The 144,179-nt window shown below is 40.8% G+C and overlaps 1 protein-coding gene across 10 annotated transcripts; it reads right to left on the bottom strand.

The window, feature by feature from the left end:
• Positions 1-45,494: 45,494 nt before the first annotated feature.
• On the bottom strand, positions 45,495-131,333 carry ZNF608 (zinc finger protein 608). 10 transcript variants are annotated; one of them, XM_085528844.1, is made up of 10 exons: positions 130,979-131,333; positions 127,270-128,320; positions 89,298-89,553; positions 55,721-55,808; positions 52,761-55,209; positions 50,590-51,007; positions 49,812-49,984; positions 48,812-48,965; positions 47,509-47,568; positions 45,495-46,525 (listed from the first exon to the last, which is right to left on the bottom strand). In XM_085528844.1, the coding sequence occupies exons 2-10, from the start codon at positions 128,158-128,160 to the stop codon at positions 46,389-46,391; spliced, it is 4,626 nt and encodes a 1,541-aa protein (XP_085384970.1). In that variant the 5' UTR covers positions 128,161-128,320; positions 130,979-131,333; the 3' UTR covers positions 45,495-46,388. The 10 variants fall into 10 exon arrangements, with proteins under 10 accessions (XP_085384970.1, XP_085384972.1, XP_085384969.1 ...); XM_085528846.1 differs by lacking the exon at positions 130,979-131,333 and adding an exon at positions 129,284-129,577 and having other exon boundaries at positions 47,487-47,568; XM_085528843.1 differs by lacking the exon at positions 130,979-131,333 and adding an exon at positions 129,284-129,577.
• Positions 131,334-144,179: the final 12,846 nt, after the last annotated feature.

The raw sequence follows: 144,179 nt of genomic DNA, 5'->3' as shown, positions 1-144,179 counted from the left end.
TCTGTGATTAATAGTTGTGAATCTGTATGTAGCTACTTGACAATTTCTTCTGATTAAATTATGATAATGAAGGCTATTCATTACAAGTATTATGCACACTCACTGAGCTGCTTTATATAGAAACGTGAGGAGCAAGGTTAAATTTGGTAGTGGATTTCATCCTCCATGCCCAGCCCAGCAATGATCAGGAATTGCTACAACATTCTTCAGAGGGTCACTGCACAGCACAGCACTGTGAACCTACAGCATGGTGTGGGTATACGTTCTGTTTTTAATAGCCACAGATGAATGATATTTTCAAAATCTCTGCTCCATAGTCTACTGTGGTAATTAGCAGTATAAATTACAGCTACATGTGATATAAAAAAATAAATTTATTTTTATTTGCTTTCAAGTTATTGCCCATGAATTCAATAAGTTTTTACCTAATTCTGGCAGAACAGTGAAGTGCAAGGAAGCTTTTCCTTTTCACCCTTTCAATATTGCTTATAGTCTTACAGATATACATTCATTGTCTTTTACCCTCCAGAATCATCCAGACTTGTTTCGTTAATTTGTCAGAAAATCACTTCAGAATTCTGAGCATCTCTGATGCCCTTATCTTAGTCTTCTTGTAAAATTTACTGAAAGAAATTTAAAGAAGGGAAGGGCTGGGGGCACCTCACTGCAGTCTTTCAGTACTTGAAGAGAGCCTATAGGCAGGAGGGTTACCAATTTTTACACGGTCTGATAGCAATAGAAGAAGGGGAAATGGCTTTTAACTAAAAGAGGGAGATTTTTGTTAGATGTCAGATGTTAGGAAGAATTTTTTTTACTCAGAGGGTAGTAAGGCACTGGCACAGTCTGCCCAGGGATGTTGTGGATGCCCTGTCAATGAAGGCACTCAAGGACATGTTGGTTGAGATCCTGGGCAGCCTAATGAAATGGCTGGCAACCCTCCCCGTGGCAGGGGGTTTGAAATTACATGATCTTTAAGACCCCCTCCAATCTAAGCCATGCTATAACAATTCTGTGAAAAAATGACTAGATATGTATTTAGGAAACAAGATTTATGTTACCAGGTGCAAAGGGTTTCTAAAGGATTGCAATGGTATTTCTTGTTTTGCTCTCAGTTATTTAACGTGGTTCTTCAAATGCTATTATCCCATTTGACCACTTGATAGTTCACCATTTTCATATCTCATTAATTTTCTAAGTCTTGAGTTAATGTTATCTTGAGCTGGTAACAAGGCTATAACAAGGCTGTGAGTCAAGTGCCCACCTTCCACACCCATCAGAGATGCCTAGTGTAATGTCAGAGCACCTGAGCTTTAGGACCTGCTGGATGAACTTCTTAATTATAGTGTCAATAAAACCATTTTTAGAAAAAAAAAATAAATATATATATATATATATATATACACACACACACACACACATACTCACATATATGTATATATATGTATATATTACATATATATAGAACATGCATATATATGTATATGTATATGTATATGTATATATTACACATATATAGAAAGGTTCTGTATGTCTGTAATCACAAGATAAATAGCAGCAGATAGAAGGAGCCAGAATAGGAGTGACAATGTGTTGAAGAAACCAAGCACCTCCTTGGATCTCAAGCATTTCAAAATAGTTCATTTCAGGAATTTGTTCATATTTCCCTTTTGATTTGTAAAATGTAGGTTTTATTGGCAGTTCATCTAAAGAAGCTCCAGACTCCAGGATTTTCTCTGGAGTGAAAGAATTAAAGTAATACATTTTTCTTTTCTGCTGTGTTTTTGTCTTTCTTTTACATGTCAATCATATATTAGTTCCCTTAGCTCTTTAGCCAGGTTCCTGCTTCTGAGATATACTTTATTACTAGCTTGCTTGCCTTTAACAACTTGCTCTTGAAAATCTTTTGAGTGTGTACTTATTACAATTTTAAATGCAGTCCATCTGAAATAATATTACTTTCTGTTTTGGCTTTTTGGGATCAATTTTATATTCTAAGGAACACCTTCTAACTGTTTCCTTTATAATTCCAGTTTCTTACCTGTGGAAAAAAAAAAAAAAAAAAAGCATGTATATTTCTTGTGTGCAGCCTCCTTGTGAAAGAGGAGAGTGGCCTTTGACAGTAGCATTGCTTTAACAATTTTCAGTGTTTCTCTACAAATTTGAGTACAAGTGTCCTGCAACCTCATTTCCTTCTTTCTAGTGCAAATCTCTTTATTCTGTTGGCTCTCTTAGTTCTAGGACTAGCCAGCTCAGGTTAATAAATACTTACCATTAATAGATAAATTTTTTCCCAGTAAATTCAGGTACGGGTTTCTTTTAATTACTTCATTTGTCTACACTTATAGTTGGGTCATATCTGGTTGCAAGACAAGGTTTATTTGGAATCTATCCTCAAATTTTGCCATACACAACAGCCAGCCCTGTCAATAAAACTGAAAGAGCTTGTTTAATTCCTGCCCAGCTTTCCATGTCTTATAATTTGAATTTCAGAGAATGTTTGAGCTCCCCCTGAGAACTCTGCAATGCAGTATATTGTTTCCTCTCATCAGTATTTACGGGTGTATGACAAGAACTAGTGTAATTTTTGCAAACTGATGTACTATTTGTTTATAGTCTCTCATCAGCTCATGATGAAGCCATTTGTTTTATCATTTGCTTTTAAAATAGATAGTATGAGCTTTGGAGAAATGTTGGCTGTTGCAGTATGTCAAGATACAAAACAGTGTTGTTATGGGTTCTCTCCTCCAAGACTACTAGCCCAGAAAAAAATGCCTAGGAAATTCCAGGCTGATAAGCAGATTTTAGATTTGCTTTGTGAAATCCCTGTCATATAATAAACCATGCACCGAACAAATTGTGAGTAAAAATATCTTTGTTATGCTGTTAAACTTCTGGCATATCTTGCCAAAATATATTCAGCTGAGGCAAAACAGTTCTCCAATTTTAGGGAAACCCACTGCTGATCAAGTAGTAATAGCAGAAGCGGTTTTGACTGCACATTTATTGCTGTATTACCACTGGTGCTCAGAGCAGATTCTCCCTGATTTATGCCAAAATGCATTAAATACATATGAAACAGTTTAACCTACAGCCAGTCTAGCATACTACGTGGTCACTATTTTTTTTTGAGTTTTCAAGACTGTCATTGCATTTGAGAATGGAAGACTAAGTAATGCTGCTTCAAAAGAAATAACATTTTCAGAATGAGAATCCATGAAAAATATATTATGGAGAGAATATACATTCTTATTTTCCTGGCAAAAACTGCTGTGGGGTTAATATTGGTGATAGTCATAGTGTCAATATACGAAGTAGCCTTTACACAGGTAATAAATATATACTGATCAATTAACTGGCAGGAATTTACCGCCTCTGGTTAAACATGTTCAAGGCCTAGAGAATATATCTTAGAATGACTTATATGTCTTCGTCACTCAGTCTATTGTTTCAGTAAATATCTATTTATTTTTGCTTAGAAAATTACTCCAGACAACAAACAAAGAGCAATATAAAATACAAATGCTTAAAATAAGTTGTCTGGGGGTTGGTACAAAGCTCTTTGAAGTCAATGAGAGGTTGCCATTGACATCCATAGCTTTTGTGTTGGATCCTCTAATGGATAGATACAATAAAAGCTGATGACAGAGGAGAAGGTTAAAGCTAAAGGCTAGATAAAAAAAGATGAAAGGGGGAAAAATTGCTGCACTCTGCCCAGCTTCATACCACTTGTGGTGGATTCATCAGGATCTTTAACCATTTACACTAAATACAAGTTTCTCTTAATCACAATCTATTAAATGATAAGGAGAATGCAATAACGATGTCCCAGATTTTAAGGTAAGGTAAGCAATCAAATCAGGCTCTGTGGTGCTCAGAAGTATTGTGCTTTTAGAGGCTGCAATCTGTTTCAGAGGCAGTAAAGATTCCACTACAGTGCTAACCAGATATTCAGTATTTTTCATGGGTAGGTCTTTTCTGGTAATTTCTGTATAGCCAAGGAGTGTAACACCAAAAAAGTTATAGCACTTCACAAATTACACTTTAAAGCCCATTTAAAATAAGAAAAACAAAACAAAACAGAACAAAAGAAAACTCTTTTTATAGCTTTTTAAAAAAATTTTATTTTATTATTATTATTATTATTCCAGGAAGATTCTCCTTCCATTTCTAAGCCCTGCATCTCAAATAAGTCTTTTTCAGTTGGAACCAGCAGCTTAAGCAAACAGAAAATAAATATTTCATTCATAGCTGGCATTTTTAAATATTAATATGCATTTATGGAAATAGATTCTAGTGGAAGGCATATCATTAATAACAAGAAAGTCCTTGGAATGGCAATTATGAGCCACTATTTTCTGAACTACATTATACTGTGGGCATGCCCACTTTCTGTAACTCTTGCCCATATTTTCTTGGAACACTTGCATAGTTCATCTGGAAAGTTACATGACCCCCTCTAGATTTTCACTGGGTCAAACACTACATCTGCATAAGCCATTGGATTTATACCATAAAATTCCACATGTATAGTATAGGTATGATCACATTTGTGCATCTAACTTTGAACATTTGCTTCACTTAAATGTTCCTAATTTTCAGAACATTAAGGTTGTGCGTAGTTCTGAGGAACTCCCCTTTTTCTCAAGGGATATGCCTTAAAATTCTCCCTATTCATGTCTTTCCTTAGCTTTTTCAAAATCTTCATAAAAATATATAGTAGTATAAATAATGTAATACATCCAGGTTTTTGTAGTATTCTGTAATTAGAGGTTGGTCTAATTTGGAATCTAGCAATGCAGAATTTAGTCTTATGATGCACTGTGTCAAAACTGCAAATAATTACCATTACATAGAACTAGAAATAAGAATACTTCATGCAGTGCATTGCAAACACGGTCACTTGAAATAAATTAACTGACAAAAAATCTTCCCATGGTAATGCTAAATGCTGATGAAGATTTAGAAAGCAGAAGCATTGATCTGTTTAGGGGAGACTGGGCAGGCCTGCCATCTCTACATCCGTAGATACAAAGAAAGCCTTAGAGAGTGTGATATTGAAGTTGATTTTATCTTCTGAAAGATTTATAATTTTTATCCAGACTTTATTAGCAATCATGATTCTCAGAACCAAATGGATGAAATATAGAACAATCAAGCTTTGATTCCCATGGATCGAGGTCCAGGTGATTTTGCTCGTGTTCTCTAAAATATTCAGTATAAGTCAGGTAGAGCCCAATGGTGAATCTGTCACTCCTGTAGGACCATCAGCTTTCCTTCTATAGAAACACAGAACCCCCATGTTTCTTCATAAATATCAACTGATCTGTGGAGAGCACTCAGAGAACTGTAGGGAGGATTTTATGTCAATGAGATTAAGTAAGCCAGTTAATAGGGAATTTGGGATAGTTTTCAAAACCTTTAAGGAGTATTCAGGAAGATTTTGCTTTGTTCTTAAGATCCAAATGTAAGTAGGCCTTTTTTGACACTTTTTTTTTGTTGTTGTTTTGTTTGCTTTTGGGTCATTTGGTGTTTTTTTTTTTTATTTTTGTTTTGTTTTAGAAGACCTTCAAATGGAAAATAAGAATGATTAAATGTCTTTTTTTCCCTCCAATTTCTTGCTTTTTTCCCCTGGATTCACTTACTGGTGCTACAAATTATGCTACAAGTTTCTCTGTAATTATATTCTCTGAATGCTAAAAAATTCTGAAAGAAATTGATACTGATAAATATTAAATATTGTATTGATTAATTAAAATTCACAAACAGCATTTTTCACTGTATTTTTACCTTATTTTTGAAACAAATATATAATCTGCATGCATTATTCTCATACATATTACATGCTATTCTCTGTTTGAAATAGGGTATTCTCAGTAGCACATGCAAAATACTTACCTAGGGCACAGTGAATCCTAGGGAAAGAAACTAAACCACATTTGTGTGGTTGTTCCCCACTGTGACATTATCGGTAAAGGCTTCAAATGAAATCATCTTAAGTTGCTAAAAGATCATTTCAACCAGCATCATGAATTGAGCAGTACGAATCACAGTAAGAAAAGGGATATTTTCAGGTGACCGTTTAGTTGGTTGTTTTGAACATTAGAGGTTTGTCATTGCATGATAGTGGATTATTTTTTTTCTGCACAGTAATAGCTTTGGTTTTCTAAGGTCAGTCAAGGACCTGATGTGAACTCACAATGTTGCAGTTGCACCGTCTGCTATTCGTTGCTTTTTTTATGCTGTGTTTATTTTCTTAACAGAAGAAGCATGACTGTAGAATCATGGGAATAGAATCATAGAATTGCACAAGTTAGGATAGTCCTTAAAGATCATTGAGTCCAACCATGACCATACTACCCTAACTAAAAACCCTATGCTAAATCGTGTCCCTGAGCAGATCCAAAGATGGTGACTCAACCGCCTCCCTGGGGAGCCCATTCCAGTGCTTAAGGAAGTTTTTCCTGATATCCAACCTAATCTCACCCTGGTGCAACTTGAGGCCATTTCCCCTCGTCCAGTCACCTGCGAACAGTGAGAAGAGACCAACCCCACTCTCTCTGTAAGCACCTTTCAGGTTTTGGAAGAGAACAATAAGGTCTCCCCTCAGCCTCCTTTTCCTCAGACTAAACAGCCCCAGTTCCTTCAGTCTCTCCTTGTAGGCCATATTCTCCAAGCCCTTCCCCAGCCTTGTTGCCCTTCTTTGAACCTGCAAAGGACACCTCCATGTCCTTTCTGTACTGAGGTGCCCAAAACTGAACACAGTACTTGAGGTAAGGCCTCACCAATGACAAGTACAGGGGCAGGATGACTTCCCTGGTCCTGCTCACCACATAATTCGTGATGAAAGTCAGGATGCCATTGGCCGTCTTGGCCACATGGGCACAATGCTGGCTCACATTCAGCCCACTTTCCATCAGCACACCAAGGTCCCTTTCCATCAGGCAACTTTCCAGCCATTCCTCCCCCAGCCTGTAGGGTTGTCTGGGGTCTTTGTGACCAAAATGCAGGATCCAACTCTTGGCCCTATTGAAACTCATACAGTTTGCCTGAGGCCATCGATCCAGTCTATCCAGATCCCCCTGTAGTGCCCTTCTCAGGCAGATCAACACTTCCTTTGTAGTCTCACGAGTAAAACAACAGAGCCGAAAGGTTACCCAACAGACTTGTGCATAGATGATGCTATAGCTTGGGCAGCCTGTACCTTTCTGGAGTGGCAGATGAAAATCAGCTAGTAGTCTCAAAGATGCTTCAGTTGACACCACTGTAAATGTCTGGTAGCCGATTCCCTCTTTCAGTGCCTCACTGTACAGAGCCTAAGTAGGAACCATGCAGATGCTCAGTGTAAGCAGCTTCCCCTTAGAGCTCTTCCTGTCTCTTCCAAGACATAAGTGTTAGCTCAGTAAAATGTGATACACATCTGGTCATCTGCTTTGTTTATTTGGAGCTTTGAGTTGTGCTTTTTAATGGTCTATCTACATGAACTTCCTCATCTTCATGAACTTCTGTGTTCATCTGTTTTTTATTTACACAACAGCTATTCCATTCTTCCCTGCCATCTGCACAAAAATGTCATGATTTTGAGCCCTAGGTATCAACTGTACCAGGTTTCTTTATTTAGAGGGTGTGCATGGGGAGAGGAGGATATGTTGAGCTTTTCTTCTTATCTTTCCAAGGCATAACACTTTCAAGTGGGAGCTGAAAAAGAAAATTTGAAGTTAGAGCAATAAGGAGAGAAAAGACATTTAATGTAATGTTGTAATTCAGCCAAGTCAATTAAATTTAAAAGCAGACTGAAAATCCAGGATATTAAATTTTCTCAAAGCTGTGTGAAGACCAGCAGCTCTGCAGAGTGCATTGACATCTGCAGTGCCCTGTAAGGAGATCAGACATCACGTTGGCTGGGCAGTGTGTGTGAGTGGCTCCCAAGCAGCCTACCCTGCCTGTGAGCGGGGCCTGGAGCAGCATGGAAAGGCAGTGCTGAGAGATGGATGCTGCTCCTCAGGGTAAAGCACAGTGCTTTGGGAAAAATCTGCTTTCATTAATTCTCCTGTTCGGTGAAAACCATTTTTTTCAAACAGCAGTAGCAGCACACCAGCAAGCTCAATGTACTAACAATGATACAGGACATAATTGCTCTATTTGTCTAAATGCCTTCACCCCTACCCCTTCTTTTCCTGTCAATTTAGATTGATGTTTCAAGGGGAAGAGCTTGTCTCTTAGTGAATGTTCAGTGGCATCTTAATAATTTCAAAGGTCCTGCAGCGTGACAGAAAATAATGTCCATGCTGTAGCATAGCGTGATTGATTTGGAGCCCCAGATAGCCCAACTAAGTCACAGAGCTGGATCTGATAGCTGATCCTGAGCTATCAAACTCAGCACAGAAGCATACATCAGACTGAATACCTGGTGACAAGACAAAATGGTGTGTTATTAATGCAGAGGTGTTGAAATCCACAGTTAGCTACCTACAATTAGAGCGCAACTGACAATTAATGCTACAACCCCAGACTGCCTTCACATCAGTCAAGCATTATTCTTTTGTGGCAGAAAGGCCAGGGCTCATGTCAAAGTGCATGGAAGACTTAGAAGCTGTACTGTTTTGCTTGATGGTGGGTCCCACTTGATTGTTTTCTTCAAGGTTGCAGCTGAAAACATTGTGATATTACAGCTTTAGGTTGTGATGCGTGACCATTCTGGATAATGTGGAGATCCTCACCTGCTTGGAATGTTTTGTAATCGGCAGGAAGGTATCCCATAGCCAAAGAGGAGCATGCAGACTGGCATCAAAATAAAGAACTTATTTTTGCCTAGTCCTTTCAAAGCTCATGCACCATCTCTCAAATCCAGCATAGCTCAGAGCTAAGGAGACTTGTCCCTTGCCAATTCTGTACTCTCTGACTTGGTTTCAGAAGAGTCTGTGGTGGAGTCAATGGAGATGTCACAGCATGCTTGCTTGGCTTTCTGACAACACTGAAACAGTCCTACACAGACACTTCTATTTTCCTGATCAATGATGCTGCATCTCACTGCAAACTGTGCTGCACCATGAGCTGGTCTCTAACATACAAATGTGAACATTATATATATACATATATATATATATATATAAAGATACAAGTATGTGCATTCATATTATCCACATAGGGGATGAAATAATTGTGCACTGTGTACATTTTTGTGCTCTTAAGGCATGCTGTTTCATTGTGAGATTTTTCATTTGATTGTGATATTGCACAATGTGTTTATAATTCAGCGTTAGCTTATCAGCCATCCAATCTCCCACTCCAGGGAATGTGTCAACCATCAAAAGGAGAGGAGGAGTTGTGTTGAATCTTAATGGCTATTTCTTCAGACTCACTTTCTTAAGGGCATTTAATCAATGAGGACAAGTAGTAGGCAGATTTTTAAATAAATGTGTCACTTTAGGTTAATCCACAGTACAACTGAATGTATTTGTTTATGTGATTCCCTGAATATGTTCCTCAGCTGCTCAGCTGAATTGATAATCTGTAAATCAAAACATGTTACAAGCAGTTTTAAACTAGCCCTTGAGCAATACCTTCATTTGACCTAGCAGTATCTAAACCAGCCAGAAGCTTCAGATCCAAGGGTGTTTAATATCCATCTTTGAGTAGTGTTGCATCATTGAATCAAATACTTTTCTGGCCATTGTAAGCTTATTGTAAGGCATGTATTCGTGGACTGACTTTTAGTTCATTACATATTTTTTCTTTTTGTTCGGAATAAATCTTTTGAGGAAGTGCAAAACTAAGTGAAAAAGCAGAAAAAGAAAACAAAACCCATAAAAATTTTGAAACATTTAAGTATTGCCTCTCAGCACTGTTTATTACCAACTATTTAACAACCAATACAAACATGTAATAGAATAACATAGCTGCTGTTAACATTTATATCAATGTATGTAGGTGTTCAGGAAAAGGAAGACTGAGAGACTAGTGGAAAAATGGCTAGCCCATAATAATGAAATCTGCACTGATGTCAAATAATAGCAAAGTTGCTCTGATTTACACTGCTATGGACAAGGTTATAATCAAGCCTAACACCCAGACTGAATGTTACATTGTTCAGCTGAAGGAACATATAAGGCTTGTGTGTGTAGTTAAAATCCCCTTACATACAAACACTGCCTGTACCTGCATCATGATTGTTGTAATAGCACAGAAATTATGTCGTGCTGTAACAGAAAACTTTTACCTACAACCATTTATTGAGGTCTTTGGAGGAAATAATACTCTGCAGATTGAAACGTGTGACATTCCAAAGGACATCTGTGATTATGAGGCTGCTTGTGTTATGTAATATAAATCACTTGAGCATGGGCATCCAACCAGAATATGACTTTCCAGTTCATGAGAGAAGTAATTAGATTGGTGAGAGCGTGTCATGTGCAGAACAGCAAAATAAAATCAAATGCACCAACACTGCTCGTAGGCAAAACAGAAAATAAAGCTGAGGATGTGCTACAGAAGCTCTCAGTTATGTTCTTACAAGTTTAAGAGTGATTCTCACATGACCTTAGACTGCTACAACTGCTGTGTTTCCAAACTATGCAGCACTAGCATCATAAGTGCTCTTAGAAACATATGTGTGATGGGTACTTTTAAATGTATTCTCATCTGTCAATTTGTATTACAGCTTCACTCTTCTCCTTACATGACAAATTAAATTAATTCCTGTGAATTCTACCAGTAATGTACAATCAACTTCCTGGGACTGTAATGTATTTTATTTATTTTTTTCCTAACATTAAGGAGCTCCTGCTTTGAATACACCGGGTAAAAGGTACCTCGTCCCATTAAGAAGGATCTTTAATATGGATCTGAATGTCATGTAAATCAATCTATCCCATAAACTCTGCCTCAATCTCTTTAAACATATCTCCATGTTAGCTTTGACATCATTATATCCCATTGTGATGAAAATGGACTTTCTGTATCTTGTGATAATGAAAATAGCCGGTTTATGCAGTTTCTGCCTGCAATTATCCAGTCTTTTCTCAGACTCTCAAGAAATCTAAGCTAATTGCTTTGGGACTTTTGCTACATTTCCATAAATTCTTTGTTAATTTTTCATGAGAAACTGTTATTGAGGTTGGCCTTAAAGTTCCCATTGTATTCAATAATGTAAAGAAGTCATTATGAAAACATAACCAATTCACTGGCGCCTCCATCAAAGCTACACTCTTTATCTGTATGTATTCTCAGGTGAGACTGAATGACTCATCCAAACCCTTCAATAGCTCTTTTTATTATATTCTGATGCAAGCTTTTCTTCATCTGATCTTACTCAAAGAAACCCTAAAAGTGTCTCTACGCGGTGTATGACCTTGTCATTATAGGACATGAATCGAGTTTGCTTTATCTGACAGTCAGCTATGGAATTGCTTTTACACCTGCTTATGAAGACAAAGACAAAGAATTCTGTTCTAAGTGACACAGGCGTAAGAGAAATGGGCCACATTTCCAAGGGAATGTTTCACAACTTGTGATGTTGTATTTTAGTTATTGATTAGTCTGAACTCAAAGCTATGAATTCTGCAGACTAGAAACAAAAACAAAATATTAATCTGAATCCATCACAGAGAACTTTGTGCAGATATCTGGTAATATAAGCACAGCCTCTGTTTTGACAGATGTTGAGCATTGCTTGTCAGAATACTTTTTTCCTTCTTTAACCCACTGGACGCAGTACAGTGATGCATATTTTCCTCTGCAACATTCTCCCCAAATGCAGCAGTTATGAATCTTGTCGTATTAGTGAGATAAAAGCCTACAACTGTGGAAAATCTAAGTTTGGATGAGGGATTCTGGGGTAACTGTGGTTCATTCATGCAGACTTCTGAAATAGCAGCAGCTGTGTGGAGCTGGTTACAGCTGGCCAAATGTTTCATGAGAAGAACACTGCACACATTAGAAAACAAGAACCAAGAAGTATGGTGAAAGCTGTGTTACTGACTGTGAAAGTGCCACTGTCTTCTGCAAGCTTCATGTGAAGGCTTTGACTGCACCGGGTTTAAGCATCTCAATAGAAAAATGTGATTTGCATGAGTTTTTTCATGATTTTTTTTTTTTTGCTTCATGCTTGTTTACACTCACTGCAAACCAGCACTGATGAGATCTGTGCTTGAACAAAGGCATCAGAGCAGTCCACCAAGATGTCACTTTAAATGACCCTGAACAATATGAAAACATCTTGGTTCCCATTGGGGCCTGAAAAAGGCTAATAACAATGAAAGCATCTACTCCAGTTTTGGGCCTTGTTGCATTTTACAGATTTACTGTTTCATAAAATAGTGGCATTTTTGTAATCAGTTACATGCCCCTGCCAGCTCTGAAGCAGTTCATACAATTTGCATTTTGTAACAGAAGAAAGCGTGAACTTCTGAGAATCAAAAGGAAATGAAAAGAAGCAGGGTGGAAAATCACTCCACCCTGGAAAAAACAATAATAAGCTGGTACTTTTCTAGTTGGAGACTGCTGCTCAACGATCTGATAAATGGAAAGTGCAGGTTTTGTTGGTATCAGTAACAACCGTTGTTGGTCAGAACTGAATCATTTAATGGCGTATATTTCTGCAAGGTACTTTATCGTCTGATTTCTGAAAAAGGCAAAGGATTGTAAGCAAGCATCAAAAATCTCTACAGTTTGTCTCAAAAACATGCTCACAAATCCCATTGCTTATCCTAAGCTTTTCTAAACCTCTTTTGTGTGGTAATGAAGCAGAGGATCATTGTATGATTGAATCTCTTTTCTTCCTGTAGGTAGGTGGTCTAAAATTAAATAAAACCAATGTTGCTTGGGATATTTATCTTAATCCAAAGTTAATAAAATGCAAAATCTTAAAAAAGTAAAATGTTACCCTGCTTTTTTGTTTTCACAACAACGACAGCAACAACAACAAAAATTAATTAAAGGGTGCATTTGTCTTCAGTACACTGTACAGACTCTGTTTTTTCACATTTGTTTGTGGATTTCCTGTGCTGGAGGCTGTTGATCCAAGAGCTGTGCCCTTCCCACACAGTTCAGGAGCTGAGGTGTTTTATTCTGTGAGGGACTGAATGACGTGAATAGGAATATTGGTAGCATATGGAACTGCTCAGGACATCTGAAGTGGATGGTTCATTATGCTTGCAAGAGATTTATTCTGTTTCAGCCCTCATTGCACTTGCTTTTTGAAGCATATGCCTACTAACTCCCTGACACGGCAATTTTACTGCTCCTACTTTTCTAGGATTTGCTGCTAATAGAAGTAAAAGAGGCAGTGCACATCTAGTAAACTGAGATTTCAATTGTTATGCCTGTGTGTGTCTGTGTCTGTGTGATTTTTTTTATTATTATTTTTTTTTCCCTGAAGTGATACCAAAAATAATGAGTGTTACCAGGAAGTTCAGCCTGCCATACATATATAACTTTAAATGTGACTCAAGTGAGTGTATCATCTCTACTTTCTCTAGAGCATGGGATATGTATTTTTCCCCAAGACAGATAGTCATTCTCTTTTCATCGGTTGTTATCTCTATGAAATAGGATAAGCTCTGAAAGAGAGAAACAACTGGAAGGTCTGCCCAATCCAGCTGCTGGAAAATACCTTCTGGAAGACTAATGGTCTTACCAGCTGGTCTGCCTTTCCTTAATTACCTTCTCTCCAACACTTTCAAGAGGAAGGGAAAAGAGTTTTGTTGGTGGGGTCTCCTAGGTCACATGGGATATGAGAGGAAATACCAATTATAATTTTCCCTTTGGATATTAGTGAAGTGGATTTAAGGAGAAAAAGTGTTGCCTGGAATTGCACTAAGCATTAACTGAGAGGGGTGAGACAAGTATCTTTGGAAGAGATGTGGTAACTGAAATGCTGCAGACGGGAAATCCAGCTAAGAAAAGAATTCCTGCAGGGCAACTAGTGGGGCCAGCACTGTTTCATACTGATGATCTGAACACGGGGATTGGGTGCACCATCAGTAGTTTTGGAGACGACACCAAGTTGGGAGGTATCTGCCTAAATGTAGAAAGGCCCTGGAAGAGGGATCTGGACAGGCTGTATTGCTGGGCTGAGGCCAATTGTACAGGCTTCAGTAAGAACAAATACTGAATCCTGCACTTCAATAACAAATCTATACTCTGCTCAGTTCTTGGGGCAGAGTGGTTGGCACAGAGGAAAAAAGACCAGGGGCTGTTATTTGGATACCAGCTGTAATATGAGCCAGCAGTATGCCCAAGTGGCCAAGAAGGCCAATGACATCCTGGCTTGTATCAGAAGTTGTGTAGCCCGCAGGAGCAGGCAGATGACTGTGCTTGGCAACAGCATGGCTGCGCCTCAAGTACTGTGTTCAGTACTGAGTTCCTCACTGCAAGAAAGATACTTAGGCCCTGGAGAGGCAAAGAAGGGCAATGAAGCTGTAAATTTTCTGGAGAGCAAGTCTTATGAGGAGCAGCTGAGTGAACCGGGATTGTTCAGACTGGACTATGTGAGAGGAGGTTTTTAATAAGGGCAGGGTTGACTTCTTCTCCCAGATAACAGCGATAAGACAAGAGATATGGCCTCAAGTTTTACCAGGGGAGGTTCAGTCTGCTTACTACTTCTCAGAAAGAGTGGTCAGGCACTGGAACAGGCTGCCCATGGAAGTGGTCAACACACCGTGGAGGTGATGTGTTGTGTGGGCATGGTGGTGATGGGTAGTAGTTGAACTAGATGTTCTCAGGGATCTTTTCTGACCCTAATGATTCTATGATTCTCTTATTCTATTCAAACTCTTGCTCCTGCATGAATAGATAAGCACATCTGTGTGTCCTGCAGCAGGAGCAGAAGAGAGGAAAGTGGAGAAGTGCAAATGCAGGGAGTGCATCCAAGCCTTCTTGCTCAGAAAAAAAAAAAGAGCTGATGTTTCTTGCACTGTTTTTGTCATGCAGGAAAAATGACAGCCTCCGGGAACTAGCTGAATATTTTGCTTGTGCTCCCCTATGCAAGCTATTCTGCCTCATTTGTATGTGGTAATTGACACAGGCTTACTGTTATAAAGCATTTTGCTTGGACCAACTCAATCCAGCAGAGCGGGTTTATCGTGTCATGAATATGTTTGCAAGTCCATGCTTGGTCTAGGTAAATTCTTATTTGGTAGCTGAGTCGGAATGATCTTGTCTTTAACATGCAAAGTTACTTTCTAGTTTTCAGACATTTTGTTTCTCTGATATTGACTGAACCATGAAAACTAAGGAGGTCATTACATTAACTAGTGAATACAGCTTAGCTTAGTTGATTTTTCCTTGCTGGAGTACCTGTTGAGTGAGGGAGATGAAGTCAGCTCCCTGTACTGTTGGGAAGAAAAAAAAAAAAAACAAAAAAAACCACACACACACACACAAAACCCACATATAAGAGCAAGCAAGAGAAGAAAAGTAGCCTTGATTTTTAACAGACCCATTACTGTTTATTTTCAGTCTATCAGACAGTAAAAAAGATTACTTAGAAAATGCATATACAGCACAGGCCTAGATTTTTCCCAGAATCAGTTGCTATGAGTAAGACTCCTTACCAAAACCAAAACAAAACAAAAAAAAACTTATTTCAACAAACATTCTTTTTTTGATCATCTGAGCATGTGAAAATTCCCCTTGACATACTCACATACTGTACTAGTTTCTATATAAGTGCAGCCCAGCACTGTCACACTGCCATTCCATTGCTGTGTTGCTGTGTTGTGAAGACAACTGTTGAAGGAAAACTGCTGGGAAGAAATAGTTCACGTCTTTAGAGACAAAGCAAAACAAAATCAGCAAACTTTTTACTAAGTCTGCTACATATTGTTCTTTTCTTCCATGAAAGATCTCAGAAAAGCTCTTACAACACCAATGAAAAATGCATTGCTTTACCTGATGCCTTATTTGCAAATTTCCTGTGGCAGTGCATTTATTTCTTGAACTGAAATGAATTGTCATGTATAACAGTTTGTTCTTCATTGCTCACTTTCCTCTTTGTGGTGACAAGAATTTTTCAGTACAAGAATGCAAGAATGAGACTGTATTTAAATATACTTTACGTTATCCATTACGTTAAGCAGACAGTGTTGTTATTATCTAGCTGCTGTGGTAGACCATGGATGCAGTCCTGTTGATTTTATTACAGAGACTGTCAGAATCTATAATTCACACATCATTAACCACTTCATTAAGACTACAACAGCTGTGTGAGCCCTGAATATGTAGCAGTTTCAAGACATTGCAAGTAAATGCTCACTGGCTGAGATGTGGGTGTCTCCAGTGACTTGTTCACTAAATAACTAAAAGGCAGTGCTGTTTTTTTAGAAAAGCTTTTCTAAGTCTATAGGCATAAGTGCATAAAATACATTCAGTTAGGATTGATTTAAGTTAAAGGCATTTCTTTGCATGAGATGTGTACTCTCACATTGTCAATAGCATACCAAAACACACAGTAAATTAAGTATTTTCATATGGTTTTCTTCACTGGAATATGAAGCTGCCTGTGCGCTGAAGCAATGCAAAGAAAGTTCTGATAGACATGAGCAATGTGAATCATATTTATTTAAGGACTCAGAATTAATGGAGTACTAATTATGTAGAGAGAATTTTTACTTCCCTGCTATTTTCCCCGAGTCCTTCTATTCTTAAGTTTTTCTGTAGTCAGTCTTTGTCAGTCATTTTCACTTCATCTCTCCCCAGATACCAGCTTTCCTCTTTCCCTGCTTCCTTTCCTAGAGTTGATTGATGTTACCCTGAAAGTCCATTTTGTGTTTTGCTAACTTAAATCATAATGGCTTCTCTGAAATTTAAATAGTATATTTGTTGTCATAAAATAAATCTTTGGGTAAATGTACTCTCAGCAAACATATTGTACCTATCCTGGAGCCAGTGTGTGAATATCTCTACTGAAAATTTTTGTGTTGTAATAAGTCAAATGTTTATTTTCAAAATACTTTTTTTTCTTCCCATCCCCATTTACCTAGAGAGATGTATGGATATACAGATAGATATCTCTCTGCTCTGTCATGTCAGATTCTTTCAAGGTTAAATCCCAGGTCTCCAGGAGAACGTATTATTCTCTCTGTGAAACATTATTTCTAAGAATGGTCAAATCAGGAAAACAAAACAAAAATAAAAACAAAACAACAACAACAACAGAAACAACAGCTCATTGTTGGTAACAATTTTTACTGGAGATGGTTGCAGAACGGTCACCAATTATAATATGCTCACAGTTTATGTCTGGGCTGTAAAACTGCATCTAAGGTTAAGATTATTCCTTCTACATTTTGGTATACTTGTGGTTGCTGACAAATAAAATCAGCTAGAGTCTTCTAGCCTTTGTCTTTAGCCCCATACAATCATGTCAAATTAGACAAAGTGGGATTTTATAAAAGGGCAGTGTATTAGGATCTCTGTTCTTATCTCTTTCATTTATCATTGGTGATTACTTATGCTCTCAGAAGCTGGTTATGTTGGGAACTGGCAGATCTTGTACAAACCAGAAGGCTAGTCACTGTGTAAACAGAGGCCAACAGTTTTTTCCATGACCTTGCACTGACCTTGGTCTTGAGGTAGGAATTTCTTTGCAAGAGATAAGACTTTAATGCATCCAGGACAGATGGCCAAAGACACAGCAGTAAATTCAATGTGCCCAAGGCCATTCTCTGTCAGTGAAGTCAACTTACAGAGAATGGCACACATTCTTTCCTTAAAATTATCTTACTACTCAAGATAGATAGGCCTAATCTGAGCCTGAATGTTGTGGGGAGGTATGTCCCATGCCCAGTAGAAGCCTACTTGTTGGCACTGGAAAAATCTCACAATCATAGAAGGAAATCAGTTCCCAGCGGAATTAGCACACACTAAAACAACTACAGCCCCAAGCTTAATCAATGCAAAAGTAAAAAGCAACCCAAAACTACCATTTTAATAAGGGAAAAAAAAAAAAAAGAAAGTAGATACTAGATGTTGACCAGAGCTCAGCATGAAATATCAGGCTCCAGATCTGAGGTATTACTGCTGCTTCGAGAATCAGTAATGGTCTACATGGCCAGTATTTTGGGCATCAGGGAATTCTGTTATAGCCTTGTATGAAAGTCCTTAATAGTCTGCCTTTCTGGTAGGTAATGCGTATCTTCCCTGCTCAGTCCTTCATCTTCTCTGTCTGTCCATGATAGGCCAGAAGCATAGATTTCTTTTCCATTTCTGCTTTTACACTGTTTAAGACTTTCACTTCTGATCAGATTCTTATCTCAGCTGAAATCTTTTATTTCTGACCATTTTCAACCTCCTTCAGATTTTCCATGCTTGGATTATATCTTGAAAAATAGAATCATAAAAAATGGGCAGGGTGAGGAGCTAACATCTTCCCATTCCTCAAGCATAAATGGAACATAATTTCATGTGCTACAAACTGCTACTTCCCATCTCAACATGGTGTATGAATGCTTTCAAAATAGCATGACACTGTTGGCATCATTCACTTCTATTCCTGATAAGACCCTATAGAGTCTTGTGCAGTTTATTTTTGTTCACTTACGTACTTTGTTTTGCCAGTGTTTTCCAGTTCACTTTTCCAGCTTGTGAAGATAATTTAGCATTCCAGTCCCACTCTTCAATACACTTCCTGCACACTCTAGTTTGGTATATAGTGTGCTTTTTAATTAAGTAAATTATTGATTAATATGATGAAAAGTGACCTGAGAACATCTGAATTGTACCTCCTCTCAGCATGTACTCTGCCTTTGACCATGAAGCTTTGATAGCTATTTTGCAGACAGCGTATGACTGTCAGATTTGTTCCTACATCACAACAGTTTAAACAACACTGCATCTCCTTCACTGTGTGCAGTACACAGACAAAGCCTTGCTAAAGTCAAGGTATGTGTTATCTGTAGCTATTATTTTAATTTTTTAACACAGAAGGAAATTTTGGTTGTTTAGCCTTGATTTGTTCTTGTTTACAGTTACTGTCCATAGTCCCATCTCAGGGCTATGGGAGTTTCGGCACTGGTAAGTAAGGCAGGGACTGGGAGAATGAATTAACATCTGTTGAAGGAGAAGATCAGCTCAAAGATCACCACAAGAGCCAGAACATGCTCAAATTCATGGGACCTTATGAAATGCATCCAAGGGTCATGAGGGAAATATTGGATAAAACCGATGAGACACTATTTATCATATTAAATAGTTGTGGCATTCCACTGAAGTTCTCAGTGATTGGGAAAGAGGGAACACAATCACCATTTGTAAAGAGGGAAAAAAGAAGAAAAGAAGATATGAATTTGATAGATGTATCACTCAGTGGATAAGTGCTCAGGTGGATGATCATATTCAAAGAATTGCAGCCAACACTTCAGTGTTCAAGTGGAAGCCAGTAATGAGTGATGACCCTCAAGGGCCTATCTTGGGACTATTTAACATCTTTGTCAGAGATGTGGACAGTGGTATTGAGTGCACCCTCAACAAGTCTGCAGATGACACTAAGCTGCACAGTACAGTCGACATATTGAGGAAAGGGATACCATTCAGAGGGACCTAAATATGCATGAAAGATATGTCAGTACAAACCTCATGAAGTTTAACATGCCAAGTGCACAGTACTGAACCTGGGCAAGGGCAATCTCAAGGACAGATGCAGTCTGGGTGAAAAGTAGACTGAAGGCAGCCCTACAGAAAAGGATATGAGATATTGGTGGATGGAAAGCTGGGCATGAGTCAGCAGTGTGTGCTAGCCAGTTGTATCCTGGGCTGCATCAAGAGCAACAGAGCAAGGAGGGGACTGTCCTTCTCTGCCCTCATGGGTCTTCGTCTAGAATTCAGATCTGGGTAGCCAGCACAAAAATATGTGGAGCTTTGGAATATGTCCAGAAGAGGGTTGGAGCACTTCTCCCATGAAGGCAGGGTGAGAGTGTTGGTGTTGCTCAGCCTGGAGGACTGAAGGCTCTGGGGAGACCTTCTAGGAGTTAACAAAGCCCTGGATCCCATTTTCTCCCCTCAGAAAATATTTATGTCTGTATTGTGAACAAAGACAACTTGTTCTACTGCTCAGGTAAATAATCACTATTTGCATATCTTCATGTATTATAAAATCCCAAAGACTTTTTTAGCCTCTTGTAACAATTAGCTTCTTCAAGCCAATGATTTCCATCATAAACAGTTTGTTCTTAGAAATCTCAGAGAAGAAAAAAAAAAAAGAGAGAGAGAGAGAGAAAACAAACAACAACAAAAACAAAAAAGTAAAACAAAAACCCACCAATTATCATTCAAGTCTGAAGCTTGATGAGAAAACAGGAAAGTCATGATAAAAATAATGTTTAAAAGCCTACCAAGCAATTAGAAAGAACTTTCCAGTTCCAGTTTCATGCTTCCATGAAGCATTTCTCGCCCATGGTGTTGGGCAAATGAGACTCTTACAAGTCTGAACACTGTAGTGATCTTTCCTTGTAGGTTGGAGTCCTTTATCCTTCAAATCCTTGCTATCAGTTTTTGAAATAACATTAATCTTACTGAGCAAAACTGTGTCTACAGGTAAGTAGGTTTTAGAGAAATGAAAATTGATGTGGCTTTAAAAGTGCCTTTTCTGTCACAGATGTAACATAAGGATAACTAATTCAAGATGATATTGTTAATGGAAGCTGATAAAGTGTTTGAGCAAACAGTTGTATGTATTTATCAACTGGAGCATCCATCCCAAATGTATCAGAAAATGATAATCTCACTCTGATTGAGGATATAACATTTATTTTCATCCAGACATGTCTTACGTCTTGTGGACTACAATGTATTTTGCAGAGATCCTCAGTATTTCATGGATGAAACGTTTCTCATTTGTGTGTGTTCTGTCACTAAGTAAATTGAGATGCTAGATCTAAAAAAAATTAAAATTAAAAAATAATAATAATAATCATCATTAAATCATTCACTGCTTTTCTGTCCCAATCATTATGAACCAGCCTTTTACCAAGGGCTCACTAAGGGCTCTAATAATTTTGAGGTGTTTCACTTGTATTCCCTCAGCTAGCTATGACACAAGTAGACAGACATGAGGAAACTTCATCCCTGTGAACACTAGCCCATGAGAGACATTTAATCCCTGGCAAAAGTGTTTAACCACATTCCTCAGTTAGGTGTCAAACAGAGCAAAGGCACAAGAACACAAGAAAGTTTTGTTTAGAGGACCTCAAAAAACAGCCAAGAGGCAAATTTGGGTGTCCGTGCTAGACTGTGGCTGACCTGTTTTTTCAGTCTAATCTGTCAAGATAACCATTTTCCCATTCTCTTAAACAAACACAGACTTCCTTGTTTAAACACTGCAACAGTTCTAATAGAGCATGGGTTTTAATCATTCTCTGCTAAGTACACTAGCAAGAGACTGCAAAAAGAAATAAAACAACATAAATGGAAGCTGCTGATTTTGCAGTGTGCAGGGTACACAACTCTCAGATTTCAGATGGGCTGTAAACAGTGGGTTTATAACAAAAAAATTGCTGCTTAAAAAGAGATGAGCTCTTTTTTGGCCTTTCATTTAATGCAGCAGCTGAACTTAATTCTACTGCATTCTACTCTAAAAGACTAATTAGAATATGAAAGATGGGGTGAGGAGGAATGGAATTCTTTTTTTTTTCTTCCATGGGTTATCCTTTCCTACATGAATTCCCTTACTGCTCAGACTACATAATAGAGCATTAGTAAAGGGTTTTCCATCAGTAATACAATCATAAAATATGATAAATCATGGACTGTAGCAGTCTATAGTTAGTCACTGCTTTTAATGCCAAAATCTAGGAAGATGTAATATATCTGTCACAGGAAGACTATTAAATACAGACACATAAATAAATCCAATTAAGATCAGTCATCTTTTTTTTCTGAGTATTGACTTATCTTTCTAACCTCTTGAGGCATTTTCCCTCTCTTTCCTTTTATATTTGTTCTGATTTATTTCATTCTCTACTGTATTATTTATCTTAGATTTTTAATTATTTTGCAAATTGCTCCCTTTTCTATTCTGTAACTATTTGTTCTTTTTCACTCTGAAGAGAGAATTTCTATTCCATTTATTCTTCCGTGATTTTATGCCCAACACCCACAACTGACCCACATGCTTTTTCTCTCCTTTTCCTGTGATTTTATGCTTATTTTAAATTCTTTTATCTGTTTCCTTTTGTTGCATTATATTGACTCTTTCTTGCTCTCTTCTACAACATACTTTTATCCCTGAGATTTAATCATTCTTGTCATTGAATCCCTCCCTTTATCTCTGTGAGGATTTCCCTGCATCCTAATCTCCCACCCTTTCCCATCCAACACGTGGTGCTCTTAAACTTGCACTCTGTATAGGTACTTTCTCCCTGCTCTGCTCCAGAGGATATCCTTCTACTGACAGAAATATTACTCTTCCATCCTACTCTTCTACCTCTTTCTTCATTTACACTATGTCACCAGGTGAGTCAGACAACTTTGTTGTCTTGCTTGGAAATCTGCCTCCTACAGATTTGGATCTTGTGAGTTCCCATGCAAACAGTTCACATTGTTTTACACCTGTGAGTCACTTTTGAGGTGTCCAGGTGAATTCTTTGTTGGGATCTTCCTTCTTCCTCTTCATAATAAACAGCCTGGAGAAGAGAAGGCTGTGACCTCATCATGGCCTTCCAATACTTGAAGGGAGTGTGTAATCAGGAGGGAGAATGGCTGTTTGTGAGGGTGGACAGTGATAGGACAAGGGAGAATGTTTTTAAACTGAGACAGGGGAGGTTTAGGTTAGATATTAGGAGGATGTTTTTCCCCCAGAGGGTGGTGATTCACTGGAACAGGTTGCCCAAGGAGGTTGTGGATGCCCCATCCCTGCAGACATTCAAGGCCAGGCTGGATGTGGCTCTGGGCAGCCTGGGCTGGTGGCTGGAGACCCTGCACACAGCAGGGGGTTGAAACAGGATGAGCACTGTGGTCTTTTTCAACCCAGACCATTCTATGATTCTATGATTCTATGATGGTATAACATTCTCCATCAGAAATAGTAATTTTAAAGATTTTGCAAAGATTTTTAGGAGTACATATATAGAAAATCTTCTGAGTGCAGAAGACTGAGAATACTTGGAAAATTCTTGAATCCAGAGACTCCACAACCTCCCTGGGCAGTCTGTTCCAGTGCTCTGTTACTCTAACAGTATAAGTTCTTGTGTTTGTACGGAACAGTTTCAGTTTCTGCCAGTTATCTCCTGTTCTACTATTGCTAGCCACCAAAAAGAGTATTCCCCTGTCAATCTGACTCCAGCACTTTGGATATTTATTAGCATTGATAAGATCCCCTCTCAGCCTTTTCTTTTTCAAATTGAAGAAACTAAGATCTCTCAGTCTTTCTTTGCATGGGAGATACTCCAGGCCCATAAAGGTACTGCTTATAATCCACTCTGGTATCCACCTCTAGGATTTCTTCATGTGACTGGTTGTCATCTTGACTTTGAACCATCAGTTATTAGTCATTTCAGCCAGATTCTGCTCCACATGCCCAGTCCATAACAGCTTGTTATCAGGGACTCTGTAGCAGGCTTGCCAAATACCATGCCAAGGTCAAGGGATGTGATGTCCCCAGCCCTTTCCTCACTGCTGAGCAGACAGTTTTACCATAGAAGATGATTTAGCCAAACACTCTTTGCCCTTGGTAAATGTCTGATGGCTTTTATCAGTTGCATTCCTGTGCTTCAATGTGCTTGGAAGTAATTTAGAATAAAATTTCAGGAACTATAGAAAGATTCACAACCTCCTGGATCTGTATTTACTTTGATCTGACTGTGATATCCCAGAACAGTTCTTTCCAATACACAGTAATATAGATGCCTCTGTGACTAATTTAGTCCTTAAGAAGCCACTTTATTTCAATCTTAAGAGCACTCTAGAGTGTAGCTCATGGAACAGTGGAAGGAAGGGATGTCATTCAGAGGGACCTCAACAGACTTGAAAGGTGAGCCTGGATGAATCTAATGAGGTTCAACACAGCAAAGCACAAGGTTTTGCACTTGGGCTGGAGGAGTCACAAGCATACACACAGACTTGAAGGAGCAGTCTTTGAGAGTAGTCCTGCAGAGAAGGACCTGGGGGTCCTGGTGGATGAATAACTGAACATGAGCCAGCAGTGTGCTCTTACAGCTTGGAATGCAAATGGTATTCAGGGCTCCATCAGAAGAGGGGCGGCCAGCAGGGACAGGGAGGTGACTGTCCCTCTCTACTCTGCTCTCGTGAGGTCCCATCTGGAGAGTACTGCATCCAGGTCTAGACATCCCAATACAAGAAAGACAGAGAGCTGCTGAAGAGGGTCCAGAGGAGGTCACAAAGATGATCAGAGGGCTGCAGTACCTCTCTTATGAAGACAGGCTGAGGGAGCTGGACATGTTCAGACTGGAGCAAAGAATGCTGAAGGTCGACCTCATTGCAACCTTCCAGGACCTGAAGGGAGCCTATAAACAGGAGGGGAGTCAAGTCTTTTAAAGGGTTGATAACGGCAGGACAAGGGGAAATGTTTTGAAAATGAAGGAGGGAAGAATTAGGTTGGATGTCAGGAGGCAGTTCTTTACTATGAGAGCAGTGAGGTCCTGGAACAGGCTGCCCAGGGACGTTGTGGATGCTCTGTCCCTGGAGGTGTTCAAGGCCAGGTTGGATGGGGCCCTGGGCAACCTGGGCTGGTATTAAATGTGGAGGTTATTGGCCCTGAATGGCAAGGGGTTGGAGATTCATGATCCTTGAGGTCCCTTCCAACCCGGTGATCATGTTATCCTGTGAACCGTTTCAGTATGCCATTTTAATAAATACTGAGAGAGAAGAATATTTTCAGTACATGTGCCAGGTGGACACACTAGTAATGACACCTTTTCTTTTTCCCAGTGATCCACTATCTATTCAGTGCTATGTTGCCCACTCATGCACGCAACACTAACAGAGCATCCTCTGGTGAGGGCCTGAGTATCCATACTGGCATCAGTACCTTCAATAGCCCGTCCTATAAGGAGAATAAAGAAAATATATGTATTTTGGGGGATTTTCTAATGTATATTTCAGGTTGTATGCCAGTGTTCTGTCTTATGGAACACTCTGTAAGGCTGAGGGGTCAGAATGTTCTGACTTACACCATAAGATCTCTCTCCTGAGGAGCTACATCTCTTGTGCAAACACACCAATAACAGCATATCCCAATGGACCCAAGCCTACAGTCTTGAATGAGTAGAATAGGTATTTGAATGCACTTCCTATTGGGCAACACAAAATAGATATTACAAAATAATAAAGTTCTATTTTGAATATTTACAAGGAAAAGAAATAGGTTTTGTAGAATAATTTAACAATAAGAGAGTTAAGTTATCACTAATGTATCTCTGCCACAGCACATCTCTTTCTTTCATTACTTTCAGGCAAGTAATTTAAGCCTTCACACTGTACTCGTAACCTGTAAAGTTGCAGGAGGGTGGCATTCTTTTTTAGAAGAATGAGAATTTTAGCTATTCAACAGCAAGGCAGATTCAAGAGCCAGGCTGGCACAATCAGTATAGCTTTATGAACACTTACTTTATTAGCATTATAAATAATTAATTCAGTCCAGATAGACTCCTTTAAAAAGCAATTTAGTAGGCTGTCAACCAGTAGAGGAACAAAATGCTAGGGAAATAATTTGCTAAGAGGGATAACTTTAGAAAAGAATTAATCATTAGATTGAAAATGCAATACTTTTCTCCTGAACTTTGCATTTCAATTGCAACATTGTCTTCAGAAAAAAATGCAGTTATGAAAGATGAGAGGTAAACAAAAGATTTTATTTTAAATAAAAGAGTACTTTTAAAATGCAGCATACTACAAGAGATATCACCCATCCAAAAGATGTAGTAGATGAACAAATTTCTTGCTTCTAAATGATTTAAATATTGTTCAATAATTAATGCGCTGCTGTGCTAATGTGGCATTATAGAGAAGAACTAATTCAAAAGCAATTAGTAGTATTAGATGAAAGTTTTGCTTTGGGGACTTTTATTATTTAGAAGCTATTTTTTATCATTAATTTAAGCCTCAGTAGCTTGCATTCAAGGATGTGCAGCTGTTATGGCCTGGCTGCCCACTGTATGTGTGACCTGGCTGGGTTGCTGCTCTCCAGCCATCAGCTCCTTGCACCCTGCTCCAGGACAGCTTTCTGCTGCCAAGCCACCGCCATGGACATGCAAACATTTTTAACCCTGCCAGTTCCACACTGTTGTAGCTAAATACAAGAGAAAAATGCAGCATCCTGGCTTTGTCTTGCTGTTCAGTCCCACGGACAGGCAAAGGTTAAGAAGGAAGAAAATTAAGCAGACAGCACTGTGTGGCCCATAGAAAGACACGCTCTGCTGTGGGGGCCAGCTCCCCTTATATAATGTGAGAAAGCACTATGAATGAGATCATTCTGACTTCCTCTGCTCACATGTTAATGCAGGCTTTCTTTCCTTTGGCTGAAGCAGGTCAGCCATGCAACAAATTTCAGCAGTGCATTGTGAAGCATTTCCGAGCCCCTGGAGCCTGCACTGTGACTCAGGCCAGAAGAACATGACATGAGGGGGCTTCCCCTTAGGGCATCCATGGGGCCCAGCCTATTGCTCCTGTCAAGGTGCTCAAAGCGAAGTCCTCAGTGGCTCAGGAGGCTCAGGAGGAACCACTGGAAGTCAGATGGCAGCTGACCTCCAGAGAGAGGTTATTAAAAGAGGATTTCTGTAGGGCTCTGCTCTCACTGAGATGGGGGGCAGAACCATCAATAGGGAGTACCAGCCACAGCAGATGAGTCACAGCACTATGACACCACACACTCTTTTTTCCTGGTGTTGGTGTGTGTTTTTTTCAGTCCTTGGTGGACTTTGCCCTAAAGAAAATCCCATCCTTGCTCACCCTAGGCTCTTCTATGACTGGCAATGCCCTGCCTGAGTGATGCTGCAGCAGGGATTAAGGACCTGCCAGAAGGCAATATTACACATATTACAAATTTGTGAACAAATCAGAAAAGGTGATGAAGAGAAGAACACAACCATCAATCAAACCCAAGTCTCTATGAACCATCCACTGTCTCTATGTCAGCCCATGCTGCTGGCTTCCCTCTTGGAACAGGAGGCAGAGTGGCTTTCCTTTCAGCTTGCTGGGGATTCTTTTTTTATATCTTCTGGCACCAGCTGCAGGCACTGGATAGTGCTGGGCAGTGCTCTGGACCAGCTGCAATCAGCAGCTCCACTTCAACATCAGCAGCCTTTGTGTATAATGAAAAGACTCCTTGATAACCCCTGGTTTATTTTAAAAATAGACATTTGTCAGGCTTTCACAGTTACAGAAAGGTTAATGAATTATTTTACTTCTGTCTGAACCTTTACTGTGAAATTACTTCCAACCATTAATTTGTTGCTTGGTTTTTTTTTTAACTGAATGGCCATTCATGGAAACTTAGCGTCACATCCAATTTTATGTTCTTTTTGAAAAGATGTCTTTGGAGATATGTTATCATCTTACAAAACCACTGCGAGAGACCTAAATACTTGTGAAATGGATGCACTATTCAAAGTAGGTCACTTTTAGCCAGTAATATTGTCCAGGATGGCCTCAGCTGTTTGTTTGTCTTTATTATTCAGTTTTCATGTTGTCTAGGTTTCCTAGAAACTGTCTTGTGTTTTTAGCACTGTTACTTCTAAAAAACAGGATGAATCCTTATCCCAGAATTTTACTGTTGTTTCTGAAATATATATGAACAAAGGAGTATTCAGAAGTTGGGAGGGAATACTCTATTCAACACTGAAAGTATTTAATGGATCAGATACTACTCCATTGCTTAAGGCAGAATTGTTTCTTCCACACACATGCAGAAAATTCATTCATTTCTAAAGGAGATTTGTATGTACTTAGCTCTGTGTGCTTGCCTGCACAAGAATGTTATAAAACTACTGTAGTGGCTAGAGTTAGTCTATGATCTTGGAGAAACAGGCTACCAGCACCTACATGTGTAAAGGCTACTGCATAATGTGGCACATATAGGAAGATTTGCCCACATTTCCTGCACCTGAAGTCAACATGTGCTTGGGCTGACTGCATTCTCTGAACTAAGCATGGGAGTCTGGGCTACGGTCAAGAAAAGGGAGAGTTTACTGCATTTTGCAACAGTACTGCTCAGCTGACACACAATAAACACATGTTTTTTAAATGGTAAAGAATTCTAATAAATTCCACAATTACAGAGGGGAGGACACATGGCCTGGCTTCAAATTCTTGGATCTGAATGCTTTGGATTTCAGATTTGGATGATAACGTAAGAAGACAGTCAGTGTCAGATTTGCTATGGTCAGAGTCTCATGTGAGCTGTCAAGTTTATTTCCAATTGAGAGAGCAGGAACTTTATGAAAGTATAAGTTCTGGAGAGATTTTTGCTATTCTCCAAGCTGATTACAACTTGTTGGTCTTTATCTTCTATATACCATACTCAAAGTTTGGATAATGTACTTCAGCGTGTTCCTTGGAGTGACTGAGAGAGGAATCTGGATATAACCAGCAGACTGCTAAACTCAGCTCACTTTCCTACTTTGCTCCCTCGTGGGTTCGTTTATATACAAAAAGTAGTAAGATGGCAGAGGAGATACGTGGTATAGTACCTAACATTCCATCAGACAGAGAAAAGCCAGTCCCATGTGTGAAGGCTCTCTCTGAAAGGGAAGGCTCAGCTCTTGATGTAGATTGCTGTCCCTTCTGCTGGACATCAAAAGCTGTGCAAAGGCTGTTGAGGGTGTAAGACCACAAGTATGCAAATAAACATTTAAAATCTTAGCTGGTCTTTGCAAAGTTCATGTCACACACTCTACAGTATCACAGTACTGAAATCACTTCAGCCCAAGCTGGTGAAACCTGCTTTGCTTTAATTTTTAACTAGCTTTTAATGACACCCTCAGAGGTCAGTACCCTGTTAGGAATGAACTTCTTTGCATATACAGTGCACACTGTACATACTACATCATTCAGTCAGTTCTTAACAAATTCTTTGCAACATCCATTGTGGGTTTTTTTAGACCTAATCACCTAATCTGCAGAAATTTATTTAAAATATATATTGTATGTATATATATGTATGTTATGTTAAATATTTATTCTAACTCCACGTGAATAACACTCGCATCCCAGTCCTGTCCCATTCACTTGTAAATATGAGATTTAAAACATGCTACTGTTGCTATTGAACCAATCCATAACTTCCTTTTGACCTGAAGGTATTGGTTTCATGCAGTGTTGGCAAAGGAAGGCTGAAGGCAGATCTGACTGAGGTCTGCAGCTACTTAGTGGGAGGATTTAGAGAAAGTGGAGCCAGAACCTGCCCAAAGCTGAAAAGGAGAGAAAACAGACGTAGGTTGGAGCATGGGAAACTTCAGCTAGGTGTAATAAAGACACACAGCTTTTACCATTAAGGTGGTGAATTACTGGAAGAGAGACCTGGAGAGGTGTGGGATTTGCATCCTTTAAATTACTTAAAACCCAAATGGACGCAGCCCTGAGCAACCTCCTCTGATCTGACCTGCCTCAGGTTGAGTGTTGTGTGATTCTAGGAGGCCAACACCAAGGTGGGTTTAAGAACATACAGCTGTGGGTGCATGATTCTCACCTTCCTACATGGCCTGTCTTCTGTAAAGTGGTCTAAGACAGTTGTGTCCCACCTGCTCTGCTCTAGCTTGTGGAATAACTGCTTAAGGTATAGCATTATTCACTGGAAACCATGGTACAGATTGTCCACAGGAGAATGAGGCTGAGCACAGTTTGTAGGCTACAAAATAGCAGAGCGAAGGTGTAGCAAATTGGAGATTGCAGCCAGGTTCTGTGATCCACAGTAGCTCCCTAGGCAACCTCAGGTGTTGTTAACATCAGGTGAACATGACATACCAGTTCTAAGCAAAACAACACCAGGATGGGAATTTAGTGGTGCCAATGCACCAAAAAAATGTGACCTGCTACCTCTTGGCCAAGAGTCCTTCATTTCTTGACAAAGTAGTGTCCTTTAGGTAAACTTGGCTCATTATGTGCTCATTATACCACTAAATTACATATGTGCTCATTAAACACCAAAACATACCCCCATCTCAGAAGTTACTCACCTTTAAAGTGCAGCCACCCCCTCACTGAACACACACTCTGACTTTTTTAGCCCATAACTTTAAAAGTGAGGAGGGAGAATTTTGCATCAAGCAGAACAAATGTACGTAACAAGCTCCTCCTGCAAAGTAAGAAATGGCTTAAGAGAAAGGGAATACTAGGGAAGACACTATCACAGACAAGTTATATGTGGATTGCTGATTGGAATTGGTGTGCTGAACTTCTCTTACCCCAGGGACAGGGAATTCTGTCGAGTGAGGCCCACACACTTGGCAGTGTTGAAGACTCCTCTGGGAAATTTAGTCATCTCAAAAGAGTTTAACTTATAATTTAACATACCTGTGTCCAGGCTGTATCACTCTTAGTTTTTTGCAAGTATTTTGCACTGTTTTTGGTTATCCTTTCCACCTGAGGCACTTTGTAGACAGTGAATTACTTACTGGCAATCTAAAAGAATTGTTGATAATAAGCTGCCTATTCCATAAACTAGCAGTGTGAGTTCTACTTAGGTATGAGCAAAATTCTCTCATGGATTTAGCTGTGTGAATTCTGATTGAATGCAGCCACAACAGTAAAGAAAATGTCATGTTAGCTCATTGAAGGCCACTAGATGAACTGGGCGGTACTAGTACTAGTGGTACTACTAGTACACTACTGGTACTAGTGAGTCTGTAATCAAGATAGTTTGAATACTGAACACAAAGGGACTTACAGTGCCAAATCAGATGCTACTCAAGCATTGCCTGTTAGCATGACACAGGCCTGTATAAAATCACTTAGCAGTTCATAGTACTAAATGTTGAAGTGCTCATGACTTCTCTTTCCTGCTGTATGCAGACACAAAATGTTCTTTTAGGTTAGGCTTCTGTGTACAGTATCTGGCAGGTGAAATTCTGCCTCAGTTTGTCTTGACAGTCTTTCAGGGGATAAAATGGAAAACCAGCTCACACAAACAATATTGTTTAGTGGGCTTTCCAAAAGGCTTTTGTCAGAGACTTTCACCATGTTGTGACTTAACCCCAACCGGCAGCTGTAACACAGCAACTCTCTCTATGTGAAGCGAGGGAGAAAAAATAAGAAAGGTTAAAGTGCAAGTCCTCATAGGTTGACATAAAGACAGTTTACTAGGTAAAGCAAAAGCAATGTGCACAAGCAAAGCAAAATAAGGAATTCATTCACTACTTCCCATTGGCAGGCAGATGTTCAGCCACTTCCAGGAAAGCAGGGCTCATCAAACGTAATGGTTTCTTGGGAATACAAACTCCGTTACTCCAAACATCCCACCCTTCCTCTTTATTTACTCCATATTTTATTGATGAGCATGACACTACATGGTATGGAATATCCCTTTGGTCAACTGGGGTGACCCCTCTCAGCTTCTTGTGTACCTCCAGCTCCTCACTGCCATGGTGGTGTGAGAAGCTGAAAAGTCCTTGGCTCTGTCTAAGTACTGCTTTGCAACAACTGAAATATTGTTGATTTATCCCCACTATTTTCATGAAAACAAACAAACAAAACATAAAATAAACCTTTACAAAAACAAAACAAAACAAAAAAAAACCCTCTACAACAATATTCACCCCTTATTCCATATCATTCACGTCATGCTCACGTCCTACACTTTCCAGTACATTCTCATTAATCACAGCCTTTCAGTTGATACACAGATACCATTCCCTTAATCTGTGGATCATGTGAAATGTCCATAAAATATCCACTGAGTTCTTTTAGTCCACGACTTAGCTTCTGTCTGTTATGGTGGTTGCTCAGGACAGGAGAGGCAGTATGTTGCATGGAGATACTGGGTGCCAAAGACAATTCAGGTTGAGTCACTGCTGTACTTGCTCTGCTCCTTGTGAGGTTCATCTTCCATCCACTGAAGTGGTTCCTGCTATAGAATTTTCTTATAACACATGACTTAAATAAAGGGTTACAACAATTTAAAGATTTATTATTACTATCACAGTCTCCGCTCCTTGACCCTTTGGGTCAGGCCAAAATGGCAAAGAACTCCTCTCCTTGTCCCTCCCAGCTTGGAACTGTCTATTAACAACAGTCCTTTAGAAGTGTACCTGCTCTGGCATCACCTTATCCATTGGCCACAGACCCTTCAGATACCTACTGTATCATGTCCTTATCCACTGCAACAGATGCTTCAAAGTATTCTGGTTTGGCCTTATCCACAGACACGAACACTGCAAGGTGCATCTGCTGTGCCACAGCTACAGACACACTGAGATGTACATGCTCCCATGAGGTCCCACAGGTCATACTGGAATCCCTGCCTGTCCAATACAGCAGTGCAGGAAAAGCAGTGATACCCCATCCGTTTGACAGCCCAGGCACATACTGTTACCAAATGTTCCCAGGCACAGCAAAGCAAGATGCTAAGAGAGTACAGCAAACGGCAGAAGCAAAAGCAGTCACTAACAAGCACTGAACTCTAACATACAGTAAGGCAAGCAAGCCCCGTGACAAGCACAGGAGCCTGCCAATTAGCAGCTAAACACCTATAACATCTCTACACTCCAATTAAATCTGTCATCACCTCAAGTCTTTTGTGTCCCATACGGAGTTGGTTTAACCCGGCAAGAAGCTGCTACCCAGTCACTCCCTCACTCACCCATGGTGGGATGAGGAAGAGAATCTGAAAGGTAGAAGTGTGAGAATTCATGGACTGAGATAAATACAGGTTACTAGGAAAAGCAAAAGCCACACAACGTAGAATAAGGTATTCATTCACTACTTCCCACCAACAGGCAGATGTTCCAGGAAAGCAGGGGTCAACACACATTGTGGTTTCTTGGGAAGACAAATGCTTCACTTTGAACACCTCCCCCACGATGGTGTATGAGACAGCCCTTCATCCAATTTAGGTCAGTGGTCCTGGCTGTATCCCCTCCCCTTCTCCTTGTGCATCCCCAGCTCTTGGCTGGCAGGGCAGCATCAGAAGCAGAAAAGACCTCGGCTCTGTGCTATCACTGCTTTGCAATAATTGAAGCATTGTTGAGTTTGCAACATCGCTTTTCAGACAAATCCAAAATGCAGCATCACATGATCCTTTACAACGAAAATTAATTCTCTCTCAACTGAAACCACAACACTATGGTTTTTAAGGAAACTTGTCAGAATAAAAGCACAAATAGAGATGTAACAGGTGAAAACCTGGGAGGCTAAAGGTGGAAATAAATGGGGAGTTCTCACAATGGAAAGATGAATATTTGCCTCTACAACAGTAAACGATGTTCAGAGAAGGTTCAGAGAAGGATGATTAAAAGGCTCCATACAGTGAGAAAAGGAAAACAGAAACAAATAAACAAAAAATCAATTAATTTGTCTGTCTTCAGTGTGAAAAAGAAGATCGCTTACAAGAAAACACATTTAAGCCTAAAGATCACAAGAGACACAGAGAGAAGGTGATCAGAGAAATTGTATGCTGTGATTTCCAGTACAAGAATCCATGTTTGTCTAAAGGTAACAGGCATCACAGTCAGCAGATGTCCATGCAATGTGTAGTACATGTGGAAAGTCCATGGTAAGGGACACTGTGAATTCAGTAAGTTCATATTGAATCCAACAGGAGAACCAGCTAGCACTCTGAATTCAAAGTCTGTACATTATTATGTAGAAAAAAATTAAAGAGGGTCAGAAAATACCCAGATGAAAACCGTCAGAAGTTGGGAGAATGCTGGCATAGATGGGTTTCTTCTTCTTGCTCTTTCCCATGTATTTGCCTGTGGCCACCTCTGATGACCAAGCCAACCAGGAGATGGTTTGTCTAATGCCCTTTGGTTTTCACTTTGACTTCCTTCATCTGGCATGCAGCAAGGACTTCCAAGCAAACAGGTCCCCAGCACTCAGTGGACACAGTGCCACTCAACCTGGGCCACTGGCCTGCCAGTGCCTTAGTCAGCAGGATGGCTCTCAGCTGTCCTCCCGCAGAGCACGCACCTGAAGGATTCTGCACTTGATAGCTTTGCATCTTAGAGCTAGGGTGACATCTCAGCAGACTTGAGGCAGCAGGAGAGGGAGACAGCAACATTGCCTGAATATTTTGGCTGCAAGTACAGCTGCATTTTCAAGAGCACTTTCAAGCACACCTGCCAGATGCCTAACTACCTCACTACCCTGGATTGCACTGTGGTAGTACTCCTGGAAATCCATAAAATACCTACATCTACACCTTTTTTCATACTCAAATGCCCCTCAGTGCGCTGACAATACATTCTCTGAATGTAAAAATAACTTTGCCCAGCTGGAATCCTACTTGATCTCGATTGGCTTGAGGTCTACTCTGCACAGTGACAGGACAAATGAAGATATATTAATCTGAAGTGAAAAGCATTTATTGCAGATGGGAGCATGGTCCCTGAAGAATGTTTCTGATCCCAAAGTTATGGACAGGCACAGCAATTTTAGTATTAATACTACATTTTAAATAATTGAGAAGATGTGGGACTATCAATTCATAGCCTATGAATTGCACTGTTCTATGCCAGCTAAGGGATTATAGACTAGAACTTTTCATGGTTCTCTGATACAACAAAGCTAAAATGTTAAATACTACTAAGTAGGAAACTGCTACCTATTTAGTTTTCATCCCTAATGCACCAGAAGAGAAAGGAACAAATAAGAAAAAGGCTGGGACAGAGCTCTTACTTTAAGTACATCTTTATAAGGTTGAGCAGAGGCTGCTGTAAGCTTTGGAGTGTGGGGTAAAATAACTCGAATGGCAGTACTAAATCCTGACACTGAGCAAAAGAGCTTGGAAATGCAACATACGCAGCAGAAGATATCATATCTATGGTGTGCTCACACTGAAGGTGACCAGATGATGACACGTATGTGTATTACTGAACAGTTACACCATTTTTCTGTTTTTCTCTTAGGGAGCAGTTTGTTACCAGACATGGCCATTCCCCTGCTTGACACATCCAGGATTCACTCCTGCACCTTCAGATTTATTTTGCATTGTTTGTACTCTCTGATGTCAAGGGCTCTTGATCTGGTGGAGAGGTCTTGACCAATGAACCTGCTCCAGTAGCTATGAGTTCCAGCTCTGGAGAAGTTTGAGGCATGGATAAAACATCCCCTTGTCCATCAGCTTTGGAGGAGGCAGTCCATAACAATCCTGGAGGGCATCTGTGGCATGCAGTGCTCAGTAGCTGTCTGCTTGGTGGTTCACTACAAGTGAAAACTGTGTCTTCAGCAATATAGGAAAGGAGAGCATTTGGTTAGCCATATGGATGAGCCTGCACCAAGCAACTGGATCTGTCTTCAGCCTTTGTGGCTGAAACCCTGCTCCACTCTGGATGTACTCTTCTTGGCTCTATTTAGCTGAAACTCATACAACTCTCAAAGCAGCAAGGTTTGGACTATTTCCTCTTTTCTCTCTTCCAAGAGAAGCACTGTTCTACAAAAAGAAACAGCTTGTGTCTAAAAGTAAGTAGTCTAGCAAAATAGCTGGAGTCACTGGGCAACAGAAGCACTCTCCCTCTACAAAGCAGCTCATTTGCTTGGGTGGTTAAGTACGAAAATAGGTGCCTGCCCACATTTGGAATTTATGGCCCTCTCGTGTCCCCGTTCAACTCATATCCACTTCTGTTGTAAACCAAAACAAGAACAAAAATCACTGCTGCAACTTCAACTATAGATAGCTAAGCTCAGTAAAGTGATGCAGGTATCTTCTTAGTGTTTCCTAACACAACACAGACATATGCATGAAAGGGAAAAAAGATCCCCAGAAGCTGTGCCAATCTCATTTTGAACATTAGGTTATTCACTTTCCCAGCTAATCAATAATTGTTATAATTAAAATTGATAGCTGCAAATAACATGACAGAGCACTGCTGCCAGCATACCATTGTGTATTTGGCTTGCAAAGATAAGCAGTAGTGTGGAACACTTATTTTCCAATTTGCTTTTAGCTGTGTGCAAATTGCTTTAGCTGTATCCAGCTGATTTAGACCTTGCCTAGAGGTACACTAGATTAATTGGGAGCCACACATTCATTGCTTACAGAATGGACTCTATAATTGGTGAAATTTGTTAGTGCCAGTTATAAAATAACTATATAGTTCTGCTTTTTAGTTGTCCTTTCATTACCCTTTCACGAAAGGGGAAGAACAATTAGAACCTTTCAGACGATCAAGATTGCTTTTAAGTCTTTATGTAAAACTGCCAGTGTGTCTACAGTCAATATTTTATGCAAGCAAACATTACTGTGAATATGGTATTGATTTTTTTTTATTTTCCCAGGACTGAAAAGCCCTTCAGCATACACAAGAGGACTTTTTTTTTTTTTTTTTTTTTGTCCTTGTTGTGAATGAAATTTAGATAATGAAACCATTATGTTGTTACTACTCCCAGCTTTCAAAAATAAACCTTTTACCTTTTCTTGTGTCTGAGTTAGCTTATTATGAAAGAGTGGAAGGATTTGTTGCTGTTTGTTGGCACCCAAAAGCATTAAAAATAATGACCACAGTTCTTCTTAAATCCAGACTTGGCTGTTCCTTGTGTCACAGTGATAAAGCCATGTTAAACCTACAGCTAAATATATAAATACTCCTAGAACAGACTAATTCAAAGTTATTCATTCTTGTGACTACTGACAGATCTAGGAGTCAAAGAGTCACTACCTAGGCTTATGTCAGTTTTCCCACGTTATTAATGGCTTTACACTTATATGAGAAGAAATGAGAATACAGCTGCTTCTCTTTACTGCAGCTGTGGTCCCTGGAGACATTCTGCACTGAACTTGTGCAGAGCACGGTGCAGTTTCACATACAGGGCCTGACAGAAGCCCCAGTCACCCCACTGCTGTGAGGGGAAAAGATGTGGCTACATTCACTGCTGCCTTTAGGCTGTTTGCCTTTTTGACTGCTTGGGGCACACAAGAGGAGAGCCTGACACAACTCCCATTTACAGTTCCTTTGATTAAACCACCTGTAGCCCTTCTCCTTGCACATAACATTTGAGTCTGTTGCAATTAAACTACAGACAGATGCTTCAAAGACCTATAATTTTACAAGAACTTGTAAACAGGCATAGGAGAAACAGCCTACTAGTGGCCTCACATAGGGAAATACTAAGTTCACTAATTAGTGAATATCTGAAAGTCCAAATAGGCAAGAAAGCCACTGAAAACTTATCTTTACTAGCTGCACTTCTCCCAGAAATACTTGTCCTTCAAGTCTTTTTTCCTTGGTGAAGAGCTAGCAATTTACTCCTGATGGTGTTAGAATACCGGGAATTCAACTGTCGATTCTAGAGCAGCCTTGATGCTATCACTGGGGACTAATGGAGAGTAAACACAACAGGGGCAAACACAGTCTAGAAAGGAGTGTGGGTTTGTGAAAGGGAGATAGATGGCAAAGTGGTCCTGCCCTATAAGCTGCCTAAGCTGCCCTGATAAACCCCTCCCACTCTCTCTCTCTCCCCAGCTCCCTTCTTCCACACGACCCCCCTCCCCAGACCAATGTCATGTGCTTGCTTTACACTTATGCAACATCCACTGCCATGTGCTTGCTGCCATCCAGACAGTAAAGCGTTTCATCCTGTGGCCTCTGTCCTGCCTCTGGGCACCACTGGAAAGAGCCAGGTTCTATTGATGACTATGATAGGTAAATAGTGTGATACTACTTTTGAAAACATATGAAAAACTGTATCCTGAAGATTTCAGCTGAGATCCCCCTTATCTATGTTGCGTACTGAAGTGCTGCTTGAAAATACAGCAGCCAAAATAAAAAGATAGTGAGAACAAAACTATGATTTCCCATTGCAGAAATACCCTTTCCATAGAGAAAAATACTCAAGATGGATTCTTAAAATGTGTATCAGCCAATTAATGAGAAAAGATATAGGCCCTTCTTAAGATGGTTAGTAATCTAATAATGCCATTTTGTGTGCCCCAAAAGAATATGAGAATTGATCTCCTTAACAAAAAAACAGAGAATCAAAGCTTTCAATTTACTGCCACAACTGGGAGTGCAAATGGAGAAATACACCTCTAATTTGATTGATAGTCTCCTGGCTGAAAATATTCCACTCTGCAATATGTTCTCTTTCTCTACAGAACAGTAACTCCTGTCTTCACATGGCAGACAGAAGAGACCTGTCCGTGGTGTACAGCCATTCAAAAATAAGAGAAATCACATTCTTTTTGAGATAGGGGAATTGCATATTAGAGATGTGACAAGCATAGGGTCTTCTATAGACTAAGTTGTCATGGCCATGCTTGAGCTTGCAGTCTACCTCATGCTTTACGCTGCTTCATCTTTAAGGTGTTTGCACTCAGTAAGTTCCACCACTTGTGGGATAACAAACATTGTGTCTCTTGCTGCTGCAGACCTGCGCTACTGAAGAAATCAAACTGTTCCAAGATGGCAACTCATGACCCAGCAGCAGCATGTAAGCTTGCAGCAGCTGCCTGAGCACTCAGGACAGCCCGATTGGATCTGAAGACATATGCTTTATGTTAGCTGTGGGAAGAATACTCATATGTCCATCAGCAGTGCTTTAATAACTAAGCAGCACTGCAATGCACAGTAAAAGTGTTTGCTAACTACACCCTTGGTTGGTTAGTGACTTCGGTAGTGCCACAGCTCTTAATTCTGCTTGGGCGATCTTGCTGGACCTGTAACTCTCAAAATCCTCCTGTTTCAGTAGAGTTTAGCACTGGAGTCCTTAGGGCAGATTCTGCAGTTTTTGGTTTGGTGACTTCTATGTCAAAGTGTCCTATCCTGCCTACCCACCAGGACCAACCTTTTATCATTCCCTTTCCTCTCTGTAAATAACTCAAACAGACTACCTAGGTTTGCTAACAGAGATGTTGCAGGGGTTCTGTGAGCAGGGCCCAGCAATGCTCTGTGTCAGACCACAGCCAGCTCCAGCTGCTTCAGAAGAGACCCAGTGGTGCCAAAGCTGAGCCATGAGCATTGCTGCATGCACTCTTGGAAAGAATGTTTAGGAAAGGGAAAACTGTCATTCAACAGCAGCTGGGAGAGAGGGGTGAGCTATGTGCGAGAAGCAGCCCTGTGGGCCCTGAGGACAGGGCAGGAGGGTGGGAAGTGCACCAGACACTGAGCAGCAACTCCCTGCAGCCCATGGGCACTGTGTGGAGCACATCTCCACATCTGGACACAGAGGAGCTCCTGATGCAGCAATGGATGTGGCCTGGAGGAGGTACAGCTTTGCGTAGTAGCGGGGGTAGCCCTTGGCTGGAGCTGCAGCCCTAGCAGAGTGGCCCATGGGGCAGGAGAAGGGCTGGGGGGGGGCAGCATCTGAAGGCTGTAACCATGCAGGAGCAGTGCTTTGAGATCTGCTCCCTGGGAAAGCTTATTTAGGATCACATTGGGAAGGATGGCATCTATGGGAGGGACCCATGTGCAGCAGTGGCAGTGGTCATGGAGAGGTGCAGGGACAGTGTCATGGGCTGACCACAGCAGCCACTGTTCCCTGTTCCTCTGTGGCATTTGTGGGGAGGTGATCAAAGAATATGGATGGGAAGGTAGTGGTTCTGTTTGTTTGTTTGCTATTAGTTCTCATTGCTCTGGTCTGTTATTAGTAGGCAATAATTTACATCAGTGTATCTTATGCTTTGCCACTTCTGCCCATACCAGTAACTGGGGAGAATCTCCCTGTCCTTATCCTTCAGGCTTTTTTTGCTCTTTTCTCCCCTTGTTTTTCTGAGGAAAGGGAATGAGAAAATGTCATGTTGTTGCTGAGCTACCCATCAATATTAAATTTCCACAATACATAAAATTTAAAGTGGCCGCCTGACGTCAGTAAGTCACAAGGCATCTACGGAGGCTGAGGATTTTGGCAAATTCTCTATAAAGGAAACCAGTTCATCTGAAAGTAGGAAGATCATTAAAGGGCTCAGCAGATACTCGAGGCAAAGCCTGGTATTAAACTGTTACATCCCAAAGCAGGGCATGGAAGACATATTGTGTCACTGACATTTTAATGACCTTTTCTCTCTGGAGCTCTGCTTAAATGGAGCTTGATGGGGATTATCATTGCAAACACTTGAAACTGACCTGGTGACAGAGGTAGGGAAAGGTGCGGAGAAAAGGAATTACAAAAGCCTTGCTCTGGCATGCAGAAGCAATAGAAAAGCACAGCTGTCAGGCCATCCCCACAGTCCATCCAGTCCTTGATCTGCTTCCTTCTGCTGTCACCCAGGAAACACAGAAACCCAAAGGAAGAAGGTAGGCAGGTTTCTGAAGTGTCCAGCACAGCAGAATAAAGACTGATCAAGTAGAAACTGGTTCTGTCCAAGGAAGCTACTCAATTTAAGCACACATGTTAAAGGCCAGCTCTTTTTAAAACTAAGTGTAAATCCTGCCCTTTCAGTCACCCGTGATGTACAGGGGAGAGGAAAATTTTCCTTTCTTCCCTCAAGTTATTTCTAGTGTCACATGGACAAAAGCTTTATAAAAGTGAGAAAATGTAAATTGCAGCAGGTACTACTCAGGAGGTTCTCTGATCAGAAAACTCTGGATCTACTTATCACAGAATCACAGAATCACAGAATGACCCGGGTTGGAAGGGACCTCAAGGATCATGTAGTTCCAACCCCCCTGCCTGGCAGGGCCACCAAACATACACCTTTACTAGATCAGGTTGCCCAGGGCCCCGTCCAACCTGGTCTTGAACACCTCCAAGGATGGGGCATCCACAACCTCCCTGGGCAGCCTGTTCCAGGACCTAACCACTCTCCTAGTAAAGAACTTCCCCCTAACATCCAACCTAAATCTTCCCTCTTTTAACTTAAAACCATTTCCCCTAGTCCTGCTATTGTCAGCCCTTTCGAAGAGTTTACTCCCCTCCTGGGAGTAAGTTCCCTTCAGGTATTGAACATCATATGTTCATATCCTGCATCTTGTTTCCACTTCTTCAACTTTCATTAGGCTAATTAAGAAAACACTAACAAGGGTTTGACTGAAGCACATTTCCTGCACACTCTTCTGTTAGAAACAGTCTCAAAACAAGTCTTGCAGCAGCAAACTGCACGTCCTTTTCCACCACGTCTGAGGTGGGGCAGGGGCTCCTTGGGTCTGTCCTGGTCCTCTCCAGCCATGGACTGCAATCATTTACTCTACCTGTCAAGATGTAAACTTGTGTTCAGGGTTTAAATAGGCTCTCAGAGAATCGTTGCTTCCTCAGTTCTTTTCATGAGACGCTGCTATACTACCCATCTTCATGAAGCAATCCTGAAGCATCATGCTGAAAACTACAAACAAGCATAGTTCTACATCAGCAAATTCAAACGATGGAAATCACGTTACTAACACACACCATTATACCACCTCAAAATACTTCACAAGGCTGCTGAAAATACTATGTTGCTATTGAAACAGAACTAGTTACCACCTCAATCTACAGCAGTTCATCTGCCTATAATAACATCTGCTTTCAAAGTCCCCAGAGCACTTCTCTACAATATTACAGTGGATAATAACAAGTTTTCTGTGTGATAAATATTGGCAAGTGGCAAGTAATAATTACTTTTGCAAAATCCTTAAGTTTGCTCATTCATCAGCCTAGATAAGAAGTTTAAGAGCTGAGAACACTGTTTAGTTGGTTGCAATTACTTAGAGTCACTACAAGGACTTTTAATGGCATCCTACAACCATCAAACTACCTTAAGATGATTAATAAGGTGAAAACCAGTGTCCTTGAAAAGCTTTCCCCTCCCTCAGAGTAAACAGACCAAACTGCTAAAAGACACTGGATACATCAGAAAGAACCTTCTGTGCACTCTAACAGGGCAGAATGGTCTCTAAGATGTCCTGGAGCTGAGCTGAAAAACACATACAGGTTGTTAATACTTCTTTTGTTTTCCCATTTCTATAAAGAAGCGACTTTCTAAATCTCATGCTCTAAAGAATGGGATGAAGAACATAACCAAAATGACCTAGGGTTTAAATTGAAGTAGATAGCTTATGCTGCTTCCAAGAGTGAAATATGAATTCTCTTGAATGACATCCTTGTGCGTTTCTCAGTAAAAGTAATAAGTAAGATTTGCTCAAAACCAAAAGAAAAGAAAACAAAGCAAAACAAAAACACCTTAAAGAAAAGGCTAAAACTATGTGAACTTAGGAAATGCTGATGTAAGTAAAACCATCAAGGAAAATCATAGTTCATGGTTATTTTACAGCATGCTGAAATATAAAGCTAAGTAAAAGACTAAAACTGAAACAAATGAAGAAAACAGTTTTCTTTCCAAAGAAAAGCAAAGCTGGTTCATTAAGTAATGACTGTATACCTCCATCTCTCCCTGATTCAAATAGTTACTCCGTCAGATTGCTTCCAGGCGCTTGACATTCTTTATAGTTTTTGAGGCATGAGATGGTTTCAAAATTCCTTTTAAAACTGCAATGTATTTTGTTAGTTATATTAAGCTCCTTGTTAATAATGGTCAGCTCTGGCTACTCAGGACATCTCACACTGCCCTCTATGCTATCTTAAAATCATCCATTGCTATTAGAAGGAACTATAAATAAGACCCGTTCTGTTTGAGGGTGAAGCAAGTCATGTTCTGTCCCCAACACTTCAGGTTGAAGAGAAACAGGATGCATTAACACAGCATAAGATATATTTAAAATCACAGCTCAGAAAGGGAGGGTGATAAAAGGAAAGATGCAGAGAAGCAATCGGGTTGAGTTCATACATCTATGTGGGTTTTTAGCCGTACAAACAGCAGGAGTGAGTTTTTATGGTATTGAATTGACGAAAGCTTGAGAGCTTGCTAAGTGATCAAGTAGAGAGGAGAGTAGAAGAGGAGGTGTGAAGGAGGAGCAAGAGAACATGGCAAACCATTATTTAGTGTGATATTCCGAAGCAGAATGACAAGAACAGTACATTTGTTGTGATCAAACAGTGGCAAGATTGTGATGCCAGACAGAAATTAGTAGTAGATTTCTTGTATGATTCTTTCACTCTCTCTGATTACAGCTAGGCTGGGGGACTGGAAAAAGGCACTTCTGAAGCTCTTTTTTTATGCCAGTTTTTGTACTATCAGCAGTACCTAGTATGGATTGGTGTATTCTCTCATCTCATGTCTACTGAAGGCACACGCACTGCCAGCATTTGTCACAGACTTATGACTCAATGATTACATCCAAGCAACACACCCTTCAGAAGCAAGGGATGGAGGAGACAGCACAAAATTAGCTCTGTGAGTTCTTAGGTGTCCCCCGAGGCCATATACGAAACAGGAAATATGCTTCCTTTGTGCCCCATTTTCAACAGTCTAGGCAGGCCAGCCATCCAATTGTCTTTTAGATTTCCCTCCTATTCCAGCCTCTAGAATTGCAAGACTGATCAAAAGCAATAACAGAACAAAACAACCTACCGCCTCTCGTTTCACATCTGTTTTTTCCCAGTGCAAGCATCACGGGCAATAGCTCCCTGGCTGGTGTTTTTGGGTTGGTGTGGTGGGCTTCCACTGATGAGACGTTTCATTCCTCTAGCTGCATGCATGGACAGATTAGAAACTCAAGAGAAGTAAGTGTAATACCAAGGCCCTACTTCACCTCTAAGACATGTCTAGCAACATTCTGATGAAAGACAGTGTAGGTTCATTGATAGTAGCTGCTATAAGAACAGAGTAGTAGGGCTGTTAGTTGCAAGTCACAAGGAGTGCAAGCCCTGCCTATGGACAACAAGGTACATGTACATCTGCACCACACTGCTTCAGACGCCCCTTGCCACCTCTCAGCTTCTGCAGCCCTTAGTTCCCAGGTTTGTAAACTGCCTTTCTCATATTAGTGCTTCATTCTGCTCATCGTTTGGATATACAGGGATTAAATGATTACAGCAGTTGTATGTCAAGCTTGGACTCATAGCTGATTAGCTTCCGGCTTTTAGGAGTACTGAACCAGTTGCATAGCCTTTAAGGAAGTGGCAAGTATTACATCAAAGGAAAAGTTATGAAGATAGAGGGAAAAAAATAACCATGACAACTTATGACAATGCCCATAAGCCTCTCTTACAGATTTCAAGGATATAATAAAGCTATAACATTAAATACTATTTTAGCTGCTGCTTACTCTGTATCAATCAGAGTAATTCATTCCAGTTACCTACAACACGCTATTAAACCACACCAAATCAAAATCATAGACTGTGTGAATTTGTGAGACCTGTTTTGCTGCAGAAGCATTAGCAGTCTAGACGGAAAAGAAATCAATGGCATATCTCAATACAGAAGCCATCTAAGCTTTTAATATAGAAGTAATAAGGCACTTATTTTTCAGGAGTTCTGTATTCACAATATCCCCATCTCCAAAAAAAGCACCCTTTTCTGCCCATTTCTGATGAAGATAACTTGTGGTATGTCAGCACTGTGACCCTTATGAACGTGTTCAGAACAAGATGCAAGTAAGCCACAGACAAATAACGTGTGTTAAAAATCAACAAGCCTTACTACTAGTCACTAAGGGAACTGATTTTACGCCTATAAAAATAAAACAATTATAGCAGTATGAATGGCAGATTCATCACAGCAATATAAAAACTCCAAGTGTGCTTGTCTGCTGAGGACCTTTAATTCATCCTTCTGTATTAAGTATTCTCAAGGAGGAAGAAATGGAATAGACTTCACAAACAAGTTCTAACTTCCATTAATTCACCCTGTCAAAAAAAAAAAAAAAAAAACACAAAAAAACACAAAAAACCCAGCAACAACAACAACAAAAAAAAACAAACATAAAACAATATTAAATGCTAAAAAAGTAGTTTCAACAGGTGAAACAACTGGGATATGTAGGAAAGGATAGAATTTAAAGCCTCAAAAACCTGACCAGTAAATCTGACTTTTTTTCAAGTTACAATTAGTGTCTTCATATTCCTGTGTACTGTGTTTAGTGCAATACAACAAAATAGGCGATACGGCCACAAAATACACTTATTTTGTGGCAATACAGGTACCAATGGTTAAGCACAGCAATGGCCTTTTTAAGCTACATGTTCTTCATTTTTTTGCACACCTGCTTATTTTGGAGGGCAATTCAGATATCACACAAAAATCACCTGTGTTTTACAGTAACACAGCTGTGCTAAAAAAAGGCAAACCTGTAGTGCCTTTTCAAGTACCACAAATGCCACCTGAGTCTACCATGGGCCTCTTCCAAGCCTGCTGGGGTCAACAGAAAGAGGTCTGCTGCTTGGGTCCCACACTGCCCCTGGGAGAAGACAGAGCTGCAGGCCCAGCAGGGAAGGCAGAGAATCACTGCTGGGCACACTGGTAACTGAGTCCCAGGGAATGCTTCTGAGACACAGACTAGGAGTGGTGTGGCAACTTCGGGCTCTGCTACCTATGCCTACAACACATGTTATTTTGAAGTGGCCCATAGACACCAAGAAAGTACAAAAAACAACTTTTTTTCTTTATTCTGATTGCCAAATTATTTAAGGCAGGTATAAAAATGAAAGCATTCAATATACATTTTACATAAAATAAACTAGATTACAGCATAAAACAAGTAACCAGGCAATGGCATTAAAGTCTCTCTTCTAAAACTGGATAATTGTAAACATTAAAAAAAAGACTGCAGGACTATTCAAGTAATAGAACAATCACAGATGTCTTCTGTTATGCAGGCTATTGGTTATCTGCCATTCAAGATTATCAAAAAAGACATTTCATTATTCACAGATGCTCATTATTTTCCATTTAAAAATTTTACATTATGTACAACACAGTTTTTGTGGTACTAAGATCCCCATGCCTTCCAAAGGTATATTTTTCACAATACACAATTACAATGAAACAGCGAATACAGGAACATTTTACACTGATGCATCTTAATAGAAGCCACCAAATAGACATCTACATTGTACCAAAGTGTCATCACAGTTAGCCTCTCTGAGAGCTTGTGGGAAATATCAGAAGGGTACGCAAGGTTCAGGCACACTGATACATAACATTATTTATTTACAATTTGGAAAAAAAAAAAAAAAAAAGAAAGAAAGAAAGAAAAGAAAAGAAGAGAAAAAGGAAACAGAAAGAAGAAGAGAAAAGAAAGAAACAACCTTTTGTGGTTAACACTTTCTAAACATGACAAATACATTTCTCCTTCTACTATGTGGTTTGCAACTTAGCAGCAGACCCTGTGTGTGAGCCTGGTTATTGATACAAAAAAAGTAAAGAATATATATATATTTTTATATATATATGTATATATATATACGCATATATATATATAAAAACAGAAGTCTAATTACAGCAACATTTGTTACTCTGTGATAAAATCTGCAATTTACAAAAATGAAATGACTGGTTTTTGCCTGCCATTAAGGCATTTCAAATTAACACCATGGAACTGATGTCTGTAATAAAGCGCTTCCTCATGTGATCCAGTCACATGACAATGTACATCTCCAAACTCATCATTCTCTGAAAAGAGAAAGAAGAACGTTTTAGTATGTGGTGTTCTTTTTTCCCTAACATTTTCTGCACCTCGGATACACCGTGAAATGAAATCTGCACAGCACTCTCAAACCCAAGCAGGAAAGACATCCAAGCCTTGTCCTCTTCTTTCCCCTGCCAGGAACATACCAGCAGGTAACAAGCACCAACATTTATCTTTTCTGTTTTGAAACCCTAGCGTGCATCAGATCTTTCTGACCTAGCAACCTTTCTTATTCAAATAATTCCAGCTGAGAGCTTTGCATGCCCATTTGTTTTCAGAGTCAGCTCTCAGAAAGACAACCTTAACCACAGAACTTTATAGTACTAAGACTAATAAATTAAACTCAAAGACTTAACAGGACAGCAACAAGAGAGGCCCTACTGTTTGTGGTGCTTTTTTTTTCATGAAATGGGATCATTATTGCACAGAAAAGTCTCTTCCCTCTTGAAAAATAAGGATGACACTTGGGAGAATAAATCCTACTGAAAACCCAGTAAAACCCGAGAGGCAAAACTCTCTGATAGTAAAATCAGCAAACCAGGAGACTTGCAGATAAGATAAGCTCTAAATTTTTCCTCATGGGACACAGATGTAACTGAACAGGAAGTTTAAATACCCTTTTAAAAATAAATTATCAAATAAAACTGGATCTTAACTTACGATTTCAGAATTGTTTACTTTATCTTAATAATACCAACACTAATAATTTATGGAAAATCTCAGAAGGAAGACTACTTGTCCCCTGTTCATCAACTACCTTATAAAAACAGGACAAAATGTGACCTTAATGAGAGTAAAACTATGGTTGTCCCAGAGTTCCAGTCTTTCTTCCTCCTTAAGGACTGTGTCACACAAGGAAGTATAGACCATGAGGTTACAAAACCTATTATTTGCTTTCTCCTCTCTGTGTTAAGATATATAACTTAAGATTTACTGGCTATTTACCTTCTTTGTGCAGGAAACATACCAGATGCAGATGCCTGCGCAGCCACCTGCTGAGTGGCAACAAGGGCAGCAGAGGTCAATCCTGAGGGAAAGAAGAAATGAAGGAATGTTGATGTACTTCTGGTTTTAATGGGTCTTTGTGAGAAAAGGTAGGAAGTATTGCTAAGGCAAACAAACAAAAAAGCACCATTAGGAAATGGTGGGGTGTCAATATTACACAAATAGCAAATGTTTCAGGCAACGGTATTAAGGAAGCCTGCTCAGTATTACCTATGTGCCTTCTTATAAGTATACTGAATTCTCCTTGACAGATATTTTGCAAGAAAATACAACATTTCTACTGATTGTATTCCTTTTGAACTACTGCACTGCATGCTGCTAAATGGATTGTATGAATTCCTAAACAGGAAGCTCAGTAGAAGTAATAGGTACCAGGAAACAACAAGAACCAAAAGTCACCGTGAATTACAGACACGACATGCCAGCTGCTCAGAATACAATGCCTTCATAATGACTTATCATTTTACAGTTTTCCTACTGAACAAGCATAATGCATCCCACAGGCGTATGGTATCACTGAATCAAACCGAGACATGTCAAGACTTTTACAAAGGAGAAATAGCTGCTGAGGCACCAAATGAACATAATGAATTAATGTCATTTTAGCCAGCAATTGTGATAGCATGTACTTTGCTGCATGGGAGGAAACCTCCTTTTAATTCAGCTAGAATCCAGACTTAGTGAAAAACGGTCAGAGACCGGGATAAAACCTAGGGAGAATGAATCATCTCTCACTGTGCTGCTTTTCCCTGATTGCAACTCTGTGTGCTGCATTTGACAAAACACAAAGAGTTCTCTTTCAGACACTGGAATTATAACAAGCTCAAACCCTTGTGACTACAATCCCTTGTACATAAAATATGCTCATTATAAAAAACTTTTGTCTTTGCTATACTTCTTCCGTTGCTTACACAATCCTAATTATACAAAAAGGAGGTTGTTTGTTTTTCAGTGCCTTTCATCCAGTTAATGTCAGTTTGCAACAGGAATCAAAACATTCACATGAATGACACAGCCTAACTGGTACATCTTTAATGATATTCTAAATAGCAGTTTTGGTAACAAAACCTGACTTATCTCTCGGGTAGGAGTCTATTTATTTATTTTTAGTCCTTGTTGTGAGTTTCTACGCCTTCTTCCTAAACTCATTTCTGATTTAACAAGGGGATCTCTATTCAAAATGCTTCATGTAGGCATGACTTACAATGTCAAAGCTACAACTTTATGAGGCAAGCTAATCCTATCACCCTAAACCTTCTGCTCACCTTGAAATGGGTCATATTGTCCAGGTATAAGTGGGTAACCCATTCCAACGTGTGTGTGGTGGTGTGTGTGGAGATGCCGCTGGCTGAAAGGTGAGTGACGATCTCGTTCCCTTTCTGCTTCCCGTTCACGCTCAGCTGCCGATTTTTCCACGGGCTGGCAATAAAAGGTGGAAGAAAACTGACGTCAGATTAATTTTTTTTTTTTAGAAAGAAGGAAATCTCAACAATAACAACAACAAGAGAATGCTCGCCGATATTAAATGCCAAGGACCTTTTGCATTCAAATGATGAAGCTAATAATCTAATGGATTACTGAACATGGTTCTAATATAAAGCCAGTATAACTGCCCAACAGAAGAATTCAACAAGCAGAGATTTTGGCACAATGCACTGCAGCATGAAGCCACTATGCTGACTTCCAGTTTTATGTACCCTTAAGCTTGGCTGACTTGCCAATGCCTCAACTTCTCAGACCTCTTTATACATTCTAGGGATCATACCTGTCTGAATACCTAAAGAGCCCTTTTGAAAATAGAATGAAAGTCAGTGACTTGTTTACAATTAAAACTACCACCAGCTTGTTAAGAGTTTGTGCCAACATCAGAAATCTTCAGAAATGAGGACCAGTCTGGAGGACATGGCTTCATAGTAAATACAAGCAGGGGATATTACCAAATCCCATAGCCCAAATTCCCATTTCATATTCTGTTTCCAAACAGAAGCTTCCTTCATAACCATGCACCAGGAGGTATCTCTGAATCTAGTCTCCCTATGAGTCCAGCCATTCAAGAAAGGAAGGCTCTGAACACAAGAACCCTGTTATATGTGTCACTTTTAATTTAAGCCACAGAAACATCATGACTTGAAACTGACTTTAAGCAATACTAAAAAGAAGCATTATGTATTCAGTGCCTGGTGCTAGGTCATATGCTTCCTGAAATGATGCTCTTTACACATCCTCAAATGTACTACTCTGAAGTAACAACAGATGAAGCCTTACAACAGGGGACTTGCTGCGATACTGGCTGGCATGCTGCTGGAGCAAATCCAGTGCTTTGGACTCAGTGGTTGATTTCGCATTGATGCTTGGGCTGGTATTGACTTTCTCCGCCTCTTCTCTCCCTGACATCTTCCCATAAACTGGGTAATGAAATCCTGGAGAGAGATATGCCCCTGCAGGTAAACAAGGAATACAACATCAGGTTACCGTTTTCACATTTTGGTTGCCCTGATGTAGCAGAAGGGGGATGCCAGGACAACGGGTAACATCAAGATCAGATCATGTGGCTACTAGACAGCAGCTCTGCTCCTTTTTTTTTTTTTTTTTTTTTTTTTTGTTTTATTTTTAAATATCTACTTTATCCCAATGGCTAATTATGGAATGGAGATTATAAAAAGGGTTGAGCAGATAGCCATTTCATACATTTCTGGGTCCTCTTTAAAGAAAGTAGGAGCTATAATGGTTTTGACAGTAAGTGCTTAGAATATTTTTATAGGCAATAAGGCTATATATCCATCAGTCTAACAGCAAAAGCAGACAGCCAAGGGTTGAGGAAACTCTGGCTGGAAACTGTGACAGTTCAAAAAAGGAACATTTGCTGTTAGATCAGTGTAAATCTACTGAACTATTCACAAGTGGAAACGCTAACAATACAAATGTCACCCACGAAGCTCCTAATTTACTCTACCTACTACCAGAAATATTAAAATTCAAGCTTTACTACACTTCAAATGTGCAAATCTTAACTAGTGCACAAGGCAAATTTCAGAATACATACCAGGATAGCTGTGCATTAGGACAGGAGAGACTGCTCGATAGGCTGGATGGTTGGGATCATACATCTGTGGATAAGGATAAGCATGCAAGTACTGGATATATGACTGATGCTGACTCATTGGTGAGGAAACTGCTACTCTAGCACCCCGAGAGTCCTTCCAATTTACAGGAGTCTTTCGATCATCGTTTTTTATCTTGCTCTCATCCACTGATTGAGAATCAGAACGCTTGACCTCTTTAGGCTCCTCTTTAATGCTTGCTAATGAGACAGGAAGGTTAGGCAGGGAACTTTCCTTGTTAGGTGTTTTTCTAGGGCTGTCTTCTTTTAACTTTTTATCCCGATCAAGTTCTTCTGATTTTTGCTGATCAAGGTATTTAGGCTGATAGACATAATGATGCCATGTTCGTGTATCTGGATCCTAATATGGAGGAGAAGAAAATTTTTGTTCTGAACTTGTAGGTTGAAATAAAATCATTATTGATATTCCTCACATTTCACTTAATGCACTTTTAACAGCTAGTATAATAACATATCCATATTACACAGAGATTTGCTTGCTACAGAATGCCTTGCGCTCAGAGTCAAACCAATATTCCCATGAAAGACTAAAAGGCTATTATCAAAATTTAATTCAATTGCTTCATCTCATATCCTTCTTCATGCCTTTAACTAGTTTAATCATGAAATACATCCACATTGTATCAAAGTTCTGAGACCACACTATTCATAAAACACTTTAATTAAAGCCCACAGAGATATTTTCCCAGTAGAGAGCAAAGAATATCTGTGAACCACAAAATTAAAGCTGTCTAACAATATGTCAGAGCATTTAGACTATGAAACAATGAATGCGAAAAACAGACCTAGCTGAAAAGATGCTTATGCTGTCTGATATTACAAACATTCATAAATCAGTGGAGGTCGGACATTTCAGCAGGCTTCTCCAGGTTGGCAGTCTTTTTTCAGATTTGTAAAATTACACATGGATAAACATTCACAGTGTCAACACCACAAGGTTTAGGGTACATGTACAGGGCATCACAAATGCATCTTTTGCTTAATATATTACATAAAACAGTTTATAAACACTTTATAGAATTTAAAAGGTGACTTATTACCAGACTACATTAAATCAGTACTGAACAATAATAGCAAGACTGTTTGCTAAGTGCAAACACTGCTCTAGCAGATACATACTTGTGGCACATGCAATGGAAATATAAGCACAGAATTAAACACTCAGACTGTCTGGTTCAAAAACTCATTTGAATCAGCAGAAATCTTCTTCTCAGGCCTGTGCAATCCCACTTCCTTTAGAGCTCTCCAACTCCCATTCACCTGACCCCACAGTATCTTGAAAGACAGACTGCCAGGGTGAAGTTTGGGATGTATCGTACTCCAAAACATGAAAGTGTTAAGCACTGAGGTTCCAGTTCAGAGCACACAGACAGTAACATTGCCTGGAATGAAGGAAATTTGACATCTAGGAAGGTCAGCGTGAGCCACTGGATGAAATTCTGGTTCCACTGAAGTCAACAGCAAAACTATCACTGACTTCAATGGAGAAAGGATTTCATCCATTGTGTGGGTCCGTAGGGGTTTGAGGTTGGTTGAGGAGAGAAGGGGAACTAAACTGTTTCAAAAAGGTCACCTTGGGTTAAGATAACTAGCTGAGCTTCAAGCCAACTCTTCAAAGAACCAGCTCACCCATCTTTTGTAAATGCCAACTGATATTTAACAAAAAAAAAAAAAAAAAGAAAAAAAAAGGAAACACTTCAAACCATGTTTCAAATCTACTTCAAGTCCTCTCACAATGGAAGCTGCTTACGTTGCTTCAAATGTCTCATTCCTGAACTAAGCAAACTGCTTGGCTTTTACATCTAAAAGAGTAACCTAATCGTTTGCATTCGTGCATGTAATTTAAAGTAGTCTGTTCAAGTCTTAAGTCTGCATCCTGTCATCACCTTGCTAGATCTTTCTTTCTCTTTTCAAGCAGCTCAACTGAAAGGTCTATTGGTCTATTCACAGACCACAGTACTATCCAGCATGAAAAAAGGATGGCGGAGCTTGCTTGACTGCAAAGGCAGAAGAACATAGCAAAATCAGGGATAAAATCTCACACATTTTAAGGACAAACCAAGACATTCTTGTTCCATTTCCTGTGATCTCACCTGTTTAAATCTTGTAGTTGGATCTACCCCTGTTTGCTTCATGGAGTCCATGACAGATTTCATCTCCACAGCCTCCTTTATGAGCTGATGGTTTTCCATCTGTTTGGCTTTGAAACTGTCAGACTGAAGCTGCTGCTGGTGATTGGAAAGTATCTGTGATTTGCTCGTCTCCTCACCTTTGCTGGGGACCAAAGACCCTATTTTAGTGTTATTTTTGCTCGACTCTGGTGTTGAAGGAGCCTTTGAAATAGTTGCAGACGGAACGTTTTTCTGCTTGTCATCCTTTCCAATCTCCTTCAAGGGAGGTTCATTCTTCCTTTCACAGTCTCTCCCAGTCTGTACCAATTTCTGTTCTGCTAGCCGCTGGTCCTCGTAATATTTTTCGTACTGCTGTCTGTAAGCAGGGTTAGAGGCCATTAAGGACTTCTGGTCCATATAGAGCCCATAGGCATACTGTCCATAATAAAGTGACTGAGCAAGTGCAGGGTGTCTTTGCGTTATTACTGACTGATGTTGCGGCTGCAAATTAGAGGAACCGCTTTCATTTTTCTTGGCATCTGATGGTTCTGCCTTCTCTTTCTTTTCAGCCTCTTCATCTGCCTCTTTTTTGATCTTCATTCCCTGTGGGGTACTGCAGCTTCCAGCTGCCGGGGCACTGACCTGTCCAGACTGCATGTAACTTGGAGAATAATAAGGATCGTAGCCATGGTAATAGGGAGAATGGGACTCTTTCGCTTGTGCTGACTGTGACGTGGTTGAAGAATGTACTTTCACAACACTGTCCTTATTAGAAATAATATCCGAAGGAGAGCTGGCCTTTGACCTCATGCCCTCTGACCGGCTGTCAGAGCCACCATCATCAGCTGCATCGGAAATATCAGAGTAAGCAGGGCTGTTGGTTTTGGCAGCAGCGCTATCCGCACCATTTTGTGTCAACACATGCAGTGGTGCCATTGAAGATTGTCCATTCACCAAAGTGCTGCATTCCATCCTGGAGGCACTCCCTATAGAAGGGCTGGGCGCATTGTCTGTGAATGTGTAAACCTTATCAGCTTCAGCCTTAATACTTGCCATCCTGCTCTCTTGAGACTCAGAAAGTCCATTAGCTAGCACTTCATTCTTGTTGAGATGGTCCTTTAAAAAATGTCCAGATAAATCTTTCCCAGACCCTTTTGAATCCTCTAGCTTTCCCAGCTTGGAATCCATCTTAGGGCTTCCACTCTCTTTGCTTTCTTTGTCCTTTAGCTTTCGCTTCTCCCTTTTCTTTTTGTCTTTGAGTGATGTGAGAGCTGGGTTTACAGTGCTTGGCTCTCCCATAATTGTGGGCTTTGGTTGAATAGGTTTTAACGGAGGGCTCTTTGGTGTCGCCTGAACAACAGTAGTTGTAAGAGAGGGCAGTCCTGGTATTGTCCCTGTAGTGCTGGTTGTAAAGGCTGTAGAAGGTATAGCTATTAACTGGGGAGGAGCCGGTGCTGGCGTTGGGGCAATGGGCCGGGCTGTTTTCAGTTTGGAAATGTTTTTATCCACCTTGCAATTATTAGCTTTCTTGCCTTTATCAGTCACGCTCTTCTTGTCTATTAACCCTTCAGCTTCCAGTTTTGGCATTTCAGTTTGCAAATTACCATCTGTTATAGAGCAATTATCCAGTGTGGCCGACATGTTAGAAATTACAGGAAGGCTGTTCAGTTCACTGTTCAGACCCTTCTTTTTGCCTGAATTCTTGCCAGTTTTGGAACTAATAACTGAACTGGTGCCATTGCTGGTTGGTTCCCTTTTTCCCTTGGGGGTCCCTGGGGTAGTAACAGAGGAAGGAGATGTGGGTGCTTTTAGTGGATCAAAGCCTGGCAAATTTGTGCTTGGTTCACTGCATTCAAGTGCCGCATTACTCAATGGTTCCTCACAGTCTGAAATTTTGTCTTCACTGTCAGGCTCAAACTCCAGTTTGTTTTCTGGGTCTAAATGTGCATGAGCCTGATGGTATCGTAGTCCATTAATGTGCTTGTACTTTTTGTTGCAGTTGGGGTGAGGACAGTCAATCAGCACCGGAGAAGAGCAGCCTTGATCCAAAAAAGTAGTCTCTGGCTTCCCCTGTGGGGTGGTTGGAGTGCTTCTGGAGTTCGTACGAACACGTTTGCCACACTTACTGTCCTCTGAACTGGAGTTCAAGTCTAGCTCCATAGGAGGCTTAGTTTTTCTCTTGTTTGTAGATGAGGGGCTGGCTTTGACTTCATCCATGGAGCAATTTGGAGGTGTCCTGCGCCCACTTGAGTTAAGGCTGCCCCTCCTTCCCTTTCCATTAGCACCACCTCGATTCTTAGTCTGAAGTCCTCTAGACTCAGTGTAACTTGTATCATTTCCAGGTATAGCCACAGCTGCAGCGGACCTTGCCCGCTTCCCCCTGCCCCTTCCTCCTCGCATTTCCAGGTCACTCGTTGGAGATTCACAAAACCTAAACACAAACAAAAGCAGATGTCATCACAAGGAGCTGTGAACTGAAGAGATCTGCCAAAATAACACTGCTTCCCATAGCAGAACCTTCATGTGTACTAAAGGACAGAGGTCCTTCCAAATACAGAGTGTTAACATTCTCAAAAGGCACAAGCTTTTTATTTTTTGTTTGTTTTAAAAAAAAAGACAATAATGGTAAAAAATGTGACTTCCTGAGAATGGAGAGAAAATTCTTCCAAACATACGGAAATAAATGTATTTTAATTAGTCTCCCTTTGTTTGAATCCCATGCATCTCCCACTGCCTCTCAAAAACACAAAACAGAAGGAAATAAAACCTCCCACCTGCAGGCCCCCAGTTTTCAGTGTAGAAGAGAAAATCACTCATCTCATGGCTGCATGTTTTCAATTATAACCATTTGCTTTTTATCATCTCTATGCAGTCTCACAACAGAGACTGGGAGTGCAAATGCACTCGGCAGGGAAAAAAACATGCTCAGAACAATTGCCTACCTGGGAGGGGCCCAGTCATGCTTTGTGCAGTCCAGCAGCGTTCCCACATAAGTCTTATTCCTCCACGTAACGTTCACCACCAACACACCTGCCAGTGGGAGAAAAGCAAAGTATTATCACAGCCAACATCACAAGAAATGGGGTAGGGCTTTTTTTTTTGTTTGTTTCGTTTTGTTTTTCTTCTGATGTTTTTCCTTCTCCACAAAGTCAGAGCTTTTTTTCTTGTTTGTTTTCAAAGACTATGGTCTATACGCTTCCTCTTTCCTGGTTTCAGTGACCTCAGGGTGAAACCCACAGGAAAGAGAGCAAACAAAAAAAGAACAAGAGCGTGCGTGCATATGTGTGTGTGTACGTGTATGAGAGTGTGCATGCCTGACTTTGTGCGTAATCAAGACGGAGCTGACAGAAGGAAATGGTTTTTGCCATGTCCTGCTGCAAAATGGCAACACTCGCCTCTTAATTTAGCTATTATTGCACATAATTGCTTTTGCTTGGCAGCCAGCCAGCATAAACTGAGCACCAGTCACAGTGTTTAAATCAGTAGGTGACCAAGAAGAATCTGCTTTGCTTTGAACAATCAGATAATGATGCTTCTATTTATTTGAAATTCCATACAAGCAAACACACACACACACACACACACACACATCTGAGTTCTCTTTAGCAGACAGAAGCATCTATTGCCCTGCGTTTTCATCTGTGAAAAGCAAGGGACTATACATCTTATCACAAACATTTACTTAGACTGAGATAAATAGCAATGAAGATATGTAGAGAGAGGGCTCTTTTGAAAAATTTATACTGTAATTTAATTGCTTCTCCATTTAAAATTGCTTTTAAATGCAAATACATCTGCCTACCTAAAGGTAATTGAATCTCAGACAATTTTCAAATTATCCCTTTAAAATGCCTGTGCAGTAAGGCTATCTTAAATGACCAAAAGATAAACGGGGGCGATGGGAAAGTCATTTAAATGTTTTCAGCCTCCCCTTCAACAGATAATGCAGATAACTTATCTTGTTTATGGACTAGCCAACAAAATGACCCCTTTAATTCACAACCACAAGTAAGCATGAGTCACCTCTTCTCATTAGAGCATACAGTGAAAGCACGTGTATTTTACTTAGCAAAGAAAGGCATGGTGAAAAATGCTTCTGACCTGTAAGAGGCATTAAGGCACTAATTTGCAGCTGCCAGCCTTGCAACTTGTTTTCCCTTTACGCTTCCCTTTTTCTAACTCTAGCTTTTACATAACGGATATAATAATGGCATTGTGCCAAACGTTTCTGCTTGCTTTGTCTTAGCAGTGTGATTTCTAATTCTGCACACAAACTATCCCTCTGTGCTGAGCCAAGGTAAAGTAAACATGCAGCTAGCAGCTTATTTCCTCGGGGGCCTTTTAACATCAAGGAAGCGTTTGAAGTGTTGTTAGCTGAGATACAAAGGAAGAAGGGATTTCCTTCAAAAAATCTCTGCAGCAGATTTGGAAATCAATCCTCATGTGGTTTTCAGCCACCCCTACAACAGGATAGCTGTAAGATTTTGCATGCAAGGGCTCCTCAGGCCTGGATCACTACCCAGGCACCTGGAAGGACTGGAAAGAAAAGCAGCCCTACTGCTCCCTCTGCCCATGGCTCCCACGGCTTTGGCCAGGGCTGCAGGGGGAAGCAGCCCTTGGCCTGTGCTACTGCCAGCTGTGGCATCCTGGGGGTCTCTCTGGTGTGCTGGAGACCCAGTCATTGAGACAGATGCCTGCAGCCACTTGGCTATGGCACAGCCATCTACACCATTCTGTCCCCTTCCTGTGGCTTCCAGGAGTCAGTGCTGCCTGACTGCCGAGCTGGATCACTTGGGTCCATCATCATTCTGTAGAGCTGGCACCACTCCGTGCCTTGAAACCTGTGTGCATCTCGACACACCTCAGAGCCTCACAGTGGAAATCAGGCTTTGCTATTGAAGCAGTGCAATGTTCAGCCCCCATCAGCCATCCACATACCTGGAAAGGCTGCTCCACTGGCAGTTCCAGTGCTTTCCTTCCAAACTAAGTAAATCTCCACCTCCCTCAATATTTGTGTTCTTGTCTCTCTCTTACTGTGTGCTATATTTAAAAATTAATTTAATAACAGAGTTGAGTTGACTTTTAGTAGAAAGTCTGTTATCTGTTATTAGAAAAGAGACCGAAGGAGAAGATATGGAGTAGGCATAATAATAAAACCCTGAAATCAATAAACATTTCAGCAATCTTTAAAAGACATTCAAATGACCTCCAAGTGTAAGAAAGTCAATACCTCACAAGCAAACATAAGTAAGTTCCTCTTTATCCGTCAGTTACACTTACCATCTCGTTAAGTTTGCTAGTCTTAGTGAATGTCCCAGTGCATAAGTAGGAGGGAAGATTAATCCCCACGCTGTGTTGGAGTAACTGTGTTAGGGATTCAATTTCCTTTGCCTAATGAACAGCACATTACTCAACCATAAGTAAGACTCTGTGGAACAGGCAGTGAAAGTAGCTCATTTAACCTTCTAAAGTTATCAAAGAAATGGGTAGAAAGAATAGATGTAACATGAGAGGTAGGACTGACCCTGAAAGCAACATGCAACTGGCTGGTCTGTTAGACCAAAGTACTTGGAAATGAATAAGGATATGAGACAGGTAAATAGCCTACCCTAGATGTTAGAGGCATTGCTGATGATAAAGGATTATTATTGCTGAATCCAGTCAGCGTGTACTATTACAAGCTTCTCTGATCCACAGACCTTGTCCTCAAGCACAGAGCTCAAGCACAATAGAAAAAGAACCTCAACCAGAACTTCCTTGCAGGTCCCAGGGTCAGTACACAAATTGTACTACAGTCAGCTTCAGTTTAACGTCAAGACATGCATTTCATAGAATCATCAAGGTTGGAAAAGACTTCCAAGATCACCTAATCCAACGATCCACCTACCACCAAGGTTTCTCCTCTGTGCCTTAGTACAACATCTAAGCACTTCTTGAACACCTCCAAGACTACCTTCCTGGTCTGCCTGTATCCTCTCTCTGCATCACCTGGGGCTTCAATCGGGCTGCATCAAGTCTTAATAAGTCTCTGTGGTGTGAGACTTCTCTGTACATCAGACTACACACTGGCCTGCAACAATCTTTTAACAATCATTTTCTTAGCATTGTCTGAACAAGAGTGAAAATGTGAGGGCAGTCTGAAAATCCCAAGAGTTTCATACTATCTGAACGCAGAAATGTATTTTCACTTTTAAAACAATGCCCAAGAGGCCACAAACAACCTAAAATAACCACTACTGTATAATGGAAGAAATTGGATGTTTGTAATGCAGTGTATCTACGGGTATCTGGACTCAGAAATTCCAATTCAGGAAGCCTGGCCAAAACATCTCATCTAGTTTTTGTGAAGCAGAGTCCCACAGCAGTGACATATATATAGGTAACATACAAATGCTTTTTGTTTTTTTTCTACCAAGTTAAGGTTGTCAGGTCAGTTTTAACAATTATCAGAGCACAATTCACATGATTTAGATTTAATAAAGAAAAACCTATCCTGAAAGAAGAGCACAAATTTCATGATATTTAATTAATTCATTATTGATATTCCACATGAAAATTACACAACCACTCACACTATTTCTGAAATACAGTACAATGCAATATACTTTGCAGTTCTCACTGTCAAGCATGCCAAAATAAAGCTACAAACAAGAAAAAATATTTTAGCCGATGCTCCCCTATTATTATTAAGGCACTGGCACAATCATTGGTCAACAATTAATGCTCAGGGTCTGCCAAAAGCAATCTCACAGAGGAAAACAGGGTCACATTGCTTAGAAGCCTTACAGTTCAATTCCCTTAAGCTTTTCCATATCTTTCCTGCCAAAATCCTTTGTTAGCCAAGAGAGGACCACATACAAAACTCTTAACATTAGGTGAAAGTACACACAGAATGTCACCTCATGTCCACTGCTGCTAGTGGATGTCCCCCCTCCACATCAGGGGGAATTTCAGAGGCCTGTTAGGAGCAAAAAGAGATCAGGTACATTGATATTTTTATTCATGTTGGATGTACTGAGGTTTTTTTTTTCAGTTCACTCATCACCTTAGCAACCAGAACACGGGTAGCTCGACTGGGTGAAAAAACCAACACTACTTAGGAAAAACTAATATATGCCTGGAAAAGCACAAAATCACCTGACACAAGCAGCCCTGATAGATAATAACATAATAATAAAAACTGTATAAAATAATGGTATCAATTTCCACTTAGATTCTATTACGGAACAAAAGGTCAAATATTACTGAAGTGATTTGTGATAAAATCACTTCCAGAAAGGAAACACTTCTTATAAGTTCTGTGGATGGGGTATATCTGCTGCTTCCTTTCCCTACCTTTAAATTCTTTCAGTGATCACACAGCAAAGAATATCACTAAAACGTCACTGGGTATTCATCATTAATTTATGTCATAACAACATGAAAACAAATGTATCTACATTACTTCCTCTCTATTTGTAAACAACCAAGAAAATGCAGATGTGCTATTTTGAAGTCGCCGTTATCATGAGGCATATTTAGCACTAAGAAAGGACAGTCAGCATGTTAACTGCCTTCATATGGCACTTTTATCAGCCATGTCAAGATGGTAAGGATATTCTTGTCTCACAAGCATACACTCTTCTAGATATCCTTTCATCTAAACAAAAAGAAGGCTTAAGAACCTAGTATAAGGTAAGTATTTATTTACTTAGTTGTTGCTTTCATGGCAATAAACATCAGCTAAGGATTTTTAAGCTCTATGTTCAAAACTTTCAAAATGAGATCATGCTGTAAGGAATCAAATTCTCATGTTAGTATCCTGAATGTAGATCACAACTGTTTTAAACGCAGGATTTAGAAAACAAACACATTCAAAGACCAATTGAAGTAGATATTTCTCAGTTAAGCAGACAGGAAAGCCTGGCTTAATATTTTACAGCATAGGCTGCTTTTCTTTTTTCTGTTCAGAACACAGCAATTGCTACTAAATTCTATTTTAGTTCACTCTGACCGTATTGCCAGACAACTCAAAAGTCTAATCATCTGAAAGAGACAGTGCATGTTATCCTTTTTTAACAAGGATCTGTTCCCTCAATTCTTTGCAGAGAATCTGGCCAAAAATATCTTTCTAGTCAAAGCTCATCTGCACAAATACTTTCCAAATACTTCTGCAAGTGATTTGATGAAGATTATCTACACCATCCTCCAAATCTGGGAATCACTTCCTTTCAGTTACTGACAGCTCCTGTTGTCTGTAAGTGAAGATTAGGTCAAAATTCCCACTTGGCTAACAGTTCCCCTTTCAATACTATGCTATTATTTTAGACCATTTTTGCTGATGTCAAGGGAAGATCTGCCAAAGTACACTGTCTTTTGTAATTATTTTTGTAATATTACTTTTCTTAAAGTTCACTACGACACTCTTGCAGCAGTAGTCCTGTCATATAGCACATTTCCAATGTTGAAATGCAATTCTTAATACTGAGAAGGCAGTTGATGACCTGACATAACATTATAGCTAAACCAGTTCCTCACATCTTTCTGATCACTGAATCCACAGATCTCATGGCAAACCATATTCCATTTGCCTCTTGTTCCAGCTTTCTTAAGTATGAATAATACAGACATGCTGGGGATAGCCAAACCAGAGCAAGTATACCTCTAATGATTAAACACATTATATTCTGTAACTGACACAACACATTTTTTAATACATGACATTACTGCTCAGACAGTAACTGAATTATTTCAAGTGAAAAAAAAAAAAAAAAAGCGGAAGGCTGAAAATCTATAACCTTAGGATTATGTCAAGCTTTTTTTTTCTCTTTTTTTAAATTTTTTTAAATTTTATTTTATTGCTATTTGTTTAGCAAGAGCAGCCTTACTCGTTTGCTTCTAAGTATTAACCATCATAAATTCCATATCTACATATACACCTGCAATTGATTCAGGCATGAAAAACAGAGAACAATGTTTACATTAGGCTTCCAATGCAAATGGCTTATTTTTTCCTGATTGCTTCTATCAAGAAAGTAACCTAAAATTAACAGTAAACATTCTGTGTATAAAATCAAGTCTCCTATATTGAGTACTGATCTTGTAGACATATAATTTATTTACTACTTTAATCACACACTATCTGGCATGGAAGAAGAACTTAACTGCATCTACAGCAGGTGCACATGTAACAGACATCAACATCAGCAAGTCTAAGAATGTAATGACTGTCAGGTGGCCTGGAAATGCAAGACTTTGCATTTGCTGTATTGCTGGGCTGGATGTTTGAAAAGTCACTTTAACCACATCCTGTAATTAAACCATCTGGAGTGCAGATCTGCAATTAGTCATCCTGGACATTGTACTTTATCTGAACAAATACTGTATAGCAATAAAGCTGAAAGGTAGGACAGCATTAAGGAAAAGATGCATAATGAATTACCATTGGCAGTCATAAACCTTTGAGACACTTAAACATGGTGTTAATTTAGTACTTTATGAAAGCATAGTAAGCTTAAAGGTTAAAAGGTCTGGAAGGCTAAAACCTGCTCTTTTGGATCAATGTGCCCTGCTGGAGGCTAAAGCAAGTTGGTGCTGCTCCAGACACATAAATTACAGCAGCCTCTTCAGCAGCATAACAAACTCCGTTCACATCCATTAGACTTCCAGTAAGGTCTGAGTAATGTCAACCAAAGCTGGACACATACCTTATTCAGTGGCATGCCCTTTCCTTCCCTTTTCATCATGAAGTCATCAGTACAATTTATTTAAAGCTGCAATCACCACCTTAGCTCAAAAAAGCCATGTTATGTCTTTAACGAGATACAAGCAAAACACCTTCCCTGGACTCACATGACATACTGTCAATTGCATTCAGAAACAAGCAGCAATTACAGAGCAACGAATATCTCTTAAAACCATGGAGCTGGAGCAGTGAGACAAGTACCTCTGCATGCCATCTAATAACATTTCATTAATGTAAAGATTTATGCCAGAGCACGTAGAAGAATAAGCACTGAAATAAATGAAGAAAGCCTCTTCCCCCACGAGCCCATGTGCTCAAACACAAAAGAACATACAGCCACTTCCATCACTGTCACGTCTTCTGCAGCCTTTATTCTGAAATCTGATGAGCTGTATTGATTTGGGAAAATCATTTTGCTTCTTGGAAAACTAGACTCCAGCTTATTCACTGTCATCTATTTCTTTCTCATGAAGACAGCTGGTCAATATTTAGTTGACTGGTCAGCTAAAAGAAGCTCTGGCTTCTTTTGTTTTTAGTGCCTCACTGGCAGCATTATTTTCTTCAAGCTTTAGTATGAAATAAAACAGCACATTAGAATTCTTGCTGAAGGTGATCTGAAATGGTTTTGCCTCTGGACATAAAGATGACCAAAATGATCTGGCAGGGAGACTCTGGAAGACTAGCAGCTTCAATCAGTAAAATCCCTTATCAGTTATAAATGGTAACTATGGCATTACATTATTTTCAGTTTATATTTCTTCCAAAGGTAGTCTGCCTAACAGGTAGATGACAAACACAACCTAAACGCAAGAGGACAGCTAAAAGGAAAACAAATGTTCCCAATCAAATACAAAATTAAATTTTACACTTACTAAAAGAACAATAAGAGACTCAATGAAAAGTGTGTAATATTCCCAGAAACTAGGTCAGATTGGGTCCTAGGTAGCTTGCAGGTTTATCGAAAAGTTCTGCTAAGATACAAGCTACTTCAAGTGATGACTTTGAAAACTATAAAGCCATGGCAATTAGCATGATTTTGTCCTGCAAGATTTATAGCAAAGTGATTAGATTTTGGCAGGATTAGGAAAAAACTTGTGGATAAGTTGCTGTCACACCGCTTCAATGTCAGACTACATATGTATAGTGTTTACAGGAAAAAGCACAAGTAATGTTATTATAAACTAACCAGAGGTTTCTGATCTCCAGATGACAACTAAGGATTTGTTTTCATACCTCTTCTTTGGCTAGTATAATTGAAGCACTTCACTGTTCCAGTAATGCTTCAAAATAAAACTGCACTCTTACTCTTTTTCAGCCGATGATAAAAATCTACATTGAAAATCCTTTGACATCTGTGTGTTCTAAGGAAAACCTTTTTTCTTTTTTTGTCATCTTTTTTTTTCTCTCTCTCTTACTCCCGTAATCATAACTGTGATTCACATACCCTGACTAAAATATGTCACAGTCAAATTTAGAAGTAGGAAATGTTATTCTGTAATCCTCTGAATTTCCCACTCCTTTCTCAAGGAGAGTTATTTCTGCTTCTGTATTGCTGTACTGTAGAACACACAGACAGACTTCTGCCTTCCAGTAAAGTAAAAGAAATAAAAATAAAACACCATGCACAACTCATTGCCCTTGCTTGCATTGCTAGGACTAGATGTCACGTGAGATAAGCAACAGAACATAGGGCTTTTGAACTCATCTGTCACACTCACTTCCTGCAGCTCCTGTTAATTACAGAATCTCTTCATCTAGTTATTTCTCTCCTAAACTCTTTCACACTTAAAAGCAAGTAAATTGCAAAGCGAAACAAGACTGGAGCAGAGGGCAAAACACTGTTGTTTAATAGAAGTAAGACCATAAAGGGAAAACAAAACCATTTCTTCTCACTCTGACAAGCATTCAGAAGTTCCTTTAGCGATTATCTGCCTCCTTCCTATTCTTCATTTCTGACACCAGACCACAGAAATACTGTTTTAATCAGCAGATTGATGAGAAGCAGCTGCAGACGTAAGGAAGCTGGTGTACATTGATGTGTGTGTGCGTGTGTGTGCATCTTTTAAAACTAAACCAAACCAAAACCTAAACATGTTTTTCTTCATGAGCAGAGTACCAAGACATCTCAATCAAGTTTGTGCCCCAGCTCTGAACTCTGCTACTGCAAGAACAATTCACTCAGATAGGAAAAACCAAACAAATCACTGATGACAAAAGGCACCCATAAACCTCCAAGCATCTTGGTGATTAGTCCCCCAGTGCTGTGCATCATGATAAAGACCTGCCAGGTGCAAACAGTGGTACAATTATTTATCAAACAGTAGAGCAGCTAATAAATCGTTAAGATGTGGGAAAGGAAAGAGAGAAAATTTGTGGGAAAGAAACAGCGTGGATAAAGAAACAATTCCAATTCCAAACCGTGAAGATGCTTCCAAATCTGTAGGCTGCAGATACCAGAATTGCAGAAGAGCCAGGCAGACAATTCTGCTCAACCTCAAAGAGCTGTGGCTGATCCATATACCTCACTGGGATTGAGAAGCAGAGCCTCTTATAAATTATGATGCTTCATTTAAAGTCAAAGCATTTATTTGCTTTTGTGACAGCTTTGGATCCTTTTCATCTCCAGCTACCAGGCTCTGGAGAGAACACATTCCTGTAGCTCTGCTGGCAGCCAGCTGTGGCCTCAGTAAATTATAAAACCTCCTAACAAGCCATTCTTTACAAAGGCCAACTGCAGTTACTAGACATGATAACTTCTCTATTATTCCACTCGCTGGAATCTAAAATAGCAATTTTAAACTGCTGGCTGAAGATACTGAAATATACTGATCCACACTTTATGTACACGTGTGTCAGTGCATTCTTCTGCCTGTGTTAAGCTTCAGCTACTGCACGAAGACTTTATTGTCCTGCTGTGCCATACATTGGAAGGTAAATATGTGACACAAACACATCCAAGACAAAGGGGAGGAAAGAACATTTACAATTTCCCTCAAGTTCTCCTAACAGCTAACATGGGAAAATTACCTCTTCTTTTGCTCATTTAACAAGGTTTGCAAGAATGCGGTTTATGTTTGTAGAGGCAAACCCTATTAGGACTCTTAACACACCGACACTTCACAGTAAAATACATGCATCTAAAGTTGGTGTATAGACAAGCATACTGCAAATGTAAATGAGACTCCTCTCTCTTTTCTTTTCCCACCCATGTGTCTAAAAGGAATCAATTAACTGAGTTACAGTGGGGCCCACCATTCCACTTTTCTGTCTAGGAAAAGCACACAAAAACCCTTAAAGGTCTGACACTCATCTTTGTATGCAATTCTTACACAAATGCTTTGGTTTACAGCTTGGAGTAACATTATTTTAAGGTCTCTTGTTTGCTATAGTTAGCAGATGAAAAACAAAATGTTGCTTGGAACTCCATCTTCTAGATTTCAAAACCACATTACAAGAATTATACATTGCCAAGCTTGAAAAAGGACCCCTGAAAAATTAAGGTGGCTAACTGCTGCAATTTTTATAGCTCGTATCCCAGACTGTGGGATATTTTTCCTCACAAACAGCAGGCAATGATGCTTTTTCTATTACAAAATTATTTTACAAGGGGAACAGAAGACCAGAATGGTTACAAGTTTTCCAGTAACAGACTTAAGACACCAGTCCTTTTCAGTAAACAAGCCTAATTAACTATGACTAATGGTGTTCTCCTTGAGCAGAAGAAACTTAAAAGGACTTTTGTTAGCATCTACTGAAGCAAGGTAGTCATTTTGCTGGGACAGAACAAAAGTTAGCTACTTATCAACTGATTGGCTTCAATAGGTGTCACAGCCCTGCAGAGCAATTCACTGTGATTTTGTTTTCCCTGCTTCAAATTACCTCCCGAGTGAGTGAACTAGTAAAATGCCTAGTTAACCAGTTAGCCTCTCCTAGCTATTCATCAGTACTGATGCAATGCCAAGAGGAGTTACCAGCTAGCAGATTTTCCATTAGCAATAAGTACACTTTCTGCTAGGCTTCCCTTTTATTGCCAGTCACAGCTTGGATAATTTTCCTTCTGGTGTCCTTCATACAGCTGGTTCCTTTTCCTCCACTCACTAATTAGAGCTAGGTAGATTTTCCCTTGCTTGCTGCAAAGCCTACAGCTTCATTTGACTTCGTCATGCTCTAGAGCTGATCCGCCTTTGACCTTCTCACATTTAGAAACAAAACTATTCAGACACTGAGGACAAAACAACGTTGCATAAAATGTAGGTGAAATTTTCAGAATTCTAGGAATTTTAATATTATCTGTTAAGATCTTTGTGTTACTCTTGGCGATGAAACATCCCTCAAAAGATCATCATAGGCACGCCTTCCTTCATTCAAGTACAACTAACATGATGACAAAAACACATATTTCAATATTATTATAATATTTTCCCATGTCAGTAAAAGAAAGAAAGAGGCTGTAAGGTCAGACATGACTTAATTCCTTCCACGGTCAGACAAATGGTACCAAGACAAAGCTTGCTTTTCTCCAGCATCTACACACAAATTCCTGTATGAATTATGGACAGCACTTTGGCCTCATCTGAAACGTCAGTCCCTTAGGCTGATAAACTGTGACCCCCAGGCAGCACATCCAGCCCCTCAAGAGAGGCAGGGCCATTACTGCTTTGTGCTGAGGACTGCAGCATGAGAGCCAATCCATCAAGCTCTCTGGAGGCTTTTACAGCCTCCTCGCAATGGGCCCAAGTCAAACTCCACAGCTCCTATTGATCACATTATAAGTTTTTGTGTTTTTTGTCCCCTTTCTCTGATGAAGTTAGGGCAAGTCCAAGGCTTCAATAAGGAAGAAAGGCTATTGTGAGCAGCTCATTTTATTGACTTGGAGCTGCACAACAATGGCACAAAAGAAGCCTTTTCCCTCAGAGAAACACATTCCTAATTGCTAATAATCATCAGGAACACAGATCGGCCCTTAGACACAGTCTTGTATGAAAGGAAGGTATAACTAGCATTCATGTGGACAGTCTCATCATCTTTACACACTAAAAATGATCTCCCAAAACAACATTATGCACAGCATTGACTATTGCTTTCTGGATTCATGGAGCTGTCACACCAACATCGGTATGCTCCATAGTGTTACAAGGGTATTAGAAAACCAGTGACTGAAACAGATCTGATTTAAATATCCTCTGTGGTAGCATGATATGTTAACAGTGGACAAACAGGACATATTTTCTTACCCGTTCCATAGAGTTTCAAGATCAGTAACATGCTCAAAATGGAAAAACACTGTCAGAATTTACTCCCTGTCATTATTTCTCCCCAGCATTTTTCCTGAGGTCTAAAGATCATTTAAACTGAACTTCTGCATATCTGTCAGGGAACAATCCTGACTTGCCTTTGAAAACATCCAGCCTTAATTACTGCAATTATATTTAAACAACCGTGTATCACTTCTGTAGCGTGCATAAACCTTACTGCCACCGACACACCATTTATACTGTTATTATGTTCTGTTACCAAATGAGCAGAATCCCCTTCTTTGGGTAAGAACTTCAACACTGCTGGATTTTATAGCTGGCTGACTTCTCTGTCCTTTTAAATATTTATCAAAGTTAAAACTGGAATGATAAAAAGGAAAGGGAGGATAAAAACAATTTTTAAATAATTGTTTTGATAGAAATGATACTGCAGTGACTCCTCAAATCAATTTCCCTGGTCACTGAATAAGTAGAAGGAAGAGAGTGGCTCTTCTTTTAAACTGACCTGTAGCTTTATGTCATTCTGTCACCAAAAATTCAGCCCTTTGGAAAGGCTAATCTCATTTTTAATTACAGAACAGCATTTGACAGTGAATATTTGTTTACTTTTTAAAACCTGATTATCAGTATTAAGATAGTGAGAGGCACTCCAAGTTATACTTTCTTCTACATGTTTTCTCAGGCAATAACTTCACAATTGGATGGGAGCTGGAAAGATATTCAGTGAGCTTTCTGTCAAGGTGCTGGCTGAAAGAACAGCAGCTTCCTTCTGCTAAATCCCCTGATACAGCAGCTTGTTCTTTCAGCTGTCATTCAGTCCAGCATGGCTTTTCATACAAAACCAGAGGAGATCAAGTGCAGACTAAAGGCTTGTTTCAAGTGAAGGATTCCCCCCGCTCCCCGGATTTCAGCTGAAAGCATATATACATCCTGAAGAATGGGAACTGCTAATAATTTGTAGTCTATCAAATAGAGTGTTTTTCTCATGAAGATTAAGTTTCACATTTATTTAGGTGGATACCTGAATACACAGAGTGGTAAGAAAAGCACACTGAAACACTAGCGGTGCTAAAGCACCATAATAAAAAATAAAATACACCCAGCCTTTTGATTTATTTACATAAATACTATAGATTAGTCATAGTATTAGTAAATCAACTTCTTACCGATATGCATATTCTCTTATTTCCTCCCTTATAAATAAGAATGCTTGCAGCATCACATATTGTGTCCTTACAGGGACGTTAAGACGTTGCTGACAAAAACAAGCACAGAAGTGTGAAAAGACAAAGAACTGCATCACCCTGAACTGTACTTGCAGCGTAGGTAAAAAAATAGGAATTCATGCTGACAGTGCTATCATCACTCACAGGCACTGTCTTCAGCTCCCCATTTCTTTTTTAAAAAGGGAAATAGATGTAATGCTATTATTGTCAGCTCACAAAGCTGAGAAGCAATGCTGCTATATTTAACCTAAATTGTTTTTCATGGGTGCTCTGTTGGATGAATGATATCTGATTTAGAAAAATGACAGTGATTTTGTTGAGCTTTCCAAAATCAACACTCATTTTAACCATTTTGGTAGAACAAAACAAGAGGCTGCTGAAGCAGATTTGTCTCTCTGATGATGTATATTCACCAAGAACAGCCTATAAGCCACCTACTCACAGCAGCTTCAGACTGTTAGCCTCACCCTCAGTTCCTTACAATTTAATGAACAGTCATATCCAACAAATCTCTTACCAATAGCCTGACAGTAGTTATCCTCCAGGCTCAAAAGAGAAATTTGTCATTGCTTAAATACATTTTACAGATGTAACAGATAAAGGCAATAAAGAAAACAGAGCTTTTATAAAACAAAACTGACAGAGCATAAAGCTGTTCCTCCAGAATGAGCATTTGTGTGTGCAGGCGTGCTGGGCTTCTGTGTGCTGAAGGGAAACAGACAATGAAAGTAGGAAGCATGGGATAACAGCCTTCTCTGCTTCGGGAAAGGTAAACTTTAATTGCAGGGTCAAAGCCATGGTTTTCACTCTGCACACGCGATCATGAAAAACTGATTCCAAACAGGTTTGGGGGTATTTAACTTCTTATTGCTCGGGACATAAACCCCATCTTGTACACTCATTATTGCAAAGACAGAGAAAACAATGGGTGACATTTTGAGGCTCTGCTCAGACGTTTTCATTTCTCAGACCTCCACAGCTCACTAAGCTTTCATTTCAAATGAGGACCTGTCCATATTTAAACACTGAAATATAGAGTTGTGTATGTCTTGTATATTTCAAACTGGTTTAGAACTCCTACTGAATGATACAGCTTAAATGAAATGAATTCCTGAATGTATTTGTCACTGTCTAACATACCAGGCTAACATTCCTCCTTAAATGAGCAGGAAAGCACAGCTTAAGTGCTTCAGTAGGTATGGCAGCAGCCTGAATGTGGGGGCAGTGCTGAGAACTTTTTGGAAATGAACAAAGCCATTTCTTGGCTTTGGCACATCTGTTTTCATAGTGGCTCTCTTAACATTTTGTACCTCTTTCTGGGTACTTCGTTACTTATCACAAAACCAATGAGGTAGAAAAACTGTTGTCGTTAAATTAAGAAATCCTAAACCATGGATTCTTGAGCCATGGTTTGCCAACACTACAGCGTTACAAATATCTGCAAGTGTAGCCTTTTCTAATGGAAAACAAATCTACTTTTGAACACAGATGACCTTCCTGTATGTCAATAAACACAAATTGACTCTCTTTAAAACACAGAGGAAAGCAGCTAATTTCTTTCTCAATAAAATTTATGAAGCAATAAAAACTTTCTTGTACAAGCTGTGAGGTTTGTTTCACTTCCTTGTCACATGAATTGAGGAAAATTCTGCCCTTCTCTTAGACTCTTCACAGACTCATACCAGAAAGGACACCTTACAGAGGACCCGGAGAATAAATCTGATTTCTAACCCTCACCTTTGGATTCTTTTTAGTATTTGGCACTGAACATCTTAATTTCCAGACCCTTCAGCGACAATATTGGTGGATTTGATTGCCACTGTGCCTTGAATTATGCTTAGTAATGTGGTCTAACTAACAGAAAAACAAATGCCGTGTCTGAGCGAGGGTAACCGTCGCCAGAACAAACAAGCATAATCCTTAATCCCACCTATTTACAATGCTGAAAATGTCAGTTCATTTACATTCCTGCAACCCCTGGGCAAGATCAAAAGGCAGAAAAATTGTACCACTTAAAAATATGTGCTTGCAAAAGCAAAAGGTTGATAAAGATTTTATGTCTAATATTTAGTCAGATTAAGTATAACTCCTCACTACACATTTCATTGCCACTTGCATTCCCTCTGACCACATGAAGAAAGCTGCTTTTGACAGAACACAAAAGCGAGGCTTCTGGGAATGTTTTGTTCTCTCTTTTCAAATCCTCTGATGCATTAATTTCCTGACCTCTATCCTAATGCAAAACTACAGCTCACTCCTTAGGTGATCATCTTTGTCAGAACAGCTTCCACTCAGACAGCCGCTAATCCACCAGAGCTAATGGTTTCTGTCAGGAAGGAAAAGCAGGTGAAACGATGCTATCATTACACTGTATGGAAAAACCTACATCCCTCAGGTGGGCTTCTCCCCCTCACCAAGCAGCAGCGCAATGTATCAAACATAAAGAATCTGCCTCTGTTGGTCCCTGTATGTGAATGCAGTTCCATTTTGCCAATGAACTAGGTTAAACCACTGGAAATTAGGCGGGTTCACCAAGGTGGATATCCACACTCCCATAAGATGGGAGACAACCGTACAGAGGAGTTCTTCCTTGCTCTTAGTCCTCTGCATTGCTTGTATGGCTACTACAGCCACCTGTCTGCCTTATAAACCCTTTGAGTTTGAAACACCAAATCACCTGCAGGTGACAACCCAAAACCAGAAAGAAATTAGCAAAAAACAATACTGTCCTCCCCATGTGTCTACTGTGTCTACTTTCTATGCAGTATTTGCCCAGAGATTAAGGAAGCTTAGCAGGAAGGATGGAGTAGAACCACACACAATTAGGACATTTAACAAGGAGTGGAGGACAACACCACCAGCAGGATGGTTGCCTCTGTGGAAAGGCCAAGCCTCCATATGCCTCCACCCCTCGGCTCCTATTAATGGACCACCTCTCTGAACCCCAGACAAGCAAATGCAGAAACAACAGATGTCACAATAAGGAGTTTATAGCACTTCAGGAAGGCGTGAAAGGAATGACAGTTGGCTCCCTTTCTCATCACTTCAGCAGAAGCCTCTCTCCTCACCTAGGAGGTAGCTGACGCATGGCATCATTTCCTCAGTTTCACAGTGCTCAAAGGCTCTACCAATGATCCTTTGGGTATTTCATTAACCCAGTTTCTTGGGTTATGGAAGCCAGGTTTCTTCCTTGTGAAGAACCTCTGACAGTTGGATAAGAGTACTAAAGATTACAGTAAATCTATGTATTTACAGTAGCTGCTAAGGGTACGCATGAATACAGAGTTCCTTCTGCCTCTCCTGGAAACTTAACTTTTGTCCATGGCTAAAGGAGTGTTTTTTCCTGGAAGACATTTCCTGTTCTGTCTGAAAAGCCAGAATTTTGAATAAGAAACTTTAGAATGACCTATGGAAATGCCACAGATGAGAGACATTTGCTTTTGTTATAAAAACAAAACAAAACAAAGCAGTGGAGATGGAGGAGTTCAGATTTACTAAGAGGAAATAATATATTCTTTTCACCAAAAATCTGAAACTTCCTAAAGAAGATGTGACACTACTCAATAAATAGGGCAGACTAGATTTTTAATGAACATCCATGAAAAACATTTGTAGAGAGTATACCGAATGTCTTTTTCCCTTCAACATATGGCAGACAGCCCAGATACAGTTAGCATCTTACAAGACACTTCCTTTTTCCTTGCAGCATCAAATGTACCATACACACAAGCAGAAACAGCCTCTTTTAGTAGGAAGCCCTTTGGGAATAGGCAGATAAAAGGCTGCTTGGTGAACTGAATCAAATTCCAAGGGCTTGAGCATACAGAAGAACTGCTTCAAGGAAACCCAAAAGCTCAGCTTTTTGTGGTCTCTTCCCAGCTGACTGGTTTGGTAGGCTGCCACTTCTATCCTTTCATTTCTGAGGACAAGGGTCAGAAAATTGAGGGGACATTGAAAAAAGCTTTTGAGCAATGACTCCCTGATGCCTGGTAGACCATTCTAACTAATCTTCAGTTTTGAAAACTCATTTTACGTTATGATTCTCTGCTTTAAAATAGTCCCTTCCCAACCCACTCCCTTCCTCTCCACCTTTCCCCCACCCCCTTTTTAATAAAGCTATTTGGTGACTGTGAAACATCTCTGAGAACACCAAGATCTAATTTTGGTCCATCAAAACAGCAAAGCTTACCACTAAACTTACGAAAACTATTAATACAGGCCTTTTCTTCATTCTAATAAGGCATATTGGAATCACACATTGAAGCAATCTCAAAGAGTAACTCTGAATTTCTTTATCATTATTTAGAGAAACTTCAGTTATTCTGAAAATGCTGTATTCTCTTTAATCATGCACAGACTAGCACAAAGTCACACTGAAAATCATAATAATTGAGTGAACGATGAACAGAAGGGAATATTGTTTGGTAAAGCCTGCTATTACACTGCCACAGAAATACATTTATGGGGAAAAACACCACAGAATCAGGAACATTTTAAACACTGATAAGTCCTAGTAAATAATGGAAAGAATGAGGAAAGTGGGAAGATTAGGAGTGAAAAGTCTATCTTTTTATGGTTGGCTGTCAACTCTTTTACAGACACTGTAAATAGAATATACTTGCCATGTTTTCAGAATCAGAATATAATCTTATCTATCTCCAGGTAAAACCTGAAGAGGTACAACCAGTACCCCTCAAAGGAAAAAGAAAATGCTAATACACATTTAGTGCTGGAAAAATATGTGATTAAAAATAAGCTTGAAAAACCAAAGGAAAAGAGTAGTGCAGCTTTATGACTTTCCGAAGCAAAACCAACAGCTGCTGTCACAGCAGGAAAATTAGTGTTAATTATGCACTTCACTCAGAATCGATGGTATTCTTGGATCTCAGTATGCTGTTTTGCATTGGGAACACCTCATTCCCTCATTCTTCCTATGATAACTTTAGAAAGCTGTTACAAAAAAAGCAAAGATCACTGGAGAACTGCCCTTCAAAATCAAGAGATACAAGCTTGGCACAGGTATTGATACTGGTACTAAAGATGCAAGATTAAGCCAAGCCAGGGGTAAATTCCCAGTCAAGAACACTCCTGCTGTATAGATTCAACAGTTGGTCTCTTTACCACTAGGCTGTCCAAAACAGAATTGTTCTCTGTTTCATATTTGGTTCTCATGAGCCCTTGATTTAGGGAGCTGAGGGGATCTCAAGAAGTCGTCTGGTTCACCTGCCTTGCTGGTTCTTGATCAGAATCCTTTATTCTGAGAGGTGTCTGCAGAGACTTTCTTTTAATGGAAGCCTTCTTAAGTCTCCATCAATGCCTCATTACCCTTCCTGTTAGAAATGCTTCTTTAATATCTGACCTGAGTCATTGTCACAATGGACAGAGCAACCTGTGATAAACATCATGTGCCTCCAATCTCACCTGGCTCAATATTCCCAGCCCAACCCCTCCCAGTTTAAACAAAAACAAAAACAAAACAAAACAAACAAACAAACAAAACAAAACAAAAACAAAAACAAACAAACAAAAAAAACCAGAAACACCTCAGTTTAGTGAATTTATTCATCACATTGAACATTTCACTGTTGTGATGTATAATCTAACTGAAAACACCTTGGGGTTCCTTGGTCAAGATTCGAACCTCGAAAGAGCTAAGGGGCAAAATGGAAACCAATATGTGGTTAGCAACATCATGGTATTAACTAATCTAGTTCCACCAATCCTGTGTTTCATACATAAATGCACAGAAGCTGACCTGAAATTTCTGTCATAAACATCTTGTACTACAGCAGCAATTAACTGTTATGTGTTTTTCAATAAGTTTTCCAAGGAACCAGCTTAGAGGTGAGGGTTACATTAAAGACCAATGAAGAAAAACTGTCTGCATTGCCCTTTCTTTGTTTATTTTTATTTATTTTTTTTTCCCACCACTTTTTAGAACAGAACCCCCTTGTGAGGTCTTCTAAAATAACAATTCAGGAAAAAAAAACCACACTAACAAAACGAATGCTTAAACCACTGAGTCAATTTTGACAGGCCTTTTATCCAAAAAAAGCAGCTGTCAATGAATCCATTTTAAATGCTTCCACCACCACCCCAAGTTATTCTTATATAAGAACTTTCCGTTCCAAACCTTTCTGTTTGGATATATGGTAACAATAGCCTCTATGTCCTGATGAGACTTGATATGTAGAGCTGTTTTCTATCTGTTATTAAGCCTCCAACGGTGGTGTTTCTGTTGCAATTTATAAGAAGTGCCAGTTGAAGGCAGAGCATTGTACACACTATATTTTCACAGCTGGATACCTCCGTGAACAGAAAGCAAAAACATGAATGCACATGCACCATATGTCTGGCAGAGGGGAGGGGAAAGACTGCAGGGAATAAAGGCTGCAAGTCAGATGATGTTGGGTGGTCTAACGCTGGTGGAAGATGAACATGTGAATGGGAAGACATCCCTAACAATATTGGGAAACACACAGGGCCTTGATGCAGTTGATGGTGCTGCATCACCAACACAAAGGCCTCCAAGCAGATTGCTCAGGGGCCTCTCCTCCCTTACACAAACTGAACAGTTGCATTTTACACCATTCATCTGTTTGTTTCTCTCATCCAGGCCTGTAGGTTCTTGTTTAATATTTAGCATGAAGACCTCTTAACCCTGAGTACAGCCCAGCCATTTTAGAGGTAACTATATCTAAGGGTCTTTTGTTTTCTTTGTTTCTCAGCTGAATGAGAACCAACTCGCCAAACACTAGAGGTACACTTGTGTCTTCAGTTTCTCTTTAGAAATTAGCAGGTCCTGTTTGCTAAGTACAGTAGCTGTGGGATTGCAATACACTTGTTGGACAAATTATCTGAGCCTTTTCTAAGCATGATTCTTCATCACACAGACAGCTAAAGGTAATAATCCCTTAACCAGGGAGACGACCAAAATCCCTGTCAGCAAGAAGTGAATAGAAATTACAGCAAAATGACCCTGTCTTCTAAACACATCACAAGGCCATAACATTTTCTATCTAGAAAATCTTGAAAAGCTCATATTCACCAAACCTTGCTGCTCTTCAAACGCTGCCTGCCTGGAAATCAGAGCTTTGTGGCCAAGACTTCCTTTCCAAAGACTATGGTACTGAAGCAAAGGTATTCAGGCTACTTAAGTAACAAACCCTGTAGTTCATGCCTCCATAGTCTACACTATGCAGAAACATTCACTTGTCAGAGAGGAACTACTCCGGATTTAAAAGTCACCAGTAAAGAAAACGACAGCAGCAAAATAATTTGTTACAGGACACGTGTTGCTCCAATAACGTATGTGACTTCCCAAAAGTTACCAGCTCTTTCTGCTGATAACTAGCTTCCAAATTTGCAGTTAATCTTTGTCATTATCCAAATCACCCCCTCCATTAGAAGCAGGGAATTGAAAATAATGAAAACCGGCTAAAGTTAAAATGCTCACAGTCACACTATGGGCAGAACCAATTACCATTTAAATAACAACGTGAAGCTCTTTGAAGGAAAGACCTTTTGATCTCCAAGATTCAAACGCTGAATAGTGAGAATCCCAGTCCTTTAGATTTCCAAGGGAAAAGGATATTTAAAAAAAAAAAAAAAAAGAGAGAGAGAGAACTACTACCCAGGCTGCCATTCACAAACTTAAATCCCTAACATTTTTTACTGTTAAATGTAGCTCTCTTGGTGTGCAATTAAGGCAATTTCATCAACAATACGTTGGTTATTAAATGCTCAAGTGACTCTTTTCTTTCAGATCATTCTAGTGTGAAGAAGCACGAAGCAGGAAAAGTGGAGAGACCAAAAGTGAATTGTAAGTTCTATTTTTCATCCTTCCCCCCCGTGAATGTTAAATTTCCAATTTCCAACCTTCCATTAAATCACACATTGCTGTTAATGCAGACTTTGCAAATTTGAATGCCTTGTTAATTTCAAATTCAAAACAGGGTGAGGTCAAATGGCATCCAAAATTCCACTCGGGCAGAATTATGAATCATGTTCCTGAAGCAGAGTCAAACTGTACTGAATTGCAGCTCGAATTTCTGTCATTTGCTAATATTTTCTCTGAAGAGCTCCGAAGCAATGATACTTTGAAGAGTGCTTTAGCCTTTCACAGCCAATGGAGTTTGCTGATGCCACACTTCCTAATTGACACAACACAGGGTCTGCATGGCACATTGCTACAACATTTGCTTTACAAGTGCACATTTAAAAGGAAACCAGTGACTAATTTCCCAAAGACTTACAGGCATACATTTTCAAAACGAGAAAAACAAAACTGTTACATATCCACACAAATCAGAATTCACAGAATGGTGGCAGCCAGCCAAAGAAACTACTCCAGGTCTGCTCTCCCATCTGCTTGGTCTGTTAACTATCAGAAAATAAAATAAAATAGCTTCTTCTGCAACTAATTCTGAAAAGAAATCCTTAAAACATGATTTTTATTATACAACTTCAGTCATGCACAGTATCTTATGATGACCAACATATGTCCTAGCACAGTGCATGGTCGACAAAAAACCTCAGAAATAAAAGACAGTTCTCTCCCCCAGCGCTGAAAAGGTGCTGCACCAAGCCACTGCTGGTGAACACAAAAAAGACATCTCTTAATCCTAGAAGCAAACTGAGCCCCACAGAAGATAAACTCAACACAGTCTCGATGTAGTTAGTGGGTGATGCTAGCCCCTCTTGTATATCTACCCTAAACCTTTGAACAATGAGAGTAAGAACAAATGCATGCCAGATCCTTGGTCACTTCCAATCACAGCATTAACATAAAACTGGGAAGCACACACAGTCCTTGCACATGGGAGGGAAGCTACACATATCAACAGGCTGAGCAGTTGCTGGCAGTAACACCTTCACATACTTGTCTGCTGGAGCCTTGACAAGTGATTTTCAGTTTATGGCAGTGAATCTTGTCAAATTTACTACTTTCTTTTTTAGTTTGTTTGTTTCAGCCTATAAATTACAAGCTCACAGTAAAGACTTGCATAATTTTCCTATGTCCACCACGGCAATGGTTTACAGTAATTAATAACTAAAGGTTCCTATTTCACAGATTAAAAAAATAATTTGACTAGATGCACTTTCAACAGCTCCTCATAAATCAGTCCATTCTGCTTGTAAAGTTCAACTCAAGAGTTATTGTGTCTATTGTGCATCTTAAGGTTCAAAGAAAGATTATTCATGCATTCATTCATAGCCAAGAATGTTTCCCAGCAATGAAATTTACCCTTCAAAGCTGACCGAAGCTTAACCATTAGGTTGACTGAATAAATTAATTGCACAATGATATGCCATATCCCTTTTCAGACGAGTTTTTGGTGAATCAGGCTAGCTTTACACCAATGGTATGTTAATGGCCCGAATTCCAAAGGGTAAATAGCTGCTGTCCACAAACATTACCCAACTGAGTAACAGGAATGCAAACAAATCCCTTTGTATACACAGTTCATTTTTTAAAAGTACTTTAAAATCACATATCTACAAAACTGCTTTTGTGGAAGAAAGAGGCAGAAAACAGACAAAAGTAAATCTGTTACAGAGAGCTCCCAGTAACCACGTAGTTTTGCCAGCTGAAGAACATTAATTCTGTCTTCTATTTTTCATACTCATTTACTTTTCTCCTTGTGTGGGGTTTCTAAGTGGCTTGATTAATCACAAAATAAAACCTATGAGTGTTCTTGTAAAATACCAAAAAGTCGGAGGAGTCCCAGAGAAACTTTCAGGAGAAACTGGCTGGTTCAGCTAATTCAGTAAACATTCCAGCCCTTCCCAGCTACCAGCCAGTGAAGCTAGACTGAAGATTAGTCAAGATAACAATTACATTGTTTGCTACTGCCAACAATGCAAAGACTTTAAACCTCCTTGAAGCTGGAAACAAATTAGTAGCTTTGCATGCATCAAGCTGTCTGTCCAAATGGAGGCTGGTTTTCATGACAGCACTACTAGCTGTGTTCCTCGAAGATTACCTTTTGAGGATACAAAAACATTTTCTGTTACTTGCTGTCACTTCCTTGTCTAGACCACAGGATCAATTCCTAACCTGATCACCACCTACAGTCTTGAAGCAAACTCTCTTTTAAGTCACTCTCCTTCAGTAAGTCACTAGATTGGATAGAATCAAGAACAAAGTACAGAAATGAACTTCAGATTTGTGGTTCATAAAAATGGACAGAGCAGCTGATAAATTCAAGCCTTTGTGCCACCTGTAGTCATTATCTGAAGGAGAACCAGCCTGTCAGTTCATTTGGAAAAAAAACCCAGACTGGTTTTCCTGGAATAAATACCTAGAAATGCTAAGCAGCTTCATTCTCATCACTATGAAGGTATCTGCATGGAAAGTATAGAGTCACTGAAAACCTCTCTTAAACCTGAGATGGTACAAGTGGAGGTTGAGGCCTTCAAACCTTCACATTCTGGATAAAGGAAAATTCCAAGAAATAATCTGAACAGCTTTTGGGACACACACACATACAAAGTCTAGGAGACAACTTGTGAGCTGTCATGAAGGTTTGACATGAAGGTTTGTTTTGGGAAGTTTGCAAAAGAACCCCCCTGGAAGAAAATGTATGTTGTTAAACAAATGCCAGAGGCTTTCCACACACTGAATCAGCTGCAGCTGGCAGCGCTCTAGACATACCTCTACCTTGCATCAGCATCTGTGAAGCAAGATTTGCTGCCTTTGATTCTCTCTTCATCAGAACTGCTGAACATTCTCTCAGCTGGCAATGTTTCAAAAAAACTCTGACTTGGCAACTTAAATGGAAATGAAATAATACTATGTTTCAAAACCCAAGATGTTTCACTCCCTTCTTAAACAGCCCTCTAAACTAGGAGGAAATGGGTCCTCCCTGTGTCCTCGCTTTGGTAAAAGAACTGGCCAAGTGCAGTGGCCATACCATGCTACAGCCACTTATAATGCACTTATAAATACTGAATTCATATTTTTTTATAAGATTAACTAATAAGATTTTTTATTCCCTTCATACCATAATGGAAAACATGAAAGACTTTTTCAAGTGCATGCTGACCAAGCTGAAAGGTCACTCCTTATAAAAGAGCACATAACAGAATTACATGCTTTTCATAAAGCAGCAAATATTAGTAGCCTCCACTGACCACACTTCAGATTTTATCACGTCTAAATAGAGGGCTCAAGCCCAGGATTTGTCACCATTATCCCATACTTCTTAAAAATTATTGTTTGAGCTTCCAACCAGCTATACTTCTTACTCTCAAACTAAATCAACTTAGTTGATTTAGTTTATGGTTCTTCAGAAGAAACAGGTTTGAAGGCACACAGACTGAACCAGTTTCACAGCCACTAATGCTGGCTTAAACAAAATTTCTGAAGAAACAACAAGAAAAAGCTAATTTATTGTGAAACTCATTGAGAAAGAAGGCTTTCCGAGGAGTCACTTCAAACTTCTCAGGAATTTAATAAAATTGTAGGGAGAAAGATAAAGCCTTTTTAAAATCCATAACATGTATTAGAACTCATACTCTTCTACAAATTGACATCAGTTTATCTCCTCCCTGAAGGAAAACAGATCCTCCAGCGAAACCTGAAACTTCTCCTTCTACTTACAAATCTCCCAACTAGAGGGGGTCACAGCCTCCCTCAGGCTTTAAAAGATCCACAAAAGCCAGTTCTGTATGAAAGCAAGGTTAAGCAGTATAGGCTCAGTCACTGTAGGGGAAAGTAAACAGGCAGTAAAACATAATTACTTGTTTCAACCTACTCAAATGCAGAAGTTTTAAACTAGCTGGTGAACAGCACTCCTCTGCATTAACCAAAGCCTGACCTAGAAGTGTTTCTCCACAACACTCGTTCTCAGTGTTAACAGTTGACATATTCCCAATAAGTTAACTTAACTCCATGTTTTTTTTTAAATATCTTCATGCTATTTGTAAATTACTGAAGCAATGCCAGAGAATACTACTTTACTTTGTGTGTGTGTGTGATTGCATCTTTATCAAAGGTATTAAATTGTGACCTTAAAATTAATTATTTGAGCTTTTATTTTCATAGGTACATCCATTCAGAAGTTCCCTGAGATATGTATTTTAAGCTAGTGAAAACCAAACAGTGCTAATTTTTATGTAAATATACTTCTCATTCAGTTGATACTTCCTTAAAAACAAACAAACAAACAATCAAACAAATAATTTAAAATAAAATAAAATAAAATAAAAAAAGAAGAAGAAGTAAAGAGCTCAAATTCTGCCCTTGGTTGTTTGGTTTATTTTGTTATCCAAGGTGTTACTTTTTTCCTATAAATCTCATGGAATTTAGGGATGTAAAACTGACAAGCCTCAGTTGTAGTTTCCATTGCTACACTGTCTTTTAATAAACCTACAATAAGGTTTGCAGTCTAAATCAAGAAAGCTATTCACCTTGGGCTTTTCCTTTTTTACATTCTTTGTCTTCACCCTCAACCTCTTCTTTTCCACTTTACCTGTCTCAGAACAAAAATATAAACTGCAAATTGAGGGACAAAAAACTTCTGCTTTTTTGACTGTCTTATGTCACCAGCGGTTCTGGACCAGTAGCTAGTTTGTATCAAATTGGTAATAACTGGAAAGGATGTTGAATATGTGCTCAGGCCAACAAAATGTAAGCTTCCCATTGATTCTGAAGAATGGAAATTTGGCTACCATGCTACACACTGGTCTTATAGAAGAGAGTCCCAGTGCTAAAAGCAGCTTTCTGCTACAGATCTTGAAGAAGAAACAAAACAAACAAACAAACAAACAAACAAACAAAAGATTAATATTTTTTTTAAAAACATATATGTTCTTATATTAAACTGTTTTTTTCTGTCTTAGTGGAAGCATACAGTCATGCAACAGGGAGAAACTCTTATTCACCTTACTGCAGAGTATGAGCAATATTTTGCAGGGTAACAAAACTAGACAGCCACAGCTTATCCGAACTAGTTCAACTATGTACAAAATTTGAGTGACCCTAAGAACATTTTAAATAAGTGGATTAATTTCCAGCTCATGACAGTTAAAGACATCATTTCCATTGTGATTTCATTCCTGACTGCACAGGTATTTATTCAGTAAGAAAACACTTGAATGCAGACACACTTTCTTCATCAACAGCCAACCTCTCCCTTGCTACTCTCAAACCCAAGCATTACATGTCACAAGTATTTTGCAGGGGATTGGTCTCACTTCTAAACAATCAGCTGATATTGAGAATTTGGTTTTGAGCACTCACTGCTCAGATCCCTAGCTTTCCTTAAAGCATCTCCTTCAGTCTTTCTATGCTTACTGCTTCAGCAGGTTCAATTTCACAGATAGCTCCACACAAACGATTCTAACCTCAATTATCCTCCTTCCTTTTTCTGTGCACCTTCCCCTCCCCAACGTGCATGTCTGTAGAAGAGATGTATTTCTATGTACAAACACAGCAGGGAGACTTCCTCAGTTGTATTCAGACAAAACACAAAAATATGAGCACTGTCTAAAATTTGTTGGTTTTTTCCATTAATGCCTTGGGTTTTATCAAGATGGTCTGAGCCATAGAATGTGCCAATTGCCAGTTTTCTGTATACAGACTGGCTATTACTGCTCTGGCAAAACAAGACACGTTGGATATTTTCACTCAGTTACTCCAAATGAACCATGGCCATGCTCTGCTTAGCATCACATCTGTATCTGCAGAAGTGAAGCAGTAAGACAGGCAGGCATAAGGCAATAAACAAATTATGCATCCCTTTATAAAGCAGAGGTGCACAGCCTCTCTAAACAATGCTGCAGGACTAATGCTAGCTAGAAAGCTAAAGTGCATACATGTTCAAGGACTAAAGCTGACTTTTAAACCCAAATTTAACATTTAACATAACATCATCTTTATACACATTTCCTGATCTGAAGCAGTTGTGTAAGGAAGGAATGCAAGAGGTGATGCACAAATCTTTGCTTACCTGTGATGCTTTGTATAACCAAAAAAAAGAGACTTAAATTAATGTTTAAATTTATGACTAATTGAGCATTTGTGAACAAAGGGAGTGCTATGTGAAAGAATCAGAACTAAATTCAACAAGGTAATATTTCACTCTAGCCTATAGCTCTGACAGCAGGGAACACCTATAATCCATTCTGCATTTCTCCTTCACTGAGAAGGTTTATACTGACACGATTTATCTACTGTTTGTCATGAACCAGGAGCCTGCAAAGGTTTGGTTATTGTAGGCTGGCTGATTCATGGCAACTCATTAAAACTGTATCAGTTCAGCCTTGTATACCTGGCTTGTAAGAGCAAGTCTAACACCTTAAACCCACTTTTCTATGGATAGCATAGGGACTTGCCCCTAAAATTAATATCTGCTTCAACAATCAGATATTGCTTGCAGCCTATAAAGCCAACAGTATCCTGGGCTGCATTGAAAGAAGCATGGCCACCAGGGTGAGGGAGGTGATCCTGCCCCTCCACTCTGTGCTGGTGAGGCCTTGCCTGGACAGATGGGTAGTCCTGTTCCCATTAATTGCAGGAGTGTTGGATGAGATGGCCTTTAGGGGTCCCTTTCAGATCAAATGATTCTATAACGATTCAGTGAAATCGATAAACAAGCAGAAGACTAATTGGGAAACTGAAAGGTGTGCTTAACAGTCAGTTCACAGTTCACTTTGTGGTTATCTCAGAACATTCATTTTGGCTACCAACATATAATAGTCATAAATATCAAATGTCAAAATGAAATTCATGCCCTGCTGGCTTAGAGAAGGACTCTTTCCCTCCCACGTTAGCCAGTGCTGTGTGTTTCATACAAATATTTAAGAAACACTGCAGAAGACAATATCAGAATTTGCATTCATAAACATTTGCATACCCAAGAACAATGGTGAGATGATCAAGAAGGTCCCTCAGGCCCCAAAATTCAGTCTACCTATTGCTAAAGTCCCTCTCATGGCCCAAGTCTTATAATACTTAAGTCTTAAAAAACTTTTCTCAGATAGCCTATGTATATCCCAAAATAAAACCCCTTAAACTTATCTTGTAAAATAGGTTTCGTTTTCCATAAAACACACTACCAGTTTTTCTGCAAGCCTGTGGCTTCCCATTTCTTACATGCCACAAGTTGCTAAGTGATGCATGCCAGGCATCACACTCCACAAACCTAAAACAGTGAGGCAGTGGAGGCCTACAAAGAATCACATACCTTAGGCTTCATTAAGTCCATTAATTTACTGGCTCCAATCTCACAGATGGTAGAAAGAAGATTAAAAATAAATTAATAAATAAATAAAAACATCTCAGAATCTAAACATGTGTAGGCTTTTTCTGAACAGATTATGTTTTGATACCAGCTAGCATTCATATGTCTCAGCTGAGTACTTGCATGACAGTGGAAAATAGCTGGAATTCAGGTGCTTTCTTAATGTAAATAGCCAAAAAAGGCTATCTCCTCCATTAACTGTTTCTCTAACATGGACAAAAGTCTTTATCTAACATGGACAAGCCTGACTTTCGAACATCTTAGTGTTTCTGTCCCATAAAAACAGTTTTATAGTGAAGATAATGGGTAAGAATACCAAGATGCTGCTTTCAGTAGCCAGCACATTAATGTTTGACAGTGCACATAAAGGGCAGAATATAACTGCATCCAGCCCAAAAGGTTATCTGTTGGCTTTCTTTTTCATCTTCATTGCTTAGTTTAGTAAACAGCATTACCTCTCTATAATCCTTGCCTAAACTCAAGACAACAGCGTTGGCAGTTGGATTAGAGGTCTTAGAGGTCTTTTCCAACCTTAATGATTCTATGCTTATGTGAATTTCTGTTTAGTATTGTAAGGTTCTTTGACAAAATATATTATGAAAAAATAAACAAACAAACAAACCAATTTTCTCTAATTTCTGCATTTGTTTACCTGAACTTTTGATACACTTTTCAACATAGGCTTCATGAATTTGTATACATGAAAGTAGGAAAGTGTGGTTGTTAAACCACAAGAAATTGTAAAGCTGTATCATAGGCAGACAGAATACTTCTCATTCCTTTAATTCTATATACACATACACACCCTTACTTATACACACATGCATGAACACATAAGTAACCAGAGACATTTAAAGCAGACCGTGTTTTGCAGAACTAATATCACATAGGATAAGGAAGAATCAACCTCATTTCTGTGCGGCAGCTGTGCTTTCAAAATGTCTGTGCTTATTAGATGCAAATGTGGCAGGCTGAAAAACCCATCCACAAGTATCAGCATGTCTCTGTCTCACCTAGGTGTTCTACTGCAAAACAGAGCCAGAACTGACACCAACATAAATCTGGAACAATCTGGAGGTGATTCCACCACATTTCTGATATCCAGTATAATTAATCAGAGCAAGCTTCAGACTCCTGCTTATTACCCTCAACAACTAGTCTCAAGTTATAAAAACAACAAGGGAGCCCTGACCAGGGAACATGTTCAAAAATACAATTCATTTTTCCATTATCTATTACTGAACAACAAAAGGAAGTCGTGCCAAACCACACAAGAGGAAGAATGTCAGTGCAGCAATGCCTACACCTTTTGCAAGCAAACAAGACATCATCACAAGTAGTGCTTCTCACACCTATGGGCAGATACTACTGATAAATGTTGAACCAAAAACAGAACGTGACCCAGGGCAGCAGTGTGTTAGAAGCTTGTTGGTGGTTTTCCTTTTTTCTGGGTCATTTTTCTTTCCTCCAGATAGTTAGAAACAATTGCTACTCTCTTGTGCTTTCCCAGAAGATAATTACCCCATTTAGCAAGTACTCCAGTCTAGATAAACCTTACATCTCAGTATAGAAAAACAGACAGTATAGAAATGCAGACAATCGCTTCCCATAATATCAGAGAGAAAAAGAAAAAAGAAAAAGAAAAAAAAAAATAAAATAAATACACTCCAATAATACTACCAAGTTGCTTCTCATGACAGATCTCTGCTATCACCAGATGGTTGTTTCTGGTATCAGATGTCCACATCAAGCTGCCAGCTTTCAGGTTGGTCCTGCCTGTGACCATTTCTCACATCTACAGGGTAACATCAACTGGTTCCTTTAAAACATTTTTTAATTCAGGCACTCACACCAGTATGGATACATTCCCAAGGCATATCTAAACAAGAGTATTGGGCAGAGAAAAAGGCAGACAGAACACTTATGTAGAAATTAAACACTGTGCAACTGAGTAATGCAGCTGAGAAAAGCTCAAATGATAACAGGCATTCTCAGAACATTCTACTAGTAAACCACAGCTATGATTAGTTACTATGCCTTATTATAAATAAAATGTGACAGATTTCAGACGCCAGTTTTCCTACACACATCTTACGATTTAAACACTGCAGGAAAAAGCCTGATTCATTAAATCTGCTCATCAAATCAACTGAATTGATTGCTGTGGAAAAATGGGGAAAAAAAAAAAAGCTGCAGTTAACAACATTCTCTTTTTTAAGTCATGATTTTGTGTGCAGTCGAGTGCAGCTTTTTTCCCCCCTTTGGAGTGATTATCTTAAAAACATGAGTAATAAAAGCAAACATCACCATTCCCGTGGCTGTGAAGAAGATATGCAATGGAAATTCTTTAGCATCCCTAATAGAAAACTGGTTACTGCAGGCACTGAAAACCTTCAAAACATGTGTTCTTGAGTTCTTCCTCTCTAGAAAGCATGTACTGGAACTAACAATGAGTTCAACATGAACCACTGAATTTGACCTTTCTCACTTCACTCTTTTTTAATAACTGTAATCACCACATCCTTTCTGCACTTGCATTCTGATTGCTAGCTCCTCCTGCAGCACATGGAGGCTGCTTAGCAGCACATTTGGGCCACAGTTCTGATATGCCAAAGGAACTCACCTTACAGAGCGTCTGAATCAGATACAAAAGAATTCAAATACCTTAAAATACAAGGCAAGATCAGAAATCACCACACCTTAGCTTCTTAGGATTCTTCTACCTTAAAAAAGCCATCCAATTCATGGACAGAGAGATGTGAGTTTGGATGTGTGCTTTTAGTAGGCTTTGAAAAGCAGTGAATGAAGTGAATACAAAAGGTACATGTGGATATCACAAAATATATATTTCAATTGGGCGTTATGAACATCAAGATGGTTTTAGATCTCACCAGTTACATTGAGTTCAGCATATGCTGAATTTACACCAGTTTTAGCAGAGGTCATGTTCTGGACTAATTAAAATCAGAATTGAAACTGGAGAAAATGAGTATCTGATAATCATCCTTCTGCTAAAGATAAACAGAAGACCCATCTGCACTCTGTTTTCTAAAATTTGGCAGAAATTGTTTCAGGCAAGCTGCTACATGGCTGCCTTCATAAACGTGTCGAAAAATCTGAAAACAGCTAAATATATATATATGCGTGCTCCAAACAGCAAAACTCAATTAAAATGCAAAATTGATCATTAGGAACTCATTTTTTTCATAATAGTGGCTTGATTGTGAACACTGGCTTGGGGAAAAACAGAATACAAGTTACGATGTTTTCTTCATTTAGGCAGTCTGAAACAGTATGACATAAAAGACAGCAGTACAAAGCATATAACACAATACTTTATCCATTGTATTGAGCCTCTAGATCTGCATTCTAGCATCTACATGTCCATGACAGCTTTAAATCCCACTGCATGTGCTACTGTACTCACTCTCAGCAGCAGAGTTGCAAAACAGTATTTGTAAAGCCATGAGAACTGGCACATTCAAAACCATTAAGTTCAAACACACCATCATCTAGCTGTTAGTTGTTTCAGAAAATTGTTTTAGACAAACTGGGAAAAGGTTAAGGGACTTAATTTCTACTAAATACCAAGAGCTTTTAAACCCGTGGAGTGCTGAGAAACTGGTAAATGGAATGTCATCCTGACAAGAATGCAGTTTTTTTTTTAATGCTTCTGGTGCCAAACCTCTAACCAGACAGGCTTCTTAAATTCAGTGGGGGTCAGAAGTTTAGTTTATTCAGCAAGAATAACACTATTAACAGCTACTGCTCTTTCATGTTGCCACAGTTAACACCCACACATTTCAAGTCCAGTTGATGCAGGAAAGTCAAGGAAAATTGGAGTGGCTACAGGCAGTCATCCCCGCGGGGATATTTTAAAACTGAATTTATATTGTGCTTTAAAAACAATCTAAAAGGATCAATGCACCTTATGAATCTGCTGTAGACATACACAGAGAGAAAGATGGATGGGCGAAAGCATATAAAAGCGAGTAAATCTGACTCTCTCTATTGATTTTTGAGAGGACAGCGTAGAGCACTTAGGTGAGGTCTTATATATCACCGCAAAGGACCAAATGCTATTATGCATATGTCTGCAGGATGTCAGGATTTATCATGAAGCAATGCACTGCAGAACTCTTTCATTTTATCCTTTTGTAAATAACCTTGTTCTCACAGTTGAGGGTGGCAGACCACTATTAAATAACCCTCAAAGAGTGAACAGAAGAATAGTCATAGGTATGCTACAGCTTACAACTGGAGAAATCCACCATTATGAAAACAAAAATTACAGTAGGTTAGGGTATACACATAGTATTCTTAGCATTAGCAAGAGAAAGCTGCTTTTTAAATAATGAGCTTTTAAAACCAAGATGGAAACATCTGCATATCACAGTATAATCCTCTTTCTACTTTGTTCTAAACCACAGACAATCACATTTATCATTTGCCAGAGCTCTCCAGCTCTCCTGCTTGGCCAAGCACTGTCAGAGGGTATTACAAAAATCAGTCTGGTTTAGGGAGCACTTCTACACCAGACGGAGCGTCTCTGTTAGAACGTTTTCCTCGTGTAGCATGTTTCAAACAACCAAATTGCGAAGTTATCACAGAAACAATCAGAATTTCTGAGGGGGTCTCTGGGGTTCCCATCATTATATAATGGTGCCATTTTTTATTCAAGTACCCAAGTTCCAAAATTCTCAGCTATTTAAGTGTTAATCTGAGCCATTCATAAATCCATGCCTCTCACGTACATTCCTCTCCTCTTGCACATTTAAACAGCATGTTTATGCTACTTGGTTAGCTTTTGCTCCATATACTTTTCTCAACAAAGCAATAGGAAACAACTCTGTTGTTATTTCGGTTACATGGTGGCTCATCTGGAAAATATGATTGCTTAAGTAATTAAAAATCTGCCATTTGTTTTTATAAGAAAAAAACACACTGGCTTAGCTAACAACTATGATTGCCACTGTACATTATGTTGTTCCCAAAGACTAGTAAGTCAGGAAGAGTCTCCTTGTTAAGATATCCAATAGACAAGCCTAATGGAAAAAACAATTTACCTTCTTCAGTTTCATGCCACACAATTCCTTCCAAGTTCACGCTGGTCCCAGGCTCACAAGGTCCAAGGCATTCGGGTTCTGTTACTACTCCAACTTCGTAAGTATTTACACCCACAGAACGAGTCCGTACCAAAAGCTGCTCAACTGGTGCTGCAATATTGGATGAAGATGGAGAAAAGTAGGAAGGCAGAATCTGAGGTGTGATACTGCTGGAAATTGGAGGTGGAGGTGCAGGCACTGTAAACAGGGGATCAACCTGAAAACAACAGACAAACTTACTATAACGGTGCTGTGATATTTAAAAAAGGAAAAAAAAAAAAAAGAAAAAAAAAAAAAAAGCTAAAAACAAACTAAAGAAAACCGAGTTTGCTTACACTACATTTGTGTGTGCAGGAGTTTGGTGTACTATGGGCAATTTCAGTTTTCTATGTTCGATTTTGTTGGTATCAGTCCAAATGCTGCACATGAAGAATTATGTACAAAAATATCTATCACACTAAACAAGGCAAATTGCTAAATTTCTGCAAGACTATTCCCTGCTGTCATAGGATGCTGCCATGAAATAACTGTGGATGCTGGGTTTTTTTTTGCTGTTGTTATTTTTGTTCATTTATTTCCTTCTTCTTTCTTTTTTATTTTAGGAAAAAGGGATTAAGGCCAATCTTTTCTCTTAGTGCTGACAGAGACTGATTTGTGGATGGAAATTACTTGGTAAATGGGTAACTTCACTTTCTATTTAAATAAAAACATTAATAAAGACAATGCAAAGACAAATGACATCTTTTTTTCATGTACATCATAGAGAAATTCATTCTTGGAACAATTCTAATAGCCACATGCCATCAAATATAATCTCTTGCCACCCAATCTTGAATGTATTAAGACTCTTAAATTCTTAAATGCATTGAGGTCACCCATGTGACAGCTCACAGGTAACATTTACTTCTTTTCACTTGAAACAACAGAAGAATCTGTCCAAACCATGTGATTTCTAAGGTCTTCCAAAATGCATACGTGTAACAATACAATTTGCCAAACAAATAGTCTGCAAACCAGGGAGAAGCACTTCAAAGTTATCTTTCCCATGCGACTTCAAATATAACCAACAGCAGATCTTCTGCATAAATATTTGGCTTGAGAGTTCTTGGCATTTTATTGTGGTGATAAGGTCTTTTGACACATAAAAGACAGTCAAACAAAGTTACTACTGTGCCCACTCAAATAGCTAAAGCAGTCATCTGAACTATCTAAAATTCATGTTTGTTTGGCCTCCTGGATCACAGACATCAGACCAAGAACTCCTTCCTCAGTCCAGCAGTTCAGAAGACGAATGCTGTTTAGCTACTTTCAAAATGACTTTCAATTATCTTTAAGTCTAAGTTGTTTTTAATTTTGGTCATCTCTAGGAAGGTTCAAGAGGAAAGACACAATGACTCCCTGCACAATGTCATCTAGGTTTCAATTAAGTGTACCTTAACATAGACCATAGTAAGACCTTCTTCTAATGTCAAGCAAGTAAATGGAAGACAAAGAGAAGAAAGGAATGAAGAGTGTTATTCCTCCATCATATATTCTTTGCATCCTGGATCTGATCGCTGCATCACTATATCACTGACTCGCATGGCCATTTTTCATTATGAGCAAGTGAAATGGAAATCAAATAGCCATTGCCAGTTAATTATTGTTCTTCAGGTTTCACTCATACAGACAACCAACATCATGTGCACAGTGTGTTAAATATTAAACAAAAGCATTTTGTGCGATCTTTGTATAATAAACTTGGGTTCTAAGCCTGACTATGCTAAAACCAGGGAGAAGACAGGAGAGAGACAGAAGAACTTTGTTCTTTGGTTTTCTTTACTTTTTTCCTTTTTTTTTTTTTTTTTTTTTTGTTTGTTTGTTTGTTTTCCCCAGAGGTGGAGGAGGAGGGTGGGGGAAGGGACTATTTAAGAATGCCTATTTAATAGGCACTTTTATTTAGAAGTAATCCTCAAGTTAGAGATAAAATATAGCAAAGAAAAAGAAATCAAAGCAAAATATGGATACTACAGGCACACACTAGCAGCAAAAGCCTAATAATACCAGCAAAAAACTACTGAGTACTAGCTATTACTGTAGCACAAATCCAATGCAGTCACACAATGATATCTTTTCTCTGTACACCACTGTGCTTGCAAAGACAGGGCACAGACACCACTGCTTACAGGGCAGAGTTGGGTGCCCACAGGCAACACAGCCATCAGCTAACCACCATGAGCAGCTCCCCTGTGCAAAACCTAGCTGTAAACTAACACACAGCCACAACCCGCCAGTCTGTCCAGATGATGCCTGGCTGTCAGGTGCTCTGCAGAGGCACACGTGAGGTGACAAAGTCCTGCTGTGGGGCATGTCTGTCAGCCTCAGGTGCTCAGCTTCACCACGAGCAGCACTTGGAGGACTTCTCAGCATACCTTATTGCAGGGACAACCAATCTGTTGGCTTGCCTTGGCCACAGTGACTGTAAAGGAATTATCTTGGGCCACGTGTAGGAAGGTCACTCCAAAAGTAATGTATTTATTTCCAGGGAAACTACAACTGATACAAAGAGCACAATAACACTGCCTGACCAAGCAAATTCTCTGCTACAAAGCACTGTTTTTTCACACAGTCACCACTATTAGCTACGGATTTTCACCAGCATTGAACAAGAGCCTGCATGCTGTGTTCACACTAATCTGTACCAGCAGAGATGACACACAGTTGATGCTGTCACCGTTGAAACACACCACACCTCATTGTGCTGCACCCACTGTTTGGTCTCTACAAACATTCAGAGTTGATGAATGTCAATGGGTACAAGATTTTCTACATACAAGAATTCAATTCCACACCTTTGCTTCATATGCACTTCCATGTCAGACTGCCCCTCTGCTGCCAGCTGTTACACAGCAACAACATGGAATGAAATACTGTTGGGAAGGTTCAGCCTCTACTGCCATCCCAACATCTGCCTCTGGCATTGCAAGCCAACATCATAAAATAGGTATTCCTTTCAGAGAAGCCCTCACAAAATATATAACACAGTTGATGCATATAAAGTAACAAAACAATTTGTAATGTTTTTCATTAAAATGTAAAAAATAGAGGAACCCAAGCTGCTACACTGCTGGGATACGAGACCTGGTTTCTCTGAAACTAATACATCAGTCTGGTTCAGTGGCAGTGGTTGCAGCTCTTAGTGATTTCCCAAAGTGTTTGTCAGAGGTTTTTGATGAAATATTACTCTTTCTGTACTTCATCCTTCAAAACAGTTATTCACAAATGTACCCACTGCCAAAATGCGATGACATGAATAAGATGTGACTATGAAGCAAGGGCTTTTCCCTCTGGTAAGAGAGGGCTTTTAGAAGTCCAGTAAAGAGGCACAATCACCTTTTGACTGCAATTCAATTTATTCCATTTGAAAATTCATGAGTAATGTATTTATGCTGTCTGAAAATGGAAAGAGAAGTAAACTGCCAAACAGATCCTTTTATCAGCAGTCTCGAAACCTGTTCTCAAACTCCTTTATCACACAGGAAAGCACAGCTGCATATTTTTTGCCACTCACTGGGCTGTGGTTAGCCTATGTATAAAAATCATAAACAGATTTGCCATCACTTGAGCTGGCTCTGCACTGTGTTCTCCTGAGACCCGCTTTCAGCCCAGATGGGGTTCATCATGTACCGATGCTCAGTTGGTGCTGAAGGGCCAAGCCAGGCTGCAAGCTGTGCTTGGTCATGGGTTGGACATGCCTGTCATGTGCAGACTGGAGGAGAACCCAATGAACAGCTGTCGGGTCAGTGTGGCGGGCTGCTGTAGTAGAATGAAGCCTTGGACAGCCTTTATAAAATCAGAGATTGCAATTGAATGGCCTGCTTGATAGCATATCCTCCCCATTTACGTGCAACATTACTCCTCCATAAAACACGCTTATCACAAAGCCAGCGGAAAAAACATTTGCTATTATCATTACTAGACTAGCAAAAGTCTCGAATGCAGACTAAAACAACGGATGTTTCTTTCACTCTCCAATGCACTACAAACAGTGAGGTAGAGCTAAGAAGAAAGCATGGACCTGACAGTGTACCCCACCAAGAGACCCGTCACAAATATTTGTGCTCTCCTATTGTTAATACAGACCTGGTTGGAGATACTCATGTTTTCCAGGAAACAGATGAGGCCAAAACATGGTATCTGCAGCAGAAGGGGCTGCTGCCCCACCATGCCCAGCACCAAGCCTTTGGCAGAATCATAGAATGGCCTGGGTTGCAAAGGCCCACAGCGCTCATCCAGTTCCAACCCCCTGCTATGTGCAGGGTCACCAACCAGCAGCTCAGGCTGCCCAGAGCCACATCCATCCTGGCCTTGAATGCTTCCAGGGATGGGGCATCCACAGCCTCCTTGATCAATCTGACTCCCCAAGGCTCCAGAGAGCTGCACAGTACCATGACCTTCCTCACAAGCAGAAATACACAGCTCACATGTTGCTCCGGCCAGTCATGTTTTAAAATCATCCCATCACAGTCCAGCACTAAAAGTGATGGTTCTCAGCGATCACTGTGATGACACAACAGTTTCCACAAGTTCTCCAAAAGGGCATTGATGTAACCTATTACAGGCTGAGGGAGGCAGGAAGGCCACAGCCTCCACTGGAAAACAGTCATATAAGACTAACATCTGGAGGTGGCAGACTATCAACTGAAAAAAAGTTAATGTCAAAAACAGATGCTGTACAGTTTCTCACTGTTATTTCTGCATGATTATTCCCAGGTGTTGGTGCATGCAGAGCAGCAGGCTCTCTGTTTACCATGTGAGCCAATGTAAGAAATAAAATAATAATAAAAAAAAACAAAACCCAAAGAAGGGTTGTTCAAGAAGGGTTACTTACAAAGATGCTCTCTTTATACATACATATTATATATACACAATATATATGTATATATATATACAAGAGTCCAGAAAAAAAAAAAACAACAAAAAAACACTGAAATATTCAAGCAATATTTTCTTCATTCACCCAATTCCAAGATCTTTTGAGAGCTGATTAGTAACAAAGGCTACAAAGCTGGAGTGTTATTCATGGCAGCTTTCCATTGCCAAGTGTTTGACTGTATCAGAGAGCCATGGCTCTTGGTAGTAGAGAGCTCACAGAGAATGAAGCATGTCTGCCAGGAGCTGTAGTCAGTGCTCCATAAAGTGCTCCCCTATCTGAACATGACAACAAAAATCTTTTGGTGGTTGCATGACATTAGCCTGTGTGTGGGAGAGGACACAGAGAAGAGAGGAAATATCATTCTACTAGAAACAGGCAGACTTTATAACAAATTGGGCTTGTCTTCAGTTACTCTGTCACTTCACATCCTGAAATTAAGTTCTGCTCATCAAAACTGAAATTTCAGATGCAGCACGAGTTTCGAAAACCTTGCTTACAAATGGATAATTTATGTCCTTTGTGTATAATTTCCTGACAACCAAGAAGGATTTCAGTGGGCAATGCTGAGCTCAGCACACTGGGAGGAAGAGCAAGCAGTATCATACAACTGCCATTACCCACATTTTGATTCCAGAAGGGATGGAAGAATTTAAGACTTTTTGGTACTGCATTCTCTCACATATTCCCATAGCAAACCCACCTAAATAAAGAAGAGAAAAATCCAAGCAACATCTATGGTTCCAACTGCCACACTACTGATCCGACCAGAAAGAAATTCACAGTATTACTCAAACTAATGCACTCTGTATCTACATACTTCATTCATTTCTACTTTGAAAACTCTCAGAGGGTGAGTATCCAATGTGTGAAATGTTTCTGTCATCAGGCCTGAAATACCAACTAGAAAATACCTGCCATGCAGTCAGGCCTCATTATGTGAAATTCTAAGAAGTGGAATAACATTAATAGACACTGAAGTACGTGTAGATCCACCTCATTAATGACCATGTACCTCTGAAGATGTATCCCCATGAAGACACGGTCTACCAGTCTAAGACCAAGGGGCATCATACACTACTCCAGTGTCACCCACCACATGATTTTGAAATACACATACCAAGAACCAAGGCAGGTATAAGGCTTAGCATGATGCCTTGCCTTTTAAATCAGGCAAATTTTACTGTGAGCATTGCCAGTAGCTACACTAGTAGAAAGCATAAGGGAAGAAGATCTCAGACCTATTATTGGATGTACCTAGAAAAACTAAACTTCACCATCAGCAAAACTAAATAATTCCATAAGAGAGACTAAAAGGAAGGAGGGACCTCTAACTTTGAAGCTGCCACTGACAAGCTCTTCAGTGTTGATAATTACTACTTCATGTGACCAAAGTGAAAAGCAAGAAATAGAGGAAATTAGCCCTGTATGGAAGCCTTACTTTTCTCCTTTATCTTAGGTTAAAAGAGAGACTCCCTTGTTTTCACATAAGGTATGTCTGCCCTACCTTGCTGTTCTAAAGCAACAGTGACTCCAGCAAATCTCATTTTAATCTCATTCACACCATCACACACACATCAGTAGCAGTTCCAACAAAATCACTTGAAACTACTCTGGAAGAAAATCAACATGGAAGAATCTGAAATCTCTCAGCAGAGTCTAATGAAGAGACAATGGTGCTGAACGCCAAGGCAAGGAAACTTGCTTGTCCTTCTTCTATTTTCTATTCTTTCCAAGATACTTGGGATTTCCCAGAACCATTCACCCGTTTTACTGTGGGAAAGATCAGCATTTGAGAACTGCCAGTGATATCCTTCTGCCAAAGGCTGCATCTGTGAAAAACTGTATGTCAGTTCAAACATTTGGCAGAGGCCTGGTCAGATGCCCAGATCGCCACCTGCAAAGCTCTACTACAGACATTTCTTTCAGCCCATATTCAGTGAGATTCTTGAACAAGTTTCTCTGGTGAAACTTCATTTCTCCTGCTCGGTGGTGCAGTTTGTGTTCACACCCTTTTCTCCAGTTATGGTACAACTGCTTTGATAAGCTTTAACACGAAGCAAGCAAACAGTGAAACTCTCTAAAGGTCCCTATTCCATTGGCAAATATACACACTGTTCCTGCATCAAGAAAGGAATTCCTCTGAACTGATTTAGACAGAATGTGCATGCAGATATCTCCAGTATCAGATGGTGTCATGTGATCAAGTACAATAAAAATCAAGGCACAGAAATTTCCTGGTAGAAGATTAGGTATCATCTGATCTAGACTTGTGAAACCATGGAAGTGGTAACTACGACAGTGATGGTTTTCATTTCAAAGGCTGCTTCTACTCTGTATGATTCTGTTTTACCTTTCAGGGTTCTGATCCTGTAAAGTATTTTTTTATAGAAATACATTTAATTGTTGCATTTCTTTTCAAGTTTTCATTTTCTAAGTCCAAAGATATCTTGCCATAACTCTACTACTCTGCAGTAGTAGTCCTCCATTACCAAAAGACAGCTCAAGTTAGTCAGTGAAATGACTACAGTCTGGTGGAATAGCTGACTTTGCAGCCACTCTGGAGTGCAGACAGGAATATAAAGAATATGGATTTGTGATTTTTTTAATTTTCTTTTCAGGGATCTGTATTGATTTGCCAGCCTATATCAGGTAATAATTCACAGTAAACCACGACTCTGAGGAGAGCCAGGTTATCTTTTTGTCAGGCTTCTTTGCACCTCTTTGGCTTTATGTATGTCAGTGTGCCATCACTAGAGATTTATCTCACCCATCCATTTGTTGACTACTCTGAGAGTCTGAAGTCTGTACGCTATGATTCAGGCTGTTGATCCCTCAGTTTCATGAGATCCCTCAATTTCTTGTTTGTTTTTGTTGTTGTTGTTTTTGTTGTTTTGTTTGTTTGTGTGTTTGCTTGCTTTTTTGGAGGGGTGGAGTGGTAAGAAAATACACACAATTTAGGCATAACAGGTGGATCTTCCTATAATATTGCCTTAGATCTCCTACTTGGGCTTTTCCACAGAATGTTGGATCCCATTTTGGTAAGTTTCGCTCTCTTGTTCATACATTGTTTAATGATTCTAGCAATCAACACTAGAGCCTGATACCATTCCCTAACTCTGTTTAAAGCACAAGACTAATATCTTGCTGTTCTTAAAACTAAGACATACACATTCACGATTATTTAGCATCTCACTAAAGAAACTAAGTTGAAAATCATCTTCCTGCCCCTGTTTTCACACTGGTATTTCCACTGAATAGGGAGCTGAATCAGTCAGTTTTTTTCCCTCTTCAGATGCATACCTTCACTTGGGTGCAAATCCAGAATAGTTTCACTGAAGTGGAACTAGTAGCAGAATTCGATGTATTTGTTTTACCAGCAAGAGAGGTAATCAGTATTTCAAATAGTTATAATGTGAAGACTTTTAAGAGGAAATAAATCTCATAAGGAGGAAACTGCTAATACCTATTTCATTCAGAATGTTTCCTTTTCTATTTCAACGGTACTGACAAAATGTGCCCAAAAATTCTTATGAATGAAGCTAAAGGATTAAATTTACAGCATGAACTGTCTTTGTTTCAGCTGAGACAAAACTGTTTTTCTTCAGAGTGTCTGCTACGATGCTACGCTTTGGTTCACACCACTGTTTCTAGCTGTTGCTAAGTAGTTCTGCACAGCCAAGGCCATTACAGTTTTCTGAGACAGCAAGTGGCTGGGGGGGCCCAAGGAGATAGGAAAGAACAGAATCAGGACAGCTGACTTAAACCAGCCCAAGGGACATTCAATACCAAATGACACCATGCATAAGGAGGGTTGTGAAGGGGGTGGGAGTTCATCTCACTGTCTTCCAGTTGCTCTGGGGCTAGCTGGGAATTGGTCAATGCATGGTGAACAACATTTTGTGAATCACTAGTTAAATATATTTTCAAATATATATAAAATCATAACTATTATCATGAAAGGGAGCCTACAAACAGGAGGGGAGTCATCTCTTTGAAAGGGTAGATAGTAGCAGGACAAGGGGAAATGGTTTTAAGTTGAAGGAAGGAAGATTTAGGTTGGATGTCGGGGGAAGCTCTTTACTATGAGAGTGGTGAGGTGCTGGTTGCCCAGAGAGGCTGTGGATGCCATGTCTGTCCTAGAGGTGTTCAAGGACAGGTTGGATGGAGTCTTGGGCAGCCTGGGCTCGTATGAAATGGTGAGGTTGGTAGTCCTGCCTACAGTAGGAGGCTTGAAACATGATGATCCTTGAGGTCCCTTCTAACCCAAGCCAATCTATGACTCTATGATTATCTTTCTCATTTGCTCTTAGTAAATGGTTTTATCTCAACTCATGAGTTTCACTTTGGGTTGTTTCTTTTTTGTTTGTTTGTTTTTGGTTTTTGTTGTTGTTGTTGTTTGTTTTTTGTTTGTTGTTGTTGTTTTATTTCCAGCCTCTCTCCCATCCTACCAGGAGAGAGGTGGTGAGCAAATAACTGCGTGGTGCTCAGTCACCTGCCAGGTTAAACAACAGCAGTCACTTTTGGCAGACAGTGTGGAGCCTGAAGGGTTGAGATAACAGCAGATCCGACCTGAGCATGTTAACACAGGGTCTTGTGGTAGTTTGATAATTGCTAGTCACTGTGCCATTTTTTTTTTTCTTCACTATTTATGAAGCTCTTTGAGAGTCTTCTTATTGAAATCCATTGTATAGCATCTTGCTTGCTGTCTATTTTTTCACTGCTGTGCTGTTTGTTATCCCTGGGGACTGGAGTGCAGTTTTCATTTTGCTATACCGAGTGGCCTTGGATTATATTATGATAAAATTGGCAGTGGAGAAACTAAAGTGGTGTGTGAATTTGGCACTGCAATCATCTCTCAGCTTCAGAAACCATGCTGAGGATGTTATTAGTCCTTATATTCTTTGTTTTGCCTCCTTGGGGAGCCCAGCTATGGAGGAGATAAGGGAGGACATTTTCCAGCCTCCCTTTCTCTTTCAGTTTTCCTTCTTTCCCTCAACAAGATACAATAGCTCTTGAGAATTTTGAATACCCATTGTGATCCTATTTCCATGAATATGTTTCAAGTTACATTTAAGATTTGATGATTATTTAAAAATACTACCCAGAAATCTGTCCCAAGGTGGGACAGGTATGGGTGGCAGGGACTGTGGGAAGGTACCCAGAGACAGATCTCTGTGGTTGCACTGACACTTGCAACAAAGCCTGTGGCTGCTCCAATGTCTGTGATAGGTCCTGTGTTTACTCCAGCTCCTGCAATGAGCTCCATGCTTGCTCCAACCCATGCTATGCATCCTGTGGCTGCTCCAAGCACTGCTACGAGCCCTACAGCTACTCCAATTCTTACTACAGGCCCTACAGTTCCTCCAGATCCTGTGATGAGCTGTGAGGCTGCTCCAGCTCTTGTGACAAAGCAGTGTGGCTTCTCTGACCTTTTTGACAGACACTGTAGTGACAATATACCTTCTAATAGGCCCTGCAGTTGCCACAGCCCTTGCAGCCGCCCCTGTGGTCACTCCAACCCCTCTGACAAGTCCCACAGTTCAGTCAGAGGACCAACCAAACCCCGCTGGCAGTTGCCACTATAAGCAAGATGAAAATATGTCTAGAAAAGCCAGAACTTTTAGCAAGGAGAGAAGCTTACAAATTCAGAGATGATGATGAAGATGAAGCAGGACTATCACAAAAGCAGGAGGAAGAGTAACAAATAGAAAACGCGTGACTTCTAACACCAAGGGAGCTGCAAGATCTGAGAAAAGATTACAGCCATTGTCCACATGAGCACGTGGCAACCTGGCTGCTCTGGTGCTGGGATGATGAGGCCAGTAGTCTGGGCTTTGTAGGCAGAGAAGCCAAACAGCTGGGATCTCCTTCCAGGAAAAGTGGCATCAACAAAAGCAATTGGAAGAGAAATGCACTCTTCCATCCTGTCTTCCACCCTATGGTAGTGACTCTTGTCATCCATGCGGAGAAAATATCCTTCCAAGGAAGACATTGCATTTAACTCAGGGAAATGGACCACCAGAGAAAGGTATCAAGAACTTGAGCAAACAAGCTGCAGTAGAAGCGATGTATGGGATTTACTTGGATAATAATATCAAATTCCAAAATCCAGATGACGTGATATGTATATAACAGATGTGGCAGATCATTGTATGGAATGCACTATTATCATATGCCAACACCCTGGCAGGAATGAATTAGAAAGACAACAAGAGATCCATGGTGAATGAAGTGGCCAGCCTACTTCAACAGCATGAAGATGGTCTCTTTTTCTCCCTATAGGCCTGTTTCTCAGCTGTGGAGAAACCACCCCAGAAGTTCAAGTGATTCAAAGATTATATATCTTGCTCCTCATCTGTACAAACGAATCTCAGCTATTATAAGTGTACCCCTGCTCAAGAGAGAGAATATAATGAGAACACACCACACGCCATCTTGTCATTTTACTTATGTGACCACAGAGAGGGTATGAGGAAATGGGGTGTAAAACCCACCTCAGTCCCACAGGCATTCGTATGTGAGTTGCCAAAGAAAACAATCACAAAAGAGGGTCCTTCAGGAAAATGGCAGTTCTAGTTTCCAGTGGACAGCTCTCCAGACAGAGAAGCTGGTACAATCTTATCTCTGAGGTTGACAGCAACCCTTCTGGTTCTTATACATGAGAAACAGAAACAAATACAATACTAGAACTAGGGGGGCTCTGTCCCCGGCCACATATTCTGGATTACTGTCTGTAAACTAACAAGTGACTCGGAAGAAGAATGACTTCACATGGGGCTCTGAGCAACAACAATCCTTTGAACAAGCTGAACAGGAGACAGTTCATGCAGTAGGCCTTGGGCCAGACTGAGCAGGACCAGATGTAAAAAACTTGTTCAAAGGGTCACCTCCACACATCATGCAACTGATGGTATGTGGAGCAAGTGGGTCACACAAATCACACAATGGGGTTGAACAGGGAATCTCAGTCATCCAGGAATCTTAGAACTGATTATGTGATGGCTTGAAGGGGAAGATTTCAGAATAGAATCAAAAGAGGAGACGACACATGCTGAAGAGGCTCCAGACTGCCAGAAAATGAGAAGAAATATGCCCTGTTCACTGATGGCTCCTATTGCATTATGGGACAGCACTGGAGGTGGAAGGCTGCTGTGTGGAGTCCTACATTATGAGTTCCAGAAGCTGCTGAAGGAAAAGGTGAATTGAGCCAATTTGGAGAAGTGAAAGCCATCCAGCTGGCTTTAGGCATTCCTGAACGAGAAGCGGCTGGTGTTCTGTCTCTACACTGCCTCCTAGATGGTGGAAAATGCCCTGTGGGGCTGGTTACAGCAGTGGAAGCAGAACTAGCAGTGCAGAAGCAAACCCATGTGGACTGTTGCATTGTGGAAATATACTGCTGCCTAGGTAGAGAACACAGCTGTAAAGGTCTTCCACGTAGCTGCTCATGTACAGAAGAGTTGTGCCATGGGAGAACATCAACACAACCAGCAGACATATCAGGCTGATAGGAGTGAGGTGGCTCAGGTAGATCTGGACTGGCAACATAAGGGTGAAATATTTCTAGCTTGGTGGGCCCGTGACTTTTGGACAAAAAGGAAGACATGCAACCTATAGATGGATTTGGGATCAAGGGGTAGATTTGACCATGAATGCTATTGCACAGGTTATCCGTGAATTTGAAATGCACTGTAATTAAGCAAGTCAAGCAGATAAAATCTCTTTGGTATGGAGGACAGTGGCTGAAACAGAAATATGGAGAAGCTGGCAGGTGGATCATATCACACTCCCACATGGCAAAAAACATGTGTTTGCAGTGGTGGAAGCAATAACCTGTAAACATACCCTGTGCTCCATGCCAACACCCGAAATACCATCCCAGGTCTTGAAAATCAAGTTGTGTGGTGACATGGCACTCCAAAAGGAGCAGAGTCAGACAACAGGACTCATTTCCAAAACAAACTCATAACCACCTGGGCCAAAGAGCATGGCATCTATTGGGTATATCACATCCTCTATCAGGCACCAGCCTCTGCAAAGACAGAAAGATACAATGGACTGCTAAAGACTATATTGAGAGCAATGGGTCCTGGGACACTAAAACACTGGGGCACATGCTTAGCACAAGGCACCTGGTTAGTCAGTGCTCAGGGATCTGCCAATGGAGCTGGTCTTGACTAATCAAACCACTTCATACCATAGAAGGGGATGCAGTCCTGGTGCTGCATCTAAAGGGCATGCCAGGAAAGACTGCCTGTGTTATTCCTGCCTCAGGCAAAGGCAAGCCTATCTGTGGGATTGCTTTTGCTCAAAGACCTAGGTGCACATGGTGGGTAAGGCAGAAGGATGGGGAATTCTGTTGTGCACCTCAAAATGATTTGATGCTAGGAGAGAACAGCCAGTAATTTGAATTGTATTATGTTATACTGCTACATAACACTGCATGTCATCATTGTTACGGCAGTTATATGTCTTGTTAGCAGTATTACAGTAAGAATAACCAAGGTTAAGGAAGAATGACTAGCTTCAGCATGTAGCAACCCAACACTGTAAATCACCCTTCCTGCACTGAAGGACTGCTATGACAGATGGAACTTAAAGTTATAAACTAAATGAATACTGTGGACAATTTATGTGGAAGTCTCAGAGACTGTGGGAATAACATGTGTGTGCATATATCAAAAAGGCAAGATAGCTGAGCATAATTAGTTAGGATGTGTAGTAACTGTGGGATCTGAGCATAATGTAAATGGTATGGAATAAAGGCTGCATATCATCTTAGTTTCAGCTGAAACAGAACTGTTTTGGTTCTGAGTGTCTGGTATGATGCTAAGCTTGGGTCCTTGAAGAAAAACAATGTTCATAACACACCAATGTTTCTAGCTGTTGCTAAGCAGTGTTCTACAAAACCAAGGTCATAACAATTTCTCAGACAGCAAGGGGCTGGGGGTTGGGGGGTGGCAAGGAGCTAGGAAGGGACAAAATCAGGACAGCTGACTTAAATTAGCCAAAGGGAAAGTCCATACCATGTAATGTCATGTGCAGAGATTTGAAGGGGGTTGGGAGTTCACCTCACTATCTACCAGTCACTTAGGGGCCAGTTGTGCACTGGACAGCGTGTGGTGAACAACTGCTTGTGCATCACTGGTTATATACATATACACACACACATATATACATATATACACAAATGCATATATAGTCACAACTATTATTCTTTTCATTTTCTCTTAGTAAATAGTTATATCACAACCCACGAATCCTACTTTGTTGATTTTGTTTTTCTGATTCTCCCTCCTATCCCACTGGGAAGGGGGAAGCGAGTGAACAGCTAAGAAGTCATGCTAGGCCACCCGCTGGGTTAAACCACAGTTAAGCTACAACAAAGAAAAACATAATAATGGGAGTCAACACATCTATTAATCTTATCTATTTGCTTCAGTTTTGAGGCAATTCAGTCTGAGCAGAGACAAGAAACATAGAAATAGTGTTCTTTTAATTATCCTTCATGAAAGTCTATGCTATCAGCATCAAATCATATGGTTACAAGCCACAAAACAGTCAAATCTTGCTCTTTCTGTGGCTTAGAAGCAGGCAACCTTGAGTTATGTCCCTGCCTCAAGAACATTTTTTCCTACTGGTTTTACCTCAGCACCTAAAGATCCTCATTAGGCATGAAAAAAGCACATAAAAAAGTTTACATTTGCTGAATTTCAGTAAGGGTTTACCATTCTTCTCTGGCTGAGAAAGAAGGGAGCCATAGAAAGGATGTGATTTCCGCCAGAAAATCCCAGACACCATTGTTGGAACACCTTGTGCTTCAGTGCATATGTCTAACCTTTCACTTTCTCCTTTCACACACTGTCTCATAGACTGTTTTAAAGTCTAACGAAGTGATCAACACCTGCCACAAATGAAGCTCCCTTTCTGTTCAAACAAAGCAAAAGAAAGCACTAGCCCAAGGATCCCACATTTCAAATGTCATGTTCTAGTCACCTGCGCCTTCTGTTCACCGATCAGCCCAAACCGTACACATCCCCTACATTACATTCATGGCACGATGAGCTTGTAAAGAAAAAGAAACATTTCTGTGCACTTTATACAAACATTTTGTCCAACTGAAATAAAAAATAAACCTAATGTGAGCTGTCATGGAACCATGAAATGCCTCTGGCAATCCTGTCAGACTACACAGAAATGTACCAATTGTATGAAGAAATGAAACTGCGTTTTATGGAGCGTGATTTATACGCCACACAGATTTAGCTGGGAGATAACACTGCTGTCTAATCATTAGTAGTCAGACAACAGCCATGTGAACACATCAATTATGGGCCACTGCCAAAAGCCCTTGAGATCCCGGAGATTAACAGCCAATCCTCTGTTTTACAAGCTCAGATCAAAAAGAATATTAATAAGAGGAGGGGCAATGTGAAAGCTTGTCAGAGTAATTCACGCACTAAAACAAGGCATTCTTCCCTTCACTTTGCCTTGAACTGGTCCATGAAAAAAAAAAAAAAAAAAAAAAAAAGCTGGCATCAGCTACAAAGTGTGAAGCAGCCAATTTCTGAGAAAATGTTTTTCATTAACATATGGGAGGTTGTAAAAGAGTGAAAAAACTCTATTTGATGGATAAAGGCGACAACTTCTATGCATTCCTCTCCCAAATGTATCAATTATACAAACCTCAATCACTATTCAGGTATTTGGAAAGGTCCATGCACAAAAGAGTTCGATGGCTTTTCTCCCCCCCAAAACCAGACTTGTTTACTATTATGAACATGTTTGCCAGTCCTCCAGGCATCCATTTACTCTGTCTAGCTAATCACTAACAAAATCTTATACAAGCACTAGAAGTACAAATACTGTAAACTCATCTTGAAGTTCATTCCCAGTCTTTGTAGGAAAAGATCCCACAATTGTGCCTTTCCCTGTGAATTCCTTGTGAGGTGGCTGACTAGAGGTTGACTCTTCTTCCACGCAAATGAAGGGAAGTGGCATGAGTACAGGCCAAACAGGAGCAGCTCTGCTCTGCACAAATGCAAACATCAAGACAGACCTACACAAGTCTGTGTCAGGCACTTTCAGTACTGCAAAATCAACTGCTTAGTCTCTGAGCTCAGTCCAGCTCCCTGTCAAGACATCAGCTGGCTCTGCCTGGATGTGACTCAGGGGTCTAATGACTTGTCTTATAGCATGCCTGCAAATATTATGCGTTCAGTTCCACCAACTATGTATTTTAGGTTATGGTAGGGATGAGGGAATTTGCCTTATGAGACTTTCCTGAGCTACCTCAACATAAGCATACCTCAACATAAACATATCTCAGGAATAACCACCAATTAACTTCTGAACAAATGTATAAGAAGCTGGAACTTTCCAGGATGGATCTACTGCCACAGAGCTTGCCATGTGAGAATGACATCAGAATTACACATATTTTCTGACAGATAAGACACTTTCTAAGTTCCCTCTTTGCTCTGTTCTTCCAGATGTTTGTCCCCATCAGCTGCTCATCCCTGGGCAGTAGCATATCCTGCTGGAGGATGGCAACCTGGCAGTTACTGGTTCGTAACCACATAGGCAAGAAGCTTGTCCAGTACTGTATTCATACTGCAGAGCAGCCCCTCAGAAAAGAACAAGAACACAGAGACGTCAACCCCAGTCTACTTGCTCAGGTGAGCACAGCTCGGATTTGGCCAAAAAACTACTTGATTTGTCTCTGTTTTGGTGGATCTCATCCTCATGACATCAAGCTACCCAGGAACCTACGGGCATGCGGGATGTGACAGTTCAGTGTGAGGCTGATTTCTGAAGCAGTGGAACTATGCTCTATGTGTTATAGTTTGCACTGAAGGGGACAGTTGTCCCACACAACTGTTCTGTTGACACAGCCATGGAGATGGCATCTGCTGGTAGAGATGCACTGGTGTGATCTCACAACTCCACACTGTACATAAGTGCTGCTGTGTTAACTTGTGTCTGCTTTCCTTTTCCCACAGTGAAAGCAATGCCTGGAAGCACAGCCTGCTGTATACACAACAGATCCTTAAAAATCTACTGTTCATAGCACAACAGCTGTCAGGATTTTAGAAATGTATCTAGCTAGAAATACATATATTTATCATTCTGGACATGGTTTGAGAGTATATTTTCAAAGAGAATATCTTATCTGATACACGTTCAAAATGGATGTATGCCTCTCATGTGTCCAAAAAGGACCCTGAGCTGTGAGGAGCTACCTTCAAAAACATCAGGTTAATAATTCCAGCATATTCTCCTGCACTTGATCTCTGTCATTTCATGGGGATTACTAATATGGAGATGATTTTGTGATTTTAAGCTTGCTGGTTAATAGCAAACCTGGGAAAACATTTATCAGAGAGAAATCTTCTGAACCTAATTGCTAGCCTTTATAATCACATCAATAAGTATACACATGATTCAACCACACTATAGCTGACAAAGGAAAAAAACATGCATCTTCTGAGTGAAAATAAGTTGAATGTATTAAGAGGCCATGATTTTTTTTTTTTTTGTTCAGCTGGCTGAAAACGGAAACGTGCCTTCCCAGCATTCTCTAATATTGTTTTTAAACTTAAATGAATACAAACTAATGCCAAATATGGACATGAGTGTAGTTGCACAGAAGTAGCCTTCCATTATCCAGAGGGCTGGAACACCTCCCCCGACAGGCTGCGGGAGCTGGGGCTTCTCAGCCTGGAAAAGAGAAGGCTCCAAGAAGCCCTTATGGCAGCCTTCCAGGACCCAAAGGGGGCCTATGGGAAAGCTGGGGGGGGGGGGGGGGGGGGGGGATTGTTTATAAAGGCAGGTAGCAGCAGGAATTTCGGAAAAAATTAACCAATGAAAGTAACTGCCAAGTATTATGGCAAGCATTTCAAGAAACCAAAAATGGAGGAAGTAAAATTTGCTGGTCACTGTTTTTATTTGCTTCTGGAATTTCACTCTTTTCAGACACATAAAATTGCCTAATTAGCCCTTGTTTTTGTGTTTAAAGTAGGTGAAATACAACATCTGTGTTTTTGTAGGATTACCAGGTTTTGCAAAGTCTGTTTCATTCCCACTGAATACACGTGTGACAGGTCCTGCTACTGTGATGTTAAAAATGCATTTACAATAGTTTTCTTTAGCAATATGACTAATGGACAAGCAGAAATAAAACAAATGCAAGATACCTCAAGGCATTCTACATGTCTGTAGATAGAGAAAGACTACAGACACCAAAAATAACCCTGGAGGAAGTGTAAGCAGACATGTGTGATAGATATGGAGTAGGAAGATCTTTGACTATAAGTAAAGAACTTCAGACACATAAAAAAAACAAAATTTCACATCAACACAAACTTCTTCAATTGTGACATGCACAATAAGGAAAACCTTCACTCTTACACAGCAAGGTAATAGGAATTTAAGCTCACCTAAACTCAGTTAGGTTCTGTGTCAACTGCAAACTCACCACTTGCTGTCATTACTGTTTATAACTGAAAGGGAATCACCGTGCATGCTATTGAAAATTAGTATTAGGACAATTAAATTCTGCAAAGGATTTGGTTGCTGCTGCCCAAACAAACATAACATCTTCTGTTCTGGGTCCAAAAATCTGAACATTAACTCACATTTCAAACCATGTCAAAGAGTCTGTGAAAACATAAAAATGAATGCAGTGTTTACGGCGTAACGTGACTAATTTCCATGCCATAGAGCAGTTTATTTATGTGGCTCCTTCTGAAAGTAATGCCTCCTATTTATTTCTGTGGAAACTGCAACAGATACAAAGAGCACAATAACATTTGATAGAACAAATTCTCAGCTACAGAGTGCTATTTTTCAACATAGTAATCTCCATCATCTGTGCATTTTCACCATCTATGAACAAGAGCCTGCATGCTTTGTCCATACAAATCTGAGATCACCAGTGGAGGTGGTCACAGTCACTGTTGCCACTGCTGAAGAGCACCATCTCACTGTGTTCATTTGATCTCCATGAACGTTCAGCAAGCATCGATGGACATCAACCAAAACCAAGTTTTCCAAACACAGAATTCAATTACACACCTTTTTAGTTCAGCCACATTTCCATGTCTGACCCCATTCTGTCAGGGTGCCCCTCTGTTGCCATCAATCACTGCAACAACATGGAATGGAATACTGGTGGGAAGGGTCAGCCTCTACTGTCCTATCACCAAGATCTGTCTCTTACTAATGTTGTGAGCAAACGTCATAAAATAGGAGGCCTTACTTCTAGAGCAGCCCTCATACTTCATGGCTGTAAAACCTAGAAATAACAGTAGTATTTCTTTCAATGTAAATTTAGGCTCTAGAAACTATTTCTGATTGAGCTATTCCATAAGAAAATGCAATGGCCATTTTCAGTAACACCACAGTCCTTCCAGTTTCAATTTCGCTGTCAATAAAATGGGGAAGCCTTTGGTACCATGAAGTTTATCAAAAGCCTGCATACTATATTTAATTATGTCTTGAAATGCAGACCTGATGCCAGATTTTCAGAATAGCTCACAAATCAAAACAACAGGCCTGACATTCAAAAGAGCAAAGCACACCTGGTGGGTGCATGGCTTCCCCTCAGATTCCCTCCTAACAGCAGAATTAGGCTTGAGAGTGCTGAAAAATCTTACCGCAGTTCTTAGAATCACAGAATCAGCTATCGTGACTGTAGCTGTCAACCACATAAAACCCCATGTTTCAGAGATGAACTCCTAATGACTACTTTGAGATCCTTGCAAGCAGAGCACAAGAACCAAGCACTGAAATGGATTCTTCTTTTCTTTGAAGTAAAAGAATCCTGGAATCTGGTTTTCCATCTGTCTGGGAGGAAGGAAGGGAGGTTGGCTCACTTTCTCCTCAGTATCACACAGAAAGTTTTCAGTGTCTTTTGTTTGGTAGGCTTTATGGGCACTTTTTGTTGTATGGTTTGTTTGTTTGGTTTGGTTTGGTTTTTATTTTCCAGTCATTTGCTCATTTGGGGGTTGAACTCAACGATACCCAAAGGTCTTTTCCAACCCCTACAATTCTGTGGTTCTGTGCTCTAAGTAAGATGGAGAATGAGGAACAGAACTGAAGCAGTGCACAAACAGGACAAACTAAGCTGTTTCCTTCTCCTGCTCATAAGCCTTCAGCTTAGCCTAGCACATCGCAACAGCACAACAGAAGAGAATGTAGGGACTTCCTCTGCTACGCTCACATTGGCATGAAAAGGAACAGTCAAATGAAAATTAAGCACTTAAACAGCTTAAAAAGCACTGGTTCAGAATACTGTACCTCAATAAAACATTCATTGTTATTCAATGCTTGGCAAATGGCATTGCCATCAAATACTAGTAGAAGAACCGTGAAGATTAAACGCTATCTAAAAAAAGTGGCTTGTACTTATGCAGCGCTAATGACCATCTAAAAGAGCGATTCTGCATGGTTACATCCTCTTTTAGATTCGCAGCTGCAGTTTCACAAGAGCAGCCATACATCACAATCTGGAGCCATTTTAGGCTATCCTCGTGCTTGAAAAAGCAATACCGGCAGCAAAGGAATGCTAATCTGCAGAGCAAAATTCCAATCGGCAACACGTTTTTTTAACAGTGGCGACTGAGGATTTTGCTACACCACCACTCCTTGTAACAGCAGCAACAAACAGAGACGACATCTGCGCATTTCGCTTCATCAGAGAGCAAACATTCTCATTATTAGATTTTGATTCCTAATTAATGATAACAGTAGCACAGAGTAGCACACAAGCTGTATATCTTTAGAAAGGTCAGATAGCTGTATTTTAAGATTGCAATGCTCACGTTACAATTAGCGTTTAACTTGTTTATCTAACAACATGCTGACTCTACAAACACCGCCAACTGATATACAGTGGCTTTTCAGAAGGTTAACATCTTGGGAACAAACACCACTTCACTGAACTTTGATTTGACAATCAAAGGCAATGTTAAGTTTAGTCACAGACTTTGTGGGAATGCCAAATATAGCCTTCACTTTCCAAACACATATGATTTACAGCCGCAGCCATCACAGCCAAGTATTTCCTCCACTTGTACACACTTAGTCAAGCTCAAGTTACAGGGCAGAAACAACGTGCAGGTCTCTGCACCGTACATACCAGTGGCTTATTAACACATCTCTTCAGATCTTTAATTAGGGTAGACAAAAAGTAAAACAGTCTTAATGTTCATTTGGCATCAATGTGCTGACTTGCCTCCTATATTTTCTCTCTCTAGAAACATCCAGGGCACATTTTTGAGGTCAGGTGATTCAAGCTAGCCCTGAAAATGGCATGTGTTATCATTGTGGTAACTGCCAAGATACCTGCATGGAAACATTTGGAAGAGGAAGTTCCAGAGCAGAGAAGGAGGTAGTGCCAGTTTATACCATTAAAAATTTTACCAGAGGTCAACAACCATTAGCTAGGGAACACAGAGGTTTGCTTTCACTCCTCTGTATTGATGTATAAGTGGCTGCCAATACACATCCCTTGAGCTTGTTAGCCTTCCCTCTATGGAATAAAAGTAGACTGAAATCCAAGGTAAAACAATCATAAGCATCTACAGGAAAACGCAGTGATACTAAAATTAAAACCAACACTCTGATATACGTTATTACCATCTGTTTATCGGCAGTGTGAAAATGTATCAAAAAGGAACTACATGTTCATTGAGGGACACTAGATACTAAGAATCTACAATACATTGTGACATATGGTATGTGCAACACTGTACTACGGGTATGGCCAGAGAAAGGGGGAAAAAAGAACAAGATTCCTCAGTTTTGCTCACCTCCATGCATATCAGATGGCTTATACTCTCTTGCATTGCCTTTCCCTCTGAAGAGGATATTTTTTTATATGCTCACCACAGGATATCTCTTAGAATTCAGCTAATGCTCCACGTGAAGAGCAGAACAATGTCCCGTTTCCACCACCACCTCAACTGGCCACCACACAGATTTGCCACAGAAGCAGAGAGTCTAGCAAATTAAACCACTACACAACGATTCATAGGATCACCTCTCAGCACAGCTTACCCTAGCTATTATACCTGGCATACTGGACAACCAGCAGGCTGACAATAGATCCCCAAAAGACTACTCAGCACTAAAGAGTGCTGTGCAGACAAGACTGTTTCTGCATTATGCCAGCTCCAAAACAATCTACAAGACTGGAAGATGAGTTTGTGAAAGCCTGGTGGCAAGCATGCAGGCATGAAAGGCAAGAAAAATCCCCTCAGATGTGATTTTAACATCTTCCCCCAAAAGATCTTCCTCAAAAGAACAGGAGTGAGTTCTCCTCCCACACGAGCACAGTTCTCTCCCATTAAATGATTCCTTTCCACTCTTACTACTGCGCCCCAGAGCTCCATCTTCCCCACTGCCTGTAATACCCCCAGCTGCTCCAGTGCCCCGTCACCAGACAGGCCCTGGAGAACTTGCAAATATGGAAGTCTGTATGGACACTTCCCAGACAGGGTGATAAAAGATTGCACACTCATGTTTCCAAAGTTGCTGTCAATTCTAACAAAAGATACTTAATTCCCTCAATAGAACAAAAGCCATAAAATAGGTGTTCCAGACACACAGTCTCCCCTGGAAATGTTGCTACAATTTTGCAGTTTCATAATACATCTTCCTATCAGTTTGGAAATATTTTCCTCTGTAACGGGTTGATAAATCCATGGAAAGCAGAGTGAAAACTGACAAGACTACAGAAGGGAACAAGAGATCTGGTTACATATACATATCTGTCAAACCAACAAGATTGCCTTAAAGGAAAAGTTTCTGCTCATTTTCCACCTCTTCTGGTAATGCTGAATATGGCATAAGATGGGAAAACAAGAAAGAAAGAAATAAGTGAAAAAGGCACTTCCATGAGAGATTACACCACGAGGAATTACTATCACCCAAATGCAAGCAAAGGTAAGAGTGATCATTGACACAGTGGATGGAGAAAGAGTTAAACTCAAAGTCGTGGTGGCCTTTAAAAAATAAGATGCTAAGTGCTCGATTTTATTTATTTTCATTGTCTCTGATTAGTGAATTCCTCTGGTTAATCAGGAGATTGGAGGGATCAATCTCAATGCTCGAATATACTTGGAACCTTCTCAGAGCTGAGCCAAACCCAACAGGAAGTGTCAAAGTCAGCTCCTCACCACGTGCCCTACCTCACAGATCACCAGCAAACTGCCCATATAACCACACACACAGTCACTTTTTATTTCAAACAAGGAGGATGCTATGTTTGAATAAGCATGTTATCAGAACCACACAGACTTCTTGGACTCCCCCACACACAGAAGAAAGCCTCCAAAGCAGGAATAAATGTGAGAAAGCATCCATCAGTGATGGGCACTGACCGTATCCTGGGCAAATGCAATGAGAACCCCACATGAGGTCACAGTTCCAGGTCAGTTTTCAGAAAGCTAACAGTACTGTTCCACTGATACTAGCAGGCTGAAGCATGCTCTGGCAATCAGCTGTCAGTTCTGTCCTGGCACTGCTCCATTCACGCCTTGCTCACAGATTCGCTCACTATACATCCAGGTGCAAAGACTCCACATGGCCAAGACAAATTTGCAGGCATTCTTTTCTAATAGAGCTGAACAAAATCTCTTGCAAAAGGACTCAGCAAAAATGTGACTTTTTGTGACTTTACGTCAAGAAAACAAGATTTACCGTATCCAACTTCCACAGTGGCAAACAGATAAAGCTAACAAAGAATTTCTACAGCGCTGTAATAGGATTTGATCTTGGAAGTACCGGCTCTCACCAGTGCTGCCTGACTTAAACCAAAGCAAAGAAATTATGTTTCCCTACTCAACAGACTTGTAAGGATGCTCTGCTCTTACACACCCTACACAACCAATGCAGTAATTCAGCCCTCACGTGAGAATTGCACTTAATTTTAAATGAAAATGTAATTTAAAAGGAGAGTCAATTAATCTCAAAATAACTAACAATTCCTTCCAGCTTGTGACTTTGTTTTTCAGGTAATGCTTTACAAATTTAGCAATGGATAAAACCAGTTAGCCAAGAAATCTGAAAAACGTGGCATACTGACCCCCAGTTTCCAGATTGGATGACTTTCTCTAAGATAAAGCACTGAAACTTCTGAATCTTTGGCAATGAACAACACAGGAATCATACTCCTCATCCAAGAGTTGCTTTCAAGAGCAAGTAAGGACAGTGGCTTCTTTATGCAACAGAGGCAAGATCTGAATGAAAACACCCAAGGGCCAGACAGTGGAAGAGCAAACAGGACAGAGAAAAGAAGTATTCTTAACTTCTGTATTTAAACTCATGAAAGGTTTAGTTCCTGGAAGATCCTGAAAAAAATCAAGTGGTTTAAGCTGGCTTCCTCCTCTCATCCTTCATTCAATTCTGGAAGCAGTATTAAATTTGTCAGTCTTTTCTTGGAAGAATTATAAGTTGTTAAATCTAATCACACAGCAGAGGAGCTCTTATGCCACTATAAATATTATTCCTCAGCTATTTTTACCTCAGTGAGTTCAATTCCCATTAGCAACTTTGTGTTTCTCATAATTTTACCAGATCTTTGTCTTCCAGTATAAAAAATGAAAATGAGCTGATATGAAATCTTCCAAAATTCTGAGATGAAGTAATATTCCTCGGCTCAAATTGCTGGTTTAGAAGGCAACTTTACTTTTGAATTCACTGAGGCACACATTCAGGGAAACGCTGCTTAATGACTGGGTTTGACTTCACTATGGAGAGAGAAAAGCTCAGTAAGCCTGACTTCACATTGGTCAAAATAGTAGGGCATAGCCTGGGGTGAAGCAGTCCATGGACAGCTGAGCCTCATCCACCCACAGAACAAATGAGTAATTTGGTCATGAGGATTTATGAAACTTCACCCATAACCTTGCAGAGACATTGATGCTCACTCCCAAGCAAGCAGATTGCACCTCTAAATGCAATGGGTGCAATGGACTGTTACCCTCAAACAAGCTACGTGCACTCTCGTTGGTTTTGTTTTGTTTTGTTTTGTTTTGTTTTGGGGGGGGGGGGAAGGGCAAGGAAATCCGGCAGAAATTAATGCAATGAAAATAAAATGTTTTGTTGAGAAGAGTAGTGCTCCTAGGGTTACTAGGTGGTAGACTACAGTTTGTCAGGAACAAGTTTAATAGCACAAGCTATTGGCACTGCTCTTTTCAGAGGGAAGTTCTTTACTCAGAGTAGTGAGGTACTGGAACAGCTGCCCACAGAGCCTGTGGATGCCCCATCTGTCCCTGGAGGTGTTCAAGGACAGGTTGGATGGGGCCCTGGGCAGCCTGAGCTGGTATTAAATGTGGAGTTTGGTGGCCCTGACTGTGGCAGGGGGGTTGAAGCCTCCTGATTCTTGAGGTCCCTTCCAACCCAAGCCATTTTCTATTATTTATGCATGCTTATACGTAAGCAAAAAGAATAACACTATAAGAAACAATCAACTGCTGTGCCAAGCACTTTAAAAAAGGCCACACCTAAAGCTCATTTAAATTTCTTTCTTTCCTCTTACAATTATTCAGCGTAACAGACACTGAAAATTTTCCTGTTTCTTTCCAGTGAAATCCTTTGCTGCATTTCAGACATAAACAACTGGCAAGCAAATCTTTGCCCAGATCTCTTGTTTTTCCTTTACATGAACTTGATGTGAGTCAGAAAGACTAACGCCTCACCGCCTCCTTTATCCCACTTAGGGAATCAAACTAAAATGGCATTTTATAATGGCTTTAAATTACCAAACACAACTTGCCAAGCTCATCTAAGCCCACTCCTTCTCTCACACTAAGTTACTGCAGGAGCTGAGGATGGAAAATTGCATACTTGTAGCCAAGCATACATAGGCCCCTTCAGACTGTTCATGAGGTCATCAGATTGAAACCAATTTTCACATGAACAATCATGGCAAATCTTCTCACAAGGCTTTGTCTCCCTTGGTAGCAAAGATGTTCCATACAAAAGCAGAATGTTTCCTTTGACTTGAGGGTTTGCTTCTTAACATACATTTTCCACATTCAAACTTCCCAAATTAATTTTCATGGTGGTGATGGTGGGGAAATTACAGTAAAGAAGTCAGAGAAAATTCAGCTCCAATGGTAAAAGCATTGAAAGTCTACAATTCACTGGAAAAAAGAAAAAAAAAAAAAAAAAAAAAACTAGGAAGTCCCAGTAGAAAAGCTTAACCAGCCTTTAACAGCAGAGGTTGCTTCATTTATGCTTTAGCACTTTCTTGAGTTTTTGATCTTTAAAGCAACGACCCATGAAACTGGCATCTTGAAATATGCAGGGTACCAGCTCTTGGGTACTCTGAAAAAATGCCATACAACAACAAACAGGGAAATGCAAGCACTTTTGAACCATCTGAACCTCATGCTAATTAATTACAATACTGAAACAAAGGCCCATTTAAAAAAAAAAAAAAGTAATAAATGTTTTAAAAAACAACTATCTCAGAAGGAAAAAGAAAATAAAAAAAAAGATCCAAACACAAAAATTGTGAGGATGCCCAGGTGTATTTCAAGGAGGAGAGGGCTTCAGGCAAATGCATTACATGTTCTGAGATTAACAGGGCATTCCAACCCCCCTGTTCAGGCAGAAAACAAATTAGGGCAGGCCCTGTTGCCACCAACAGGCGCCCCTTAGCTGGAAGGAGCTCGAGCTGTTGGATTGCTGTCAGAGTGCAAAGCATACCAAGGCTCCCTTCTCCCACCCTTCTCTCCCTACTAAATATGTGCACCATGCTCAGCAGCCGCTGCTGTTAACTTCTTCCTCCTTGCCTCTTCTTCTTTGGAAGGAGGTGAAAAATAGCAGGACTTAGACACAAAACATAGAGCTCATTTCCTGTACCTTAGTTACTTGCTCTTTCATCTCCTTGTCCATAGGATTTGGCTGCCAAATAGGTCTTAATCTGTAAACAAATGATTTGCTCTACAATTAAACCATTCATTTCCTCCTTCCCTCCTCTCCCCCTCCCCCCTCCAGCCTTTGGCTATTTGGCTGCTGTCCAATGTTGAGGCTCATAGGTTCTTCCATTATTTAGTGCTAGTTAAAAGGCAATAAGCTCATTTGGAGTTTATAAAACTATAAGCTATCAACAAAAGCATTTAATGCTTCTCAAAAGCACTGTGGATTTTGCCCAAAAAATGAATAAGGTGAGAGTGTATGCACGCATGCGTATGTACATACCTTTGGGCACAGGGTGTGTTTTCTATGCTGTATACTGGGGCACTGCCAAATGCCTTTAAGTCCACTACAGTAAGCTACAAATGCAGGCACCACACCTTGGCTTCAGTTATCTGTGCACCCTTTCCTCAGCAGCTGACAGGAACTGCATTTCACCTTGAATGCAGAGATGAACCTCAAAGAATATGATGTGAGGAAAAAAAAAAAAAAAAAAAGGTCACACTACTGCAGCATTTCAGTGTTTGTAAATGCTGTTTCCTTGTGAAATGATGTTGTGAATCACAGGAGTCCACCAGAGGAAGTGAAACCTTTAGAGAAATGAATAGCATGCTGGGCTTCTCATCTATGCAGTTAAGAGTCATTTCTGACCCAAGAAAGCACAGAATATCATCAAGGTCATTATCCCCTATCCCTTGCTTTTACATTTCTGTCCTTGACAGAAAACACTCTCTCAGAAACTGTGAACCCAAACACTATGCACACATGTTCAGATCCATTCAGACGTTCACGCAGCCAGCAGGCTGCAGCCCCAGTGTGGGATGGTAAAGACAGTGAAACGTTAAAAGAAATCTGTATATGGGTAAGTGAATTACTACAAATGAAGAGCTAAATTTACAGGTGCAAATCTCATTTAGAAATGACAGGTACTTAGCAATATCAACTTCAGCAATATACCCCCAATGAAATTCCACAAGCCTATTTAAAGTCTATTACGGCTGCTGACATCAATCTGCCAAGCTGCAGAGTGCTAAGCTCTACTAAAGATTTGCACCTATAAATTTAGCTACTGGTACGTTTGAATTGAATACACTGTGTTTCTCCATGCAGGCAACCAAAGACATAAGGCACCCAGGCAGGAGGGTAATCAAGCAGAATTGTTGTGGAGCTTCTCATGTTGGCTTTGCCCAAAGAAAGACCGAGATTTACCCTTCCAGCAGGGTTTAGATTCCAGTCTATCCCACAGTGATCTTCAGACTTTCCACTCAATAATTCACTTCCCCAGTGAACAAAACTGCAAAGGCCATGTTCCTGCTAATGGGAGCACAAACATTACCCAAGAATCCTGAAAACTCCATTTATGCAAGGGTTTTAAAGCCATACCATGTAACACACTTGGGCTTCAGTGAAGACACCTACTGAGTGAAGCATGCTAACAGATCATAATTAGCTGTATCTATGAAGACCCACTACTGACCAAATGGAGCTCTGACTCTCCTCTCTCACCCTTTCAACAAATGACAATCACTGCTGGAGTTGTGAATAATAGGTGGTTTTCAAAATGTGGCAAATAAATACGTTTATCCTGCAAAACTAAGTAAAGACAAAAATAAAATCCGTTGAGCCAGCTCTGCAAAAAAATAGAAACAAACAAACAAAACAAAAACAAAACAAACAAACAAAAAAAAACCAAACCCTCATATCCTGATTTGGCATAGCAATCACAAGGTATTTTTAGCATTACTTGTAAGCTTTGTCCATTTTTAGAACTTATCCATATGTGATGCATCTTCAAATAATTACAAAGCAGCTGAAAGGGTTTTGTAAATATTAAGCAGAAAGAGGCATTTTAAGTCTAAAATATATATTACAGTTTAAGTTAAAAAGGTGAATCTTGGAGGTACTTCAAACATACTTGGCAAGTTCTCCTCCCAGAGTAAATCTTAAGGATGAAAAATAAATATTCAAGAGCATTAATTTGTTTCTAGATGTGTGCATGCAAGTAAAACAGCAGCCATAATGTGGAAATTTGAGTCACATTTTGCAACTAATTGGAAGCAGATTAAAATTCTGCCTCAGGGGAACATTGTCAAACTAGAAGCTGGAGCAAATGAAGAAAGAGGTGAAAGCATCGTGAAGAGCTGACAGATTTACAATGCTCAAGGCAATAAACGGGTACTAGCTGAAAATGAATGTGCTTCACTGTACTGCATGCAATTCTCAGTCATATCTCAGCAATAACAGCCCACAGACATGAACCTCTTATTTTCAGAGAGATGAGGAAGGAAAGAGTAAGAACGAAAAAACACGAATGCAGGTGGTGGGAAAAAAAAATAAAATACAAATCATGCAGTGACTTGGGCTGCTACAGGAAGAATCAAATTGGTGGTCATAGTGGGCTCTGTTTTGTAACCTGGACTCATCTCAAGCAGGGCTCACCCAGACATAATGTAATGACTGCTTAGCTGAGTTGAGCAACAGTCAAAGCAATAAGCTCTTAACAGAAGAAAAATAAATAAATAAACCAAGTTTTCATATTTCTAAAGTGGGCAGTAACACAGAAACCTGTAGACAGATAAATCAGAGGCAAAAGGAAAAACTCTTTTTAAGAGGTGACTAGGAAAGGCTGGAGGAGTGTATAAAAATTAAAGTGTAAAGGAAAATGTACCATTGCCATAAAGGAAATAGCTGTTAGCTTTCTCCTTCAATGTACGGCATCTGGTGCAATGTCACAGTAAAGCCTATTAAGGGATCTGGACAAGAAATGTAAATAAAGAATACCGGCCAAAAATCAGCTGCTGTTTTTATTTAAAAAGTAGATTTTCTTCATGGATGTGTGCATGCACACACCCTATACTCGTACATATATGTACACACATACAAGCACAAATTGTATTTATTTATATACATATGCATACGTTTATACAATCCTATCCTTAAAAGGATCATGTAACACTACACCTTACTTGAGGTCTACAAAAAAGATTTTCAGTAACACTGGGTGTAGAACAACAATTTTCAAACTGTTTTCAGATTACAACAAAATGTTTCCTTCAAATTCCAGGAGCCAACTCAACATACACTGCCTATCACTAAACCCTGGGCAAAAAGTAACTGGTAAGATTTCACGTCAAACACGCTCGATACAACCAGCATACCTCTGGAGTATTAGATCTGTATCTTCAGTGTAAGCTAACCGAACAACTCCCTCGATATTTACTAAATCACATTTGAAATTTCTTGCAGCAAAACAGGATTGACTTGAGAAATGAGGCTTATTTCTAATTGCATTTCCTTCTAACCATTACCTTTTGCTGTGGAGATACAGATCTAGTTCCATTCTCCTTCTTCAAAACAGAATTGGCAAGAACATGAAACTCTGAGACATTCAACTACTGCCATTACTCTGCTGCTGCAAGCCTATAATAAAGGACAGATTTGATAGCGCTATCCATGTAGTGTGGCAAACCACACACAAATAAACAGTTCTCCATGAAGAATGAAGACCAAACCCTTCCAATTCAAACATTATTGTTGCTTTTAACATGAGCCATCTGCATAAATCTGGCCAAGGAGGTAACAGGAAATCCAAAAATAATTCGGTCTGGCCCCGCAAGCTGTGAGAACAGAGATTACAACTGGCTTTCAATTCTTCTTAATGGTTGAAAGAAGCAATGAAAATCATAAAACCAGTGTTTGTCTAATGATCACCTATGGGAATACAGAGAACGATTTCTACCACAGTTCAAAACAAGACCACTAAAACCCACCAGGGAAGGCTATGGCATTCGAGTGTGCAAATTCATGATAGGCAGTGGATATAACAGAGCCCTAAATTAACTCCAAAGATAGCACACACAAAACAAACAAACAAACAAAAAACCAACAACTCAAAACTGTGAGAAGCCAGATTTTGCCAAAATCAGAATGACAGAGGGCGAGTTTGAGTAGTTTAGGAAAGTGCAACCAATTGGAACTCAGTCTTCCATTGCTAATTGAAGCATAAAAAACAGAGCCAGTTACTGAGAACAAACTGCAAATATACTATTTATACGACACTGCCACATGACAAAAAAGCTGACTAGTAGAAACTTGACTGGCAACCAAAGACTAAGCTATTATTTCAAACTGTTATGGGAAAGCAATAAAATTGCTACCAGGTCTTCTCATGTTACTCTTCAATAAAAAGAAGCCACAGGGGAAATAAGAGGGGGGAGAAAAATAGCAAAAAAAAACAAAAAAAAACAAAAAAAAAAAAAAAAAACACACATCAAAACCTCCATAGTTCCTTGAAGTAAAATATGCGTCTGTGGCATAATGCCATCTGCTTGCTGGTTAACATGACAAGACAATTCAACAACTAGAATATCAGTGCTCTGCAAACAACAAGTAACCACAATCAATAGATTTTAGTTCTCTCTTCTGACTGCAATAAATTACATTCGCGCACAACTATTGGCATATGCTTCAAATAACCCCACGGGCACATTTTTCTGACGTTATTACTTGACAGCAGAGATTCTCAGGAGACTGAATCACCCTAGCAAAGCTGGGTTTGTGCCTGGGAATAAGATTTAGGCTAGGACAAATCAAAAACTGGAGAAGGAAGACGGGGGTGAGGGGAGAACCAGGTTTTCATCATTCATTATTTCTAAAGACTGTTAAGTCATAATGGTTGAGGAAGGTTTATGGGCAAAGACACAATTTAACACTGCGCTTCCTGACTTCAAAATTTACTAGGGTAAAGAAAAAAGAACTTCAAATTTAAATTCTCTATGAGTTTGCTCTGAACAGCCTCAATGGACACTGTGGGGAGATGGTAGAGAAGCCAAGTTTTATCAGTATGTGCTAGCCTACTAGAAAAATTGACATATCAAACCTTTCTTGGTAATCAAACACTTCAAGCAGAAGAACAACATGCTATGCAGTCCTCAATCCTATCTCATTCCCTGCAGCTTACCCTACTCCTTCAGATCTCATTATCCAAAGAGTCCTGTTTATAAGCACAGAGAATGCGTCTATGTACACATGCACGGGGCCACAAGAAGAAACCATTTCTACTCCCTTGAATTTTCTTTCTGCTTTCTCAAAAAGATGAAAAACACTACAAAGAACTTGCTTGTCAGTCAAGTCACTCTGAATAGCTTCACAGCCTTTCATCCACATGTTTCTGTTTCAATTGCCAAGACCATTTTGTCAGAATTAAGATGAAATACAACAGGGAGTGCTTATTGAAACCCTGGCTATAACACAACTCCAAGTCACAGTTTAAACTTCACTTCTGCCCAAATGGCTACTTACAGCCCACAGTAAGCTCTGGTTTTAATTTATGAATGCAATTAAAAAAAATAAAAAATAAAAAATCTTCGAATTTAAAATCTCACATTAAGAAAGCTCCTCATGTTCTGCTGCAAAAGCTAGTTATAATTGTTATTTGAATTATCTCATTTCAAGCATATTTTTAAACAAATTAAAATGTGAAAGCTTGTCCTGCTACACTGTTCAGTTAAGAGCTGCAGCACAGAAGTGCTGGAGCAGAAACATGCTAGTGTGGCAAGGGAAAAAGTTTGCCAGACTGAATTAAAAAAGAAACATACATAAGCTCTGTAAATTGTAAAGAGCTATTTATATTTTGCCATTACATCATACTCAGAAATTTTCACAGACCAGCATTACACTTTCCTTCACCCAATGGGGAATGTTACGTGCAGACCAGATTTATATATATTTATTTTTTTAACGGGTATTTTCCCCGTGATTGCTCTTAAGAAATAAAAATAGCACCTTGATGTGCAAGTTTAACTACAGAAACATAAGGGTTTCGCAAAACCATGGCCATCCCTGAAAACAAAGTCACTGCATCCATGGATATGACCACCACCCAAGGGCCCATGAGAGGATGTATTTTCATTGCAGGCAATAAGGAACAACTGAGAAGTCAGATAACCTTTCCATCCTTTCAGGAAATGCAGTGACATGCATAATGTACATTTGAACACTATGTAAGAACAATGTGAAGTCAGCATAGCGTCAACTGCACCAAGTAAAGAATAACCTGGTTGCTGATGCCTTGTATGAAGTTCAGAGCAAGACAGACGAAGACGTGGTTTGGTCTGCAGTTCTACTCACAAACAAAAGGATAAATCTGCCACACACAGCTGACAGACAATTCAAAACAGAGTGTTCTGAGAAGCAGAGAACATCCAGCAACTACAACACCAAGCAAAGTGAGACAATCTGTCTCCAGGAGTGGGTGATGTCAACACACAATAGGGAATTTATCAAAAATGTGGGCAAAAGTAGTAGTTCTGATAGCAGAGGAACACTGGTGTTCCCACAAACACACTCCTGACAAAGCTTGTGCTCAGATATTGTGCACCCTCTGTTCAGGAAGGTCATTCTGACCTATTGCTACACAGACCCTGTTTTGTGGCCTTTAACCACAGTTCTGGGACTGCAGGTATGCCAGAGCCAAGCATGATGATGGATCTTCTGGGCATCTTCAGCAGTCCATAAAGAAGGTGCATAAGCAGCCCTGTGGATGGCAAGTTTTCAACATGCAGGGGGTACCACTATATTCCACACTCCCACCTACTATCAACAGTGCCCTCCCTAATTTTCATTATTCTTTACTTCCTTTATTTTTTTCAAAACTGTTATATTTAATACAACTGCTTTACAGAGCAACCACAAGAGGAGTCCTGCTGTCACTGACATAACCACATTCAGGCTGCCCATGCAAATGCGGGACTGCAGGGATGGCACAGCAAACCAGGGACATGGTGTTTGTTCGACATGCATAGTACACGTACAGTTAACAGAGAGCAGCCCAGTCTCTCCCACAGGCATCAGTGATAGCAAGCCTGGGGACAGGACTTCTGAGCAACACCGCCACTACTTCTTAGACACCCACCATGTGAGTTTCAGCATGCAAGAAGACCTGTGCCTTTCAGACTTCTGACTTGTGCCATCATCAACAAGCAAATATCCCAGAGACCAAGCCCTTGTGGGAAGGCACAGCATGCCGCAGAATGAAGCCAGGGGTCTGGTCAGCATTGTACAGGAGTGCCCACAGCCCACTACTGACCTGCCTGCCTTCTATCAGAGAAGGCACAGATAACCTTCTTTATCATGGGTGGCATAAGACCAGTTATTAGCTTCAGTGGAAGGGACAAACAAAGGCCGGATGGTGCTTTATCCAGCGCTTAGGCTGCAGACAGGAATCATATCACCAAACAGCACAGGACTCCAGTTATCTATAAAAGAGTAGCTTTCCTGCCATCAACAGCTCGTGCATGGAAAACTTTTGTCAATGGTTTTACCACACATAATTAGTTAGCTGATAAGAGCTTGCTAAAGTTGCCTTTTGAGAGTCATTTTTTTATTACTAATATTTATTTATTTATTTATTTTCGCCCCTCCTCCTTCCTCTTACTTCTTCAGGAAAAACAGCATCATTGAGGTTCTAGCTAAACAGCGAGACCTTTCAGGACCTGACCCCTATTGTGTTTGCCTGCGGGAGGTGATTCCCTATTAGGAATCTTTCAGTGACTGAGCTTCTGGAAATCTCTTTACATGAAAGCAGAACTGGTTAACTGTCTGTACGAACACGTGTTTTCACAGCCTCTCCTGTATTACTGCATCTTACAGGGCTTCCATAAAGAGCCAGGTGAACTTTTTAAAATAATAATAATAATAAAGAAAAAAGCCTCAAAAATATGAACAAATGTCAACCACTCAATTCCTGTCTTTAGGCTGGAAACTAGGAACAGATGGTACTTTCCATGTTACTTGAATCCAGTTATTGAACACCTCTGTGGTTACAGAAGATTCTGCTTAGCACTTTTAACATACATTTCATTTATTGGACTATAAAACGCTACTTTGGAAAAACAAGTCTTTATAAAGCTGTAATTAGAATAGTCTTGCAGCAAGCCCCTTTAACACGGAGAACATGGTTAACCTCGTGACATCTGGATAATCAATCCCTTCCCTTTTACTGGGTATTTATGAAGTTATTAAAATTGTAAAATTACCGATGCTGAAGAGAGGTGCTTTCCCAGCAGCTCCCCGCCAGGCTGCAGGCTCCTAGTGCTGCCTCCAGCCCCATGCCCAGCCCGCCAGGCCCAGCAGGCCCCAGCCATGCCGCTGCGGGCGCCTGCCCTTATTGCTCCGCAACAGCCAGATCCCCAGTGCAGCTTTCAAAACAGTTTGCTGTCAAACAACAATAGACTTTGTTCTTTAATTGAAGTGGGTGACCTGCTTGCCCTTTTATTTCACAGTGAATAAGCTACATCCAAGGCCAGCCTGGACAGTACATGAAAAGCATATCTCTGTCACATCATTAATCAAAGCGTGCACTTAAATGATTTACATCAGCGGGCACAAATCACAAGGCCTCCCGATGAAGCATAGCTCACCCCCAGTCCTGCCACAATACACCGAGGCGAAACAGACAACACCAGCCAGAGTGTTCATCTCCTTTATACAACCAAAGGAGAAGCAATATGCCATACAAGAGGGACATTCACTCCTGAGTGTCACCAAGCATCCAGTTACAAGCTGCAGCTCAGCACCTTGGGCCACAGCTCCAGATTTTCTGCATTACCTTCACCTAAGCACACAGATCTCTACATGCCAAATACAACTCTCCCGTATCTCAGTTAAGCTGTGGCTGCTGCAGTCCTCCCGTAATGCACACAAAGTAAATGCCTGTAGATAAACAATGTAGCAGCTGTTAGAAATACGGAAACGCAGCTAAAAAGAGGAAGATTTGTTCTCGCTGACAGACAGTAACTGTGCTAAAAATGGCAGCGCGTGGAGGATAGGGGATGGAAAATGGAGACAGGTTTTAACACCAGGAACCTGAGGAGTGGTTAGCCTACCTGTCAAAGCTACTTATTCAGACATGTCACCGGTGGCTTAACCACAGAATGGGCTGCACGAATATAGCTCAAACATCTGAGAATTACAGCATGCTTTGACTTTATCCACATAGCAGGGGAGTGGCAACTTTTACAACATATTTGCGGTTTGGTTTCTGCATTAAAAAAAAAGAAGAAGAAGAAAAAAAAGAAAAAAAAAAAGCCAGCAGAACACAGTCACTGATTTAATTAGGCTTCGTAAGATCAATTTATGATGTTTTACACGACTTTCCGCAGCAAGGAAACAGAATAAATAGACCAAAAATAGACACTGAAGCACGCTGTGAAAACTAAACAGTGACTACAAGTCCTGGGAATCCGCTCCAAGCTTTTCACAAATAGTAAACAAATGCAGCATTGTCTTTCACACCACACACAAAAACCTTTGGATTTTGACCCAGCGGGCATTAACTCCTTTCTGTCTAGCAGGACACATCCAAATTCATGAGACATGCCTTTCACAACATGACGATAAATGGAAATTGATTTTTAACATGCAGGCTTGAAAACTATATATCTCCGGATACAAGGTACTTTGTGCAAGTGATGCATACCCAGCTCCAGCCAAAGCGAGAACAAAAACAAACAAACAAAAAAACCCATAACGATAAGCAGCGCACTGCGCAGCGTCCCACACGTTTGTGTATCCTTCGTGCGGTCTCCCGTGTGACCCGAGAGGGAAAAAGAACACAAAAACGGGAGAAACCACACCGCTCTCTAATCTCTGTTGCCATGACAGCAGCCTTTGAGATACTGCAATGTTCAGATTGCCAGCTAAACAAAATTGTTGAATGTGAACATTTGGCTGGAAGATTAAAAGGCTAAGGGGGTTGCAAAAGGGCAGTACCTCCCACATTCCAGGCAGCCACTGAATCCAATCAAACGGCTCTGACTCCTTAACCACGGCCATTGTGAGGACTGGATTAGGGCAATTTATCTAGATAGTTAAAACAGATTAGAGAGCTGCAATTTGAAGACCATTGGCAACAAAAGCAAATGCCTACTGTACTAAGTTAATAGAGGGAGCAGGAGACTTTCTGACACCTTTTCACGGTGAAAAGAACCTCCCATAAATAAAAGTGGAAACGTATACGTATGAATTACATCCATTTGTCTCTTTTCTCGTCCGCGTTTAGACAAGGTCAAAAAGGCTCATTTCAAATTCATCCACAGATACGCTACATTAAAAGCAGTAACACTCACACAATGAGAAATTCATGTTATTTCCTGTCTTGAATGCAAGTCCTTGAAATATATATATATATATATATATAAGTATATGTATATATATATATATATATATATATATATATTCGGATTTTTACTGATAGCTCATATCACAAACACGCAAATCCAATCCTGGAAAGTCGACTTGGACGCTACAAAACCTTCAACATCTCCGAAACGAGAGAGCAGCACAGACGGGCCCTAAGAAAAGGTGACTTCTTCCCCAACACCTCGGCCCTGCCGACACTCGCAGGACGCTCCGTCAGCGCGTTTTCCCAGCGGCGCTGCTCGGGGAGCGGCACTCACAGACGACGCGATACCAGCAGAGAGCTCCGGGCCACCCGGCACCGCTCACCTTGCCGGTGCCTCGGGCACCCCGCCGGCAGCCGCGGGCCCGAGCCCTCAGTGCGCGGGCAGGGCAGGATGCCGGCACAGCGCCCGCCCTCCCCCAAAGCGCGACGGTGGGCATTCGTCGGGGAAGCACCCTCCGCTACGCCGACGCGGGGAAGGAAAGCGCACAGCTCCGATCGGCGCCCCTTCTGCATGTCACCGCTCGGCACACCGGCGGCCCGACCCGCAGGAATAACAGAGCTCCGCGCCCCCCACCCCCCACCAACCCCCCGCCCTCGGGAGGCCCGGAGGCCCCGCCCGCCGCCGCACGCCCCGCACGTCGGGGCCCGTCGCGCCGCGCACGCCGAGCCGTCGGCGCCCCTCGTCCCCCACGGAAGGAGCCCGCGTCCCCGCCGACGCCTCCCGGCGGCGCTGCGGGACGGCCCGCGAACACCCGCAGCTGCGTGGGGTGCGGGAGGGCGGGTGCGTGCCGCCGTGAGCGGGTCGGGCTGCGGGGCACCTCGCCGTCGGTGGGGGGGAGGACAGAGGTGTACCACGAAGCAAGCCGTCACAGACAGGGGGGATGCAGAGGACAGGGGCTTTGTCCTACCTTTTCTGTCTTCAGTTTCTTGACTCGCCTGTGGCTCTCCTCCTCCTCCTCTTCCTTTTTTACCAAAATAGTGTTCCCCATTAACCCTGAATCCGGGGCACCTTTGCTAACTTCCCCGGCGGCTGCAGCGGCGGTGCAGTGGAAGGGGCTGCCGCTCCCCCCGCCGCCCTTGGACCCGTAGCCATAGAGGTGCCCGGGGGGGACCTGGCCACCGCCGCCGCCCCCGGGGCCGCTGGGGGGGGCGAGCTGCAGGTCGTGCTGCTTGTCCTTCCGGGACTTCCCCGCATCCTTATCCCGCTTGGCGCCTCGGCTGCCCTGGTTTTTACATGGTTTCTCCTCCTTGTTTTTCCCACAAGAGGCAATGGCGGTGGTGCTGCTGGTGCTGTTATTATTGCCGTTTGGGTTACCGCTCCCGCTTTGACCCAGTGCTGAATTCATGCCAGTTGCCTCTCCAGGGCGCCCTTGGACTTCCTGCCTCTTGCCAGCACTGCTGATCTCAGGAATCCCATACAAGGCAGCAGAAGGCAGAGATTTATTAGCATCCTTAGAAGTTTTACTCCTTTTCACTTTTGATTTACTAGTCTCTTTGTGAGAGGAATTCCCCTGGGGAGCGGAGGGCTGAACAGAAGCAAATTTTAGGCCATCAGCTAAGGCTGAGGTAGTATTAGCCCCACTGGAAGCCAGAGCCCCACAATCCTTGGAGCTGGCGCTGCTGCTGCTGGTGGTATTGGTAGAATTATTCATCTCAAATTTCTGTCTGTCTTTCTCCAAATCGGCGTCCAGATCGATTATTAAATTCCCAACACCGATTTCCCAATCATCGCCACTGTCGTAAGTGTCAACTGTGTTTGGATCCACACCTTTTCCTGTACTGGAAGTGTTCAATGACATCCTGAAGATGAGATCTCTAGAGTAAAAATTGGATGAACTTTCCTTTGGAGGTGTGGGGACATTCGTTTATCTCCGCTGGGCTTTTCTAGGTTTAATTCTTCTCGTTCTCCTTTTCCAGGTGTGTCTGGGTTCGTAACTTGTGGTCCACATCCACCTTTTCCTGTGAGGAGAGGAAAAGTCAAACATGTCTTGTCTGGGTCTTAGTAGAGTATAACACAATTAGTAGAAAAAGGCCAAGGAGGGGGGACCGAGATATTCTGCTACCCATGTTTTTGTTTTTATTTCCCCCACATCCCCCTTAAGTTTGTTAAACCAGAGGCAATAGCTGTCATGCTTTCACAGTGAGCATCCTTAACCTACTTGTCTCCCAGCATCCTCCAAAGCCACGTCCAGGAAAAGAAAAGAAAAAGGGGAAAAAAAAAATAATAATAATAAAAATCCATTAACTAGGTGATTTAAATCCACAAAGCTCAGGAAACAGCAGCCTCAGAGCTGGTGCCTAGCTGTGGGAGCACATGTTGTAATTTAACCCCAGGACCACCACCTAGGCACCAGAGGCAGAAAAGGAAGTACACAGGCTCACTCTTCACCGCATTCCATGGATTTTGTGGCTTTAAACCAGACCCTTGAAGTTTTGTGTTATTTCTGTATTATCTTTTTTGTACTTAAGCCCCCCTCCCCCTTTTCTTTTTTATGGAGGGGGGTAGAGGAGGTCGAAGGAAGGGAGGAACCTGATTTTCCTTCACACAATAAGGTTTCTATTAAAAACAAACAACCCGTAAGCATGAATGAAAAAAAAACATCAAAACCCACGGTTTAAAAAGAAGAAGAAGGAGAAGAAAGGAAAGAAATATAGATCTTTCTTAAAAACATCAGCTCAAGATCACAGTCCTACAAGCAGTTCTAGCAGTCACACGATTGTTAGGTCTGTTAAATACAGTATTACTGACTGTACAGGAAACTGATTAAGACATACACTTTAAGTGATCTGCACCAAGGTGGCCTCAGTGACCGCAAATGAGTGTGTGTTTGACAAAGCTCAGTTAAAACGATTTTTAAAGGGATCTCTCCCTTTTACAGCCGCTTATCGAAACATTTATACAGAGAGATGCAGAATGCTTACCTTCAGTCCTTTATCATTTTTTTAATTAAACCAGCAAATCAAAAGTGCTGCTCCCACTCGTTTCAGCAACAGCTCTGTGCCTCATTTTACTCAGAGAGCAAGCGATCACGCAGTAGGCAGCAAGTACCATCGCAGCCCCGGTCAGTGACACATCTCCCCTACTTTGGCACTCGGATCAGAGGTCCTTTTTTTTTTTTTGTTTGGTTGTTTGGTTGGTTTTTTTTTTGTTGCTGTTGTTGTTTTTGTTTGTTTGTTTTTTTCCTCCTCGCTTACAAAAATAATTAAAAAAAAAAAGAAGAAGAAGAAGAAAAAGAAGAAAAAATAAAAAAAAAAAAAAAAAAAAAAGAAGCTGTTCCTCACTTACAGCTCTGCATGCCGGTAGGCAGCGTTCACGGTTAGAACCGGAGCATCAGGTTTTGGTTGGTTTGGCTTGCTGTTGTTTTTTTTTTTTTGTTTTTTTTTTATGCTTTTTTTTTGTTTTGTTTAGTTTTGTTGGCTTTTTGTTGTTGTTGTTGTTTTTGCTTTTTTTTTTTCCCTCGCTTTTCCTGAGTAAAGCACGGAACCGTAATTAATAATTAATAATTAATAATAATAATAATAATCACAGTAATTTGTTTAAAAAAATAAAAGAAAAATGTTATCCCCAACTTCCCACTCCATCTTCAGCCCCGCGCCCGGAGCCCGCCTGAGCAGTGAGTAACGATCCCGTGCGACAGCCCACAGGCGGCCGGGTGTTACCGGCAGAATGTGCTAACATCGGGTAAATTAGTGAAAGGGAGGAAGGGAGAAAAGGAGAAGAAAGGACTGAAAATCCGGGCTGGATTCCGCCCGCTCGCTGGGAAGTGGCATTTTTTTCGCCCGTCCTGACAGATCTGATTTCTTCGAGTAACTTGAGGGGGCGTGGGGGCGGGGCGGGGAGAGCCAAGCTGATACCGCGAGGGGGGGGAGGGGGAATAGAGAGGGGGTAAGGCCGGGCTGCGCGCCCCCCGGCAGCGCCGTACCGACAGCGGCGCTCAGCAGCGCGCTGCGCTCTGCGGTAATTGGAGCCCGGCGAGACGCAGCCGGCGACCTTTTTTCAGGACAGGCCGCTCCCCCCTCGTTGTAGCCCGGCGTGCGGCCCCTCCCCCGCTCGCCGGACGGCGCGGAGCGGAGCCACAGCGCGGCGTTGTTAATTAGTGGCGGGGGGAAGCCGAGCGCCTAATGAGCCGGCGGCGGCGGCAGGGGGGAGGAGAGGGGGGGGAGAGGCGGGGCGGGTTGCGAAGCATCGCCGCCAACCCCCGCGGCGCTGCGGTTCCGTTACCGCGAGCCTCACGTGAGCCCACCGGGCGCCATTGGCTGCGCCGCGGTAAAGATGGGTGGTAGGGTCCTGCGGGCCGCCCGTCCCGTCGAGCCAGCGGGGTGACGGGCTGTACGGCGGACCCGCCGCATCCCCACCACCCCTCCCATTCACCCCCCCTATTCCCCGCCCGCCCCGCTCCCTCCCGGCAGCGTGTTCGCGAGGCACCTGGCACCGCAGCGCCGAGCTGTGCGGGCTCTGCCCCGCGGCACCCCCGGGCAGCGTGCCGTCGTCGGGCACACTCCCAACACTCAGCGCTACCCTTGTTGGAAAAAAAAAAAAATAAAAAAAATAAAAATAATAATTATAAAAAATCACCCCCTCTTCGTGCTACAGACACACCACGCAACCGTACTTACGGTCTGTATTGGATGGAGGTGGCCTGTTCCTTCTAACTGCACTGGGTGTGTGTTTGTTGCAGCCGCTTTTTATTTTTTTGGAAAAAAAAAAATAATAAAATAATAAAATAAAAAATCTAATGTCTTCAACAGATTTATTGTATTGGGCAGAAGGAGAGCACCAGATACCATGAACCTTCCTAAAGAGGAAAATTAAAATAAAATTAAAAAAATAATAATACAGAAGCACGGGGGAGGCCCGGCCGCCCCCCGCACGCACGCACGCGCGCACACACACGCACGGGCCCGGCGTGCCCCCGCGGCGGCCGCGGAGGGGGAGTGGGACCGGAGCGGTACCTGAAAGGGACTTTTCTTTGTTCAGAATGCCCCTTCCCTCCCGGCCAATGAAAACCCAGCTTTTATGAAATCGGGCCTTTTTATTGGCTGTCTTTCCTCCTGCATGCTTGCCGGCGGGTTGTGAGCAGCGAGGCGCACACACATACACACGCGGGACGCGCGGACACGCGGGGCACACGCAGGTCTCTGCGCGCACCCCCGCAGCCCATCGGGCCGTGCCGGCTGTAGCCAGCCGGATACAAATCTCGCTTCTCCTTTCAATTACCTCCCTTAGCACTGAAAGCTTTAAAGAATAAAAAGGGGAAAAAAATAAAAAAAGCGGGGGGGGGGGGGGGGGCGGAAGAGAGGGGTGAGCAAGACAGAAAACCAAGGTGGAGCGCCACTGCGCCGGGATTCGTTGGTTGAGAGGAAGGCTCTCATTTCATTTTAATTTAATTCCAAGGCGGCTTTCGAGCCGGTGATGAATGGTGTTCCCGTGCCGCTTTCGGAGGCGGTGCGGGCATCGCTCGGCTCCCGGCTTCTCCTTGTTCGGAGCCCGGCGGGCTGGGGCTGCTACACGTGCTGTGTCGGGAGAAGCAGCCCGAGCCCCCCTCCGCCGCCGGGCTGTGTCTGACAATATGGCTTAAGTTAGGCAGGTCGGCCTTTATTAGTGGTGTGAGGGTTCTGTCTTTTTTTTTTTTTTTTTTTTTAAGGAAGGAGAGCAGAAAATAACCCTTTTGTTTCCAGGCCCCTGATTTACTGCCGCACGCACTGAACTGTGAACGCCGGCGACCATATAACTACCACGTGAACATCCTTTCACAGGAATTAGTAACACAAATCTTCCCTATCGGGCTTTGTGTCGCTCGAAAATATCCCCCTTAATCATCCTCTTTGTTTAGCTGGGGAGCCATTACGCCGCACCTCCGCCTCAAATTGCGCTTAACCCTTCGTGGCCCGACGGGCGGGCCGTGTGGCTCGGCACGCCACGCACCTCGGGGCCGAACTCGCTGCCCCTCCTCGGGTTATCTCTCCGGGAACACCCGCATGTCTCCCTCCGGGCCTGCCGCCGGTGCGGGACGCAGGCTGTCACCCGGCAGCAGCTGCGGGACCTGCAGAGTCCGGTGGGGTGGCTGGGCTTCGTAAGCCCGCGGATCGCTGCTCCTGTTTCCTTATGATATGTATTTTTCAGATTTAGGTAATAGCCCTGATTTTTCAATATCGACCTCTGTTTAGACACGTTTCACTTTGGGCTGCTGCTCGTCTGCGAAATTACAGTCATTTTCGCATTATTATCCAGCTAGTAGGAGACGATTTGCATTGAGCGCCGGGTGGGGGATGGGACGTGATGGGAAGCGATCTGCCACGGTTAGAACATCATTCCAGCTCGAGGAAAACGCTGCCAACAGATGGCCTGAGAACGAGCCGAGGCGGAGCCGCTGGATGAGGGGGCAGGGATGCCGCTGCCCCACGGCGTTACCGCCCGGCCGGATCACATAGCGGGGACCGGCTCACGCCCCTAACTACTGATAGGGGTCGGGCTGCTTCCGCACCTGGCTTCGGTCTGCCGGCCGGCCCGTGACCGCTCGGCAGAAGGGCAAAGAGTTACCGACGTTTGTCTAAAATAGGAAATCCGGTTCTGATTAACGCGGCTGCGGATTGCTAACAACCCCAGAGAGAGCCACCCCACCCCTCCGCATCACTCCGGACACACGCATCACGTAGGTTAGGAGAAAAAAAACAACACGGGCAAACATTTGTTTTCAGCGAAAGGCACAAGAGGACCCGGACAGCGGGCGGCATCGTGGGGCAGACATCCAATCAGCACCGCAGAAATCGCTTTTGCAGCCTCTGATTAGCTGAGGCTGCGGACCGAAGTGCGGCCGGCAGTGAGGCGCGCCCCCGTCTTCCACCCTGCCCTGCCCTGCCCTGATGCTGGGTGCGCGGCCGAGCCGGCCTCACCGGGTCTGCCGGCGTTTGGAAGTGCCTTGTGGCTCGAGCAGCGTTTGCAGCACAGCCATAATCTCCTTTACGCAGGCGATTTCCTCCAAGGGCACCCTTTGTGGTTAAATGTCGGGTACACGTTGGTGCCGATCAGCGTTTTTATTTCTCTCCCCCGTATTAAAGGGGAGGACAAAGTCCTGTTTCTCTTGGGGATTTACTTACCGGGTTAATTGGGTGAATGGCACTGCTGCCGCACATGGCGTTTTGCAGACATGAGCATATTTAACAGCAGTGCGTTGGAAACGATCATATTGATCCGACCATTTTGGATTAGCAGACCCTTACAACCCCCGGAATTCATCACAGCCTGTCCCGCGGTCCTCTGCTCGCTATTATAATTGGCGTGTGCAAACCACTGGTGCTGCAGATTCGTTGTGGGTAATTTATTACAGCCTCGCAGCCTGCCAGTGATCCATAAACTGGAGTGTGGGAACTGGCGATACAGACATTCATGCATTTGGCAGATACTTAAGTTAGATACTTTTTTTCTTTCTGAAGGAGGCATTGCTAACTGTGTTTTCTTCCTTAGAACAGTCTGCAGGCTTTCGTACATTTGCTTGCATATTCACAACATCTCTCAGTTTTATCTGAAGGTCAGTATCTCTGATGGTTCAGCGCAGAACGTAGTTGTGTATGGGAACAAAGTAACTCTGTAGTGTTTATAGTCTGCAACAAAGTATGACCTGGGAACTTGAATAGGGAAGAAGGGGTTTAGGAAAACCCTGTGTTTGTATTTGCGTGGGGGCAGGGACAGACCAAAGGTACACGTGGTAGAAGCTATCTAAGTGCCAAAAAAAAAAAAAAAAAGGGATAAAAATAAGAGAAAATCATCAACTGAAGATAAATGAGAGGGGGGAAAAATACTAACAAAGAAATCTTCTAATCACTGAAATAAATGGTGTCTCAAAGGAGGTTCTTCCTTCCCATCACAGGGGACTTTAACGTAGGGCGAGATGAAGGAATAGAAAGTGAATACTATGGGGAATAATTCCATTCTGGTGTCAGAATGGACTGAGTGATGTGGTGACTCCTTCCCATTTCTCAAATGGCAGTTCTGCAAGATTCCACTGTATAATTTGTACTACAAACCTTTGGCCCAGACATTACTGTAGCACTCAGTTCTCTATATACTCAATTTCTTTTCGAGTAATTCAAACAAGAGGTTATTTATTTACGTACCACAGTGTAAACATTCAGATAATATTTTAAAACGTGTATTTCTTGTTAAATAGGTTGTGTGTGATAAGAAGCAGGCAATGCATGTTAAAATCTGTTACAGCTTTTTTCCGTAGCCTTAGTACCCTGTAACACAGTGCATTTTTTACAGCTGCTTTCATACAAAATAATGTAATGTTTCACAGTTTATTATAATTTGTAATAGATGGATGGAGGAACAGTATTTTAGTCAGGCAGCGTCCACATTATAGCAGTGCTAGGGTGAGAAACGTATAGAAGGCCAGTGGCTGGGTGCCATACTTCAGGATTTCAGAGAGAACAAATGAGCATGGGGAAATGAAGCTGAGGCTTAGGGAATAGTATTAGATTGTTTTATTAGAGAGAAGGCTAGGAGTCATAGGCCAGGGAGAGGGAAGATGAGTCTTGAAATGGAATTTGCAGAGTAGTAGTCAGTCAGACTTAAAGAGCCTTTAGCAGAAGCTGTGGTGAAAGCAATTTGTTGTCCAATGGGAAAGGAGGGACAGCAGGTCAGAGCTTGGCCCTGGGTATGCAAAAGGGATAGGCACAGACAAAATCAGATTGTGCATATTAGGAGTGTGGGAGGTGAGAAATGAGTATCTGAAAGCTTTCAAAGCCAAGGTCAGGTATGCATCAGCCTTGGGACTGGAAGGTGGGCACACACCACAATTCTGGGAGAAAAGAACTAGAAGATGATAAACCTGAAGACTCAACAAAACAGTAATCAGAATATATACAGGAGATGACATCTGCTAGATTTAAAAACTGCAGAAGGTGTGGAAGCAGTAATCAGGCTGAGAGGCATGTTGATAAATGGTGTGTATTTCAGCTACACATAAAGAAAACATCCATTAATACTTCCAAGGAACAAGAAGTAGAAGCCTGCTCTCAATTGCAAGGAAGGGACCTGCTGGAAGAGGAGTGTGCAGAAGCCCTGAGTGAGACAGCAGGGAGAAAAAAACAGGGGGGGGTTGGGGGAGGGGTGGGTGGGATTTAAGATCAAGACAAGGAGATAGGAGGCAGCATGAATAAAAAGAGGAAGAATGCACAGATGATGTGGGATTGGAGGTTCTTTTCTTAGCAGTCTCATAGATAGTGCATGGCCTTGGAAAGGTACTTCTCTCTGTGACTCAGTGATCTTGCCTTGGATTGGCAACATAAGCTCTGTATGGACATAAATACTTCCTTAGTTCCTCAGACAAAAATAATGCAGCTATAATATTTAGTGGTAAGGAAAGGCAGATTGATCAGATGAGTCTCTGCTCAACACTGAAGGCTTACTTGCATTCTCCATGAAGCTACCCTTAGACATTGTAGAACTGCATTGTTGATGTTTATGAAGACACTTCCAACATTTAAATACTAACCACAAAAGTTAATTCAAAAAGAGAAGCTTGGTAAACAACAACAACAGATTTAGTCTGTCAACATATAGTGCACATGCAACACCCAAACCCTCTTCTGATGCTCTTTGCTTCCATGCCTAGAACTTGAAGCATGGCAGAGGCCATGGAACTTGGCTGGTGTTTCACATTACAACTGTGACACAAATAACAAAGATCATAATCTCTGGTCGACCCTTTTTCTTGTTGGGAAATGAAGTTATGAGTGAGCTCTGTTCATGTCCGACACAAGGAGGAAGTGATCTGCTCAGCCTGTGGATCTTCTCACACTGCTTCTGCTTCTTCGCTTGAGATTTCTTGTAATTGTGGCTGCTTACCTTACAGGGTGCCTTGAGGACACGTTTTTGAATCTCATTAAGATTGACTCTAATGTGATTAAGAACATCTGCGTTACATTTGGATGTGTGTGTTGTAAATAAGTGCTACTAACACAGTCCTTCCATTGCCTGAAACTGCTCTGTGCTGTCAGGCTGTAGGAAAGAAATACAGTCTAGAGAATCACACACAGATCTAAGGTGTATTTGCATTACATAAAGAGTCTCTATGTTTTTTAAAGCCTTTAAGTAGGGATGACGGCAGACTTTTTTTATCTTATTCCCCAACTAAGGGATTAACGAAATGTATTACAAGAGCATGAAGTGATCGGACAAGGGAAATAGCTCTATAATATAAAAGAAGTAAGGTTTAGGTTAGACAGTAAAGAGAAATTCTAGAATGGCTAAGGTTGGAGGGGATCTTAAGGATCACACAGTTCCAGCCCCACTGCCATAGGCAGGGTTGCCACCCACCAGCTCAGGCTGCCCAGAACCCCATCCAGCCTGGCCTTGAGTGCACCCAGGGACTGAGCATCCACAACTTCTCTGGGTAACACATGCCGGTGTTTCACCACTCCCAAAGTAAAGAATTCAGAGATTCCCTCAAGAGAATCTCAATTCTAGAGAATTTAGAATTCTCTCAAATTTGGAGGTAAGGGTGTGATGCAGGACCATGTCAAAGGCCTTGCACAAGTCCAGGTAAGCTACATCAGTTGCCCTTCTATCATTTACTGAAACTGTCACTCCACCAGATCGGTCAGGCACGATCTTCTTTTGTTTAAACCGTGCTGGCTGTCTCAGATCACCTCCAAATGCTAATAGATGAGGTGCCCAAGGCTAGGCTTGATGGGACCCTAGGCAACCTGATCTGGTGGGTAGCAACCGGCCAGTGGCATGGCATTTAGAACTGAATGTGCTTTAATGTCCTTTCCAAAACAGGATATTCTGTGACTCTATGGACAGCCATGGAGATGTGAAAAAGGCCAGGGATCATCAATGTTCTCTGATCCAGAGGGCCTCTGAAAACAATCTGTAATTCCAATTAAACAGGTTTTGATCCCTTAGGAGTCACTCAGATGTAATTCTGAAGCCCAAGGTGTTTTGTGGGGGTCTTGGAACCAGAAGTGCTATTTTTTCAACCATCTTCCCACAGAAGTGATATAAAAGAACCTAAAAGAAATGTTATGAGGATCTTTACACCATTGCATCTATAGAGCACATTCTAGCTTGTATTCATCAGGGATGCTTAGCAAAAGGACAGAGATAATTACGAATTATGTCATACTCTAGACAGTGGAAAGGTATTGTCCAGAATGTATACTCTTCCTTCCCTTTCTCCCAGAACCAAAATGGAGGACTAAGTTGTACATATTTTATTATAAGATTTCCTTTTTATTTTAACAGTTCCGTAATTTTAAGTGCTCAAATATAACACCCTCAGAGTTAAAGCACCGGTGTTTAAATTCTGCCTGGAGCAAAGTTTATTGCTTTTGAATAACATTGTTGATTTTTATTTTTAACAACGATTTTAAAGTCTAGTTACTAATTGATATTAGTAAGGAGTATTAAAATGCTTTTTTTTTTTTTTTTTTTTTTTTTTTTTTCTTTTGCTGTGGATAAATGAGTTTGCTTGAGCTGTTTTTTAGCTGTAAATCTTTTTATCTAGCACTCTGTATTTTGCTGGTTAAAAGCATTCCTCTGAGGTCAAATAAAAACTTGTAATCAAATGCAGGCCAACTTTCTCTTGTACTGCTGTTCAAAAAGGGGGATTAGTTCTGAAATATAATCCTTGAGTGTATTATTAATAAAAACATTTAAACACCAAGGTCAAGGCTTTTTTTTTTCAGGAGAATATTTGTTGCCTTCTCTTCTTACGTGTTCTTTGTAATAAAACTGGGTTGTGATTTGTCTGTGCTGGAGAAAACACCGTTGACAAGGCTGTGTTGCATGTGCATAAAGTAAGGATGATGTTTTCTACATGGTTTCTTTACAGAGGCGAGGTGTGAGAAATGTGCCTGAGTTGGGTAATACTGTTATCATGTCTGCAACTCCTCAGCCTTCAGCAAGAAGAAGAATGCCTAAGTGTGACCCTGGGCAGAAAATATGAAGCCCTGAGTATTATCTGCCCAGCATTTTAGCATGTTCACATACTTCAGAATGCTCAGAAAATTCCAAGGATACGCTGCTGTATTCATACACGTTGTGTCACAAGAACTCAGACTGCAGATAATTGTTTCTAAATTCAGTTCTCCAGAAGGCGTTTATAGAAAGAGCTTTGAGGAAAATGTGATTGTGTTCCTTTTATTTCTCTCTATTTTAGCCTTATTAAAAGGAGAAACTATGCATCTGAAAAGAAAAACGTGAAGAGGAGACCCTGATGCCTTTACTTTGGAGCGCTGAGAGGTGGAGAATGAAAAAGCCATTGGTCTCAGTTTTACAGCCACAGTGGCCTTTTATGAGAGAGATTAGATACGCCTAGAGCTGGTGCAGCATTCAGTGCTGCCCTGGACAACAATCGGAAAAGAAAGACGATAGAAATCAGTTTGTCATAAGGTTAAATCACCGCAGACTAGCTAGATTGGCTTTTCAGATTGTTTTTCATTTGGGGAAATGAGGGAAAAACAGAAAGAAGGAAAGAAATATGGCTTAAAAGCTGTTTTTTGTTTTGTTTTGTTTTTTCCATCCTCTCTTTCTCTCTTCTTCCCTACTCCCCACCCCCCCCACCCCCCACCCCCCCTTTTCCTGCAAGATGTAGCATTCAGAAAACACATTGAGAGAGTTGAGGCATTAAAAAGATCAGTCTTTGGTTGCTGAATGAAAGACTCTTGTGTGTGTGACTCACATACTAAACATAAATCTGCCTTCAAAGCCTATTTTACTGCCTAATTATATATACACAAAATGTAGCTGTCTGTTTCAATCAAATCGCAGGAAAAAGAATAAAACTCCTCTTAAGATGCAATTTTCATGGTTTGTCATAACCTTAGAACACACACTGCTAATGCAAAAGGGAGAAGTACAGCTGCAAGGTCCAGATAAGGCACAAGGCACCAGTAATTGTTTTTCTTTTAATTATTACTTTATAAAGACATTATACCTCCTACTCAGAATAAGGAAAATTAGTGTCCTCTCTATTTTCTTTTTCTTCATAAGTGTTTTCTTTTTTTAATCTTCCTTCCCCCTCCCCCCTCTCCCTCCTCCCTTCCCATAACTGCTTACTATTATGCATTGCAGGAGCAACCAGCAGATACTTTTCAGCAGCCTCCCTAATAACAAGCCTTCAGGAAGGCTGTAGGAATTCCAGCCCTCTATAAAACTTTGTGTTGCACTGAGCATACCATCTGAAGGGAAACAAATACAGATTGAAAGAATACACTTTAAAATATAAAAAATTTGCCATCAATCTGCTCTCTTGGCAGCTCTCAAGCTGGACAACATGTGTGTGACATTTATTTTATGAGAGACAAAAAGAAACTGATTTTAGCTCTTCTTCCAGTAATGTGACTATGTGCACGTGCAAACATGCATTTATGTAATTTTTTTTTTAGTATAGTCCTTCTATTCATAGGTCTTTTTGAATAACTTCAACAGTAAAGTTTAACAAGCCAGTGCTAATTTACGACCTTCCGCAGATACAAATCATTACAATAAAATGTTTTAATGGCTTATCCAATATATAATTAATTGGTCCTAAAAAATGTCTTCCTCCAACAACATCTTTGGCTTTCTCCCTAAGAAACTGAGCAGTGGAGATGGACATCACTCTGCAGATGGCTGTTCCCATGCTTTGCCTGGGGGTACTGCATCGCCTTCCCCTGACCTGTTAGCTCCCTCAAACGTGTGCAGCAAAATGAGACAAATCATTCCCTTTGTGTAGGTAGTTGAGCTCACTTAGTGAGCTAGAGGGGACTATTGCTAGCTCAGCTAGCAAGTAAGAAATTCAGTAATTTCTAGGAAGAGAGGAAAGAGTACACTGATGACCCAGATACAGTAAGTGCATTGAACACCTCTGGTCAGCATCAGAGGTTGACAGCCAACAGTTGTGTCCCAAATCTTCTTCCACTGCTTGTAAGGCATTGATTCTAGTAGGAGGTTCTTGGTAATTACTAGAGGGCAAAAGGTCAACATTCATAGAATCAGAGAAGCATAGAATGGCCTGAGTTGAAAAGGCCCACAATACTCATCTTGTTTCTACCCCCTGCTATATGCAGGGTTGCCAACCACCAGACCAAGCTGCCCAGAGCCACATCCAACCTGGCCTTGAATGCTTCCAGTAAGAAGGAAATTGATTGCTAAAAATTTAAATCAAAATCACATCTGCTGTCCCAGTCATGGATATGATTTGGGGAAAAAAAGAAAAAAAAAGAAAAGAAAAAAAGAAAAAAAGACATGATGATCAGTGAAGTTATGATGAGGCTGACAGGGCCATGATGGGATAGCACACTGATGTGATCATGCAGGGCCACCCACACTGCCCTCCCGTACCTTGAGCTGTGTGGTTCCATCCTCCCCGTTGCATAGTGCTGCTGCTAGTTTGACTTCTCAGTAAGTCAACAGATTTGTTCAGCCAGCAGAGTCCCACTAGCTTCTTGCTTGGCTGCTCAGTGGCTGGAGTAGATCACCTGGCTGGCGGAGACATGCACTGAGCCCTGGCAATGGCAGTATGGGGGCCAGGTAGGAACCTGAGGGACAGAACACAAGCTGAGGACAAAGACATGGTTCCTGTCCTCCCTGCCATCACCTGACAGCTGAACAGCCAAATGTATGTTTGACACATAAGCTAGTCCATCTCATCTCGCTTGGAGCAGGCTGAGTCATACTCATGTAAGCAGCTTTTCTGAGTGACAGGTAAAAACTTTTGGTATTTGGGGATAGAAACCACTTCCATTCACACAGGTGCTCTAAAATGAAAACGTCCATCTGTTTCTTCAGAGCATCTGCACCATGAGGAATCAAGTGCAGAAGACTGGCTGTGTTGTACATTCATAACACTTTATTTTGCAACAGCTTTCCCTTCCCTTCCCTTCCCTTCCCTTCCCTTCCCTTCCCTTCCCTTCCCTTCCCTTCCCTTCCCTTCCCTTCCCTTCCCTTCCCTTCCCTTCCCTTCCCTTCCCTTCCCTTCCCTTCCCTTCCCTTCCCTTCCCTTCCCTTCCCTTCCCTTCCCTTCCCTTCCCTTCCCTTCCCTCCTCTCCCCTGCCCTCCCCCTCCCCCTCCCCCTTTCCCTCCCCCTCCCCCTCCCCCTTTCCCTCCCCCTCCCCCTCCTCCTCCCCTTTTCCCTCTCCCCTTTCTTTAATCCCGAAAGCCTAATTTGTGTTAAATAAAAATACAATAATGCATTTTTAAAATATATAAATAAATAACGGGGGCAGGAGAGAAAAAGGGGGTGGGGGTGGGGTGTGGGGGTGGGGAGGGTGTGTGGAATCACTCCTGCAATCCAGAGAGGATTTTAGTGGCTTTATCCTAAACTTCTAAGAAATGAGTTAAATAAAGGAGACAGCAACAAAGCTTTAAATATAGATGAGCTGACAGCAGTACGGGAGGAAAAACCCCACATCGTTCTGAAAGCTTGCTGCAGCACTGCTAACATATTTTGTTACAGCGCTCCCCCAGTCCTTCACCAAATGTCTAATTTCAGATCCGCTTCACGTGCTTTCCTTGCAGGGTTTAATGTACGTGATTAATCTTGACTTGGCTTAATACTGCTAGGAATGTGGCAATGACCTCAGCTGAACACTGGCAAAGTGATTAATGTTACATGAACTGGGATTTTTTTATTTATTTTTTTTTTTACCCAGGATCCTGAGTAAACACAGACATGCTGTATTCTGTTACAGACCTTTGCTCAACTGAAAATGTACCGTGGTTTCAAAGAGTAATGTTTCAGATGCAATAAACAACATTAGAGGAAACATGGCTGTTGTTAAAGAAAATGCTGTTTCAGGCTAAAGTCCCGGTGATCATAAAAGATATATGATGCAATAAACAAAATGAACCACAGGCAAGACAGGTCCATTCGATGACTAACCACTGATTGAATTTTCCAACACTCCTAGACATTCTGTGAGATAAACTATTCACAAAAGGTGCCTATTAAATATAAGGTTGCCATTTCTTTCTTTTCTATTATTATCTTCTTTTTTTTTTTTTTTTTTTTTTTTTTTCCTTATTTTTATAGTGAGGTCCATGAACTGTATGAATTTCCCCTATTGGTTGTTTGTGTTTTTGAATTTTTTATGACATGGGAAGACAGGCAAGCAGTTGCTATGATTGTCAAATATCTTAAATCAAGTAGAGAAAATGCAATAAAACACAGTTTCCATGGCAACACATTGTAACCTAGTACCTCTGGATTATGAACCAGCTCACATCTATGATCATTATTTGTTGACAAGCCTAAATTGAGCCTAAGTGCATTAATTTCAGTGATAAAACTTGAACATTGAGCTAAGCAATAATAATGTTTAAATGTTTCCAAGTTAGTGGCAGCAAATCAAGACTAGTTACATTACCATTTACATAATGTTAATAATCTAAATGAAAACACTTTTATTTTCAAGCCTTTCAGGAATGATGTAACAAACATATACATCTCCAAATCTGGAAACAGTAACTGACATGTACTCTGTGCTGCAGGAGTACAATGGGAGCAATTATATGGGATGATGTACAAGACATTATGATCAAGCAACATAAGTAAGTTTGATTTGCAGGTGTTCGATAAAAACATGGGGGAAAAAAAAAACACCCGTATTTAAAAACTCCCTCTTCTGAGCACAGTTTTCTCTCTTGCCCACTGGATAGTCATTCATGACTATCCTGGAGCAGGGCTCTGTGGATTTACAGGTCTCCTTTCGCAGAGCTTCCCATGGCCACACCAGGCTATGGCCTGTTGCACATTCCCTACATAGGTACTCAGTAAACCTGCAGGTGCCCCAAGTTCCCGAGGATGAGCTGCCTTCAGAAGCAGTGGTCAGTGTCTGCATGCATTCTCCTTCCATCCTACCATATTTGTGTGGAAGACAGCCTGTGCTTTTCGGTTATTTAGGATTTAGGATCTTGTTTCTTGAGAGGACATGAATTGACACTGTGTATTTTTCCTACAAAAACTGGAAAGTATGGAAACTTTTAAAGAACTCATCAGTTTGGCTTATCAATGGGTACCAGTGGATACTCATATGTATTGACACTGAAGCAAAAATCTCTGCCATTCAGATGCTTTGACATAACTTTCTTAAGGCTGTATGTCTTGAATAATAGTTTCAAGATTTTAGCACCTAAGCATAAATTTCTGCTCCTTGGAACTCTGGACCACAGCTCAGGGATCTCTTTGGAGAGAATTAGTAGTTATCCTTTTTGTTGCAAAAAGTCAGAGGCAACCAGCTAAAACCACTGCAAAAGGACAATTCAATAAACATCTGTACAGAGTCTGGGAGCAGTGGCATACCCTAATGCCAATAAATAATGCAACAGGAGCTCTAATTCTGCCCATCGTTATGCCTTACACATTTTGACATTTACTACGGTTTGAAGAAAAATATAGAAATGACTTTCACACAAACAATGTGAGGCTGGAATTTTGTTATTTTAAATATCATAAAAATTCCTACTTGTTCTGTGTGTACCTGAAGGTCAATACTAATTCCTTAAAGTGAGAAAGCCAGTTACATCTGTTTTAGAAAATGATGTTGTAATCATTTGATGTGAATGATGTGTAAGAGCTGAAGACTCTTACAAACAGTTTGGTGATTTACTATTGTGCTTGAAGAGAACCTTCAACGCTGGGGGAACAAAATGATATTTGAACATGAGAGGCATACAGTTCTTTTTACTTTTTCCTACCATAAATACACTTAGGAGGTGAAGAATTTACAATTAATCATAGTCATTCTAGTGTGGGTTCTGTCAGACCATGCCTTATTTTCTGTAGGGTACAAGAAGACATGTTCAAGAGGAATATCTGTGAAGCTGCTT

This window comes from Coturnix japonica, chromosome Z (genome assembly GCF_054131305.1).
Source record: "Coturnix japonica strain WE chromosome Z, WE-NBRP24, whole genome shotgun sequence".
Taxonomy (NCBI): Eukaryota; Metazoa; Chordata; class Aves; order Galliformes; family Phasianidae; genus Coturnix; species Coturnix japonica.
This window is presented reverse-complemented; position numbering and strand designations above follow the sequence as displayed.

Excerpts from the sequence above, each read along its gene's own strand:
- ZNF608 (XM_085528844.1), bottom strand. The coding sequence starts at position 128,160 with ATGTCATTGAACACTTCCAGTACAGGAAAAGGTGTGGATCCAAACACA. Across the intron at positions 55,210-55,720 it reads CATGACTGGGCCCCTCCCAG|GTTTTGTGAATCTCCAACGA; the intron begins GTAGGCAATTGT and ends GTTTGTGTTTAG. Across the intron at positions 51,008-52,760 it reads CAACTACAAGATTTAAACAG|GATCCAGATACACGAACATG; the intron begins GTGAGATCACAG and ends CCTCCATATTAG.